Source organism: Gymnoscopelus microlampas, assembly GCF_963454915.1.
Source record: "Gymnoscopelus microlampas genome assembly, chromosome: 5".
NCBI classification, from domain to species: Eukaryota; Metazoa; Chordata; class Actinopteri; order Myctophiformes; family Myctophidae; genus Gymnoscopelus; species Gymnoscopelus microlampas.
Window position 1 is genome coordinate 51,735,095 of NC_139942.1, and position 125,000 is coordinate 51,860,094.

Genomic DNA, 125,000 nt, shown 5'->3' on the forward strand with positions numbered 1-125,000 from the left:
TCCTTGAACATCCTTCACTCTGACATCGCGCTCATCCAGCTGGAAAGACCTGCCCGCATGAACGCGCGCGTGTCCCCTGTGTGTCTGGCTGAGACTAGTGACGTCCTCTATGGTGGCATGGAATGCGTGGCCACTGGCTGGGGCCTGACCCAATTCGAACGTGAGTTAACGACAGGAAACCAAGGTTTTGCCAGCTTAGCTCCGTAAAGACACACAGACATTCAGACATGCAAGATGGCTTAGCCTCTTTAGAGCCATGCAGTGAAAACAAAGTGTCATTCTCAATGGCACATGATGGAGGTGTCTATAGCTCAAAGCTAAAAGCCAATCTTTGAATCCTATGTATTTGTTCAGCTCCTAAGAGGCCTGACCAGCTCCAGCAGGCGTGTCTGCCCCTCCTCAGCGACAATGATTGCAACAGTTACTGGGGTGACCACATCACCAAAACGATGTTCTGTGCTGGAGCCGCTGGAGCTGACACCTGCAAGGTGAGTGAAACTGACTTCAATGAAAAAGAGAGGAAAATATCAAGATGACATTAACACATTGAGTGTGTGTGTGTGTGTGTGTGTGTGTGTGTGTGTGTGTGTGTGTGTGTGTGTGTGTGTGTGTGTGTGTGTGTGTGTGTGTGTGTGTCTGCGTGCGCATGTGTGCTGAGCCAGCCTGTGTGTGTGTGCATGTCTTTAAGAGCTGCATGTGTTGCACTGTGTGTTACTGTTACTCCTGTTTGTGTTTAATTACTGTAACTGGTTGCACCTTTGTGTTGCAATCAGCTGCAGTTGTTGATGTCGTGCTCATACGGACATACAAACACACTCGGTCACTTGTTGGAGCGGCTGGCACCGCTCAAAAATAGAATTGTTGTGGTCAAGTGGTTAAAAACACAACTGCTTGCTGTTTCAGGGAGACTCTGGTGGCCCCCTGGTGTGTAAGAAGAGAAGAGTCTGGACCCTGGTTGGTATTACTTCCTTTGCCAAGGACGACTGCCCTACCGACACACCTGGTGTTTACTCCCGCATCAGTTACGTGCGTGGATGGATAGATGAGACCATGGGGGTGGCAGTGGCTCAGGGGTAGAGTGGCCGGTAGAGTGGCCGGAGGGCAACCGCGAGGTTCCCAGTTCGATCCCGGCCTCCCCCAGAGTTGGTGTCGAAGTGTCCTTGAGCAAGACGCTGAACCCCTAATTGCTCCCGATGAGCAGGTTGGTGCCTTGCATGGTTTCCTCCGCCATCGGTGTGTGAATGTGTGTGTGAATGGGTGAATGTAATGCACAATCTACTGTATGTAAAGCGTTTTGGATAACATGCGCTATATAAATGCACCATTTACCATTACCGCTAAACTAAACTGTAAACAGCTCAGCTGTTACTGTAGCTCGCATCTATAATCAATAATACAATCAATGCAAATGACTGGGTGTATTTGTCCTTGTTGTGCACATTGTTTGCAGTGATGCTTATTGCTTGAATGAATAAATCTTGGAATTGCAGCTGTATAGCCTACCAGAGATTCTCAATCGTTCATTTGATTTGCTGATGGCAAGCAGGGATGGGGATCGGAATCTATTCCAAAGTTATCCTGAATGGGAAATCAATAAGGTGTTGGCTTATCAATTATCTTATATATATATATATATATATATATATATATATATATATATATATATATATATATATATATATATATATATATATATATATATATATATATATACATATATATATATTTATATATACATACAGATCCTTAAAAAAAAGTATTGTGGAAAAGTACATTTTCTTCCGTAATATAATTAAAAAATGTAAGTGTTCATATATTCTAGATTCATTGCACATAAAGTGAAATATTTAAAATCTCTTTTTTTTCCATCTTGATGATTATGGCATATATCTCATGAAAATCACAAATCCATATCTCAAAATATTAGAATATTACATGAGACCACTCAAGGAAAAAAAGATTTATAATACAGAAATGTCGAACATCTGAAAAGTATATGTTAATTTATGCGCTCAATACTTGGTTTGGGCTGCTTTTGAACAAATGATTTCATCAATGCCGCGTGGAATGGAGGTGATCAGCCTGTGACACTGTTGTGATGTTATGGAAGCCCAGGTTTGCTTTGATAGCAGCCTTAAGAATTGAATAGAACATTCTCTGGGGTTCAGGTCAGGCCAGTTGGCTGGTCAGTGAAGCACAGTAATACCATGGTCAGTACACCATCTACTAGTATAGTTTTGGCACAGTGGGCAGGTGCCAAGTCCTGCTGGAAAAGGAAATCAGCATCTCCTTAAAGCTTGTCAACGGAAGCACAATGTGCTCTAAAATATCCTGGTAGATGGCTGTGTTGACTCCAGTGTAAAGTTTTCACTGTCAGTGATGATTTGGGATGCCATGTATTCTGCTGGTGTTGGAACACTGTGTTTTTTTTTCCAGAGTCAACACAGCCATATACCAGGAGATTGTATAGCACTTTGTGCTTCCGTATGTTGACACGCTTGAAGACAAATGAAGGGTGCGGCACAAGCTGTCAGTTCATGTGTGCAAGTGGTAACTCGCTTCGACCGTTCATGGCGTTGGGTTTGAAAGAAGAAAAAAAAAGGGGGGGATTGAGCCACTTCATCAGTCCACACACGCAATCTGGTACTAAAACTCTCCTTCAACAGTCAGTCTTCCACCGTGGTAGGTTTAGCATTTGCACATTTTTGGAACTACCAAATTTAGACTGGCCTGTAGGCCTATTTAAGGCTGAATGAGCTCTAAACGGAACCTCCTCCTTTTTAATGTAAATTCTAAATTATTTTAGGACAAGCCTAAATTAAGGCATTTGTAAATCTGACCAGACAGACATGAAACCTTCCTAGATTTTGTTTCTTTCTGTATTTTGTATTTGTATTTTGTATTGTTAAATACACATTTGTTTTTCATTCAACCTTTATTTAAGATTCTCGGAGAGATCATTGAGGGAGACCCTCATTTACAATGATGCCGAGATTACACACATATAAAAAACATAAGAACAACAAGAAAAACTATAAATGTTGATAGCAATCAGTTAAAACAGTTGCATACAGGTAGTGCACGGTTATTATATAAATTCCTAAAATGGCCAATGGATACTAGGGTATTCAGTTTAAGCTCTTGTTGCAAGAGGTTCCACGAATCAGGTGCACAAAAAGTTGAAAGCAGTCTTTCCCCAGTTCCGAGCTGGCAAAAGGAACCGGAAGGACTTGCCAATCGCTGGAGCGAGTTAGAATGTGACTAGGTTTCTGACGCAGCATGATAAGGTGAAGAGATATAAGGTGGTTGCTTTCCAACCAGGGCTTTATAAATAAAGAGGTGCCAATGGTTATTGCGCCTCTCAGTCTGAGAAGACCAGCCCACCTTATCATACAGGGCACAGTCAGTGTTGCCAGATTCTGTGGGAGAAACAAGCAACCAGGTCTAGGAAAACCAGCCCAAAAGAAGCGACTATGGGCCGCACTTTAACATATACATCAGCTATTTGAAAATAGCAGATCTACAAGCTCATCGCGACGCGTTGTGAGCTTGTAGATCGGCTATTTTCAAATAAAATCTTACGGGGAAATTATATTAAGCAGATCTGGCAACCCTGGGCACAGTGATGAGGGTTGGAGCTGTCACCAGTAATGAACCTCAGAGCTGAGAGTAAGTCTAGGGGCTTGAGTGTGGAGGCGGCTGCATGACGGAAGATTACATCACCATAGTTCAGTACAGATAGAAATGTGGCTTCGATAATCCTTTTCCTACAGAGCATGGGAAAACTAGTTGTATTTCTATATACGTAGGCAGCCAATCTTTTGACTGAGTTTTACGACAAGGTTATCGATGTGATGTTTGAAATTTAATTTGTTGTCCAGCCATATACCAAGATATTTTGTATTCTAAGACTTTTTCTATTGTTGATCCATTGGTGGTGGTGATAAAGAGATTGGAGTGGCCTGCAGAGCTTCCAGGACAACATTAGTGGGGACAGGCTGAATAGAAAACCGGGACCCAGAGCTAACTGCATGAATACAGTCATTGTTCGTGCGGAACGGTTCCTGTGTGTCTGCCCTCGAAAAGGTGAGCGGTAGCAGCAAAAGTGATGATTAAATGCTGTACACATTTCATTTGGTCCTGAAACCATGCATAGAACTATACATTTTCACACTTGGGGGGAGAGGGGTGGTGGATTTTTTATTTCCAGAATTTGGTTGGATCTGAGAAGGGGTTTGTAATTAAGTCCAGGTAGTAAGTAGATTTGTCCGCTCTTACTGCAGCTGTACATGTATTTCTTAGGCGTCTAAATGATGTCCAATGTGTCAGCTCCCCAGTACGCCTGGCTAATAACCAGACTTTATTCCTGTCTTTGAAAAGAGCTGACAGGTCTGGGGAGAACCAAGGGCTTAGTCTATTTCTTTTATTCTGACCTTTGTTAAGGGTGCATGCTGTTGACAATGGGAAGAAAGGATTTCTGGAAATGTTCCAGAGCTACTTCAGCATTTGGAATAGCTGAGGTGTTAAATACATAATTAAAAAAAATGCTTGTTCATTAAAAGATTTAACATTTCTCTTGGTGATTACTCGTGGCTGTGTTCTTTTTTGTTTAGTGCTTCTGACACCTGCTATTGGGCAATGATCACCCTGCTCAAAAACACCAGCAGCAGTAATTGTATCCTCTCTGTTGCAGAGAATCAAATCAATCAAAGTAATCCCACTATGAACTGAGCAAATAAAGGGAAGCTTTTAATCTTCCAAAAAGCCTCATTTTCTGAGTTAGTGCTATAAAGATAAATAGACTATAGGTTTCTTCTGAGCGACACCGCCACGCCCTCGGTGAGTTTGGGAATTCTACACAAACGGCTGAAACACAACTTATATAATACACACCCCATTCAGGTAGAGATCTGTAGCTGATGCAATGTTTGTGTGCAATGATTGGGCGTGTAACACTGACATGTGAACATTACAGAGATTTAAAACAATAATGTTCATCATATCACTGTATCTGTATTGACAGCTACAGACAGATATGAATCAAGTAACCTTTGTGCTCCTTCTGCTCTGGACCTCAGGTAAAGTATGACTCTGTTTTAACGATCCTTGTTGGACGATGTGAAAGATATTACAATTTAGGCATCATGTGATTTACCTTGCATATTGTTACTTACACGTAAGTTACTTACAATAACTACAAGTTACTGTCACTCAGTGTTGATTTCGTCGACTAAAACTATGACGAAAAATGTTCGTCGACTACCTTTTTTCACTAACGAAAACTAAATAAAAACTAAGCTACGATGACTAAAACTAAGACTAAATACTATTGCCAATTTTGTTGACAAATACAAAATAGACAAAACATGTTAGGGAGAGACTAGTGGAGAAGAGATCCAGTAGAACTAAAAGACAAGTCATTTTATGTTTGGTTGCGCTCGGGTGTTGCACTCTGAAAATAGCAGATCTACAAGCTCACAACGTGTCGCCCTGCGACACGTAGATCGGCTATTTTCAGCATGCAACCAAGTGTAAAATCAGCCATTAAGACGCAATCGACTATAATCTTATGGTATTTAGTCGACTAAAACTAGACAAAAACTAAAACATTTCAGGTACAGTAACTAAAATATGACTAAAACTAAATTTTATTCAAAAGTAACACTAAATCAAAATTTGCTGTCAAAATCAACACTGCTGTCACTCTTTCATGACAAAGAATAAAGTAGGGCTTAATGCGCCGTAATATTGTAATTTCTTTTACCAATTGTGTTCAATCAGGCTGAAACATATACACCACACACTATACTGTACATTAGGTTGAATGGATTTCAAACAGCAGTAATTTGAAGTTGTTTTTTTTTGTATGTATGTACCTACAACATGCATGTGTGTGCGTGTGTATACATGTTCTTCAGCCTGTGGTGTTCCTGCCCTCAAAACCATTAGCTTACTAAGTTAAGAACAATAAGCAAGGCAAAGAGCAGTGGTTGACAGTAAATGAGAATGTAGTCAAGTACTGTACTTAAAGGAGAATTTTGGACTAAGTTTTTCTTACCTTTTCTATGATGTTATGATATCTGAGGATGAATGGTACTGTAGAAAAATGTCATAACTCCATCCCGGGTACGCCACAGCTTAAAACGTGTGCAGATAGGCCTTGCGTTAGATCGCGTATTTTAATAGCTTTTTTTTTTTTTTTTTTTTTTTTTTAGATCTAACGTTCATAGTGACAGAACACTGTCAAAAAAAAAACAAAAAAACAGAAGACTTGCTAGACGAGATTTCAATCTCGTCTAGCGAGACTTAGTTTTTTTTTTTTTTTTTTACATAGTGTTCTGTAACTATGAACGTCAGATCTCAAAACAAAAAAAAAGCTATTAAAATATGCGATCTAACGCAAGGCCTATCCGCGCACGTTTTAAGCTGGGAAGGAGCCGGGAAAGAGTTTTGACATTTTTCAACTGTACCATTCATCCTAAGATATCATAACATCATAGAAAAGGTAAGGAAAACTTAGTCCAAAATTCTCCTTTAATACGTGCAATTTTGTTCTTGATAAATACAGTTTGGAGGAACTTGTACTTCAGCATTTCCATTTTCCGTGTACTTTATACTTCCAACTCTGACATTATTTCAAAGGCAAATATGATGACAAGGAAATATAGTATGATAGCTTTTCATGGGCTCAAAGTAGTAAATTGCGGCTTCAGCAACTTTTAATTTTTTATTAAATATCCATCCTAGGGCTTTGCAGTTTTATAATTTCTGCACATTTTTGTTGCATTGTGAGGGTGAGATAATTAGTAATAATTAAAATAATTAAAAAAATTACATTAGTCTGTGTTTGAGGTCCATTCGTTGTATCATCCCGGCTGTGTTGAACGTTAATGTTACCATTAAATAATGGTGGAAAGTATTTTAGATTTTGACTCATAGATTTGTCAAATTTGAGTTTTATCGCCCAGTTTTAACTGGTACTCTCTCATCTTTTCAACAGCCACAACTCTGGCATCGGAATGTGAGTACATCAGCCAGAAACTGCACTCAATAAGTGTCAATGATTTATATGATTTTGATGTTGTTTTATTTGTTTAATCATGTCAGGTCTAAAATATACAATTATAAATGCTTGTCCAATAGATATGAGCAAATACGTTTTTTTTGCATTGTATTCAAATAGGGCCTAAACAATATCACCTTAAATAAAAAAAATACACAATAATACATACAATCTTAACAAAATAACACAAATAAAGGTACATGTAAAGCAGTAAAAGTAGTCATTTGAAGTTTTTTTTTTTTTTTTAATGTATGTACCTACACGTACAACATACGTGTGTGTGTGTGTGTGTGTGTGTGTGTGTGTGTGTGTGTGTGTGTGTGTGTGTGTGTGTGTGTGTGTGTGTGTGTGTGTGTGTGTGTGTGTGTGTGTGTGTGTGTGTGTGTGTGTGTGTGTGTGTGTGTGTGTGTGTGTGTCTGTGTGTGTGTGTGTGTGTGTGTATACATGTTCTTCAGCCTGTGGTGTTCCTGCCATCAAACCAAAAGTCCCTGGATGTCCCACTGATGGATTTCATGGTATCGTCAACGGTGAGGTGGCTGTACCTCACTCCTGGCCCTGGCAGGTGTCCTTTCAGGTACATATACTGTATACAACACTTTGTTTAAATATTTAACATTTCATTCACTATTAAGAGACCACACCTCTACTTAAGTTTAACAGTGTGTTGAAACGCAATGAGATGAATGTGGAACGGGATGAGGAACCCAAGGTAGGGCGAGACTCAGAGAGGGGGCGTAGTGTTGGGAGCTACGGGCATCGATTAGTTTCCCTACTCCGTCACTGTCCCCTTGGACTCCTAGTAAAATAGACACAGAAGGAAGAATATGTCACTGACAAACTGGACAGTGCATTCATTCCATGTATGTTTTCTTTACTGACATAATTTAAAAAAGAAATGGACTTCCCGTGTGTGTGCGTGTGCGTGTGCGTGCGTATGGGGGTGGGTGGGAGTCGGTGGATGAAAGAGAAGGTGAGATGGAAGGTGTTTCCCATTTCATAATGGCTGAATTACTGCGGAACAGTATTATTTATAAGTTAAATAAATCCTACGATTGCTAATGAAACCAATGTGAATTCAGGGATACAGCGGCTGGCATCACTGTGGGGGATCACTGATCAACGAGAACTGGGTTGTGACTGCTGCCCACTGCAACGTCAACAGGTACAGACAATGTCTCTCTCTGAACTAATTATATATATATTATATATATATATATATATATATATATATATATATATATATATATATATATATATATATATATATATGTATATATATATATATATATAAACTCACTTTGAGTTCAGCAACTCACTTTTATTTCTAACAATTTTCAGTACATCTCACAGTCTAACCCTCGGCCGGCACAACCGCAAAAACACAAAAAATGTCCAGATCATGAAAATTGGAAAGGTAGGTGCTCTGTTTTATAAGATCTGATAGGGACACATGATTATCTTATTGTTTTATAAGTTCTGATAGGGACACAACATTATTTTATAAGATATGATAGGGACACAACATTATTTTATTGTTTTGTTCATTCACATGACAATCTGGGTAAAACTGAATCCATTCTCTTTGGGTCCAGAATTAACCTTTCCAAGGCCAAAGACTTCACGTCAAAGTGGGTGACAATGTTATCACAAGGAAAGAATAAATGACCTATACCTGGGTTGTATCTTAGAGGAAAATCTTTCCAGTGAAAAAATGGCAAGAAAGTCGTCAAAAAGGTCAACCAAAGAACAACATTTTGGAGCAGGGTCTCCTCGTAGGTCAGTAGGAATACACTGAGGACACTAGCTGGAGCTGGAGCACATACCAGAACAAACTGGTCAGGCTACTGCTTGGCCTCACATCTAGAACTCTCCTAACCCCTGCTCGGTTAAATTCGTTCTACTGCTACTGTATGCTGTATGCCACCAAAATGTCGAATGCCCTACCAACAGTCATAAAAAGTGTGACTCCTTACCCTCCTTTAAAAGCTTAGTGACTAGCCCTTTTGGGCTTATTTAAAAATGTGGTTACTATTTCTCGCTTCAAATGTTTTCAAAAACATTCTTGAGAGCAATGTTTAGCTGTAAATTACATTGTGTGTTTGTTTACATGGCTGCCATGTTGGATACGGCAAAAATCAAGCAACTCGGTTTGATATGAAGCATTCAACCAAGCTGTGTAATAAAGTTTTATAAGATTTGATAGGGACATTATTTTCTTACATTTTATTCGGGTCCTCTCCATTAACCTGCTCATCATTTTGGAATTTTCTGTTTAATTCTTGGGCATTTTTTATGTTCCTGGCTCTAGATTGTAAAACATGGTTGAAGCCAGACATTCAATCAACAAGCAGCAGCAGCAACAACTATTTTTTTTTTTTTTGCACATCTCTCCTAACAGCCAAGATGAATGTATCATTTCCCTGATAGGTCTTCAATCACCCTTACTACAGAAGAAATACTCTTGACTATGACATTGCACTGATCAAGCTACAAAGCCCTGCCCAGATGAACAAGCATGTGTCCCCCGTGTGTGTGGCTGAGACTAGTGACATCTTCTATGCTGGCATGAATTGTGTGGCCACTGGGTGGGGCTACCAACGTGAGTGAATGACAGGAAACACACTTTCCTTCCATCAACCATAGTGATTAGTTTAATGATTTAGCATAGAGCAGCATACTAACCTACAAGTGGCAAGTACTGTAGGTTACTGTAGAGCAAACTAATAGAGCAGATTCACTTTCAAATGTCAGAGTCAGTTTGAAACTTCTTGTACAGAACATAGCTGTAAAAACGGCAAAGCTTCAAGACGATTTAAACCATTTAGACCAATTCCAAAAAACATCTTCTAAATCCTAACCTAAAAAAAAAAACACTTCCATTTCGTTCAAAATAAACCAATAATAATAATAATATAGCTTATTATATCTATGGCAATAACTAAAATGACACAGTTCCTTTGCCGGTTTGAAAGTATAACAACATATCTTTCATATCTTTTCCAGATCTAAATTAGTTAACAAAGTCTTTTCTTCTCAAAAAGGATATTAAGGCTACTACTCTACTACTATTTAACAACAAACTCTGTGTCTAAGAGCTCAAAGCTCAAACCTAACCATCGACTTGTGTGTATGTCTTTCAGAGGAAGAGGCACCACTCAAGCTCCAGCAAGGTTGTCTGCCCCTCATCGGCTATGATAAGTGCAAGAGCTACTGGGGTAGTTTCCTGACCAGTCAGATGATCTGTGCTGGAGCTACTCGATCTAGAACCTGCCAAGTGAGTGACATAACCCTAACCCTAAAGGTCCTTACACACCGGGCGACACCGGCGAAAATAGCGAATATACGCAAAATTCGGACTCGTTCCGAATAATTAAAAGACGCTTTTTCGCTTCGCTTTTTCGCTTTTTCGCTCCATGTACGGAGCCATTGACTTTATAAGGTTTTAAAAAAACCTGCATTATTCGCACAAAAAAATCGCCCCGGTGTGTAACAACCTTTACACAGACGTCCATGAAAAAAAAACAAGAGGAAAACATCAAGATGCTATAGAGCTCAACAGCAAGATGCGGGAAGTAAAAACTCCCATTCATTTTCTTATTACTGGCTATCATGTCAAAATCCAAGGCAGACTTCCAACCACGAACGACAAATAATAATAATAATACAACAACCACAACAATAATGTAATAATAATATATTTTTATAGCGCTTTTCTAAGTACTCACTTACTCAAAGTGCTATACAATGGTTAATTCATTCATACATCATTCACACACCGATGGCACCAACCTGCTCATCGGGAGCAATTAGGGGTTCAGCATCTTGCTCAAGGACACTTCGACACTAACTCTGGGGGAGCCCGGGATCGAACTGGGAACCATCCAGTCGCTCGACTGGCCACTTTACCTCTGAGCCACTGACTGCCGCCCATTAAGACATGAAACACATTAAAAACACGCCTGCTTGTTGTTTCAGGGTGACTCTGGTGGTCCCCTGGTGTGTGAGAAGAATGGAGCCTGGACCCTGGTTGGTGTGACCTCCTGGGTCAAGCCAGGCTGCATCACCGCTGCACCTGCTGGTTTCGCCCGCATCACAGCGCTGCGTGCCTGGATGGACCAGACCATGGCTAACAACTAAAATTAATTTAATCAAAGTTAATCGCATGTTTGATCGCATATCAATATTTGACCTGAAAAGCTTTTTTTTTTTTTTCAATTAACCCATTCAGTCCGGGGACGCATCTCTGTCATTTTAGATTTCTTTGGCTATTCAAATATAGCAGATCTACAAGCTCATAGCGCTGTGAGATGGTAGATCTGCTATTTTTGAAAAATCTTGAATATTTGTAACTCAAATCTTTGCTTCTGGGGGGTTCCCTGGCACAACATATTTTACAAATGTTCGCTTTAAAACATATTTAAAGTTTCGCCCCAAAACAAATGCTGATCTACAAGCTCATAGCGCTATGAGCTTGTATATCTGCTATTTTTTAATAGCCAAAAATGACACGAGATGCGTTCCCCGGATTGAATGGGTTAAAACGGATTTCGGTACAGTATACATAAGTTTAAGCAACAAAATATAGTTTTTTTTTATCAAGGTGGTACTAAACATACCAACAGATCAGTGCAAGTTTTACCATAAAGTGCAGCAATTTTAGGAATATATTCAGAGATTCAGGTAGCCTATATAAAGTCAAGGACCTTTTGTAAACTCAAGCACAAGTAAAACACAATACTTTCAAGTACACAATACTTTCAAGTACACAATATTTTCAAGTACACAATACTTTCAAGTACACAATACTTTCAAGTACATTCCAGAACAGTGGAAACCTTGACCATTAGGAGAAATAAAGATAAAGAAGTCTTGATTGACCTTATAGTCCAACTATCCCTCAATATCCTTGGCCAAAATAATAAACAGACCAACAGTGGTCGAGAGTGGGTCCTTGTACTCCTACTAGGAGTCGGACAAACGTTAACTGAACGTTATCGAGGTGATATGCAAATTGTTTGTTGCACAATTTGCACACAACAGTGTTTTTATCCACGCTTCCGTCAGAGTTTTTTTTTAATCTAAATTTCCCATCCACTGGGCCAAGCAAAGCGGTCTGTTTGGCTTCCTCTCACATTGCGTGTACTGGGGTTTGTTGTCTGACGCCAATCAATGAACGTTGGTTGGTGCACTGGTATGATCGGTACGCCTGAAACTCGTCCAGTGAGAAGGTGCAAAAATGGTGCAAAAATAAGCGTGATTAAAATGTGTGTTTTTTTTATCGCGTTATTTTTTTCTGTTTCAACAATCAAACGACAAGTGTGTGACGATGAAATCAAGCCCCTAACAGTTAATATTTCATTTAATTTTTTAGCCACATATTATGCCTATCCCCTCAAAATGTACTTATGCAATATTATTATAACTCATTTTTTAAACATTTGAAACAAATTATGCCATTGACCACTAGCGGTCTGTCGACAGCTGGTTGAGAAACAGTGATCTATAAAAATCAATAATACAATCATTGCAAATGCCTGGTGTATGTGTCCTTGAGGTGGACATTGTTTGTAGTGATAAATGCTTATTGTTTAATTGCTTGAATAAATCTTTGAATTGCAGTTACCAGTGGTCTCAATCATTTTACCTGGAGATAAAGGTCATGTGAGAAAAGTTAATATTCTGTATTCTCTGGATTATCCCCATTAGTGACCTTCCCCTTTGCTGAAACTTCAGGACTCAGTCACATAGCATCACCATCCTTAATAGTTACAGGAGACACTATGTATTAATGACCTATTTACCAATATGGTATGAAAAATATAAAGCTAGTCCAAAGTTGTCGACAGTGTGATAAAATTATATTCCACTGTGAAACAACTCTTTAAATCAGAGTTTAAACAGTCACAACCTGTGTCTGTGATCGGGAACACACTTCCATGTTTAATTTTGCACAGGCTGTAAAAATACAATGCTCTGTGACCGAGGTCAAAAGCTACAGGGAAGGGGGAGCTTGGGGCGAGTGGATATGTACTGTTACTGTATGAAAGTGAGACAGGTAAAGGATTACCCTCATCATGACTTAACAACATGAAATCAAGGTAGGAAAACGCTAAGGGCAAAATGAGCTAAGTAAGTATCCCTAACATAAATAAGTAGTTGTTGTAATTAGGGGGTTAACAGGTGACACAATTACAATTATCTAAAAGCGAGGTATGCTTAATCAGTCGCCCATTTAAACGGGAGCTTAAAACTTTAACAGTTTTTCAGATGTCTTGACATTTGGCTTTATTAAGACCGACAGCGTAAGCCGGGCTTGCGAGAGGATTTTTATTTTGCAAACAGGAACGCACGTACATCCTTCTCCAGGGCGCCCGCTAGTCATATAAATGGTGCTGGGTGAAATTGATATTCAAAACGTATTCCAATCATAACATAGCCTACATTTTGGTGTGATTCGTGTAGTTTGACAAAGATTATTCCCACATGATAGGCTATATGATAATCCCACTCACAAACAGTGTGGGACTAGGAGTGCATGTTCCACAGTGTGCCAAAAACATGCATGGCCGTGCCACAGTGGAATGCGTTCGGGCTTCACATGGATCAAGGGGGAACACGACTGTCCGTATAGGTACAGTACATGCTGCCACGCCAGGTAAAGTGTCAGATATCTGTGGGGTTGTGGACGATAATGCTTTAATATTATTGCTGTACGACATGAAGCGTACTGTTAGAGGATTTGCATTTTGCATTCTTGCTAACTCTGGTATATTTACGTCACATCATGTATGTATTGGTCATTAATATGAATTATTTGCAAAGGACATTAATACGTCCTGTGCATTTAAACAAAATTAAGAGAATAGCGCCACCATCAGACCAATCTGAAAAACATTGGGGTGGAGGTTTTGGCCTAGCTACTGGGAGTGGAGGTTTCAAACCAATCGGTCCAGCGGTGCCTGAGATTAGCTGTTCAAGGACAGACGGATGGACGGACGGACGGATGGATTATCTCTGGCCAGATTATCTCTGGCCTTCACGCAATGGGAGATTTGTCTCTCCAAAGGTACTGTAGGGCAAAGCCAAAATAAGATCAATGTTTCACAATAATACTTTAAAGGATTCGGAACTGCAATTTGAGTTACAGCCGTTTCAAATTCAAGGGCATGAACAGTGCCCTGTTTTTCACATTAGGTTTAAAAATAATATTAATTCATCATCAAGGGAGGAGAAAGTAAATGTCAGCAGTTGGTTACTGTGGACGTGTTTTTTTCTCAGCTTTTCTAAGTAAAGTGAGCAGCTTCTGGAACCTCAGCTGACCACAATGTCAGGGTAGGAGTCACTTTGGTCCCTTTGCTTGGTGTTAAAACCACACTGCTCAAGTAAGCAGTTCACACATACATCATGTCAACATGTTTTGATGTTTACAGTAAACAGCTAACTTTCCAAACACAAATGAAATTGACAATTTAGGCATTTAGCAGCCTACAAACATGACCTGACCTGGAGAATGCACACAGAGACTCTTGAAGACTCTTTAAGAAAACTTTAAAGCGCTCAATTAATTCCAGAGCCATGTGAGAAATCTCAAGAAAGAAAAAGTGATTTAAATTACATTAATATTCAGAACTGTATATTTATACTTTTTTGTTTATGATCATTCTCTATGCAGTTCAGCGCAAAGTTTCCCACACATTAATAAGAGGGAAAACAGTGAATTAAAGTAATTTTAATTCATTAGTGCATAATGTAAAACGGTGAGGTTCTCCCATAAGCCCCCCAAGGGTTTCTTACCTCACCGGCACATCAACCAACTGTCAACGTTCCCATGGAAAGAACTAACATATCATGCATAATATGTATATATATATATATAAACTGTTGTGCAAATCAAATCAAATAAATCAGTCAGCAGTGGTTAATACTTTTCACCTTGACTTCCCTTGTTAGTTTTGGTTGTGGTCTGTGTAACTAACCGAATATCTAGTGCATTGCTTTTCTGCTGCTTAAGCACAATTTTGAAAACGGACGATTTTGTCAAAACATCACACACAGGGCGCCAACAGCCTAGTGGTTAAGGCACATACGCACGTACGTACGTGTGTGTGTGTGTGTGTGTGTGTGTGTGTGTGTGTGTGTGTGTGTGTGTGTGTGTGTGTGTGTGTGTGTGTGTGTGTGTGTGTGTGTGTGTGTGTGTGTGTGTGTGTGTGTGTGTGTTGATGAGTTCACTTTCAGAATATCATTAATAAAATAAACCACTCCCTGATGAATACATAATGAGTAGAGCTGACATGTGACAACTACAGAGATATAAGACGTGTTGTTCAGTGAAGGTCAGGTTCAGACTGAAGACTAATTGGATCATATCAGTGTATGTTTATTGACACAGCTACAGACATATCAGTGTATGAGTCCTGACAGACAGATATGAATGAAATAACCTTGATGTTCCTTCTGCTGTGGAGCTCAGGTACAGTATGACTATTTTAACACCACCTAACTAACCCATTAAGACCTGAAGCTGATTCTACAAATGTCTTCTAAATCCTAACAGTTTGCAGAGAAACTTATGTTGCTATATCAGTGCTGCTCAAACTTTTTCATGTTAAGGACTCCTAAAATTATGTGTACTTGGCCGCTGACCCCCATCTCAAAATATTTTGTTCCAGGGACCCCCGGCCTGCTACAAAAATTTGAGTTCGCTTGAGATTTGTTTGCTTTAAACAAAGTTCAAAGATTTGCACACATTTCAAAAAAATTGCAGATCTACAAGCTCATAGTGCGGCACAAAGTGACATGCTGTGAGCTTGTATTTCTAAAAACAAACCTGAGTTACATGGACTTGGACCACTTTTTCCCCACCTTTTAGTTGCATTGCTCAGCTTTGACTGGTACTCTCCATGTTTTCAACAGGCTCACACCTGACATCAGCAGTCTATGTGCGTTCCCCTGAAGAAGTGGTTGTTGGCAACGGAACCACAGACACAGGTGGGTAGAGTAGCCAAAAACTGTTCTCTATTAAAGGCCTTGTTTCTTTAAAATAATAATGGCTCAAGAAGAAGTAAAGCCACCCCAATAATTACTTGAGTAAGAGTAAGCAAGTTACTTCATATGATCTGATTAATTGTTTACATGATCAGGACTTAATTGAAATGTGTAAAATATAAAATGATAAATGCTTATCCACTAAAAATAAACATAATATAAAATAGCCATGTTGTGCAAATTAAAATTTGGCCTAAACCACTTAAAAATGATACACAATAATACATAAAATCTTTAAAACACAATCTTTAAGTCAGACAAAAAAGGCAGCACATAATGGTGTTCGGAAATATAGCACTGAGCGCACTGGCCAATACAAACTAATAGGCGAGTGCGCTCCCGGTGCGCATTTACGAATGCACCCAATGTAAGTATTGTTTAGTCAGTCCACTCATTGTAACCATGGTAACCTCACATCACCTTCCAGCACAGAGATAGTCTGTGATGTGCTGTGAATAGAATCATTTGATTGGTCAAACAGACGCATGTGACAGAGCCGATTGCAAATACCAGTCAGCCTGTCTGGCTGAAGTCTTTCTGAGACAATAGCCAAATTCCAATACCCCAACTTCCACACTCACTCACTCCACTCGTGTGCTCCACGTCCTCCACTCGCACACTAGTCCCGCCGCCGAGCGAGGAGGAGAGGATTATATGCGAGTCAGGAGGAATCAAGCCGGCTGGACTGATGGACACATTCCAATTCCTCACTCCTGCCTGCTCACTCACTGCTACTCCTGCATTTCATGTTGTTTATTGTCTCCGCCAGGCCGAAAGGCATGGCGAGAGAGTATGTTTTACCCTCCGTCCGTCCGTGTGTCCGTGTGTCCGTGTGTGTGTGTGTGTCCGTCCTGTCTGTGTGTTAGCAGCTAATCTCCGGCACCGTTGGCCCGGTCACTGTGAAACTGTGCACACACACTCCCTGGATGCCAATTCAGAACCTCTGCCTCAAATTCTTCACATGGGCCTGTTATAGCGCCACCTGGACGCCGATTTGTGCAAACCCATTTTTTTGTAATTACTCCTACAGATTTTATCCAAACGTCATGCAAATCGGTACACAGTATCTCTATAGTCATGTGATCAACACGGATCTGTCCGATTTCCCATATTCCATCCTAAGTGGCTAAGGTTCGCTTCCAAAATTTGCAGGATTGGTCCGTTTTGAACAAAATGCCTCAAATCATGAACGCGGCTTGCGATTTCCGTGAAATTTCACAAACACATTCCCACTAGGCCAAGGAGGAAATGCCACCCTTTTTCACATTGGCCTGTTATAGCGCCACCAGCAGGTCTAATTTAGCAAAACACATTTTTGGAACAAAATGCATCAAATCATGAATGCAGTGTTCGATTGCCGTGAAAGGCCTAAGAATAAATGGCACCCTTTTCATATTGGCCTATTATAGCGCCACCAGGAGGCCACAATAACGTACCTGACCTGGCGGAGACCAGTCCTCCGAGGAGCACTTTTTCTAGTTAGATGCTGTTTTTCTCATATTTCTCGCACAACACACAGCATGATTGTATAAATAAAAATCAACCCATTATTTAATTTGTTGCTTCAGTAGCTTTGATCTCTATTATTCAGACATTTCGTCCTCAAACCGTTGAGGTTTGCGCATGCAGATGCGTTATGTTTACATTTTAGGACAAGTTTTGTCGACTCGGTTCTAAAACATCCCCTTGAAGCCTGCGGTACGCTGTTTTTTTTAAAGACCCCATCTGCTGACAGGTTTCCCTCCCATAGCCCGAGGAGATAGTCCAAGAAGCCTACACTCGATGTACACTCACTGTTTGACCTCCAAGCGGCTCTCCGGTCTCGGCTCCTCAAAAAGCAAAGTACCATTTGGGACAAAACTTTTTCCGGGTTAAGCTGGAGGACTGGGTGTGGAGTGAACACGAGTGAGCAGATATTTGGGTATTGGAATTTGGCTATAGAAACAAAAACAGAATACATTTAATAGAAAATAGCCAAATCATTAGAACAATCTTACTCTCACTGCTTTATATTCGGCCCAAATATAAAGGAGATAATTTGGGCCAAATACAAGTTCTGTAATGTTGTAATTTGTTTACAAAAGCTGTGCGTATCAGAGAGACACAGACAGACAGACAGACAGACAGACAGACGAGGACAGAAAAGACAGAGAGGACTGGTGCTTTGATGACATTTCTCATATATAAGTGCACCTTAAACATGCATAAATAAAGGTACGCTATAACAACACATGGAGCAAATATTTCTTTCCCTCTATGTCATCACATAATCAACAACATGCCACTATGGCTATAATACTCTCTCTCTATTTTATTACTTTTGTTTAGTGGGTTCCCATAGAGTTGAGCATTGCTTGGAGCCCCACAATTGCTAAATCCGTCCCTGTGTGTGTGTGTGTGTGTGTGTGTGTGTGTGTGTGTGTGTGTGTGTGTGTGTGTGTGTGTGTGCGTGCGTGCGTGCGTGCGTGCGTGTGTGTTCTTCAGGCTGTGGTGTTCCTGCCATCCAACCAAGAGTTCCTGGATGTCCCAGTGATGGATTAGGTATCATCAACGGTGAGGAGGCTGTACCTCACTCCTGGCCCTGGCAGGTCTCCATGCAGGTACATAATTATACAACACACCGTTTATATTCAACATTTCATTATCTTATCCACATGTCACTGATAGACTGGACAGTGCATTCACTCCATGTGTGTATTTTCTTTACTATGGCATATAATTGAACAAAAAATAAGTGTGCATTCATGCATGAGGGTGGGTGGGAGTAGGTGGATGAAAGAAAGGGAAGATGTTTTGCCATTTCATAAACACTTTAAGTTACATAAATCCTACTGTTGCTAATGAAACCAATGTGATTTCAGACCTCTGATCATTTCTGTGGTGGATCACTGATTGGCAGGAACTGGGTTGTGACTGCTGCCCACTGCGAGATCAGGTACAAGATATGACTAAAATACAATAACTTTGTTTTGTTGACTAAGATGGACAGAACAAATCACAAAAGGATGAAGTAAATAAAACAGCAAATCATAAACTTTTACATTTGTTCAGTGTAAGGCGAGCCTTCAACTACTTTTGCATTGCGCCCGTGAATATGTAGTATTCAAAATAAAATAAGTTGTTTTTACTGGCTAGTAAAATGTTTGATAGCGCAAGCATTGATATATAATCTTGTGATTATGACTAATGGGCATTATTTTATAATGAATGGAATATGGACAATTGGACATATCTGTCTCTTGATCACATGGCTATAGAGATTATGTGTATATACTGTACTTACTCACTCACTCATTCACTTTGACTTAAGCAACTCACCATCATCTTTTATTTGTAAACATTTTCAGTATATCTGACCGTGTAATCCTGGGTCTGCACGACCGCGAAAACACAGACAATGTTCAGACGATGAGGATTGGAAAGGTAAGTGCTCTGAGTCTGTTTTTTAAGACTAGAAAGAAAGCTCCCTTTGGGGGTTTGGCCACTTCCTACAGTATGTGTTCTTCCCCCAGACGGATACAGGTCCAGTGGGCAGGGCAGCTAAACATTGTGAGCAGCTCAATGTTAAATGGAAAGTTTTTTCCAAAATGTAAGAACAATGAAGTATAATAAGGAAAATGGTATAAAAAAGGAAATAATGTAAAGTATACAGTCAGTACATGATTTAATGATCCAGCATGCCGCAGCACGCTTGGTCTTCCACCAGCCAAAATGTTCACATGTCTCCCCCCTTCTGTCCCCATAGCAGTTAGAACTGCAGACTCACTCCCAATCTTCCGCCGTAATCTGACTCACCTCTTCAGACTCCACCTTTGCCGTAGTACTTGTCCTAGCCTTGCAGGCTTATGCAAAGGCTAACATATAATTTAGATACCATGTTATGTAGACAGCAGGTCATCTGTAAACCTAGTATCCTATAGTTTGTATAGTTTCAATGATTATTGCTTTTTTGATATTAGACTGTTTATACTGAGGATAAATTCCTGGTTTACCTATGGTCCTAGATTACCTCTCTGCTAAATGCCTAAATTGTAAATTGAATACACAGGTTTTGTAGCAATTTGTAGTATATATATATATATATATATATATATATATATATATATATATATATATATATATATATATATATATATATATATATATATATATATATATATATATATATATATATATATATAAACATAAAATATAAAATAAATAAATAGAAAACATAAACAAGTGGCCAGCGTTGTCAGGGGCTGACTGTTCTGGTTATGTGGTACCCACACATGTGGGCTGGCTCGGGCATGGCTTCAATCTAAGTATTAAGATACGAATGGGACACAACATTATGTTGTTACATTTCTTCCTCTATATTGGAAAACTAGTTGAAGCCAGACATTAAATGAACAAGCAACAACATCTAGCTTTTTACACATCTCTCCTAACAGCTATCTGAATGTGTAATTTCCCTGGTAGGTCTTCGATCACCCCAACTACAACAACAAAACTAATGACTATGACATCGCACTGATCAAGCTGCAACGCCCTGCCCAGATGAACGAGCATGTGTCCCCCGTGTGTGTGGCTGAGACTTGCGACAAATTCTATGGTGGCATGGAGTGCGTGGCCACTGGCTGGGGTTACGAACGTAAGTGAATGACATGATACACACTTTCCTTCCATCAACCACAGTGACTGGACTGTTTCACCAGTCATTTTCAATCATTTAGCATAGAGTAGGATGTACATGTGGCAAGTAGGCTACTGCAAAGTAAACTACTGTAATTAGCAGATTCATTTTCAACATTTAGAATAGGATCAATCAACAATTGTCAATTATTACATCAATTTGAAACCCCTTCTTCAGAATATAACTGTTAAAACTGCAAAGCTTCAAGATGATTTAATTAAGCAATATTACACGAGAGGGTGTGCTTTACCGTGATTATTGGCACTCTAGTGATGCAGTCAAGCATCACTGAAGTGCCAATAATAGACTAGGTAAAGCACACCCTCAAGTGTAATATTGTGATTATACAACAGCAATCTTGGACCCCAAGTCAAATAAAAAGGAAAAACAGCGCCCCCAGCGTTTTTCACTGAATCTGTTCTTGAGAGATTAATACAACAGTAACCATCAAAATAAAACATAGCAAAACGTATTTATATTGTGGGACATTTCTCTCTCAAAATAGCAACCCTTCTGCTAGTGTTATCTCTTCTTCTTCTTCTGTCGTATGTCCTTAGACCTTCAGCTCCGTTGCAGCAAGCCAGTCCAGTGTGTCATTGTCTAGGTCAATTAAACCACGATCACCATTAGGTGGCCGGTATTTGGGGCAGCTGGTCATAACGTGTTCCACAGTCTGTTCTGGATCCCCACATTCGCAATGGGCATTGTCTGTGAGACCCCACTTGTGCATTGATGCATTGAAACGTCCAACACCTGTCCTCAGGCGATTGAGGGTTGTCCACTCCTTGCGTGGGAGGTGCTGGCCAGGAACATCTGCTGGGTCCTCGATGTATTTGTCCTCGATGTAGTGTTATCTCTGTTAATCTGGAAATAATTTACATGGGGTCTGTCTGACAGACAGACAGACAGACAGACAGACAGACAGACAGACAGAGTCCCAGGTTTACTCAGCCACACTAGACAACTTTTCTCAGACTGGATACATAGAGAAACAAAACTTAACTATTAGCTCAATCTCATTGTATTTAAGATATGCAATAGAAATTCAAATGTTCAGTCTGATCAGCACAGCTGATTTTTATATTTTGATTAGGTGTGTCGGGTAAAGCCTATTTCAACCAATCATATTGCTTCATCGAAACTTTTATAATGAAAAATAACAAAGTTAGAGCTACTCCAGCTCTAATTTAGTCGTTCATCAAATGTATTTTCTTCTCTAAAAGGATAACATTAAGACCTCTACTACTATTGAACAACAATGTGTCATTCTCTGTGACACATGGAGGTGTCTAAGGGCTCGACCGTAACCAGTGAATTGTGTGTATTTATTTCAGCTCGTGAGATACCTCTCAAGCTCCAGCAAGTGTGTCTTCCCCTCATCGGCTACACTACGTGCGAGAACTACTATGGCAGTGGCGTCACCAGTCGGATGATCTGTGCTGAATCTGTTGGATCTATAACCTGCAACGTGAGTGACGCAGACTTCAATGAAAGAAAACAAAGAAAAATATATGAGGAAAACATAAAGATGCCATAGATAAACAACAAGATGGTGGAAGTAAAAATCCCCCCCAAAATTCTAATAATAATAAAATAATACTAATACTAGTACTGCTGCTACCACCACCACCAATACTACTACTACTACTACTACTACTACTACTACTACTACTAATAATAATAATAATAATAATAATAATAATAATAATAATAATAATAATAATAATAATAATAATAATAATACTTTGGATATGAAACATTTAGACATGAAAAGCAATGTAAACAAGTGCTTGTTGTTTCAGGGTGACTCTGGTGGACCCCTGGTCTGTAAGAAGAATGGAGCCTGGACCCTGGTTGGTATTACCTCCTGGGGCCGGAAAGGCTGCCCTCCCAACACGCCTGATGTATTCGCCTCTGTCCCTAACCTGCGTACCTGGATGGACAGGACTATCGCTGACAACTAAACTGTAAACTGCTGTTACTCTAGCTGTCATCTACATCAGTGATTCTCAACCTTTTATGAGCACTGGACCACTAGCATATATTTCTAACAATCCTCAAGGACCAGCCCACCCCATCTCCCCACAACATATATTTTGTAGTATATAAAAAGGCTTAAAGGGATATTTCACTTTCAAAACAAATTTGGGTCATTTTATCGTCTTCTCAGGCTTTTGGGAGCACCCAGGACAGTTTTCAAATTGCTTGATTCAGTATTTAGATATTTGATATTCGTTTTATCAGACACGCCCCCTTTCTATACAAACCCATTGTAACTTCAAACTCCATTTTAACCATGTTAGATTCATCTAAAACACCCGTCCTTGGTTCTGGTGACTGATATTGTCCTTCTAATACGTGAGGATTAGAAGGATCTAAATTAATCACATGTTTAATCGCATATCAATATTTGACCTGAGAAGCATTTTTGTTCAATTAAAACAGATTTTGGTATATGAGTGAATCAATGAGTGAATACATACGTTTATGGTGTGAGGTGCACATTGTTTGCAGTGATAAATGCTTATTGCTTAATTGCTTGAATACATCTTTGAATTGCAGTTGGTTACCAATGGTCTCAATCATTTCACCTGGAGATAAAGTACATGTGAGAAATGTTGATATTCTGTATTTATAGAGTGGATTATCCCCATTAGTAACCTTCCCCTTCGCTGAAACTTCAGGACTCAGTCACATAGCATCACCCTTAATAGTTACAGGAGACACCATGTATTTATGACCTATTTTCCAACATGGTATGAAAAATATAAAGCTAGTCCAAAGTTCCCAGATGTCGACAGTGTGATAAAATTATATTCCACTGTGAAACAACTGTTTAAATCAGAGTTTAAACAGTCACAGCCTGTGTCTGTGATCGGGAACACACTACCATGTTAAATTTTGCACAGGCTGTAAAAATACCATGTAAAAAATACAAAGGTCCGCTCAAATCTTAAATTTGGTCTCAGGTCGTACAGACTACACCTGTTTGTTCCATTGTAGACGTGCGGAGCAGCATTTTAACATTATGCAGCAGCCAATATTCACTTAAAATGATGTAACTGAATATCTTAAGTAGGCAGCTAAGTAAGTATCGGGGTTAACAAGTGACAAAATTACAAGCATTTAAAAGCTAGGTATGCTTAATCAGTCACCCATTTAAACAGGAGCTTAAAACTAACAGTTATTCAGATTGTAACGGTTTCCACTGAATTGGAAATTGGTCATTTGTATTTGTAGGGGTGCCAGGTTGACTCTGTCTAACAGCAGAGAAATAATATTCCTTATTCCTCCTTTTTTTGTATTAGTGAGTTCTTCCTCATCTGAGTTTTTTTTAACCACTAGTGAAAACCACACAAAGGACTTACATATGAAATATAAACCCTTGTCATTGAGAATAAACCAAAACACGTCTTAAATTCAGTTGCAATTATTTTAGTGAAGGAAAGTTAGGTTCAACCCACAATCAGTTCATCAAAACTCAATTAATCACATGCAAAAATAAACCAAAAGCCAACCAGTAGATCAACACGTTCAAAAATAAACAAAAGGAAACAAAAATATAATTCACAAAATCACAGAACCCAGGTTACGTTTGTAACCCCTCGTTTCAATCCAAATCACAACTCAATGAATTTCCATCAGTTCACAACAGCGCACCACACCATTCCTTCACAAACCAAGTCCTTTACTAAATGAAGTCTCGTACCACAGGCTTTAATAGTCCGTGCCTGGTCCTGAATACGCATGCAGCAGGCAAGACGCAACGCAACGTTAATGTTCAATCCTCTTCACCGAGTAGATCGGCTGCTTTTTAGATTCCCCAAACAATAAACAAACAACAAATCAAAATAAAGTTCACTCTCCCCAACAAGAATAGGCCTATGAGCTCAAATTAAATACCAGCAGTAACGCAGGCAGCGGAGGTGATCTGGAACGGTTCCCTCCCTGCTAGCCCTAGAATGTCTGTGATCTTACATACGTTTCATGCATTCCAAATACACAGTCATAGATCACCCTGGACGACGTGCTGTGTAGTGACGATCTGCGCGGCCGTTAAAGTGCTCTAAACTCCGTACTCACCCAATAATTCATTCCTAAGACTTGGAGTCAGATATTGTCCTCTAGTTTCATATCCATTTGAAAGTTCTGCCAGAAAACGTGAGTTTAGTCAAATATCTCCACTTTTCCACGAGCTGCACACGGACGACTTTCTGTATGGGCGAGGGGCCTGGAATGAGTGGAGGACTGAATATATGTAAACTTCCTTTAGGACGCACAAATGTTTGGGACACACAATTGGCAGATGGAGTGATTCATTACCCCGCACCAATCACAAGCACCTGTCAATTGTGTGCCCCATTCGTTTGTGTTTTCCTGTGTCAATTTGTTATGACGTTTGTGATGACAAGAGGATGTTTGGGTAAATTCGGTCCTTCACTCAAGTCGTGCCCCTCGCCCGTACAGAAAGTCGTCCGTGTGCAGCTCGTGGAAAAGTGTTGATATTTGACTAAACTCACGTTTTCTGGCAGAACCTTCAAATGGATATGAAACTAGAGGACAATATCTGACTCCAAGTCTTAGGAATTAATTATTGGGTGAGTACAGACGGAGTTTAGAGCACTTTTACGGCCGCGCAGATCGTCACTACACAGCGCGTCGTCCAGGGTGATCTATGGCTGTGTATTTGGAAGTCATGAAATGTATGTAAGATCACAGACATTCTAGGGCTACCTCCCTGCGTGTCTAGTCACAACAATGTGTTGTTCCAGCAGGAACGGCCAGAAAGCGGAGAATCGCACCGTTGTTGAGGATTCGATTTCAGGGTGCAAGTGACTCCTTCTGCTGTGGGATTAACGTCCACTTCACGGAGGGCTACGAACACTTTTTTACGGTCTAAAACGAACGGCACAAACACCGTGGGTACCGAGGGGCTAGTCTGGGAGGCATTGCGTCGGAGCTTGGACAGCAGGGGCGCGGCCACTGCGTTGTGAATCAACAGCCAATGAAGAAAAGGGGGCGGGATCCACATTCAGTGGGTGTTGCATCTAAATAGGATCGACGGGAAGCAATTTCTCCTTGAGAAATTGCGGCCGCCATTGTTGTGTACTGCTGTTTGCCTCTCGTCGGACTTTTTAGACGAGTTGCACAGCTCTCAGACCGGTAAGATGCGTGTCCGCTCATATTCTGAGCGTAAGTTACATCCCGCCCACAAATACCAGGGCTCTGGCCCAGAAGTTCCTCGCCGAGAGCTGGCAAAAACTTCTGGGAACTCAGATTATCGAGGGGCTGACTTCCTCGTCCACACTTCTCACGCTCCCTCTCTCGCACCGCAGGTGGCAGCACCGGGGCATTTAATGACAACGGGATGATTGACAAGCGGCTCACAGACTATTTCGGGCCGTCACAAGATGTCTCGACATTTGGCTTTATTAAGACCTAGTACAGCATAAGGGCTTGCAAGAGGATCTTTATTTTGCAAACAGGAACGCACATCCTTCTCCAGGCCAGGGCGCCCGCTAGTCATATAAATGGTGCTGGGTGAAATTGATATTCAAAACGTATTCCAATCATAACATAGCTTAGCTTTTGGTGTGATTTGTGTAGTTTGACAAAGATTATTCCCACATGATAGGCTATATCTATATGATAATCCCATTCACAAACAGTGTGGGAGTAGGAGTGTATGTTCCACAGTGTGCCAAAAACATGTATGGCCGTGCCACAGTGGAATGCGTTCGAGCTTCACATGGATCAAGGGGGAACTCAACTGTTCGTATAGGTAGCCTACATGCTGCCACCAGGTAGTGTCAGACATCTGTGGGGTTGTCGACCATAATGCTTTAATATTATTGCTGTACGACATGAAAACGTACTGTTAGAGGCCTGTTATCCGAGGACTACGGATGGAAATTTGCATTCTTGCTAACTCCCGTATATTTACATCACATCATGTATGTATTGGTCATTAATATGCATTATTTGCAAAGGACAAATGTCCTGTGCATTTAAACAAAATTAAGAGAATAGCGCCACCATCAGACCAATCTGAAAAACATTAGGGTGGAGGTTTTGGCCTAGCTACTGGGACAGGAGGTTTCAAACCAATCGGTCCAGCGGTGCCTGAGATTAGCTGTTCACGGACGGATGGATTATCTCTGGCCAGATTATCTCTGGCCTTCACACAATGGGAGATTTGTCTCTCCAAAGGTACTGTAGGGCAAAGCCAAATAAGATCAACGTTTCACATACTTTAAAGAATTGAGTTAGGCTACAGCCATTTCAAGGGCATGTACAGTGCCCTGTTTTTCACATTAGGTTTAAAAATAATATTAATTCATCATCAAGGGAGGAGAAAGTAAATGTCAGCAGTTGGTTACTGTGGACGTGTTTTTTTCTCAGCTTTTCTAAGTAAAGTGAGCAGCTTCTGGAACCTCAGCTGACCACAATGTCAGGGTACGAGTCACTTTGGTCCCTTTGCTTGGTGTTAAAACCACACTGCTCAAGTAAGCAGTTCACACATACATCATGTCAACATGTTTTGATGTTTAGAGTTAACAGCTAACTTTCCAACCACAAATGAAATTGACAATTTGGGCATTTAGCAGCGTACAAACATGACCTGACCTGGAGAATGCACACAGAGACTCTTGAAGACTCTTTAAGAAAACTTTAAAGTGCTCAATTAATTCCAGAGCCATGTGAGAAACCTCAAGAAAAAATAAGTGATTTCAATAACATTCAATAATGATCACAAATGTATATTTATACTTTTTTGTTTATGATCATTCACTATGCAGTTCAGCGTGATGTCTTCCACACGTTAATAAGGGGGAAAACAGTGAATTAAAGGCATTTTAATTCATTTGTGCATAATGTGAAACGGTATGGCTCTCCCATAAGCCCCCCTAGGGTTTCTTACCTCACCAGCACAACAAACTGTCAACTTTCCCATGGAAAGAATAACATATCATGCATATGTATATACTGTATAAACTGTCGTGCAAATCAAATGAAATAAATCAAATGAAGTCAGCAGTGGTTAACACTTTCTAACGGTTCTCACCTTGACTTCCCTTTTTAGTTTTGGTTGTGGTCTGTGTAAGTAACAGAATGTCTAGCGCATTGCTTTTCTGCTGCTTAAGCACAATTGTGAAAATGGCAGATTTTGTCAAAACACCACACACGGCGCCAACGGCCTAGTGGTTAAGGCACATACATACGTACGTACGTGTGTGTCTCTCTCTCTCTCACTGTTTCCTGTCGTTCTAAACTGTACCATCCAATGAAGGCAGAAAAAACACAAACTGAAGTAGCAGAACACCTCAGATCTTGATCTGATGGTTAGTGTAGATGTATCGTACTGAGAAGCACAACACATTACAAATGTTAACATTTCATGTTTTTGTGTTTGTGATCATTCATAACCTGGTACTACATACTGTCCATCAATGTCATGTTTTCTTTAATACACTTTTAAGACTGATTGAGAACAGTGTGTGTGTGTGTGTGTGTGTGTGTGTGTGTGTGTGTGTGTGTGTGTGTGTGTGTGTGTGTGTGTGTGTGTGTGTGTGTGTGTGTGTGTGTGTGTGTGTGTGTGTGTGTTCGCACGCGCATGCTTGCGTTCTTCCAGTCAGAATGTCATTAAGAAAATAAACCACTCCCTGATGAATCCATAATGAGTAGAGCTGACATGTGACAACTACAGAAGACAGTAAGTGTTGTTCAGTGAAGGTCAGGTTCAGACTGAAGACTAATTGGATCATATCAGTGTATGTCTATTGACAGCTACATACATATCAGCGTATGAGGTCTGACAGACAGATATGAATGAAATAACCTTGATGTTCCTCCTGCTGTGGAGCTCAGGTACAGTATGACTCTATTTTAAAACCACCTAACTAACCTATTAAGACCTGAAGCCGATTATACAAATGTCTTCTAAATCCTAACAGTTTGCAGAGAAACTTATGTTGCTATATCAGTGCTGCTCAAACTTTTTCATGTCAAGGACCCCTAAAATTATGTGTATTTGAACGTTGACCCCTATCTCAAAATGTTGTGTTCCAGGGACCCCCAGATGCAAAGATTTGAGTTAAAAATGTTACAATATCATTCAAAGATTTGCTAAAATGTTCACGATAAAAAAAAAATAGCATATCTACAAGCTCATTGTGTGGCACAAAGTGACGCTCTGTGAGCTTGTATTTCTAAAATTTAGATTTTTTTCCCCCACCTTTTAGTTGCTTTGCTCAGTTTTGACTGGTACTCTCCATGTTTTCAACAGGCTCACACCTGACATCAGCAGTCTATGTGCGTTCCCCTGAAGAAGTGGTTGTTGGCAACGGAACCACAGACACAGGTGGGTAGAGAAGCCTAAAACTGTTCTCTATTAAAGGCCTTGTTTCTTTAAAATAATAATGGCTCAAGTAAAAGTAAAGCCACCCCAATAATTACTTGAGTAAGAGTAAGCATCTGAGAAGACTACTGAGTTACTTCATGATCTGACTTATTGTTTACATGAGCAGAACTTAATTGAAATATGTAGAATATAAAATGATAAATGCTATCCACTAAAAATAATACAACATATAAAATAGCCATGTTGTGCAAATTCAAATATGGCCTGAACCCCTTAAAAAATTACACGATAATAAATAAAATCTTTAAAACATTAAGTCAGACACAAAAGGCAGCACATAATGTAAGTAGAGTTTAGTCAGTCCACTCAATGTAACCATGTTAACCTCACATCAACTTCCAGCACAGAGATAGTCTGTGATGTGCTGTGAATAGAATCATTTGATTGGTCAAACAGATGCATGTGACAGAGCCGACTGCAAATACCAGTCAGCCTGTTTGGCTGAAGTCTCTCTGAGACAATAGCCAAATTCCAATACCCCAACTTCCACACATACTTCTCATATTTCTCGCACAACACACAGCATGATTGTATAAATAAAAATCAACCCATTATTTAATGTGTTACTTCAGTAGCTTTGATCTCTGTTATTCAGAATGATATATATAAATTTCGCACTCAAACCGTTCGACACACGCATGCAGGTGCGTTACGTTTACATTTTGGGACAAGTTTTGTCGACTCGGTTCTAAAACATCCCCTTGAAGCCTGCGGTACGCCATTTTTTTTAAGACCCCATCTGCTGACAGGTTTCCCTCCCATAGCCCATGCGTGTGTGTGTGTTCTTCAGGCTGTGGTGTTCCTGCCATCCAACCAAAAGTCCCTGGATGTCCCAGTGATGGACTAGGTATCATCAACGGTGAGGAGGCTGTACCTCACTCCTGGCCCTGGCAGGTCTCCCTGCAGGTACATAATTATACAACACACTGTTTATATTTAACATTTCATTATCCAACTGTCACTAATAGACTGGACAGTGCATTCACTCCATGTGTATTTTCTTTATGGCATATAATTGAACAAAACAAAAAACGTGCATACGTGCGTGTATTTGTGTGTTCATAAGTGTGCATTCATGCATGCAGGTGGGTGGGAGTAGGTTGATGAAAGAAAGGGAAGATGTTTTGCCATTTCATAAACACTCTAAGTTACATAAATCCTACTGTTGCTAATGAAACCAATGTGATTTCAGACCTCTGATCATTTCTGTGGTGGATCACTGATCGGCAGAAACTGGGTTGTGACTGCTGCCCACTGCGAGATCAGGTACAAGATATGTATGACTACTATATAATAACTTTGTTTTGTTGACTAAGATGGACAGATCAAATCACAAAAGGATGAAGTAAAAACAAAACAAATCATAGCCTTTTACATTGTTCAGTGTAAGGCGAACCTTCAACTACTTGTGCGTTGCGCCCGTGAATATGTAGTATTCAAAATAAAATAAGTTGTTTTTACTGGCTAGCAAAATGTTTGATAGCACAAGCATTGATGTATAATCTTGTGATTATGACTAATGGGCATTATTTTATAATGAATGGAATATGGACAATTGGACATATCTGTCTCTTGATCACTTGGCTATAGAGACTATGTGTACAGTATATACTGTACTTAGTCACTCACTCATTCACTTTGACTTAAGCAACTCACCATCATCTTTTATTTGTAAACATTTTCAGTAAATCTGACCGTGTAATCCTGGGTCTGCACGACCGCGAAAACACAGACAATGTTCAGACAATGAGGATTAGAAAGGTAAGTGCTCTGAGTCTGTTTTTTAAGACTAGAAAGAAAGCTCCCTTCGGGGGTTTGGCCACTTCCTACAGTATGTGTCCTTCCCCCAGACGGATACAGGTCCAGTGGGCAGGGAAGCTAAACATTGTGGCAGCTCAATGTTAAATGGGATATTTTTTCCAAAATTTAAGAACAATGAAGTATAATAAGCAAAATGGTATAAAAAAGGGAATAATGTAAAGTATACATGATTTGGTATCATTATCAGACCTACGTTTAAGCCCAAAATGATTTTTACACTCTATAACATTCTATAACATTCGATAACATAACATTCGATAACAACAGTATTAAGATATGAATGGGACACAACATTATGTTGTTACATTTCTTCCTCTAGATTGGAAAACATGGTTGAAGCCAGACATTAAATCAACAAGCAACAAAATCTAGCTTTTTACACATCTCTCCTAACAGCTAACCTGAATGTGTAATTTCCCTGGTAGGTCTTCGATCACCCCAACTACAACAACAAAACTTTTGACTATGACATCGCACTGATCAAGCTGCAACGCCCCGCCCAGATGAACGAGCATGTGTCCCCCGTGTGTGTGGCTGAGACTTGCGACAAATTCTATGGTGGCATGGAGTGTGTGGCCACTGGCTGGGGCCGGACCCGTTACGAACGTAAGTGAATGACAGGAAAACACACTTTCCTTCCATCAACCACAGTGACTGGACTGTTTCACCAGTCATTTTCAATAATTTAGCATAGAGTAGGATGTACATGTGGCGAGTAGGCTACTGCAAAGCAAACTAATTAGCAGATTAATTTTCAACATTTAGAATAGGATCAATCAACAATTGTCAATGATTACATCAATTTGAAACCCCTTGTTCAGAATATAACTGTAAAAACTGCAAAGCTTCAAGATGATTTAATTAAGCAATATGACACGAGAGGGTGCGCTTTAACGTGATTATTGGCACTCTAGTGATGCAGTCAAGCATCACTGAAGTGCCAATAATATACTAGGTAAAGCACACCCTCAAGTGTAATATTGTGATTATACAACAGCAATCTGGGATACCAAGTCAGATAAAAAGGAAAAACAGCGCCCCCAGCGTTTTTCACTGAATCTGTTCTTGAGAGATTAATACAACAGTAACCATCAAAATAAAACATAGCAAAACATATTTATATTGCGGGACATTTCTCTCTCAAAATAGCAACCCTTCTGCTAGTGTTATCTCTGTTATCCTGGAAATAATTTACACTGGGTCTGTCTGACAGACAGACAGACAGACAGACAGACAGACACTGTTTGTCCCTGCTGTCCCTGTTAAATCAGCCACACTACACATTTTTTCTCAGACTGGACACATAGAGAAACAAAACTTAACTATTAGCTCAATCTCATTGTATTTAAGATATGCAATAGAAATTCAAATGTTCAGTCTGATCAGCGCAGCTGAGTTTTATATTTTGATTAGGTGCGTCGGGTAAAGCCTATTTCAACCAATCATATTGCTTCATCAGAACTTTTATAATGAAAAATAACAAAGTTAGAGCTACTCCAGCTCTAATTTAGTCGTTCATCAAATGTATTTTCTTCTCAAAAAGGATAACATTAAGACCTCTACTACTATTTAACAACAATGTGTCATTCTCTGTGACACATAGAGGTGTCTAAGGGCTCAAACGTAACCAGTGAATTGTGTGTATTTCTTTCAGCTCGTGAGACACCTCTCAAGCTCGAGCAAGTGTGTCTGCCCCTCATTGGGCACAATCAGTGCAAGAGCGAGAACTACTGGGGCAGTTCCATCACCGGTCGGATGTGCTGTGCTGGAGCTGCTGGATCTGTACCCTGCAAAGTGAGTGACACAGACTTCAATGAAAGAAAAAATCACACCCAGTGTGAAGAGAGTGGTGCCTATCATGAGTTCATTTCATTAAGCTATTATTAGCCTAAGACTGGCCCCCACGTATTTTTACTCAATTTAGTAACTTTCAAGTGCTTTGACTTGAATGAGTTACTTTTTACAGACTTTGATGACTTTAAAGTATTTTTTACTAATTTTAAGTATTTTTACTCATTTTAAGTATTTTTTACTTAGTTTAAGTATTTTTACTGAAAAGTGTGTGTGTGTGTGTGTGTGTGTGTGTGTGTGTGTGCGCGCGCGCGCGCGTGTGTGTGTGTGTGTGTGTGTGTGTGTTGCACTCCTGTTTGTGTATAATTAGTGTAACTGGTTGCATCTTTGTGTTGCAATCTTGTGTTGCAATCAGCCGTAGCTGTTGAGGTCATGCTCAGGTCGTGCTCAAACATACGGACACACACACACACACACACACACACACACACACACACACACACACACGGACAAAGTCAGTCCTTGGAGTGGCTAGCACCACTCAAAAACGAAAGAAAAAGAAAACATAAAGATGCCATAGCTAAACAAGACGGTGGAAGTAAAATAATAATAATGATAATAATAATAATAATAATAATGATAATAATTTAGACATGAAAAGCAATGTGAACACGACTGCTTGTTTTTTTCAGGGTGACTCTGGTGGACCCCTGGTGTGTGAGAAGAATGGAGCCTGGATCCTGGTTGGTGTTACATCCTTTGTCGAGAAAGGTTGCATTACCACCACGCCTGGTGTTTTCACCTACGTCCCTAACCTGCGTGCCTGGATGGACAGGACTATCGCTGACAACTAAACTGTAAACTGCTGTTACTCTAGCTGTCATCTACATCAGTGATTCTCAACCTTTTATGAGCGCTGGACCATCAGCAAACAATCCTCAACGACCAGCCCACCCCATCTCCCCACAACATATATTTTGTAGTATATAAGAAGGCCTAACTCAGTTATTTCTATTTTATTTCATTATTCATACATTTTTAACTTCAATTATCTTAATGCTGGATTTGTATAGTTCCACACCGCCGTCATACACCAACAGTAGCTGATCTGCATCAATGATTTTTGGTGCACAATGAAATATACAGTATAGTCAATATTTGATTTCAAACTTTTATCCACACACTATGCCTATTCATACAATTATTTTTCTGAAATTTGATGGACTTAGCAAATATTATTAAAATATATTTTTGAAACATTTAAGAAATTCCAATACTTATTTATTTTTTTACATTTTTTTACATTTCAAAACATTTAAAACAAATGATGCCATTGACCTGTTGGTCTGTGGACAACTGGTTGAGAAACAGTGATCTACATAACCAATAATACAATCGTTGCAAATGCCTGGTGTGTGTGTGTCCTTGAGGTGCACATTGTTTGCAGTGATAAACACATATTGCTTATCGCTTGAATAAATCTTTGAATTGCAGTTGGTTACCATATATATTTATAAAGCACTCTTAAATAAATCACCAACATATATTTCATCACTGTTAAAACCAAATACTTCCACCCATCAAACACGCTCTCAGGAATACATCCCATTACTGGTCCCCAAGGCCAACACCGAGCTAGGCAAATCAGCTTTCAGGTTTAGCGCTCCCTTCACTTGGAACGAATTACAACGCACTTTAAAAATGGATTCCATGGTCTCACTGGGTCAATTAAAAAACTTGCTAGCTAATCTTGTTGTTTTAGATTGTCACTGTTTTAATTAAAGGTAGGGTAAGTGATTTGCGTTGGTTAAAATAATTGTTAAATAGCTCTATATTCTGATAGTACTCATTGCTATAGAGTGTTTGTTCAGTATTAGGAGTCTCCTTGTCTCTCCACCTCTTTATAAAACAGAAAATGCATTTTCGTTTCAGTTTCAGTTTCATTTCCAATTTTATCCAATCAGGATAGAGAACTCAATCAGGATACAGATTAAACAAGTGAAATTGGAAGTGATGACACTAAGAAATGAGCAGACAAAATTGGAACTGGAACACTATACAAATTAAGCTTAAAAATGGGTACTTTCTCCTGATTGGCTGAGATTTTGACACCTACCGAAAAATGTATTTTCTGTTTATAATAGAGCTGGAGAGACAGGGAGACATCTGTTGCTGAACAAACATCTATAGCAATGATTACTATCAGAATATAGTATTTTAACCTTTTAACAAAATACTTTTTGTTTTAACCAAAAAATATCACTTACCCTACCTTTAAGCTGTCTTTATTACTGTTTTTTTGTTGTTTTCACATTTATAACTTGTTTATCCTGTTGTTTTTATTCATCATTATTATTTACACTGTTGTACTATGCTTGTAATCTCGGCATCATTGAAAATGAGGGCTCTGCCCTCAATGTATCCCCGAGAAAATAAATAAAGGTTGAATGAAGGAATACCAATGGTCTCAATCATTTTACCTGGAGAAAAAGTACATGTGAGAAATGTACATTTTCTGATTCTGTATTTACACATCAACCGCATTAGTGACCTTCCCCTTCGCTGAAGCTTCAGGATTCAGTCACAGAGCATTACTATCCTTAATTGTGGCAGGAGACCAGTGGTGTAAAGTAACAAAGTATATTTACTCAAGTACTGTACTTAAGTACAATTTTGAGGTATTCTTTACTTTACTGGAGTATTTACAATTTTCACACTTTTACTTCTACTCCACTACATCTCAGAGGCAAATATTGTACTTTTACTCCACTACAATTATTTGAAAACTTTAGTTACTAGTTACTTTTTGTAGATGTTGACAAAAAAATCTACAAAAAGAAATCCCAATCATCTTAAACCAAATTATTGTTTTCATTTGGATGGAATCTTAGATTAGGTGTAGTTCGATGCAGAAACACAACATAGACATTGACACACACACACACACACACACACACACACACACACACACACACACACACACACACACACACACACACACACACACACACACACCTCAGCTGTGCTGAACTGAAAGTGACTGGAGTTAGTAAAGAAAAAGCCCTTGAATATGACAGAAGACATGATAATGTTTACTGTGATTATGGTAAGCTTAAAGTCGACATATGGGCTTTCCACATCTAAATGGTTTCTTAATTAATCATCAAGGGAGGAGAAAATAAATGTCCAGAGTTGGTTACTGCGTTTTCACATCTATTCCTAAGTAAAGCTCAGTCCCACACGCACGCACACACGCACGCACGCACGCACGCACGCACGCACGCACGCACGCACGCACGCACGCACGCACGCACGCACGCACGCACGCACGCACACACACACACACACACACACACACACACACACACACACACACACACACACACACACACACACACACACACACACACACACACACACACACACACACATTACATTACATTACAGTCATTTAGCAGACACTTTTATCCAAAGCGACTTACATAAGTGCATTCAACATAGGGAACGAAACTACTTATCACCAGAAGTCTTAAGTGCATTTTCTGCTAAAACAAGCAACTAAGAGTATACCTAGCACACCTAGGTATTTGCACACCTTTTGGCCTATACGCATTTTAACGCATGCCATTTGGCCTATGTAAAGCTCCTGCCACTTTTCAAAGGTTGATGCAGCATGTCTCGGAGGTCTGATAACAGAATCTGCCTTGGTGTACTTAGATGATGTGATAGTGTACCACATTGTGAGCAGTGATGGCGTGGCCCCCGATCCAGACAAGATTTCCAGTGTACAGAGTTGGCCAGTTCCGCAGACCATTGATCTGCTCGAACAGAGACTTTTGGAAGCACCCATCCTAGCCTTCGCAGACTTCAAACTTCCATTCAGGCTATACACGGATGCAAGTAATGTAGGCCTAATGAACGGGTAGCTAGCTTATGCAATTATCAACGCCTGTTGCGGCATTTCACTGCAATGCTGTATTGTGTATGTGACAATAACTAAATACCATACATAATATATTTTAGTATATTTGCATGCACACATTTCTTTAATCCGTTTCTTGTCTTTCTCATCAAGCTTCCTGTCAACATGTTCAGTTTGTGCATCCTGTGGTTCTTGTATCAGATGGTGGTTTAAGGTTCTCGTATCATATGGTGGTTTAAGCTACAGGTTTCTAAAGTTTGTTTCCCTGAAACTGATCAAATGAACCTAGCAGTTCACCCAGTTAAAACTAGAAAAGTGAGCTCCACTGAAAAACACACACGCACACACGCACGCACGCACGCAGGCAGGCACGCACACACACACACACACACACACACACACACACACACACACACACACACACACACACACACACACACACACACACACACACACACACACACACACACACACACACACACACACACACACACACACACACACACACACATACACAGGCTTCCTTCGACCCCTTGCAGGTCAGATACACAGAAGGACAGAGTTTTCGATTCCAGGCCAGGCCAGCAATGTGTCGATGTGTGTCCCTGAGCATGAATCTTAACCCCTAATTGCTCCTCGAGCAACGTAGAATGGCTGCTCACTGCTCCTAGTGATTATAGGATGGGTAAATGCTGCAGAGGACAAATTTCATCTATGTGCAAATATACAGTGGCAAACAGGCGCGCGGGAAGTACTTAATAGCCAGGGGGGCTGAGCGTCGGGGGGAACATGCTTGACGCATGCACGCGCCCGCAGCGCGCGTGCATGCGTACCGTGCGCGCGCGCGATTTTTTTGCGGGTTCGGGTCTAAAAATGGTCGGGTTTGGGTGGGTTTTGGCACTTTTTTCCTTTATTTTATTTCGGTTTTAACACATTTCCTACACACATTTCCTTTCAAAAACAGCAATTTTTTATGCAGTCGGATAGTCACTGCTTTCATAACCAATAACCTTTTTTTTTTTACAATACACATTGCCAGAAAGTAACATTCAATTCTAAACTAAAAGCAGTTTAAAAGCAAACAATGATGGCACGCTGATGGCACATTACAAAAAAAACGAGTATGCTATTATTACATACAGACAAACTGAAACTGCACAGCGGCAGACAATGTTTCAAAGAAAAAGATTCAGCCTAATAACACGTCCTGCTCCAGTGCTCCTTGTATTTTTACAGTGGCATCATGACAAGAAAAAACAAAAACACACAGGTCCTGCGTAAATTACGCATTACAAAGCAGCATAATGCAGTTAAATGCACACATTAAATGGCCACTGGCCATCTGCCGTAATTCAATTACAACAAAACAGTCCTGCTGCATGACGGCGCATACATAGACAATCAGTTAAACAGTGACAGGAAAGTGCTCGGGTAGTACAATACAATAATATATTATAACATTCAATGGAGAGGCAGAGATCTGGGAGGGAGGGAGAGAGAGAGAGAGAGAGAGAGAGCGAGAGCGAGAGAGAGAGAGAGACTCGCTGCATCTGTGTAGGAGAGAGAAGAAAAAAGGAAAGATGCTGTCGGTTAACTGGACAAGTAAATGCACAGCAGCAACTGCAGCATTGTTACTAAGAAAAAACTATTATGCAGGCTGCAGACATGAGCTGCACAGCATAAAATAAAGCCATCTTACCTTGATTCACACGGCACCAAACGTAGCCTTTCGTTCTGGTGTGTTGCTGATGAAAGTTTTAACAAGGCATGGTATGTCCAACTTGTCCAGGATATCACAGTGCGTATTCATCATAGCAAGATGTGTCAACCTCTTCTGGCTCATGGTGCTTCTCAGCCAGGTTTTAAGTCGTCTTAAGCTGGAGAATGATCTTTCTGATGAGGCAGCTGACACAGGAAGGCACAAACAAAGTTCCACAAACATCTCAGTCTCTTTAAACATTTGCCTTGTCTCTGAGTGTAGTGCGGCTAGAAATTCGGCAACGTCCTGGGTAGATTGTATCGTTTTCTCCTTGGTCAGATCTCCCAGCATGTGCAGCTGTCGCTCCAGGCGGGATCGATCAATCTCTTTAGGGATTTGAACTTCATCCAGTCCTGAAAATTTTAGATTGGCTGCAGCAATAAGAGTGGCTTCTCTCTGGGCAGCTACTTTCATCCCCTCTTGGTCGAATCTTCGTTTTATCTCGGAGTTGATCAAGTCCAGGGCTTCATAAAAGTGAGGTGTCCACTGTCCATGTCCTGGCCTTGACTCCACCACAGTTTCAGGTTCAGTGGTGTGGCGAAAACGGGAAGGGGTTTTGATCGTCCTGGAGCTCGGGGGTTTGGGCATCACAAGGTTGTTAAGGGCTGCGCAGGTGTTAACTTTGGCCATGAGATTATTTACTGAATCGTCGCCCCTCAGTCGTTGCATCTGTTGCTCAAGGACCTTAATGCATTCCAGGGCTGCACCAGCAGTGATCTTTGGGCTCTGGAGAGTTCTGGCCACTGTCTCGGAAGGTCCAAAAATAGCTTCACAGCACACCAAGCCGAAATATGTAGATCCTTTCTTTGCCTGTGTGTACAGTCCAGACACTTTGGCACGAGTGTCACCCCGCATTCCCTTCTTGTCTTGCGCCAACACTTTTAGAGTCTCGAGAAGTACTGAGTAGGATGAGATAACTCGTGAGATGGCATTGGTCCGAACGCACCACCGAGTAGGACATAGCCCCAACATATTGCACACCACCTCTTCTGTTCCAAAAAGAGACTGAAACAAAGCTTTGCGTTTGGATGATTCTCGGATAACAACCGAAACTCCTTGAACAAAGTTTAATGCATCAGCGATTAGTCTCACTTCCCTCGCGACCTCCTGCAGAATAAGGTCCAATGCATGGTTACTGCAATGAATATATAAGGACCCTGGGCACTCTATTTTGAGTTTCGCTTGGACACCATTGATTCGCCCAGACATGTTAGCTGCACCGTCAAAACAATATCCTTGCACACGTTCAAAAGGCAAATTAAAACGTAGAAAGATGTCTTTGATCAATGAAAACAGTGTATCTGCTGTCGAGTCAGGTGCACTGTAGAATCCGAGAAACGTGTTGTGTGCTGTCAAACTTGAATCCACAAACTGTAAACAGCAGGAGAATTGCTCACTTGTACTGATGTCTGTCGTTCCATCAGCTGTAAATCCAAAGAATGAACACTTCTGAGCCTCAGATGCAATCTCACGTTGTATCATATGTGCAAACATTTCAAGTATCTCATTTTGTATCGTGTCTGTGTCTGACATCCAATTGTCTCTACGTAAAAGCCATTCTCTTGCTTTTGGTAAAGAATGTGTTCTCTCTATCATCATTTGCCAAAGTGCACCATCACGGTGACTGTGCCCTCTGAGTGGCATTCCCTGACGACCCAGGTATTTAATGGATCTAAATAAAAGTTCCAATACTGTCCTGGCAATCTGTTGCTCTCTGGCTACAACTTCGGATAGCAAAGCATTGATAGGAGTTTGTTTGAGCAAAGCTAATGCACGGATTGAATCTGAATGCAAATCTGTCCTCTCGTGATGATCAAATTTTTCTCTTGCCTTTTTCCAGTTGTTAAATCCTCCCTTGGCGAACGCACTGCTGCCACCAATACCACCGTTGTCATGCAATAATCCCTTTGTCACTGCTTGGTTGCAAATGAAGCAAAGCACACTGTCTGTTTCTTCTATATAATGCAACCAATGCCATTTCTCATACCAGCTTTTTTTAAATGTTCTCTCAAATGTCTCCTTGCCAATTTTTCTTCCAGGAAACTTAATGTTTGGTTGAAAGGGCTTATCATGCTCAGAAGTGCCCACAACATTTTTTTCGATGTTTTGTTGTTTATGCCTCAAAACGGTGTCTGCTGTAGTAGACCTAGTAGAAGTCTCTGGCTCTGCTAAAGTTCCTCCTGGCTGTGATTCATCTGAATCTGACAACACAACAGAATCAGAATCTGTTGTGACAACAGTGTTGTTGCTTTTTTTAGTTTTCTTTAAACTACCTTGTCCAGGTGAAAAAAAATCCGATATGCGTTTCTGTTGATTCGCCATGGTGTTGTTCACTGACAGAGGCTGTCAGCTCAGTAACTATCATTTCGCCTTCCGTATTGAACTTTGAAAGACCCGGTACCAGTATCAAGGTGACCACGTGATTCACATGGTCACCTTACTATGACGTGATTAGTAAAAGTTAAAGCAGCACCTTTTTCATTTTATTCCCAAAAGTTAAATACATTATTGTTTTAATATATATGTGGATTATATATATACTTTAAAAAAATAAATAAAAAAAAAAATCCCTTCCCATCACCAGGGGGGCTGCAGCCCCCGTAGCCCCCCCCTTCCCGCGCCACTGGTGGCAAAAAAAAACGGGGGACTATTCTATTCTATTCTATTCTATTCTATGTGTGGCCAGAAACAGCGTGAACACTATCGTCCAGTTTGCTGATGACACAGTGGTGGGACTGATTTGAAATGACGCCATCACCTGCCACCTCCTCTCATCTGGAGGAGGTGGCAGGCTGACAGGGATGGGGATCCAGGATCGATTATATCACAAATTCTACTCCAAATACAATTGTCTGCAGTAATTAGGTGATAAAGTGACCCAGATTAGCAGCAGTTTGCCAACAACTATCAATATTAGAAAAGGATCAATATGGAATCGGATCGATAAGCAGGATCAATAAGGGGATTGAAATAAATACAAATAAATTAACAACCCCCATCTCTAGTGGCAGGGCTGTCACAGTGGTGCCAGGACAACAGCATCTTCAGTGATAGATAAAACAAGATACACCGTGATCTGACCTGACCTGACCTGACCTGGAGAATGCACACAGACACTCTTTAAGACTCTTTAGGAAAACTTTTAAGTTCTCAATTAATTTCAGAGCCATGTGAGAAACCTCAAGAAAAATAAGTGATTTCAATAACGTTAATATTCAGAAATGTATATTTATATTTTGTGTTTATGATCATTCACTATGCAGTTCAGCGTGAAGTCTTCCACACATTAATAAGAGGGAAAACAGTGAATTAAAGTCATTTTAATTCATTTGTTTAAAATTAATTAAATTCCTAATTTAAAATGGTGAGTTTCTTGAATAAGTGTTTCTTACCTCACCGGCACAATAATTGTCAACTTTCCCACGGAAAGAACTAACATATCATGCATATGACACTTTACACACACTTTAACACTTTCTAACGGTTCTCACATTGACTTCCCTTTTTAGTTTTGATTGTGTTCTTGGTCTGTGTAACTAACAGAATGTCTAGCGCATTGCTTTTCTGATGCATAAGCACAATTTTGAAAATGGCAGATTTTGTCAAAACAGCACACACAGGGTGCCAACGGCCTAGTGGTTAAGGCACATACGCCTCAGATCTTGATCTGATGGTTGATGTAGATGTATCGTACTGAGAAGCACAACAAATTACAAATGTTAACATTTAATGTTTTTGTGATCATTCATAACCTGGTACTACTGTCCATCAATGTCATGTTTTTTAACACACTACTGGTTGAGAACAGTGAAGCAAATATCAACAGTTGTAATAAGACACACTTGTGTTGTCCTCTACTGTGTGTGTGTGTGTGTGTGTGTGTGTGTGTGTGTGTGTGTGTGTGTGTGTGTGTGTGTGTGTGTGTGTGTGTGTGTGTGTGTGTGTGTGTGTGTGTGTGTGTGTGTGTGTGTGTGTGTGTGTGTGCGTGCGTGCGCGTGCGTGCGTGTGTGTGTGTGTGTGTGTGTGTGTGTGTGTGTGTGTGCGTGCGTGTGCGTGCGTGTGTGCACGTGCGTGCATGCTTGTGTTCTCCCAGTCAGAATGTCATTAAGAAAATAAACCACTCCCTGATGAATACATAATGAGTAGAGCTGACATGTGACAACTACACAGATATAAGACAGTAAGTGTTGTTCAGTGAAGGTCAGGTTCAGACTGAAGACTAATTGGATCATATCAGTGTATATTTATTGACAGCTACAGACATATCAGTGTATAAGTCCTGACAGACAGATATGAATGAAATAACCTTGATGTTCCTCCTGCTGTGGAGCTCAGGTACAGTATCACTATTTTAAAACCACCTAACTAACCCATTAAGACATGAAGCTGATTTTACAAATGTCTTCTAAATCCTAACAGTTTGCTGAAAAACGTACTGTATGTTGCTATATCAGTGCTGCTCACACCTTTTCATGTCAAGGACCCCTAAAATGATGTGTATTTGGCCGCTGACCCCCATCTCAAAATGACATGTACCTGGACCAATTTGTTTCCCCACCTTTTAGTTGCATTGCTCAGCTTTGACTGGTACTCTCCATGTTTTCAACAGGCTCACACCTGACATCAGCAGTCTATGTGCGTTCCCCTGAAGAAGTGGTTGTTGGCAACGGAACCACAGACACAGGTGGGTAGAGAAGCCAAAAACTGTTCTCTATTAAAGGCCTTGTTTCTTTAAAATAATAATGACTCAAGTAAAAGTAAAGCCATCCCAATAATGACTTGAGTAAGAGTAAGCATCTGAGAAGACTACTGAGTTACTTCGTATGATCTGATTTATTGTTTACATGAGCAGAACTTACTTGAAATGTGTAAAATATAAAATGATGAATGCTTATCCACTAAAAATAAACAAAATATAAAATGGCCTAAACCATTTTAAAATGGTACACAATAATACATAAAATCTTTAAAACAGTTTACAGTTTACAGTTTAGGCATTTAGCAGACGCTCTTAATCCAGAGCGACTTCAGTAAGTCATACTTACTTAAGTCAGACAAAAAAAGGCAGCATTTTAGTATATGAGCAGCACACAGAAAAAAGTTTTGTCAGCTCTAAAACATCCCCTTGAAGCCTGCGGTACGGCACTGCAGTTTTATTTTTTTAAGACCTCATCTCCAGACAGGTTTCCCTCCCAATGCCCGAGGAGACAGTACATCCAAGAAGCATACACTCCATATACACTCGCTGTTTGACTGACTGACGGACGGACGGACGGACGGACGGACGGACGGACGGACGGACGGACGGACGGACAGAAAGACAGACAGACAGACAGACAGACAGACAGACAGACAGACAAGACAGACAAGACAGACAAGACAGACAAGACAGACAGACAGACAGACAGACAGACAGACAGACAGACAGACAAGACAGACAAAAGACAGACAGAAAAGACAGAGAGGACTGGTGCTTTGATGAAATTTCTCATAAATAAGTGCACCTTAAACATGCATAAATAAAGGTCGGCTACAACAACAATACACACGCAGCAAATCTTTTTTTTTCCCTCTATGTCATCACACAATCAACAACATGCCACTGTAGCTATCACTCTCTCTCTGTTGTATTACTTTTGTTTAATGGGTTCCCATAAAGTTGAGCATTGCTTGGAGCCCCAAAATTGCTAAATCCGCCCCTGTGTGTGTGTGTGTGTGTGTGTGTGTGTGTGTGTGTGTGTGTGTGTGTGTGTGTGTGTGTGTGTGTGTGTGTGTGTGTGTGTGTGTGTGTGTGTGTGTGTGTGTGTGTGCGTGTGCGTGTGTGTGTGTGTGCTGTCCAGACAGTGGTGTTCCTGCCATCGAACCAAAAGTCCCTGGGTGTCCCAGTGATGGATTAGGTATCGTCAACGGTGAGGAGGCTGAACCTCACTCCTGGCCCTGGCAGGCCTCCATGAAGGTACATTATGCAACACACTGTTTATATTTAACATTTCATTATCCACATGTCACTAATAGACTGGACAGTGCATTCACTCCATGTGTATCTTTCTTTACTATGGCATATAATTGAACAAAAACAGTTACATAAATCCTACTGTTGCTAATGAAACCAATGTGATTTCAGACCGACTGGGGCTCTGATCATTTTTGTGGTGGATCACTGATCGGCAGGAACTGGGTTGTGACTGCTGCCCACTGCGAGATCAGGTACACAATATGTAATATGACTAAAATACAATACTTTGTTTTGTTAACTAAGATGGACAGAACAAATCACAAAAAAAAGAAAAAAGAAAAAAATCATAGCCTTTTTCATTTGTTCAGTGTTAAGGCGAACCTTCAACTACTTGTGCGTTGCGCCCGTGAATATGTACAGTAGTATTCAAAATACAATAAGTTGTTTGATTGTAAATGTTTGATTGATGTTTAATTGATATATAATCTTGTGACTATGACTAACTGGAATTATTTTCTAATATAATATGAATGGAATATGGAAAATCGGACATATCCGTCTCTTGATCACATGGCTATAGACATAATGTGTACTTACTCACTCACTCACTCACTCACTCATTCACTTTGACTTAAGCAATTCACCATCATCTTTTATTTGTAACCATTTTCAGTATATCTGACCGTGTAATCCTGGGCCTGCACGACCGCAAAAACACAAACAATGTTCAGACGATGAGGATTAGAAAGGTAGGTGCTCTGAGTCTGTTTCTGACTAGAAAGGTCCAGTGGGCAGGGCAGCTAAACATTGTGGTAGCTCAATGTTCAACTGTAAATGGGAAGTTTTTTTTCCAAAATGTAAGAACAATTTAGTATAATATGGAAAATGGTATATCATTTGCCATTTTTTTTATTCCTGGACATTTTTTATGCTCCTGGCTTTAGATTGGAAAACATGGTTGAAGCCAGACATTAAATCAACAAGCAACAACAACCATCTTTTTTACACAATTTCCCTGATAGGTCTTCAATCACCCCGACTACAACAACAAAACTCTTGACTATGACATCGCACTGATCAAGCTGCAACGCCCTGCCCAGGTGGACAAGCATGTGTCCCCCGTGTGTGTGGCTGAGACTTGTGACGAATTCCATAATGGCATGGAGTGTGTGGCCACAGGCTGGGGGGACACCCGCTACAAAGGTGAGTGAATGACAGGAAAACACACTTTCCTTCCATCAACCAAAGTGACTGGACTGTTTCACCAGTCATTTTCAATCATTTAGCATAGAGTAAGATGTGTACACGTAAACTAATAGAGCAGATACATGTTCAACATTTAGAATAGGATCAATCAACAATTGTCAATTATCATATCAGTTTGAAACGTCTTGTTCAGAATATTAATTATTTATTAATTTAATTAAGCAATATTACACAAGAGGGTGCACTTTACCATGATTATTGGCACGCTTGTGATGCAGTCAAGCATCACTGAAGTGCCAATAATAGACTAGGTATCAACATAAAACATATCAAAATGTATTCATGTTGCGGGACTTGTCTCTCTCTAAATAACAACCTTTCTACGAGAGTTATTTATCCTGGAAATACAAGGGATCATGCCCCTGGATGCGTCTGACAGACAGACAGACAGATAGACAGATAGACAGACAGACAGACAGACAGACAGACAGATAGACAGATAGACAGATAGACAGATAGACAGATAGACAGATAGACAGACTCTGTCATAACTCTGTCTCTCTATGGGTCTGGGGTAGAGAGCCTAATTCAACTAATCAGTTTGCTTCGTCGGAACTACCTGTTGTATAATGAAAAATAACAAAGTTAAAGCTACTCCAGCTCTAACTTAGTCGTTCATCAAATGTATTTTCTTGTCAAAAAGGAAAACATTAAGACCTCTACTACTATTTGACAACAATGTGTCATTCTCAGTGACACATAGAGGTGTCTGACCTAACCATTGATGTGTGTATTTCTTTCAGCTCGTAAGTTCCCTCTCAAGCTCCAGCAAGTTTGTCTGCCCGTTGTTGGCAACGATCAGTGCAAGAGCGAGAACTACTGGGGCAGTTTCCTCACCGATCGGATGATCTGTGCTGGAGCTGCTGGATCTGTAACCTGCAAAGTGAGTGACACAGACTCCCATGAAAGAAAAACATTTAAAGAAAAGAGGAAAACATAAAGATGCCATAGCTAAACGGCAAGATGGTGGAAGCAAAAATCCCCCCCAAAATGTAATAATAATAATAATAATAATAATAATAATAATGAACTAATACTACTAATACTACTACCTCTACTACAACTACTACAACTACTACTACTACTAATAATAATAATACTACTACTACTACTACTAATAATAATAATAATAATTTGGATTCAAAGCCTGATCCAATAATTTGGACAACTGCTTGTTGTTTCAGGGGGACTCTGGTGGACCCCTGGTCTGTATGAAGAATGGAGCCTGGACCCTGTTTGGTGTTACATCCTTTGGCAAGAAAGGCTGCCTTACCAACATACCTGATGTTTATGCCTCCGTCCCTAACCTGCGTGCCTGGATGGACAGGACTACCGCTGACAACTAATCTGTAAACTGCTGTTACTCTACTGTAGCTGTCATGTACATGGTCATTATTCCGACATGTCATTGTTTCAACATTACTAAGCCTATCCCTAACCCTAACCCTAACCCTAACTGTACGCGGAAGCCACATAGTCGTACTCTACCTAGTAGAGTGGCGGGATGTTGAAATGGAAGGCAGTTCCGCATGTACATCAGTGATTCTCAACCTTTTATTTGATGGACTTAAGAAATATTATTTAAATACATTTTAGAAAAATGTAAGATTTTTGTTTTTTTTTACATTTTAAAACATTTAAAACAAATGATGCCATTGACCACTAGCGGTCCGTCGACAACTGGTTGAGAAACATTGATCTACATAATCAATAATACAATCATTGCAAATGCCTGGTGTTGTACAGTATATGTGTCCTTGAGGTGCACATTGTTTGCAGGGATAAATGCATAATTGCTTATTGCTTGAATAAATCTTTGAATTGCAGTTGGTTACCAGTGGTCTCAATCATTTTACCTGGAGATAAAGTACATGTGAGAAATGTACATTTTCTGATTCTGTATCTATAGAGTGGATCATCAGCCCCATTAGTGACCTTCCCCTTCACTGAAGCTTCAGGACTCCGTCACAGAGCATTACCATCCTTAATTGTGGCACAATGTATTTATGACCTATTTCCTAACATAGTGTGAAAAATGTAAAGCCAGGTTTTTGACACCCTTGTCGAATTTAACACGGAAGCACATTCCGGATCTGCCGCTAATCGGGAACACACTTCCATGTTTAATTTTGCACAGGCTGTAAAAATACAATGCCCTGTGACCGACGTCAAAAGCTACAGTGAAGGGGGAGCGCGGGGCTAAGAGTGGATATGCACTGTTTGATAGTGAGATAAAGGAGTGAGGACGAAACTATAGTATTTCTTTATAGATATTTACACAACATAAATATAAACTTTTTTGTAGATTTGTTTTGCAAAGACACTGAATAGAAATGTATTCAAATGACCCACCCTGGAAAAAGTGGTATCACGTACAAAAGGGGAATGGCTGACATCAACACTTTTGTACTTGTACTTCACTCAAAATCCACCCTTTTAGAGCAAATGTGAAATAACTTTAATCTGGGCCAGGCTGGGTGGGCCTAAGGCCTGAACATTGTGGAAGTCAATCATAGCCAATCGGAATATGAAAAACCTGACTGATACATCATGATCTCATGACTGCAGAGACGATGTGTACCAATTTGTGTGAGTTTTATGTTGTTATGGCCTGTTATCTGGGGACTACAGATGGCAATGAGCATTCTTGCTAAATCTGTTATATTTACATTACATCGTATGTATTAATAAAGTATATCTCATCTAATCTCATCTCATATCATCTCATGTATTGTTCATTAATATGCAAAAAAACGAATAAAAAAAATAGCGCCTCCATTATTTTTTATATATATCATACTGTTTAGACTGATGATAGCTTCTTGGTTTACCTATGATCGTAGATTAAATGTATTATGCATTTGATGTATTACCTCGTGTTTACCTTGCTTACTGTAAATTGCTCTGGATTAAGAGCATCTGCTAAATGCCTAAATTGTAAATTGTAAATAGTACGTGTTTTTCTCAGCTTTTCTAAGTAAAGATTTTAAAAACCCCTTCTAAATCCTAACCTAATTTTCTTTTACACACCTTTTGGCCTGTACGAATTTGAACGCATGCTATTTGGCCTATGTAAAGCTCCTGCCACTTTTCAAAGGTTGATGCAGCATGTCTCGGAAGTCTGATAACAGAATCTGCCTTGGTGTACTTAGATGATGTGATAGTGTACTCACCACATTTTTCATACTGACAAATGTGTTCTGTTCCAAAAGCAGGTCAAATTCCTGGGCCACAAAAGATTGCCAGTGTACAGAGTTGGCCAGTTCCACAGACCATTCCACAGGCTTGCTCATTCCTGGGTTTCACTGGATATTATTGCAGGTACATTGGTGAGTTTGCAAGAATTGCCAAACAACTTAATTCTTTGTTGATCGGGGTGCCCAAAAACAAGAGGCCAAATACTGCCCTGAAATGGGATGAACACTGCCAACAATCTTGTTTTGATCTGCTCAAACAGAGACTTTTGGAAGCACCCATCCTAGCCTTCGCAGACTTCAAACTCCCATGCAGGCTATACATGGATGCAAGTAATGTAGGCCTAATGGACGGGTCATAGCTTATGCAATTGTCAACGCTGTTGAGGAATTTCACTGCAATGCTGCTAACAGCTGTAGGCTATTGTGTATGTGACAATAACCAAATAACATAAATAATATATTTTACTCTATTTGCATGCACACATGTCTTTAATCTGTTTCTTGTCTTTCTCATCAAGCTTCCTATCAACAGGTGCAGTTTGTGCATCCTGCGGTTCTTGTGTCAGCTGGTGGTTTAAGGTTCTCGTATCAGATGGTGGTTTAAGCTACAGGTTTCTAAAGTTTGTTTCCCTGAAGCTGATCAAATCAACCTAGTTGAGTTCACCCAGTTAAAACTAGAAAAGTGAGCTCCGCTGAAACACGCAAAAACACAAACACACACACACACACACACACACACACACACACACATACACACACGCGTGTGCACGCACGCCGCCTTACCGCTCATGCCATAACTTTTTAGGCTCTTTTTACTATTTTAAAAAACATGTTAAAATAGTTCAAATAGCCGATCTACAAGCTCACAACGTGTCCGTGTATTTTCACTATTTTAAAATGTTTTTCAAAAAGGTAAAAAAAAATGCCTAAAACGTTTTGGCATAAGGGGTAAGGTAAGATAGGGCCCACAGTACCTTATGTTTCTAAAGATGCCAGGGGCACAGATCTTCTGCAAACAGATTCTAGTGACAAATATGAAGGGTCCTGGACAAAAGTCAAATGATTATCACTTCAAGTTGACCTGCCTATATGAGCCACCTTGAAATATTTTGGCAAAATTAGAGAATACCCAGCTTCTCCAGACATTACGTCACTGACCCGTGATTGGGTCGCCTGCAAATCACAACCGCTAGCGGCTAGAGGGTGATGGCGAAAGAGCTAAGGTGACACTGGGGTTGTGGGGTCAGCCAATTTAAGGGGAAATTTAGATGGAACTTCCAACCCCTCACTGTGGTCAGTTATGTCGATTATCCTTTCACACCTTGCACTTTTCTGTGAACATTGTAAAGCCACAGATTTGCACACTCTTTCCATCCACCAGCCACAGAGACTGGTCTGTGTGTGCGTGTGTGTGTGTGTGTGTGTGTGTGTGTGTGTGTGTGTGTGTGTGTGTGTGTGTGTGTGTGTGTGTGTGTGTGTGTGTGTGCGTGTGTATGTGTGTATGTGTGTGCGTGTGTGCGTGTGTGCGTGTGTGCGTGTGTGCGTGTGTGTGTGTGTGTGTGTGTGTGTGTGTGTGTCCCCTCACTTAAAGTGAAGAGGAAGTGTTACCCAAATCTGTATGAAGTGGAACTACTTGTCCCCCAGTCTTATCCCCCCACTTCCTATAAACCACATTTGTGTCGTTAGATTTTCCTTTTTTTTTTTTTTTAACCTTATATATGTTTATATAAGCTTCTGGAACCTAAGCTGACCACAATGTCAGGGTACATAGAGTCACTTTGGTCTCTTCGCTTTGTCTATTCCAAGTAAGTACACAAAGGTGTTAAAACCACCCTGTTCAAGTAAAGCCCCCGCATTGTTTACAGCAAACAGCTAACTTTCCAACCGCAAATGCTTGCAAGTGTTGATGTTCCATGTACTTTTTGTATGTACATCTGAGTCGCAATGTTATGAATCTGTAGGAGCGAAACTGGTACAAAATGGCGGAAAACCTAGTCTGGCAAAAATGGGTGGGGCCCCCCGCACGCACGCACGCACGCACGCACGCACGCACGCACGCACGCACGCACGCACGCACGCACGCACGCACATTGCATGTGTATGTGATATTAATAACCAAATAATATAATAGTTGTATTATATATTTGTACGTCATGCACACATTTCCTTAATCTGTCTCTTGTCTTTCTCATCAAGTATCAGCTGGTGGTTTAAGAGGTTTCTAAATACACACACACACACACACACACACACACACACACACACACACACACACACACACACACACACACACACACACACACACACACACACACACACACACACACACACACACACACACACACACACACGCACACACAGACAGAAGAAAAGGCCAGTCTCTGTGGCTGGTGGATGGAAAGAGTGTGTATTTGTTGTACAGCGCTTTGGAGAAAGTTGCTGTGCTACAGTATATCAATGAACCCTTTACCATTTAAAAGTCATTATCATAATTGTAGTTCATGTTTTATTTTTACCTTTTTTAATAACATGGTATCTTTTTATCTGGTTCTATGATTCCTATCAACTCTGCCTCGTTGACAAGTGAAGAAAAAAGCTTGTATCTTTTTCGCTCTGCGGTAACCCACACACACACACACACACACACACACACACACACACACACACACACACACACACACACACACACACACACACACACACACACACACACACACACACACACACAGCAGCAGCAGCAGACTAGAGGCTGCGAACATGACCACAACTTTGCACCGTTGAGCCAGCTCTATATATTCTATATATTCTACATATTTTCTCTTCATTGATCAAGAGTTCACAGAAATGTTAATAAACAGCCTACTGTACAGTACATTGGAAAAGTGAAATAACCGGCTTCCTTCGACCCCTTGTAGGTCAGATACACAGAAGGACAGAGTTTTGGATTCCAGGCCTGCAGGCCAGCAATGTGTCGATGTGTGTCCCTGAGCAAGAATCTTAACCCCTAATTGCTGCTCGAGCAACGTAGAATGGCTGCTCACTGCTCCTAGTGATTATAGGATGGGTAAATGCAGAGGACAAATTTCATGTATGTGCAAATATACTGTGACAAAAAAACACCCCAGGGACTATTCTATTTTATTCTATGTGTGGCCAGAAACAGCCTGAATTTCACACCATCGTCCAGTTTGCTGATGACACAGTGGTGGGCCCGACTTGAAATGACGTCATCATCTGCCGCCTCCTCTCATCTGAAGGAGGAGGCAGGCAGTCAGGGATGGGGATCCACAATCGATTATATCATGAATTCTATTCCAAAGTTATCGACTATGGGAATTTCTCTTATCGAAAATGTTTGTTTTTACCTGCCGGTAAAAAACAGGGAACATAAATTGAATGGCTTACATGTGCATATCGCTTCAATGTTGCACCCGTTGAAGCCAACATGCTCTACCTTTGATTGTCTGCAGTAATTAAATGAAAGTGATAAAGTGATCCAGATTAACACCAGTATGCCAACAACTGTCAATAAAAAATAAGTCATTTCAATAACATTAATATTCAAAAATGTACATTTATATATTTTTTATATGCAGTTCAGAGTGAAGTCTTCCACACGTTAATAAGTCATTTTAATTAATTTGTACGTAATGTAAAACGGTTAAGCCCCCCTGGGGTTTCTTACCTCACCAGCACAACAACTAACTGTCAACTTTCCCATGGAAAGAACTAACATATCATGCATATGTATATACAGTATAACTGTTGTGCAAATCAAATCAAATAAATAAAATGAAGTCAGCAGTAACACTTCCTAACGGTTTTCACCTTGACTTCCCTTTTTAGTTTTGCTTGTGTTCTTGGTCTGTGTAACTAACAGAATATCTAGCGCATTGCTTTTCTGCTGCTTAAGCATAATTTTGAAAACGGCAGATTTTGTCAAAACACCACACACAAGGCACCAAGGGCCCAGTGGTTAACATACATACTGTACGTGCCTCTCTCTCTCTCTCTCTCTCTCTCTCTCTCTCTCTCTCTCCTGTCGTTCTAAACTGTACCATCTAATGAAGGCAGAAAAAAACACGACCACAAACTCAAGTAGCAAAACACCTCAGATCTTGATCTGGTGGTTAATGTAGATATATCGTACTGAGAAGCGCACAAAAATTACAAATGTTGACATTTCATGTTTTTGTGATCATTCATAACCTGGTACTATATACTGTCCATCAATGTCATGTTTTTTTAACACACTATTAAGATTGATTGAGAACAGTGAACCAAATGTCAACGGTTGTCATAAGACGCACTTGTGTTGTCCTCAACTCAACTGTGTGTGTGTGTGTGTGTGTGTGTGTGTGTGTGTGTGTGTGCGCGCACGCGCGTGCACGCTTGTGTTCTCCCTGTCAGAATGTCATTAAGAAAATAAACCACTCCCTGATGAATACATAATGAGTAGAGCTGTGTCAAAACTACACTGATATAAGACTTGTTGTTCAGTTACAGTAATGTCAGGTTCAGAGTGAAGACTAATTGGATCATATCAGTGTATGTTTATTGACAGCTACAGACATATCAGTGTATGAGTCCTTACAGACAGATATGAATGAAATAACCTTGATGTTCCTTCTGCTGTGGAGCTCAGGTACAGTATGACTTTATTTTAAAACCACCTAACTAACCTATTAAGACCTGAGGCCGATTCTACAAATGTCTTCTAAATCCTAACAGTTTGCTAAAAGACGTATGTGGCTATATCAGTGCTGCTCAAACTTTGATGATTTGGCCACTGACCAACATCTCAAAATATTTTGTTCCATGCAGGGACCCTTAGATGCAATGATTTGAGTAAAAAATGTTTGCTTTAAACAATGTATATTCAAAGATATGTACAAATGTTAAACATTTTTCAAAAATAGCATATCTACAAGCTCATAGCGCGCCACAAAGTGAGCTGTGAGCTCGTATTTCTAAAACGGACCTGAGTGTACTTGAGTTACACGTACTTGGACCACTTTTTCCCCTCCTTTTAGTTGCATTGCTCAGCTTTGACTGGTACTCAGCAGTCTATGTGCGTTCCCCTGAAGAAGTGGTTGTTGGCAACGGAACCACAGACACAGGTGGGTAGAGAAGCCAAAAACTGTTCTCAATTAAAGGCCTTGTTTCTTTAAAATAATAATGGCTCAAGTAGAAGTAAGTAGAAGCCAATAATTACTAGTGGGGGTCGAGTTGAGCCCCCATGGCCGCACACATAAATCAGCGCGCCTGACAAGTACTCTTTCTCCCTCAAACCGTTCAACACACGAATGCAGGCATGTTATGTTTATGAGCAGCACACAGGAAATGTTTCATCAGCTCTAAAACATCCCCTTGAAGCCAGCGGTACGGCACTGCAGGTTTTTCTTTTTAAGACCCCATCTCCAGACAGGTGTCCCTCCCATAGCCCGAGGAGACAGTACATCCAAGAAGCCTACAATCCATTACACTCGCTGTTTGACGCACCAAGAGGCTTGGAGAGCTCACTCGCTCTCCGGTCTCGGGTCCTCAAAAAGCAAATTACCATTTGGGACAAAACTATTTCCGGGTTAAGCTGGAGGACCGAATGTGGAGTGAACACGAGTGAGCAGAGATTTGGGTATTGGAATTTGGCTAGAGAAACAAAAACAGAATACATTTAATAGAAAATGTAGCCAAATAATTAGAAAAGTCTTACTTTCACTGCTTTACATTCGGCCCAAATATAAAGGAGATCATTTGGGCTTCACATGTTTAGCTTTTAGATTGGCTATTGTTATTTTGTGGGAAACTGTCATATGAAGTTTAAAATAGGCTCAAGAAGTTCTGTAATTAATTTGTTTACCAAAGCTGTGCGTGTCATGCATTGATTTCAAACAGTAGTAATGAAGTGTTTTTTCCCTGTGCGTGCGTGTGTGTGTGTGTGTGTGTGTGTGTGTGTGTGTGTGTGTGTGTGTGTGTGTGTGCGTGCGTGCGTGCGTGTGCGTGCGTGCGTGTGTGTGTGTACACAAAGAAGCAGTTTTAAACCAGCAAAGCAGCGGAGCTCTGAGGCAAAAGGGGCCTCGCCCCCATGGTGAATAAAATATATTTATATTTTCCATATAAATTATATATATAATTGGTGTATCTAAACTGGTGTACAGTATGTGATAACAATCAGAATGTTAAATGTATTATATCATTGAAACCGTAAACCATGTGTATCAATCACTGTGATGTACAGTAAGTGTGGTTGTTAATTCCATATACAGTATCAAGTATGATTTTAGCGACAATCAATCAAAGGCGACGGGTTTGGTGTTTCCATTTGCTTAGCGCGCGGGCAAGAGAGAGAGAGAGAGAGAGGGGGGGGGAGAGGGAGAGAGAGAAGGGGGGAGAGAGGGAGATATGGAGATTAAGGACAGACAGAAGAGTGAGAGACAGACAGACAGACAGACAGACAGACAGACAGACAGACAGACAGACAGACAGACAGACAGACAGACAGACAGACAGACAGACAGACAGACAGACAGGACTGGTGCGTTGATTACATTTCTAATATATAAGGGCACCTTAAGCATGTAGAAATAAAGCTAGGCTACAACAACACACAGCAAAGTTAGTTTCTTCCCTATTTATTTCCCTCTCCCCAAAAGTTGAGCATTACTAGAACACCACAATTGCTAAAACCACCCCTGTGTGTGTGCGTGTGCGTGTGTGTGTGCGCGTGCACGTGCACGTGCACGTGCGTGCGTGTGCGTGTGGTGTGTGTGTATGTTCTTCAGACTGTGGTGTTCCTGCCATCAAACCAAAAGTCCCTGGATGTACCAGTGATGGATTAGGTATCATCAACGGTGAGGAGGCTGTACCTCACTCCTGGCCCTGGCAGGTCTCCCTGCAGGTACATCACTCTCTCTGTTGTTATCCACACTGTCTTGCTTTTATATCTACAGTATAGAAAATATGTGTGTGTGTGTGTGTGTGTGTGTGTGTGTGTGTGTGTGTGTGTGTGTGTGTGTGTGTGTGTGTGTGTGTGTGTGTGTGTGTGTGTGTGTGTGTGTGTGTGTGTGTGTGTGTGTGTGTTTGAGTGCAAATAGGTGGATGAAAGTTAAGGAGGGGAAGCTATATGTTTTGACATTTCATAGTAGCTGAATTACTGAGACACTCTAAGTTAGATAAATCCTAATGTTACTAATGAAACCTTAATGTGAATTCAGGACTACTGGGGCTTTCATTTCTGTGGTGGATCACTGATCAACAAGGACTGGGTTGTGACTGCTGCCCACTGCGAGGTCAGGTACAGTAGTAGACTATATCTCTATATATATATATATATATATATATATATATATATATATATATATATATATATATATAGATATAGATATACACACATTACAAAAGGCTCACCAAATCTCAGTCTGTACTTTTGGAAACATAATACTCATTGTAAATGCTGAAAAGAAGACGACGATGACTGAAGATCATTCATTCATTTCCTAGCAATTATGATTCTTCCAGTATTTGAGCCTTTTGGACTTGACTCAGTACTTATTTTTTTATTTTTACATTTTCAGTACACTAAACCGTGTAATCCTGGGCCAGCACAATCTAACACACACACAAATCCAGAGGATGACAGTTGGAGAGGTAGGCGGTTTGTTTTATATGACATGATACACTGTAATATGGACTCAACATTATGGTGTTACATTTGTTATCAGAGTCATCTCCATTACCTGCTCGCTTTTTTTTTGTTCTTGCATACTGATAGAGTTATTTTGATTTATCATAATTTGTCTAGTGCCCTTAACCTGCTTTAAATGTCAAATTAATATAATAGCTCATATTGGCCTAAATACTGTCATGTACTCTGTTCACCCTATTTTCTCCTGTCTCTGTCTATGCAAGGTCAAACTAGTAACAGGCTCTCTGTGGTTATCTTTGTTTTAAGAACACTGTATCTCGATGTTCTCCTCTGCGCTAACAATTCCTTCAGCGCCACTGAAGTCATCACTGACCAGTGACAGGTCAGACCCGAGGTCAACGTGTTATTCGAGACATGTGGACGCTGTTTGTTCAAAGATAAACTGTCACACCATCTTCATCATCTTCATCATCTACCATCATCATCCTCATCTGACGACGACGTAATCATCACTATCCACCAATAGCAGGATGACACCTCTGACGGCTGGACGCTTGATGTATCTTCAATGATGTCATATGTTTATGTTACTGGACGCTGTTAAAGTCAAGGGCTTTCTCTGTTTAACGGCAGAGAGAGACGACGACCGATGATGCGTTAACACCTGTGATACTGTAACCTTCCCACTCTCTCTGTCTGAATACAAGATCTTTCACTACATCCATGGCTGCCTGTGTCCTGAGTCTGGTTTTTCTGTTTGTCGCCTTTGAAAGTTACTGGTACTTATATACGTACTGATGTGATGTTCTGCCATGCATAAGTATCTATATATATGGTTGATAAGGAAAAATAACAGCTCTATCACATACCTTTTTATGTTCGTGGCTCCAGATTGTAAAACATGGTGACATTCAATCTACAACAAGCAGCAACAACTAGCTTTCTGCACATACCTCCTAACAGCCATGACTGTGTAATTTCCCTGGTAGGTCTTCAATCACCCTGACTACGACGACGAAACTAATGACTATGACATCGCACTGATCAAGCTGCAAAGCCCTGCCCAGATGAACGACCGTGTGTCCCCCGTGTGTGTGGCTGAGACTAGTGACAACCTCGCTAATGGCATGGAGTGTGTGACCACTGGCTGGGGCCGGACCAGCCACCGACGTGAGTGAATGACAGGAAACACACTTTTCATCCCTAAACCACAGATTGGACCATTGTACCAGTACAGTGATTAAGGTGTATTTAACATATAGAACATCAGCAATTGTCAATCAGTTTGAAACGTCTTGTTCAGAAAATAAAACAATTGTAAAAACAGCTAAGCTTCAAGATGATTTCATGAAAGATATTTTGGTTTCTGCATTTCTGGTTATCACCTTGACTTTTTCTGGCAAAAATGAAATGCCTTCTCAAAAAGTATAACAGTAAGAGGTTCAAGGTTCTGTATTGTTACATATACCAACAATACAGAACCTTGAACCTACCTATGACATATCCATGACATACTATATCTATGACATATCACTTTGAACTCTATATTTGCCTTAGCTGGCCGATTACTTCATCCGTGCCCAAATTTGGGCAATCCGAGCCACTTTGACTTCCATTAGGCCTAAAAAAAATGGAAACATATTTCAAAAGGTGTGGAACATTCTGTGAATATAAATTGGTGGATTCTACCTCAGTGGCAGTGTACGCAAGACATTTGACGACATGAATTCTGTTTATTTTTCCCAGCTCCCAGGAGCCCTGACAAGCTACAGCAGGTTTGTGTGCCCCTCATCAGCGACACGAAGTGCAACAGTTACAGGTTTGGACATATCACCAGTCAGATGCTCTGTGCCGGAGCTGCTGGAGCTGACACCTGCCAGGTGAGTGTAAAGAGCAAATACATACTCCTTACCAACATCCACACTTTTCTTCAGAAAGGGGGAGGTGATGTAACTACACATTGATGGCATTCCGAGCTTCGGAAAGACGGTCTCACAACTTTTCAACCTGTGCATCTCCAGATGATGTGCTGACTCTCAGAACTATAGTTCGGAAAGCCTTTCCAAACACCCCCCCATGATGATTTACTCAGCCTGTGAAGCCTTGTATTCATGTACACTTTTTGTTTGTGTTGCATTGCTTCACAGAATAATACAAACATAAAGTGAATACTTGAACCTTTAGCCACAGCGTCCCTATTTTGGGCATGTCATTATATGTGGGGAAATGTTTTTATTGTCGACTTATTTTCAGAAATAGCCAGTGTTAGGCAAGTAACTAGTTATAGTTACTACTCTCAAAGAGTAACTAGTAAGTTACTTTAATAGTTACATCATTATAAAAGTAGCAATAATTATGTTACTGTTACTTTTGCATTACTTTTATTTATTTATTTAGCTTAAAAAAGAATGTATACATTTTCATGTTGCCGAAGCACAAGATGACAACTCTCAACTTTAATCCAGGATGAGAACTAGTAGATTTAAGACTAATGTCTTCAACTTGGCTCAACGTGATCTTGATGAATGTGCAGTGCATGTCAGTAACTGTAACGCATTACCAACCTGGGAAAAAAGTAACTACTGTAGTTACGTTACTAGTTATCGCAAAAAATAGTGCTGTAACAGAAACCCGTCACTGGAAATAGACTATAGACTATAGACTTATAGATCTGCTCTTTTCAAAAATAATTTAGCAAAGTGTTGTGGTTAAGTCTCATCTGTTTAAGAAAGTAGGTAGCTGATATATTGCACTTTTACCTGAGCGTAGGTATGCTCTTAGTTGCTTGTTTTAGAAGAGAATGCACTTAAGACTTCTGGTGATTAGTAGTTTTCTTGCCTACCTATGTTGAATTGAATATACTTAGTGTAAGTCGCTTTGGATAAAAGCGTCTGCTAAATGACTGTAATGTAATGTAATGTAAGTGGTTACAAATACAGCTGCTTGTTGTTTCAGGGTGACTCTGGTGGTCCCCTGGTGTGTAAGATGGATGGAGCCTGGACCCTGGTTGGTATTACCTCCTGGGGCTTGCCAGGCTGCCCTACCAGCATGCCTGGTGTTTACTCCAGCATCATTGCACTGCGTGCCTGGATGGACCAGACCATGGATGAAAACTAAAGTGTAAACAGCTGTTACTCTAGTTGGCATCAACACTATCAATAATACAATCTGTGCAAATGTCTGCTATTTTCAAAATATTCTAAAACATTTTGAACTTGACATTCTGCACAATGAGTACTTTTACTTTTGGTACTTTAAGTACATTTGATACCAATACTTTTGTACTTTCACTCAAGTAAATTTAGAATTCCAGACTTTTACTTGTAACATCCATGATACTTTTACTTAAGTGAAATATCTGAGTACATTTTCCACCACTGCTTGTTTGAACAGATAAATGCTTATTGCCGAATAAATCTTAGAATTGCCGGTGTGTACCAGTGGTCAACATCTTTTTTCTTGGAGCTTCTTCTTCTTAGAGAAGCTGTGTAGTTGATTTGCTGTAAATATACTGTATTCATAGAGAGAATCTAAACTACTTCCTGCCACATTTTGTCAAGAAAGTCCAAAAGTTCCTAGAAGATGTCTATGGTAAAGACAGGGTGGTACAATTATATTTTATATATACACTTATATTATACACTGTGACACAACTATTTACAGAAAATATAAAGTGTGTTTGTGTTTCACATCAGCAACAGATCAGGTTCACTTCAGTGTTACATTTGGGGGGCTAGGAGTGTTAAAGGCTATGGAAATATGCTAGGTAAAGGAGTAAGAGTAGTAAAGGTTATGTAAAAATGGTAAAGGAGTAAGAGTGGTAAAGGCTAAGTAAAGATGCTAAGTAAAGTATAAGTTGACAGTGATAAGCCTAGGTATAAGAGGTAAACACACAAACATCATGTATCTTATAGGCTAAATGATACAGACACATCTGGTAACGGTTGCTTTAGCTAAAAACATCACATAGATATGAGTATAAACTAGAAAAAGTGCTCCTCGGAGCACAAGTCTCCGCCAGGTCAGGTAGGTTATTATGGCCTCCTGGTGGCGCTATAATAGGCCAATGTGAAAAGGGTGGCATTTATTCCTCGGCCGTGCACGGCAATCGGACACTGCATGCATGATTTGAGGCATTTTGTTCTAAAAATGTGTTTTGCTAAATTTGACCTGCTGGTGGCGCTATGACAGGCCAATGTGAAAAGGGTGGCATTTGTTCCTCAACATAGTGTGAATGTGCGTTCAAAGTTTCACCGCAATCGGACGCTGCGTTCATGATTTGCGGCATTTTGTTCAAAACGGGCCACTCCTGCAAACATTACATGTCAATGTTAGCCAATCAGGATGGAATATGAAAAATCAAACAGATCTGTCTTGATCACATGACTAGAGATCATGTGTACCGATTTGCGTGAAATTTGGAACAAATATGAAGGCTTAATATCAAAAAATGTGTTTTACATAAGTCTGCCTCCTGGTGGCGCTATAAAAGGAAAATATGAAAAATGCAGGGCAAAGGTTTTTCCATGGCCTCTAGAGAGTGTGCATACAAAGTCTTACACTGATCGGTGCAGTTATAGGTAAAAACACGAATCGGCCTGTTACAGCGCCACCATGAGGCTGATTTGAACATTTTCAAATGGCATTTCTTCCTCGGCCTAATGGGAATGTGTGTGCAAAATTTCACGGAAATTGCATGCTGTGTTCATGATTTGAGGCATTTTGTTCAAAACGGAGTACTCCTGCAAACTTTGAAAGACAATTTTTGCCAATCAGGATGGAATATGAAAAATCTGAAATGAGCCGTTTCTTTTAATGACTATAGAGATACTGTGTACCGATTTGGGGGATTTTTGGCCAAAATCTGTAGGAGTACTGTTCAGAAATGTGTTTTGCACAAATCAGCCTCCTGGTGGCGCTATAAAAGGCCCATGTGAAAAATTTGGAGCAGAGGTTCGGCTTTGGCATCCAGGGAGTGTGTGTCCACAGTTTCGCTGCGATCAAGCCAACGGTGCCAGAGATTAGCTGTCCACAAAATGACAGAATGACACACGGACGGTGTGAATGAATGAATTTGTTAAACACTGTCCTAGACAGCATAACAACCTTTAGCTGGTTTAAAAGTCCAATAATGGATTGTTGCCCTGAAGTCACTCAGGGCAACAGAGAGTAGCCGGGTCAGTGGGAGTGGAATACAACCAGTAATACTCCAGGTGGCGCCACAACACAAATAAGCAGGACTACATCTGAGAGGAGGTCAGGTCAATGCATTTTACATGTACGATGTGACAGTCTGTGCTGCTAAAACCAGTAGGTCTCCACTACACAACTGATTACATCCATATGTTTGAGTGAAACGAATTCACTGCATTTTATTATTATTATTGTTGTTGTTATTTTGCATTACTAGAAGTTCAGCCTCATGAACATTGAGAGCCGGTGTGCAGAAGTACATAACTTGAACACATTTTTGTGTTATTATTATTTTTTTTTACAATTATCAATGCTGTTGAGGAATTTCACTGCTTAGTAATGCTGCTAACAGCTGCATTGCATGTGTATGTGATATTAATAACCAAACAATATAATAGTTGTATTATATTTGTATGTCATGCACACATTTCCTGTCTCTTGTCTTTCTCATCAAGTTTTAGTTTGTGTGTCCTGCAGTGCCTGTATCAGCTGGTGGTTTAAGCCACAGGTTTCTAAACAAACACACACACACACACACACACACACACACACACACACACACACACACACACACACACACACACACACACACACACACACACACACACACACACACACACACACACACACACACACACTATTACACATACACCCCCTCACCCTTGTGGTCAGCTATGCGTGTGGTGCCTCTTTGTCTTTTCACACGCTTTGGAGTTGAGCACATCACTACCCCTGTTTCATGGTTTCCTTTTCTCTACTTTAACAAGAAAGAGAGTCTAGAAACAGCATCGCCTCCCTGTCCAATCTTTACTTATTATTATAATTGTTACATAAGTAACAAGGTGTGGACTGTGGAGTTTATGAACAAAGAAACTATCTGTGCATGTTGACAATGAGCCACTCTGTATAATATTAACTGACTTTTGTAATTATTTTACAAGAGTCAGTAATGTTCACAACCACGCTATAAGACCACCACCACGCTACAACTAGGGGAGATCCACTGACCTGTTTCCAGATTTAAGAGAAGCATTGGACAATGAATGTACATTCATGCACACAGCAACTATTGCATGGTATGGGTTACCTACAGACCTTAAGTGTAACAGTTCCTATGTTACTTTTAAATCTTCCTAAAGGGGAAGAGGACATTTTCTTGCACCTATGGGTGCTTGCACTGTCATGCACAAGGACATTGGGCCGGATGCATAAAGGGATTTGCGACCATATTTTGTACGTACCGGCATTTAGGACAAGTCGTACATATCCACCTGATGCATAAAGATTTTTTGGTCTGTGTTTTGTGCGTCAGGTGCGCACGTTCTCAGGTCAGCCCCGAGGCTGGCGTACCAGGGCTGAAATGTGCGTATGTCTTTAGAATGCTTTATTCTTCATGCCAAAATCTATTACAACAGTGGCAAACCTCAAATAAAATATATATGTGCCCAACATTTGTCAACACATATATATAAAAAAATAAAAAATAAATGTCAAACGATGTATTGCTTAGACATGTTCATGTAGATAGATTCCACCGCTTTTTATTTATTTTCTAGGCTATGAGTCGCATTTAGAGCTGAAAAGGTCCCTCAGTGTGTTTGCCAGCGGGCCATCTCAGCCAAAGTGTCACGTAATAATGAAAATAGGCTATCATGCCTTAATGAGACTGCGGAGGGACTGACGCACCTCAGTGTCCGTGCCGCGGTATTCATTTGTAGGCTAATAGTCTACTGTAGGCTACTCTACTGTATATTGATCACATGAACGCCACACACAACAGCCTAATAAATATTACCATCTGATGAGGAAACTAATAGTGGATGAAAGCTGTGTCCAGAAGATCTATTCCCCATTCCGATGTAGGACAGTGATATATTAATCAAAAAATAACTAATTTAATCAATAAGTAATCAATAAGCTCTGGTCCATAATCGGATAGCAGCGTTCCACTTGGATGCTGGATTTCATAATCTTTTTACCTTGGTAAAGGTGCGCAATGTTCATTAGAAAAGGCTTATAGGCTATAATATCCTTTCCACGTTTTATTAGCCTTTTATTTGGTAATGGGGTTAAACCTTGTAAACGTCTTTATTCTCATTACACATGAGAGCATTTATTACGTGATCCGCTTCCAGACAGAACAGTAAGTTGTCAAGGCGATGCGACACCGCATCTGTTATCTTTATTCTTTAGACGGCGGAGTTGAACCTAACTCTATGGAAAGGACGTGGTTCTTACTTCTTAGACAACAACAAAGTTGACTGCAACCAGCACAGTGCATGAGCACTGCTTGATAATGTTGGCTGGGCATAAAATCTGTAATGGATGCCCCCCCCCCCACGCGCGCGTTTGTCCCGTTTAGGGGGGTTGGTGGCGGTGCGCTGGTGGGGGTGGGGGTGTGGGGGTGTTGCATGATGCGGTGCGGATCACATGCGCGCGATTTTTATTAATAATTAATTAAACTACTATAAAACAACAGTAACAACAACACAATCTACCAGCCTCGAGTGGTGGAAAATAGCAGATCTACAAGCTCACATTGCCTTGCGCTTGTAGATTGGCTATTTTCACATGGTTACCACCACATGTTTTATAATAATAATAATCGAAATCTACAAAGTAACTAGTAACTAAAGTTTTCAAATAATTGTAATGGAGTAAAAGTACAATATTTGCCTCTGAGATATAGTGGAGTTACTGGAGTAGAAGTAAAAGTATTAGAAATTGGAAATACTCGAGAGTCAAGTGCAAATACCTCAAAATTGTACTTAAGTACAGTTCTAGAGTACATGTACTTAAAGACGTATGCCAAAATCCATTTGAAAAAATAGCTTTTCACTGTTTTCAGGTCAAATATTGATATGCGATTAAAATGCGATTAATTGCGATTAATTAATTACAAATCCTCTAATTAATTAGATAAATTTTTTTAATCGAGTCCCAGCCCTAATATATATATATATATATATATATATATATATATATATATATATATATATATATATATATTTTATTTTTTTTTCCTTTACATTTTCAGTACACTAAACCGTGTAGTCCTGGGCCAGCACAATTTAACACACACACAAATCCAGAGAATGACAATTGGAAAGGTAGGCCGTTTGTTTTATATGACATGACATAACATTATGGTGTTATTTTTGTTATATTTGTTATCAGAGTCATCTCCATTACCTGCTTGTTTTTTTTTTGGCATACCTTTTTATGTTCGTGGCTCCAGATTGTAAAACAATTGGTTGATTGATGTTTGATGTGTGAATTGATGTGATTTCCCTGGTAGGTCTTCAGTCACCCCAACTACAACGCCGCAACTACTGACTATGACATCGCACTGATCAAGCTGCAAAGCCCTGCCCAGATGAACGACCGCGTGTCCCCCGTGTGTGTGCCTGAGACTAGTGACAACCTCGCTAATGGCATGGAGTGTGTGACCACTGGCTGGGGCCGGACCAGCCACCGACGTGAGTGAACGACAGGAAACACACTTTTCATCCCTAAACCATAGATTGGACCATTGTACCAGTACAGTGATTTAGATGTATTCAACATATAGAACATCAGCAATTGTCAATCAGTTTTAAACGTCTTGTTCAGAAAATAAAACAAATGTAAATGTAAATGTCAGTGGCAGTGTGCGCAAGACATTTGACGACATGAATTCTGATTATTTTTAACAGCTCCCAGGAGCCCTGACCAGCTGCAGCAGGTTTGTGTGCCCCTCATCAGCGACACGAAGTGCAACAGTTACGGGCTTGGACGGATCACCAGTCGGATGCTCTGTGCCGGAGCTGCTGGAGCTGACACCTGCCAGGTGAGTGTAAAGAGCAAATACATACTCCTTCCCAACATCCACACTTTTCTTCAGAAAGGGGTAGGTGAGATAAGTACACTTTGGATGGCATTCCGAGCTTCGGAAAGACGGTCTCACAACTTTTCAACCTGTGCATCTCTAGATGATGTCCTGACTCTCTGAACTAGAGTTTGGAAAGCCTTTGCGAACACATGAAACACAGAGGAATACTTACACTTCACAACCAAATGTGTTGCCAAACGTGTAATACATCCCATCAAACTTTCTGATACTGTTTTCCTCCCAATATGGAGATCTCCGCCTCTTGAAATATATACCTTGGTTTATGTTGTGTCAACTTGTGTCTAAACAATTATAGCGTTTCTCAAAGCAGTTGTCCCCAAACCCCATGCACCTCCAGTCGCAGAGGGAGCGCTCTATGATCACGGCACTAGAGCCTGCTTGATCGCGCAGAGCTGTATCCCCTCAAACCTAATTTATGCTCCGCCGAGCAAAGGTGTCGTGTGCAGAGAACGGACGAGAATAGCAGACCTCCAAGCTCACAACGGTCGCATCCGCGACGCGCTATGAGCTTGTATGTCAGCTGTTCTGGTGAAGTATATACAGTATGTCTCGCTAGGAGCGTCTCACTAGCCAACACACAGAGAAGGTTGAATGAACTGAAACCATCGCTCCCCAAAACAACAGGTTTGGGGATCTGTTGTGAATTGATTACATGAAACAGGCACCTGCACGTGCAGTCTCAATGTCGGTAAACAAGAAATCTGTCTATAGATCTGCTCTTTTCAAAATAAGTGTTGTGGTGTAAGTGGTTAAACATAACTCCTTGTTGTTTCAGGGTGACTCTGGTGGTCCCCTGGTGTGTAAGATGGATGGAGCCTGGACCCTGGTTGGTGTGACCTCCTGGGCCTTGCCAGGCTGCCCTACCAGCATGCCTGGTGTTTACTCCAGCATCATTGTGCTGCGTGATTGGATGGACGAGACCATGGCTGCCAACTAAAGTGTAAACAGCTGTTACTCTAGTTGGCATCAACACAATCAATAATACAATCTGTGCAAATGTCTGGGCGTATTTGTCCTTGATGTGCAACTTGCTTGCAGTGATGTAAAGTAACTAAGTACATTTACTCAAGTACTGTACTTGAGTACAATTTTGAAGTTGTTGTTTTTTTTACTTTACTGGAGCATTTCCAATTTTCAATACTTTTACTTCTACTCCACTACATCTCAGAGGCAAATATTGTACTTTTACTCCATTACAATTATTTGACATCTTTAGTTACTAGTTACTTTGTAGATTTGGATTATTATCACACAACACATACATTACCCACTTCAGCCCTATATATATTTTGGCCATTTGAAAATAGCTATCTACAAGCTCACAATGTGTCGCGATGCGACACATTGTGAGCTTGTAGATCTGCTATTTTCAAAATATTCTAAAATATTTTGAACTTGACATTCTGCACAATGAGTACTTTTACTTTGGGTACTTTAAGTACATTTTGATACCAATACTTTTGTACTTTCACTCAAGTAAATGTAGAGTTCCGGACTTTTACTTGTAACAGTATTTCTACATTCATGATACTTTTACTAAAGTAAAATATCTGAGTACTTTTTCCACCACTGCTTGTTTGAACAGATAAATGCTTATTGCTGAATAAATCCTGGAATTGCAGGTACCAGTGGTCAATATCTTTTTCTTGGAGCTGCTTCTTCTTAGAGAAGCTGTGTAGTTGATTTGCTGTAAATAAACTGTATTCATAGAGAGGATCTAAACTACTTCCTGCCGCATTTTGTCAAGAAAGTCCAAAAGTTCCAAGAAGATGTCTATGGTAAAGACAGGGTGGTACAATTATATTTTATATATACACTTATATTATACACTGTGACACAACTATTTACAGAAAATATAAAGTGTGTTTGTGTTTCACATCAGCAACAGATCAGGTTCACTTCAGTGTTACATTTGGGGGGCTAAGAGTGTTAAAGGCTAGGTAAATATGCTAGGTAAAGGAGTAAGAGTGGTAAAGGTTAGGTAAATATGGTAAAGGAGTAAGAGTGGTAAAGGCCAAGTAAAGATGCTAAGTAAAGTATAAGTTGACAGTGATAAGCAAGAGGTAAACACACAAACATCATGTATCTTAGGCTAAATGATACAGACACATCTGGTAACGGTTGCTTTAGCTAAAAACATCACATCGACATGAGGATAAATAATCAGCCTCATCAGCATTGAGAGCCAGTATGGAGAACTACTGAACTTGAATGAATGTGTTAAACACTGTCCTAGACAGCATAACAACCTTTAGCTGGTTTAAAAGTCCAATAATGGATTGTTGCCCTGAAGTCACTCAGGGCCACAGAGAGTACTACCTGGGGTCAGTGGGAGTGCAATTCAACCAGTAATACTCCAGGTGGCGCCACAACACAAATAAGCAGGACTACATCTGAGAGGAGGTCAGGTCAATGCATTTTACATGTACGATGTGACAGTCTGTGCTGGTAAAACCATTAGGTCTCCACTACACAACTGATTACATCCATATGTTTGAGTGAAACACATTCGCTGCATTTTATTATTATTATTGTTGTTGTTATTTTGCATTACTAGAAGTTCAGCCTCATGAGCATTGAGAGCCGGTGTGCAGAAGTACTTAACTTGAACACATTTGTTTAAACACTGCATACCTTTAGTTGTTTTTTGCCTGTCTCTTGCTGTCTCTTGCCTTTCTCATCAAGTATCAGCTGGTGGTTTAAGCCACAGGTTTCTAAACACACACACAAACACACACACACACACACACACACACACACACACACACACACACACACACACACAAACACACACGCACACATTATTACACATTCACTCTTGTGGTCAGCTATGCGTGTGGTGCCTCTTTGTCTTTTCACACGCTTTGGAGTTGAGCATATCACCCTGTTTCTTGGTTTCCTTTTCTCTACTTTAACAAGAAAAGAGAGTCTAGAAACAGCATGGCCTCCCTGTCCAATCTTTCCTTATTATAATAGTTACATAAGTAACAAGGTGTGGAGTTTATGAACAAAGAAACTATCTGTGCACGTTGACAATGAATCACTCTGTATTAAATTAACTGACTTTTGTAATTATTTTACAAAAGTCAGTAATGTTCACGACCACGCTACAAGACCACCACCACGCTACAACTAGGGGGATATCCACTGACCTGTTTCCAGATTTAAGAGAAGCATTGGACAACTAGAAAAAGTGCTCCTCGGAGCACAAGTCTCCGCCAGGTCAGGTAGGTTATTATGGCCTCCTGGTGGCGCTATAATAGGCCAATGTGAAAAGGATGCCATTTATTCCTCGGCCTTCCACGGCAATCGGACACTGCATGCATGATTTGAGGCATTTTGTTCTAAAAATGTGTTTTGCTAAATTTGACCTGCTGGTGGCGCTATAACAGGCCTATGTTAAAAGGGTGGCATTTGTTCCTCAACATAGTGTGAATGTGCGTTCAAAGTTTCACCGTAATCGGACGCTGCATTCATGATTTGCGGCATTTTGTTCAAAACGGGCCACTCCTGCAAACATTACATGTCAATGTTAGCCAATCAGGATGGAATATGAAAAATCAAACAGATCCGTCTTGAGTACATGACTATAGAGATCATGTGTACCGATTTGCGTGAAATTTGGATCAAATAAGGCTTAAAAAAAAAAAATGTTTTACATAAGTCTGCCTCCTGGTGGCGCTATAAAAGGCAAATGTGAAAAATGCAGGGCAAAGGTTTGTCCTTGGCCTCTAGAGAGTGTGCATACAAAGTTTTACACTGATCGGTGCAGTTATAGGTAAAAACACGAATCGGCCTGCTACAGCGCCACCATGAGGCTGATTGCAACATTTTCAAATGGCATTTCTTCCTCGGCCTAATGGGAATGTGTGTGCAAAATGTCACGGAAATTTCATGCTGTGTTCATGATTTGAGGCATTTTGTTCGAAACAGAGTACTCCTGCAAACTTTGAAAGACAATTTTTGCCAATCACGAGGGAATATGAAAAATCTGAAATGAGCCCTTTCTTTTAATGACTATAGAGATACTGTGTACCGATTTGGGGGATTTTTGGCCCAAATTTGTAGGAGTACTGTTCAAAAATGTGTTTTGCACAAATCGGCCTCCTGGTGGCGCTATAAAAGGCCCATGTGAAAAATTTGGAGCAGAGGTTTGGCTTTGGCATCCAGGGACTGTGTGTGCACAGTTTCGCTGCGATCAAGCCAACGGTGCCAGAGATTAGCTGTACACAGACAAGACAGAATGACACACACACACACACACACACACACACACACACGGACGGACGGACGGACGGACGGACAGGGGGTAAAACATACTCTCTCGCCATGCCTTTCGGCCTGGCGGAGACAATTAATGTACATTCATGCACACAGCAACTATAGCATGGTATGGGTTACCTACAGACCTTAAGAGTAACAGTTCCTATGTTTCTTTTAGATCTTCCATAAAGGGGAAGTGGACATTTTCTTGCACCTATGGGTGCTTGGACTGTCATGCACAAGGACATTGCACCATTGGATGTGCAAACTTGAGTGCAAATACACACATACACATCACATCATGCATTACATAATTTACACATACTCTACATATGAAAGGACCACAATGGAAATAAGCTGCTGGCTTTTTGTGTGTTAAATTTATCATTTTGATAATGGTGTGACAATGTAGGCCTATGCATTTTACATAATTACTGTACTGTATGTTTATTATCAATACAATGGTAAAAGTCAAACATTAATACTGACACCATTCAAATAGTATTTTAGCTGAGCAGGATATCCCCCTTTGAAAACCTATAATAAACTTATCATGTTATCCTGATGCTGGACAAGCAACTAGCAATGCAACAACAACACTGTCTGGGTACATCTATGGGTGACAAAGCTGTCTAGGTCCTATAAGAGGGGCTTGATAATCAATATTGGGAAAGAAATTGACTATTGGTTTAAGGCCAGAGGTTGTTCTGCTTTGTGATATCAATGTGAGCTGTGATACACACAGACTACCATTTTACCACTATAAGAGGGGCACACACACAAGAAGAGTGTAGAGAAGAGTTCTACTCGGTTCTCTTCCATGATTTGGAGACATTGGCGCAACAGCCTCTACAGACTGTGAGCAGTTGGAGTTGGACTGTTTTTATGTTTTTCTTTCGTTTTTTTTGCTTTTTAATTATATTTATCATGTTTGTTTTTTTTTGTCATTCTGTTTGTGATATGGACCTTGAGTCTGAAATAAAGATTGAATTGAACACACACACGATGAGGAGAGACTATGAGACATATTTATTCATGGGCCAAGGACCTCGAGGACGCCCAATTTGATATGGATTAGGACCTAAAGTAATATCAAATAGTGGACCTAATGATCAGGTCACAGACCACTATTTGATATCATTTTTTTTTATCTCTGATATCCCAAACTATACTGTAAAATGCTCAGTATAACTCAGAGAGTGGACCAAATGGACCCATAAGGGTTCCATTTGTACAACACAGAGAATCTGGGGACTAAACCCTGAACCTTCTCATTGCAAAGCGGTCGCTCTACCCAGGGCCTGATTAACTCACAGGCTCATGGGGATTCAGCCCGGGGCACAAGGCTCTGGGACACATACACACCCCCTGGCTGATGGGGCTCTGGGACACATAGGCCCTCATTTATCAATGGAGCGTACAAACCAGCTTAAAATTGAGCCCAGGTATCGGCTTACGCGCCAAGTGAGATTTATCAAGCGTTCCTATACAGCCAATCCTAGCGTACATTTGGTCTGTCCTTTGATGATCTCACGGCTGAAACCGACCGTCATTTAAATAACAAACCCCTTAAATATTCTCAAAACGCCCCGATTTTACGACATTAACAACCAGAATACGACCAAACAGTGTCCCCCCTCTTCACCATCTTCACCACCCCGCGACTATCTACGGGCTCTAGCTAGTCGAAACCCGACGATCAAGTTCGGTTGGCCATCGACGTTCGACTAGAGCTCCCGACCTGATGACACCATCTACAATTGTCGGCAGGTTGTCAGCAAAAGACGATTTCCAATGCCTTCCGCCCCCGACGTCGGTACGGTGGAGAGCTGCCTTTAACTGCAGTGTGTCTACGTCGTTGGTACGCCCGCTTTCCCTCCTAGCTGTGCCATTCTACCAGTAAGCCATATAGGCTACTCCATAGTGGAATCTAGCAGCTACGCAACAGGCTTTAATAAGGGACATTACATTACATTGCATGTTTTCACCTCAATGAAGAAGGAATCTATGATCACGTGTAGCAGCGTGGCTCAAAGCCTCTGCCTGATGATCGAAAGGCCTAATATCCTTAATTGCAACTAGTGGTTAAGATGTTGGCTTTCCACGCAGGAGACCCAGGTTCAATTCCTGGGCGTTAAATGCACAGTCGCACACAGTACACACACCTTTGATCCCATGGAGATATATAGGTTGATGTACACAGCAGTCAGTCTGGCATGCATGTGAAGTAAACTTTCAAACATGAACATGCTATTTCATATGTAAGACATCTGATTTAACATTGTGTCACTGTACTGGATGATTCTGAATTCTGAAGTTAGCAGCCCAGGTGAGGTAACAAATGGAATGAGTGGGGGTCTGGGCAGGAAGAGATTTGAAGTCTGATGCAATCAGTCACACCCAGAAGTTCCTGCCCTTTTCTTCTGGAGCAGAAGGTACCAGTCTTAAGTGTGAACCCAAAACAAGTCAACAAGCCATTCTTTTGTCTTAATTTGAATGAATCAAGATCCCATTGTTCACTGGTGAGGAGGCAGTTGGCCACAGACAACACATGGGTAGGGATGAAAACCAGGTCAAGATGATTACAGTATGTGGTTGAAAGGAACAAAGTTATTCCTAAAGGTTATTCATTCTGTGTGAAAACATATGCTATGGTTGAAATTAATAAAGTCTGATAACTATGACTTGTGCTGTTAACAAAGAGAAATGTCATTCAAGGAAAGGATTCAGTCTGGAGTACATGTTGCTTTATTGATGTATGTCTAACTGCTGTTTGAAACCATGAAGTTTAAAGTGTGTGGATTCATTCTAAAGCTTGAGAGATGTTGAACAAGAAATACTAAACCAGCCTTTGTGTAAACGTAAAGTTTGATAAATAGAAATAAGACAAGATTGTTACACTGTAATAACTGCTAAATGTGTGATACCAGGATGTAGGCGGGGACTCGGCTCGACAACTTCCCTGTCAGAATACATGATGTGTGGGGGCGGGCTTGAACCACCTAGCCCCTCCTCTTGTGGTAGAAGGTGAACTCTGTATAAATGCTTTGTTCTTACTTGTGACTGCGCGCTGCTTATCAGACTAATGGCAGTGGCCAGTCAGGCTGAAATAAAAGATGCTTGACTTAAAACCTGGACCCTGGACTTCTTCCTTTTTAAGCTGCCTTTTCTAGGAAACTGGTATTAAATGCCCGCTCTTGGGATCGAAAATACTCAACACATGCACAGCTCTACCCTTTCCCCACTTAAGTTGCACTGCAGTAACCTAATCATCACGCAGCACTTCATGCTTTTCCCTCCTGTTCAGTGCTGAGCACGGGGCTTATCGGATCCACTTGTGTATTATTACACATACACCCCCTCGCTCTTGTGGTCAGCTATGCAGACCGTGTGGTGACTCTTCACACGCTTAGGAGTTGAGCACATCATTACCACTGTTTCTTGGTTTCCTTTTAAACGTGCAAATATACACATACACATCACATCATGCATCACCACATCATTTATACATACATATGAAAGGACCACAATGGAAATAAGCTACTGGCTTTTTTTTGGTGCAATTAATCCTTTTGATAATGGTGTGACAATGTATGTATTTTACATGATTATATTTATTATCAATACAATGGTCAAAGTCAAACATTAATACTGACACCATTCAAATAGTATTTTAGCTGAGCAGGATATATACATTGGACAATTAATGTTTCACTCTACCCAGGGCCTGATTAACTCACAGGCTCCTACAATTGCGTGATCTCGCCATACGCCCATTATTGGATCTACACCACTTTGATAAATGAGGGCCATACTGTCCACACCCTCCTTTCTGCAGCCTAGTGACAAATATGAAGCGTCCTGGACAAAAGTCTAATTACTTCATGTTGACTTGCCTATATGAGCCACCTTGAAATCTTTTTAGAATTAGAATAGAATAGAATTAGAATAGAATTAGAATATACCCCGCTTCTCCAGACATTACGTCACTGACCCATGAGTGGGTCAAAAACACAATCACAAAAAAACAAAACAAGTAAAACTAGAAAAAGTGCTCCTCGGAGCACAGGTCTCTGTCAGGTCAGGTATGTTATTCTGGCCTCCTGGTGACGCTATAATAGGCCAATGTGAAAAGGGTGCCATTTATTCTTAGGTCTTTCACGGCAGACGCTGCATTCATGATTTGAGGCATTTTGTTCCAAAAATGTGTTTTGCTAAATTAGACCTGCTGGTGGCCAATGTGAAAAGGGTGGCATTTCTTCCTCGGCATAGTGAGAATGTGCGTGTGAAATTTCATGGTAATCGCAAGCTGTGTGCATAGTTTGAGGCTTTTTGTTCAAAATGGACCAATCCTGCAAACTTTGGAAGCCAACCTTAGGCAATGAGGATGGAATATGGAAAATCGGACAGATCCGTGTTGATCAAATGACTCTAGAGATCATGTGTACTGATTTGCATGATGTTTGGATAAAATCTGTAGGAGAAGTATCAACAAATGGGTTTTGCACAAATCGGCCTCCTGGTGGCGCTATAACAGGCCCATGTAAAAGATTTGGGGCAGAGGTTCTGAATTGGCATCCAGGGAGTGTGTGTGCACAGTTTCGTAGCAACCGGGCCAATGGTGCCGGAGATTAGGTGTTCACAGACAGATGGACACACAGACACACGGACGGACGGACGGACGGACGGACGGACGGACAGGGGGTAAAACATACTCTCTCGCCATGCCTTTCGGCCTGGCGGAGACAATAATCTTCTGTAAGACATATCCAGTAAATTATTGTTTTCGAAAGCCAGAAACACCATGAGACCCTCATCACATAAAGATGATACTGCCCCCATTTCAAGCAGCCAACTGGCTAAGAGAGGTCACTGGTGCAGAGGTAACTTTCCATTCCTTTACCAGGAGCCTCCTCCCAACATGAGAGCAGAATGATTCCAATCGGCTAAAAGTTTATATACAGTACATCACCCAACATAGCAGGGTAACCCAAAATAAACAGACTGGAGGAAAAGGGGATTTCCAAACCTGATATCCTTCCAATTTTCAAATGTAGCAGATGAGAATTCCTGAATTTTTGGGCAGCTTCTGTACTAAAGTACAGTCAGGGCCATTAATAAAACCCACCCTATACAGCCTAGATGGCATCCAATATATTAAAGATGTTAGATTGAATTAATCTTGTACTATGTTCTCTTGACATCTTTTATCTTGACAGATGATTGAATTGAATGTTTATCCAATATTCTTCAGTAAATTCAACCTTTAATTCTTTTTTTCCCATGATAGTTTAAGCAAGGACACACTGGAATCCGGGGCCTCAAACATGCCATAATGTTAGGGATTATACCCACTAGACCATACCCATCGGGGGATATGAGAATGGTCCGCTTGTTTCGCGGATGTGGCAACACCGGCGCTTGTTTCACGCACATGATTTGGCAACCCGGGAGCCAGCGAACATAAAAATGCTAATAAACAGCCAGTCAAAGGAGACCGACTGAAAGAGGGATTTGGGAAAATATGGAGTGAGAGGAAGGACTTTGACCAATTCCCCTTATAGCCTGAAATAGATAACAACTTATCAATAATTTTAAATAAGGATGGAAGAGACTGCTCAGGGTCTGAGACAAACACAAGTATGTATGTCACGTATAAAATTAATTTATGACAGTTGTCACCTATTTGAATGAAATGCTCGTTCCCTGCAAATCCCAACCGCTCGCAGCTCAAGGGCAATGGCAAAGAGCGTAGGTGACACTGGGTTGCTGGGTGAGCCAGTTTAAGGGTAAATGTAAATGGGACTGTGACACAGTTTCCCACCCCCTCACTCTTGTCGTCAGATTTTCACACCCAGCCCCTTACCTTTCTGTGAGAACTGTCTTGACCTAGCTTCTGAAAAACTAGGTAAAAACTAGGTCAAACCGCGTCAAAGAAGAAAGGGCTCTTACAGAGCTATATAAGAGAAATGCTTGTTCAGTGAAGACTACAGTCACAACAGAGCTATAAGAGAAATACTACAGTCTGGACAACAGCACCAACACCAGGTCCAGAAGCTGTCCTGGGAGCCTTCAGACATGGAGAAAATCTGGATACTTTTCTTTTTGGTCTGTAACTCAGGTACAGTATAACTTCACTATTATTCACTTAATTCAGACATTAGGCCTAAATTTGGCTTGGTGTGGACTTGTGAAGGATTTAGACTGTGTTATTATTCCCCCCTTAATTATTTTGAGTTTTCATGAACTGTGTATATACTGCTAACAAAAACTGCTCAAAATAATTAAGGGATCAAAGTGTTAATTATTTTGAGCAGTGTATTATTTCAATCAACCTTACTATGTGCTATGCCTGTGCTATTGATACATTACGTAAAATAACCTCAGTGACTCATTGAAAATATAATTTAATATTTCTAACAGTATGTTGCTATATCAGTGGTGCTCCAACCTTTCCATGTCAAGGACCCCCAAAATGATATGTAGTTATAGATCATAACAAGGTAAGAAAACAACCCAAACCTCTACAGAAGTGGTCTTGCCGTTTAAAAACAACTTAACCCATTAAGGCCGATTCTACAAAATGTCTTCTAAATCCTAACAGTTTGCTGAAAAACGTATGTTGCTATATCAGTGCTGCTCAAACTTTTTCATGTCAAGGACCCCTAACATTTTGTGTATTTGTCCGCTGAACCCCATCTCAAAACATTTTGTTCCAGGGACACATTTTCATGATTTTTCTAATATAGCAGATCGACAAGCGCATAACACGGCACAAAGTGACACGCTTTGAGCTTGTATTTCAGCTATTTTTGAAAAGCCAAAGTATAAAATATTGGTTAAAATGACACAGATGCCTTCCTGGTTTTAATGGGTTAAACTCTCCTATTTTTAGTTACATGTACTTGGACCAATTTTTTCCCACCTTTTGAATGATGAATGAATGATGAATGATATCTTTATTTTGAACATGTTAAAATTAGGCAACAGTTAAAAAAAAATGCAATATGATAAAAAAAGAAATGCAATACAGCCTCTCAGGCAACAACAAAACTACAATTCTACATGTCCAAAAAGGAGTAGGATGAATTATAAAACGTATTTAATCCTACCCCTTCGTTCCGCTTACTTCAGCGTCATCGCATTCTTTTTCATATACCCACATGGTACAGTATACCCTTAAATAAACCAAATCTTTCAAATTAAGCAGATAATTAAATAAAGTAATTCACATACATAATAAACGTACAAGTATTTACATATTCTATAATTATATTCTAAATATATTGTCATCAATCATACTGTCTATATATGTATACATGCACATATATACACACACACCCATATTCTTTAAAACCGGATCACATTTGAACACTGCTTGAGCTCCACATTCATACTGTTCCATAGCTTAACTCCACATATTGATATACAGAACAATTTCAATGTCGTCCGAGCACCTTGAGTTTTGAAATTTAACTCCCCCCTTAACTTATAGCCCCCCTCTCTATCAGAGAACATCACCTGGATATTTCCAGGGAGTTGATTATTCCTAGCTTTGTACATTATATAAGGGCAGTTTTATATTCTATAATATCCCTGAATTTTAAGAGATTTGAATTTTAAAATAATATATTCGTATGATCTCAATATCCAGCTTTATGTATTGTTCTTATAGCTCTTTTTTGAAGTATAATTATTGCCTGAAGTGAAGATGTATTTCCCCAAACCTCTGAACAGTAATTTAGATATGGTAAAACCAGGGAACAGTAGAGCATGCGGAGTGATTTATAGTCCAAAAGGTGCTTTGCTTTGCTCAGAACTGCAATGCTTCTTGATAGTTTAGTATGTATATATGTTAGTTTCATTGCTCAGCTTTGACTGGTACTCTCCATGTTTTCAACAGGCTCACACCTGACATCAGCAGTCTATGTGCGTTCCCCTGAAGAAGTGGTTGTTGGCAATGGAACCACAGACACAGGTGGGTAGAGCAGCCAAAAACTGTTCTCAATTAAAGGCCTTGTTTCTTTAAAATAATAATGGCTTAATTTTGTGAGAAACTGTCATATGAAGTTTAAAATAGGCTGATTGATTGATTGAGTGAATATTTTATAAGACACAAATGCAAAATGCAAAAACAGCACGAGTACAGTCAAAGGATAACAAAAAAAAAATCCATGTGGTCTTGTTTCCATTGGGGTCCGAGGTATTCAATTCATCAACATATAGCACCAAAGATTTTTGAGGGATGGATCCACACTTGGGTGGCAGTGCTTTAGAAGGAGAATTTGCCCATGTTTGTTTTATGGGTGGGTGTTACCAGAGGCTCAAGAAGTTAATGTTCTGTAATGTTGTAATGTGTTTACAAAAGCTGTGTGTGTGTCATGCTGCAGTATCTTCACCCTTCAAACTATACAGTAGGTTGAATGAATTGATTTCAAACAGCAGTAATGAAGTGTTTTTTTTCCGTGTGTGTGTGTGTGTGTGTGTGTGTGTGTGTGTGTGTGTGTGTGTGTGTGTGTGTGTGTGTGTGTGTGTGTGTGTGTGTGTGTGTGTGTGTGTGTGTGTGTGTGTGTGTGTGTGTGTGTGTGTGTGAGTGAGTGCGTGCGTGCGTGCGTGCATGTATAAACACACTCATAAAAACTCTAATTTTAATAAAACGGACCTGAGTTACATGTTTTTTTGCATTGCTCAGCTTTGACTGGTACTCTCCATGTTTTCAACAGGCTCACACCTGACATCAGCAGTCTATGTGCGTTCCCCTGAAGAAGTGGTTGTTGGCAACGGAGCCACAGACACAGGTGGGTAGAGAAGCCAAAAACTGCTCTCTATTAAAGGCCTTGTTTCTTTAAAATAATAATGGCTCAAGTAGAAGTAAAGACACCACAATAATTACTTGAGTAAGAGTTAGCATCTGAGAAGACTACTAAGTTACTTTGTATGATCTGATTTATTGTTTACATGAGCAGAACTTAATTGAAATGTGTAAAATGATAAATGCTGTCTGTCTGTCTGTCTGTCTGTCTGTCTGTGCGTGCGTGCGTGCGTGCGTGCGTGCATGCGTGCGTGCGTGCGTGCGTGACAGACAGACAGACAGACAGACAGACAGACAGACAGACAGACAGACAGACAGACAGACAAGACAGACAAGACAGAGAGGACTGGTGTGTTGATGACATTTCTCATATATATGTGCACCTTAAACATGCAGGTAGGCTACAACAACAATACACACGCAGCAAAAAAAAAATCCCTCTATGTCATCATATAATCAACAAGGATATGCCACTGTGGCTATCACACTCTCTCTGTATTTTATTACTTTTTGTTTAGTGGGTTCCCATTAAGTTGAGCATTGCTTGGAGCCCCACAATTGCTAAATCCACCCCTCTGTGTGTGTGTGTGCGTTCTTCAGACTGTGGTGTTCCTGCCAAAACACCAAAAGTCCCTGCAGGATGTACCAGTGATGGATTAGGTATCGTCAACGGTGAGGAGGCTGTACCTCACTCCTGGCCCTGGCAGGCCTCCCTGCAGGTACATTATACAACACGCTGTTTATATTTAACATTTCATTATCCACATGTCACTAATAGACTGGACAGTGCATTCACTCCATGTGTATTTTCTTTACTATGACATATAATTGAACAAAAAAGGTTTCCTTTGTGTGTGCGTGTGCATGTGTGCGTGTGTGCGTGTGTGTGTGTGTGTGTGTGTGTGTGTGTGTGTGTGTGTGTGTGTGTGTGTGTGTGTGTCTGTGTTCATAAGTGTGCATTCATGCATACTGTAGGTGCGTGCATGCGGGTGGGTGGGAGTAGGTGGATGAAAGAAAGGGAAGATGTTTTGCCATTTCATAAACACTCTAAGTTACATAAATCCTACTGTTGCTAATGAAACAAATGTGATTTCAGCCCAAGTCGGGCTCTCATCATTTCTGTGGTGGATCACTGATCGGCAAGAAGTGGGTTGTGACTGCTGCCCACTGTCAGATCACCAGGTACAAGATGTATATGTATATATGACTAAAATACAATAACTGTTTTGTTGACTAAGATGGATAGAACAAATCACAAATATATATCATAGCATATGTCCAGATGCCTGTCAGACGGTGAAACAATGCTGCTCCGCATGTCTAGGATGGAACAAATGGGTGTAGCGTCAGGATATATTGATAAATGCCGAAAGTTGCGGTGATCTCGCCGAATGCCCATTATTTGGTCTGCACATGAGGGCCAATGTGTACTCACTCACTCAATTACTCACTCACTCATTCATTTTGAATTAAGTAACTCACCATCATATTTTATTTGTAACCATTTTTTCAGTAAATCTCACCGTGTAATCCTGGGTCTGCACGACCGCGAAAACAAAAAACAGAAGAACAAAAACAAAATAAAAAATCAGAAGATTGAGATTAAAAAGGTAGGTGCTCTGAGTCTGTTTTATAAGACTAGAAAAAAGCTCCTTTCGGGGGTTTGGCCATTTCCTACAGTATGTGTTCTTCCTCCAGACGGATACAGGTCCAGTGGGCAGGGCAGCTAAACAATGTGGGCAGCTCAATGTTAAAGTATAATATGGAAAATGGTGGGGAATAATGTAAAGTATACATGATTTTAAGATACATGTTATCATTATCAGACCTACATTTATCATTGAAGTTGCTGTTTTGGCCCAAAATGATTTTTACACTCTATAACATTCGAAGGATCAGACCCTTCCTCACCCAGGAGTCAGCCCAGCTCTTTATCCTGACATCAGTTATATCAAAACTCGACTGCTGTGACTCGTTCATTACTGGCCTCCCGGCATGTGCAAATGATCCAGAATGCCGCGGGACACTTGGTCTTCAGCCAGCCAAAATGTTCACATGTCTCCCCCATTCTTGGCTCTCAGTTGCTGCCCACACAGAGTACAAACACTGATGTTGGCCTACAAAGCAACCAAAGGTATGGCACCCCCATTATCTTCAAAGCCTGATCCAACCCTCCAGCTCACTCAAATCAGCTAACACAGGGAAGCTGTCAGAACCTTCCCTAAAACATCCGGGACAACATTCCACACATCCCAGACTCTTCTCCCTTCTGGCTCCCAAACTGTGGAACGAACTCCCCATTGCAGTTAGAACTGCAGACTCACTCCCAATCTTCAGCCGTAATCTGACTCACCTCTTCAGACTCCACCTTAGCCCGTAGCACTTGCCCTAGCCTAGAAGACCTTGCAGGCTTATCCAAAGGCTAAAATGTAATTTACCATGTTATGTACTGTAGACAGATGCCAGGTAATTTGTAGAGCTGGTATCCTATAGTTTGTATAGTTTCAATGTACAGATTTTTGCTTTTTTGATAGTATACTGTTGAGACTGAAAAATTAATGATAAATTAATTGAAATGTGTAAAAATGTAAACTGATAAATGCTATCCACTGTGTGTGTGTGCGTGCGTGCGTGCGTAAAAACTTTTGGTTTTGGGGTTTCCATTTTGGTTGAAGCCAGACATTAAATCAACAAGCAACAACAACTAGCCTTTTACACATCTCTCCTAACAGTTAAACTCAATATGTAATTTCCCTGGTAGGTCTTCAATCACCCCAACTGGAGAGACAAAACTGATGACTATGACATCGCACTGATCAAGCTGAAAAAACCTGCCAAGATGAACGAGAATGTGTCCTCTGTGTGTGTGGCTGAGTCTTGTGACAACTATGGTGGCATGAAGTGTGTGGCCACTGGGTGGGGCCAGACCCGCTACGAACGTAAGTGAATGACAGGAAACACACTTTCCTTCCATCAGTGACTGGACTGTTCTACCAGTCATTTTCAATCATTTAGCATAGAGTAGGATATACACCGGGCAAGTAGGCTACTGAGTAGCCTACTTGCCAAGTAGGCAGAGCAAACTAATAGAGCAGATTCATTTTCAACATTTAGAATAGGATCAATCAACAATTGTCAATTATTATATCAGTTTGAAACCTCTTGTTCAGAATATAACTGTAAAAACTGCAAAGCTTCAAGATGATTTAATTAAGTAATATTACAGGAGAGGGTGTGCTTTACCGTGATTATTGGGACGCCAGTGATGCGGTCAAGCATCACTGGCAAGCATCACTGAAGTTCCAATAATAGACTAGGTAAAGCACATCCTCAAGTGTAATATTGTGATTATAAAAAAGTAACCATCAAAATAAAACATCAAAATGTATTCATATTGTGGGACATTTCTCTCTTTAAATAACAACCTTTCTGAAAGTGTTATCTCTGTTATCCTGGAAATACATGGGGTCCGTCTGACAGAGACAGACAGAGTCCTTGTTTACTCAGCCACGCTAGACAACTTTTCTCAGACTGGACACATAGAGAAACAATACTTAACTGTTAGCTCAATCCCATTGTATTTAAGATATTCAATAGAAATGCAAATGTTCCGTCTGATCAGCACAGCAGATTTTTATATTTTGATTAGGCATGACATGCAGTAGACTAGAGAGTTATTTCAGCCAATCAGTTTGCTTCGTCAGAACTACCAATATAATACCGCTATAATCAGTGTTGGGTAACTTTAAAGTAACCTTTTAGTTTACAGGATTACTGCCTTTAAAAAATAATCTGTTAGGTTTCAGGATTACACACTGAGAAAAGTAACTTGTTAGAATACTTTTGGATTACTTTTACTTTACCGACATTTAAAACCCATTTTCAAGACATCAATATTACAAAACGACATGTTATTTGTGTTACATTTATCCTTACACAGTGCTACCCTCAGTATTCATTTAATATCAATAATAATATTAATAATCAATAAAGACATTAATTATAATACTCATATAATCATAATATTGTGACAACTGCCAGCTATAATCTATAGGCTACTAAGTTTACAAAAAGCATAGCCTCTCAAACCAGATACATTGCTACGATGCGTAATGTGCATCGCCTACCTACCCAAAATAACAGACATAAGCTATCAAAGCACCGCGTCATGACGTGTAGACAGCTTACAGATCTGTGCTTTTGGGCAACATAAACAATAAGGCACAACGGAGTATACAACAGTAAGCATTTTGGAAACCAAATAAGCCTGTAAAGCCTGTAACATTACGTGGACATGTAACTTGCTTGTAGTTTACTTTAATGCAGTGAACATGAACGTAGCGTTTACGTGGTGAAATTGGTTTGAGGTTAGTGTATATCTGTCTATCTTTTATTGTCTCCATGAATTCTCCATAAAAAGTGAGGGTCCCATTTGAAACAAGCCATTGTGGCTTTCCTGGGCAATCCATTTTAGTTGACCGTGTATTGTAAACTGTACTTCGATGTGCTTTTTCTGTGCAAACTTCTGAATAAAGTATTCAATCAATCAATCAATCAATAAGGATATTCACCCAGCTGGGTTTAACGAGACAGCAGCGCAAAACGAAAATCCGATGTTTCAAAAACGTGCTATCACAGATGATCCGATCATCTTATAAAAAATTTAAGCATATGCCAAGTTAACTGAAGCTATATAGCTGATGCTGAGCAAAACATATTTGTTTAATTTCTACGTTTTTATATTTAAACTTCATGATGAAAGGCCACAGCAGCTGTGTGGGGAGACTCCAGGCTGCACGCTGCACACACCAGAGATTCCGTTGCGCAAGGGAAGGAAATTGCAACATTGATGTCAGGGACATCTTTTTAAACACTAACGGATTACTTATTTGAAAACGTAACTAGTAACAAAGTACCCCAATTGCTAAACTAACGCGCTAGGTTACTCCGTTACCCACAAAAGTATTCTGTTACAGTAACGCTGTTACCCCCCAGTCTCAGTGACACATGGAGGTGTCTAAGAGCTTGAACCTAAACATTGACTTGTGTGTATTTCTTTCAGCTCCTGAGTACCCTCTCAAGCTCCAGCAAGTTTGTCTGCCTATCATCGATAAGTGTGATCGTAGTAACTACTGGGGCAATCACATCACCAGTCGGATGATCTGTGCTGGAGGTGCTAGATCTGGAATCTGCAAAGTGAGTGACACAGACATCAATGAAAGAAAAAAAAGAAAAGAGGAAAACATAAAGATGCCATAGCTAAACAACAAGATGGTGGAAGTAAACATTTAGACATGAGAAGCAATGTAAACACAACTGCTTGTTGTTTCAGGGTGACTCTGGTGGACCCCTGGTGTGTAAGAAGAAGAATGGACCCTGGACCCTGGTTGGTGTGACCTCCTTTATGGAGAAAGGTTGCCTTACCAACAAGCCTAATGTTTTCGCCTACGTCCCTAACCTGCGTGCCTGGATGGACAGGACTATCGCTGACAACTAAACTGTAAACTGCTGTTACTCTAGCTGTCATGTACATCAGTGATTCTCAACCTCTTATGAGCACTGGACCACTAGCATATATTTTAAACAATCCTCAAGGACCAGCCTATCCCATCTCCTCACAACATATATTTTGTAGTATATAATATATATGTTTTTACATGAATGATCTTAAAGCCGGATTTGTATAGTTCCGCACCGCTGTCATACACCAACAGTAGCTGATTTTTGGTGCAAAATTAATTGTATGAAGCAGTCAATATTTGATTTCAATTTTTTTTCCACACCCTATGCCTATTTATATATTTATTTTTGTGAAATTTGATGGACTAGTGGTCTGTGGACAACTGGTTGAGAAACAGTGATCTATATAATCAATAATACAATCATTGCAAATGCCTGGTGCATATTGCTTATTGCTTGAATAAATCTTTGAATTGCAGTTGGTTACCAGTGGTCTCAATCATTTTACCTGGAGATAAAGTACATGTGAGAAATGTAGATTTTTTGATATTGTATTTATAGAGTGGATCAGCCCCATTAGTGACCTGCTGAAGCTGAAGCTTCAGGACTCCGTCACAGAGCATTACCATCGTTAATTGTATTTATGACCTATTTCCTAACATTGTGTGAAAAATGTAAAGCCAGGTTTTTGACACCCTTGTCTGATTTAACACGGAAGCACGTTCCGGATCTGCTGCTGATCGGGAATACACTTCCATTTTTAATTTTGTACAGGCTTTAGAAATACAATGCTCTGTGACCGAGGTCAAAAGCTACAGTGAAGGGGGAGCTAGGCGCTAAGAGTGGATATGCACAGTTTGATAGTGAGATACAGGAGTGAGGACGAAACTATAGTATTTCTTTATAGATAATTACACAACATAAATATAAACTTTTTTGTAGATTTGTTTTGCAAAGACACTGGATAGAAATGTATTCAAATGACCCACCCTGGAAAAAGTGGTTTCACGTACAGAAGGGGAGTGGCTGACATAAACACTTCTGTACATGTAAATAGGAAGCTCTCGTGCACATCTAGGGTGGAGGTGCTGGTTTGGCAAGATGATGCATATAAGAAAGAGATAAACCTTCCCACTGCTTCTCTTTGGAAGGAACCGCACACTCCAAATGATGATGGACTCACTCAGTTAATGCTTCATTTTTTCAGCTTTATTTAGCACGACGCATTTCGCCGTGTTGCCTTCATCAGGTGCCATGTGTGTACTTCTGTACTTGTACTTCACTGAAAATCCATCCTTTTAGAGCAAATGTGTAGAGCAAATGTGAAATAACTTTAATCTGCCAGGCTGGGCTGGGTTGGCCTAGGGCCTGAAAATTGTGGAAGTCAATCATAGCCAATCGGAATATGAAAAACCGGACTGATGCATCATGATCTCATGACTGCAGAGATGATGTGCACCAATTTATGTGATCAAGCAGGTCAGCTAGATATTGTGGCATGATACAGACTGGAGTAGTCAGAGAGAGCAGCACCAATTGTCTTATAGACCGTAAAAAGAATGGTAAATTGAGATTTTCGTAGACTACGAAGTTGAATGAAGTCACATATAACAAGTAAGAAGCGCGAACGCTGGAAGCGAACGCAGTTCTATATTTCAGCCACACTGTAGTAGTGAACTCTGGCGCACTCTAGCGGCTGGACACAGGTAGTGCAGCTGCTATATTTCAGTCACGGAGTTTTGAGTCACATGGGGGCACGAGCCAATGAGAGCGTGAGTCACATGGGGGCGCGGCTGCACACATACTGCACACAGACAGACACACAAGCCGAGCCGAGTTACATAGTAGTAGGCTCCACTTGGGCGGAGTCGCGGCTTCGCCGCGCCTCCTTCCGCGTTCGCAAAGATGGCGATGCCCACCCTCTGCCTAGGATTGAGGAAACTCTCACAAGACTAATTAAGGCCAACTATTATTCAACACTTGATCTAGCTAGTGGTTAGGCTACTGGCAGGTACAGGTGGCTGAAGATGGCAGGGAGAAAAACGCATTTTGCACACCTTTTGGCCTGTACGAATTTGAACGCATGCTATTTGGCCTATGCAATGCTCCTGCCACTTTTCAAAGGTTGATGCAGCATGTCTCGGAAGTCTGATAACAGAATCTGCCTTGGTGTACTTAGATGATGTGATAGTGTACTCACCACATTTTTATACTGACAAATGTGACAGGAAAGGGGTTTAGATTCCTCACCCTGCGTGCATGCATGCATGCATGCATGCGTGCGTGCGTGCGTGTGTGCGTGCGTGTGTGCGTGCGTTCCCCCCAGAGATAATGTGTACCAATTTGTATGAGATTTTGGAAAAAATCTGTAGGAGCAAAACTGGTACAAAATGGCGGAAAACCTAGTCTGGAAAAAATGGGTGGGGTCTATACGGAGAGTTGCAACATCATCCACGAACCTACGGTTCAAGAGTTTTGTTCAAGAGAATGTTGCAGTGGCGGTTCTTCCTGGGCCTATAGTGGGAATGCACACGCAAAGTTTCACACTGACTGGTCCAGCGGTGCCTGATATTAGCTGATGTCAGCATGTAACGATGTCAACAAGACCACACACTGGATCTGATGAAATACTCAGAAATAATCATAACAGACAGCAATACAATGAATAATCATAGCAGAAATACTGATCAATATTTTGAGACGCTGATTTTATAACCCAGATAGCAGAGGACTGTTGGGAGGTCAATGGCCCACCAACGAACACTGTCAGAGAACTGTGCCTCGCACGCACGCACGCACGCACGCACGCACGCACGCACGCACGCACGCCCCCACACACACAATGTAATGCACATTGTAAAGCGCTTTGGAGAAAGTTGCTGTGCTATATCAATGCATCCTTTACCATTTAAAAGTCTTATCATAATTGTAGTTCATGTTTTTTTTAAACATGGTATATTTTCATCTGGTTCTATGATTCCTATCAACTCTGCCTCGTTGAAAAGTGAAGAAACCAGCTTGTATCCTTTTCGCTCTGCGGTGACACACACACACACACACACACACACACACACACAGCAGCAGACTAGAGGCTGCGAACATGACCACAACTTTGCACCGTTGAGCCAGCTCTATATATTCTATATATTCTTTCTTCATTGATCAAGAGTTAAAAGAAATGTTAATAAACAGGTTACATTGGAAAAGTGAAATAACCGGCTTCCTTCGACCCATTGCAGGTCAGATACACAGAAGGACAGAGTTTTCGATTCCAGGCCAGACCAGTAGATGTGTGTCCCTGAGCAAGAATCTTAACCCGTAATTGCTCCTCGAGCAACGTAGAATGGCTGCTCACTGCTCCTAGTGATTATAGGATGGGTAAATAAACCCCAAGGATTATTGGGGACTATTCTATTCTATTCTATGTGTGGCCAGAAACAGCCTGAATTTCACACCATCGTCCAGTTTGCTGATGACACAGTGGTGGGCCCGATTTGAAATGACGCCTCCTCTCATCTGGAGGAGGAGGCAGGCAGTCAGGGATGGGGATCCACAATCGATTATATCATGAATTCTAATCCAAAGTTATCGAGAATGGGAAATCAATAAGGTGTTGGCTTATCAATTCTCTTATCGAAAATGTTAGGGAACATAAATTGAATGGCTTACATGTGCATATCGCTTCAATGTTGCGTCCGTTGAAGCCAACATGCTCTACCTTTGATTGTCTGCAGTAATTAAATGAAAGTGATAAAGTGACCCAGATTAGCACCAGTTTGCCAACAACCATCATTAAAAGATAAGTGATTTCAATAACATTAACATTATTTTGAATAACATCAAAAATTAAGTCTTCCACACGGGAAAACAGTGAATTAAAGTCATTTTAATTAATTTGTGCGTAATGTAGAACGGTTAAGCCCCCTAGGGTTTCTTACCTCACCAGCACAACAACTAACTGTCAACTTTCCCATGGAAAGAACTAACATATCATGCATATGTATATATAACTGTTGTGCAAATCAAATCAAATGAAGTCAGCAGTGGTTAACACGTTCTAACGGCTCTCACCTTGACTTCCCTTTTTAGTTTTGGATGTGTTCTTGGTCCGTGTAACTAACAGAATGTGCATTGCTTTTCTGCTGCACAATTTTGAAAACGGCTGATTTTGGCAAAACACCACACACAGGGCGCCAACGGCCTAGTGGTTAACGTATATACGTGCGTCTCTCTCTCTCTCTCTCTCTCTCTCTCTCTCTCTCTCTCTCTCACTGTTTCCTGTCGTTCTAAACTGTACCATCTAATGAAGGCAGGAAAAAACACGACCACAAACTCAAGTAGCAGAACACCTCAGATCTTGATCTGGTGGTTAAAGGACGACTTCACCGCTTTTCAACCTATCTTCATATAATTGGTCCTCACTAATACTCATGATAAAATGGTACATTTTTTTTCTACTTGGTCTGTGTCTCATAGGAGGGCTGTGGACAGTTCAGAAACCTGTCTACCAGTGACATCATCGTTAGGCATGATCTTTTTTCCCAACAAGATTTCACATTTTTTATTTAGATTTTTATTAACATGAGAACAATGGCTTCTTTTATTGCATTGCAACTTTCCAGTAATAGAAAGCCTGCAGTTTCTATTAGCTTGGATTCCCCATTGATGATGTCACTGGTAGACAGGACTCTGAACTGTCCACAGCCCTCCTCTGAGACACAGACCGAGTAGAAAAAAATTGTACCATTTTATCATGAGTATTAGTGAGGACCAATTATATGAAGATAGGTTGAAAAGCGGTGAAGTCGTCCTTTAATGTAGATGTATCATACTGAGAAGCACAAAAAAATGTTAACATTTCATGTTTTTGTGTTTGTGATCATTCATAACCTGGCACTACATACTGTCCATCAATGTCATGTTTTTAACACACTATTAAGATAACCAAATGTCAACAGTTGTCATAAGACGCACTTGTGTTGTCCTCAACTCTGTGTGTGTGCGTGTGCGCGCGTGTGTGTGTGTGTGTGCTTGTGTTCACCCAGTCAGAATGTCATTAATAAAATAAACCACTCCCTGATGAATACATAATGAGTAGAGCTGACATGTGACAACTACAAAGATATAAGACGTGTTGTTCAGTGAAGGTCATGTTCAGACTGAAGACTAATTGGATCATATCAGTGTATGTTTATTGACACAGCTACAGACATATCAGTGTATGAGTCCTGACAGACAGATATGAATGAAATAACCTTGGTGTTCCTTCTGCTGTGGAGCTCAGGTACAGTATGACTTTATTTTAACACCACCTAACTAACCCATTAAGACCTGAAGCCGATTCTACAAATGTCTTCTAAATCCAAAACAGTTTGCTGAAAAACTTATGTTGCTATATCAGTGCTGCTCAAACTTTTTCATGTCAGGGACCCCTAAAATGATTTGGCCACTGACCAACATCTCAAGATATTTTGTTCCAGGGACCCCCAGCTGCAAAGATTTTAGTAAAAAATGTTTGCTATAAACAATGTATATTCAAAGATTTGCACAACTTTTTCAAAAATAGCAGATCTACAAGCTCATAGCGCGCCACAAAGTGAGCTGTGAGCTTGTATTTCTAAAAACGGACCTGAGTGTACTTGGACCACTTTTTTCCCACCTTTTAGTTGCATTGCTCAGCTTTGACTGGTACTCTCCATGTTTTCAACAGGCTCACACCTGACATCAGCAGTCTATGTGCGTTCCCCTGAAGAAGTGGTTGTTGGCAACGGAACCACAGACACAGGTGGGTAGAGAAGCCAAAAACTGTTCTCAATTAAAGGCTTTGTTTCTTTAAAATAATAATGTCTCAAGTAGAAGTAAAGCCACCCCAAGAATTACTTGAGTAAGAGTGAGCATCTGAAAAGACTACTAAGTTACTTCGTATGATCTGAATTATTGTTTACATGAGCAGAACTTCATTGAAATGTGTAAAATATAAAATGAATATAAATGATACACTAAAAATAAACATAATATAAAATAGCCATGTTGTGCAAATTCAAATATGGCCTAAACCACTTAAAAATGATACACAATAATACATAAAATCTTTAAAGTCAGACATAAAAGGCAGCACATAATGTAAGTATTGTTTAGTCAGTCCACTCATTGTAACCTCACATCACCTTCCAGCACAGAGATAGTCTGTGATGTGCTGTGAATAGAATCATTTGATTGGTCAACAGATGCATGTGACAGAGCCGATTGCAAATACCAGTCAGGATGTTTGGCTGAAATCTCTCTGAGACAATAGCCAAATTCCAATACCCCAACTTCCACACTCGCTCACTCCACTCGTGCACTAGTCCCGCCGCAGAGTGAGGAGGAGAGGATTACTGTATATGCGAGTCAGGAGGAATCAAGCCGGTTGGACTGATGGACACATTCCAATATTTCACTCCTGCCTGCTCACTCACTCGCTGCTCCTGCATGTCATGTTGTATATTAGATGCTGTTTTTCTCATATTTGAGCTGTTTGACATGCATTTTCGCACAGCGAACAGCATCATTGTATAAATAAAAATCAACCCATTATATAATTTGTTGCTTCAGTAGCTTTGATCTCTGTTATTCAGAATTATATATATAAATGCACTTCAGTATCTCTGCGGTTTAATCAAGTTACAAGTACTCATGGACGCCGATACCATGGGGGCTTCGGGGCATAAGCCCCCACCCTAAATAATCAGCCCCCACAAGAATCTCAGATGTCGGGGCCCAAATGAATTACCATTACTATAGCAGGGCGCTCTGAAGGTGCAAATGTGTGCCCGCGAGAGAGCCGACAACACTTGGAACAAAAGCCCAGAAAGAGTGCTAAAGGGGTTCAGTGGCCAGATGAATTTAATCAGCACCCCCCCCCCCCCCAATCAGTTACATAGGCCACCTATACGGACTGGGACCCTACAGATTATGTGATAACTTGGCTGAGAGATCCCATTTTTCTTTAAATGATTTTAATGTTGTTTTTGCTCTTCTTTTTGCTTTATTGTTATATTATTATTGCTTTTTCTGTAAAGCACATCCGCTTTATTTATTTGTTTGCTCTGTAAAGCACTTTTCAGCATTTTCTTATGATGCTGAAATGTTGAAACATGCTGTGTCATAAAAAGCCCTTGGACATTCATTTTAAAATCGTACCACTGTACTATTGTCAAACTGTTAATAAAGTAGTCAATGAAAAATTCGGTCGCGGCTGGGGGGGCTAATGGGAGTTGAGTTGAGCCCCCACGCATGCAGGCACATTATGTTTACATTTTAGGATATGAGCAGCACACAGGAAAATGTTTAATCGGCTTTAAAACATCCCCTTGAAGGCTGCGGTACGGCACTGCAGTTTTTTTTTTTAAAGATTCCATCTCCAGACAGGTTTCCCTCCCATAGCCCGAGGAGACAGTACATACAAGAAGCCTACACTCCATGTACACTCACTGTTTGACGCTCCAAGAGGCTTGGAGAGCTCACTCGCTCTCCGGTCTCGGCCCCTCAAAAAGCAAATTATCATTTGGGACAAAACATAAAACTATTTGGGTTAAGCTGGAGGATCGAATGTGGAGTGAGCGAGTGATCAGAGATTTGGGTATTGGAATGTGGCTATAGAAACACAAACAGAATACATTTAATAGAAAATGTAGCCAAATAATTAGAAAAATCTTACTTTCACTGCTTTACATTCGGCCCAAATATAAAGGAGATCATTTGGGCCAAATACAAGCTCACAACACTTTAAATGTTTAGCTTTTAGATTGGCTATTGTTGCTAGTTTTGTGGGAAACCGTGATATGAAGTTTAAAATATGTTCAAGAAGTTAAAGTTCTGTAATGTTGTAATTTGTTTACAAAAGCTGTGCGTGTCTTGCTGCAGTACCTTCACCCTTCACACTATAATATACAACAGGTTGAATGAATTGATTTCAAACGGCAGTAATGAAGTGTTTTTTTTCCTGTGTGTGTGTGTGTGTGTGTGTGTGTGTGTGTGTGTGTGTGTGTGTGTGTGTGTGTGTGTGTGTGTGTGTGTGTGTGTGTGTGTGTGTGTGTGTGTGTGTGTGTGTGTGTACACAGAGGCGGTTTTAAACCAGCAAAGCAGTGGAGCTCTGACGCAAAAGGGGCCTCGCCCCCATGGTGAATAAAATATATTTATATATTTACCTTATATATGTATATAATTGTGGTGGGGACTGGGGAGTGAACTGGTGTACAGTGTGTGATACAGTATGTGAATAACCAGAATGTTAATTATATTATATCATTGAAACTGTAAACCATATGTATCAATCCCTGTGATGTAAATGTGGTTGTTAATTCCATTTATCAAGTATGATTTTATCGACAGTCAATCAAAGGCGACAGGGTTTGGGGTTTCCATTTGCTTTGCGCGCGCAAGAGAGAGAGAGAGAGAGAGAGAGAGAGAGAGAGAGAGAGAGAGAGAGAGAGAGGAGAGAGAGAGAGAGAGAGAGAGGGGGAGGGGGGGAGGGGGGGGGGTGGGGGTAGGGGGAGAGAGAGAGGGAGATATGGACAGACAGACAGAAGAGTGAGAGAGACAGGCAGACAGACAGACAGACAGACAGACAGAGAGGACTGGTGCGTTGAAATTTCTCATACATAAGTGCACCTTAAACATGCAGAAATAAAGGTAGGCTACACACACAGCAAATAGGTTTTCCCCCTCTATGTCATCACGTAATCAACAAGGATATGCCACTGTGGCTATAATATGTATTATGTATATGTATTACATTTTGTGGGTTCCCATAAAGTTGAGCATTGCTTGGAGCCCCACAATTGCTAAATCCGCCCTGGTGTGTGTGTGTGTGTGTGTGTGTGTGTGTGTGTGTGTGTGTGTGTGTGTGTGTGTGTGTGTGTGTGTGTGTGTGTGTGTGTGTGTGTGTGTGTGTGTGTGTGTGTGTGTGTGTGTGTGTGTGTGTGTGTGTGCGCGTCCGTGTTTGTGTGCATGTGTGTGTATGTTCTTCAGACTGTGGTGTTCCTGCCATCAAACCAAAAGTCCCTGGATGTCCCAGAGATGGATTAGGTATCATCAACGGTGAGGAGGCTGTACCTCACTCCTGGCCCTGGCAGGTCTCCCTGCAGGTACATCACTCTCTCTGTTGTTATCCACACTGTCTTGCTTTTATATCTATAGAAAATATATATCTATATTATATCTACACATCATTATGTATTTCTTTGATGTATGTATGTATGTATGCATGTATGCATGCATGCATGCATGCATGCATGCATGCGCGCGCGTGCGTGCGCGCGTGTGTGTGTGTGTGTGGTTATCTGTGTGAGTGCAAAAAAGGTGGATGAAAGTTAAGGAGGGGAAGCTATGTTTTGTCATTTCATAGTAGCTGAATTACTGAGACACTCTAAGTTAGTTAAATCCTAATGTTACTAATGAAACCTTAATGTGAATTCAGACCTACTGGGGCTTTCATTTCTGTGGTGGATCACTGATCAACAAGGACTGGGTTGTGACTGCTGCCCACTGCCGTGTCAGGTACAGTAGACTATGTATATAATATATATAATGTTATATATATATATATATATATATATATATATATATATATATATATATATATATATATATATATATATATATATATATATATATATATATATATATATATATATATATATATATATATATATATATATATATATTTATTTATTTTCTTTACATTTTCAGTACACTAAACCGTGTAGTCCTGGGCCAGCACAATTTAACACACACACAAATCCAGAGGATGACAATTGGAAAGGTAGGCCGTTTGTTTTATATGACATGACATATGGTGTTATTTTTGTTATATTTGTTATCAGAGTCATCTCCATTACCTGCTTGTTTTTTTTTTGGCATACCTTTTTATGTTCGTGGCTCCAGATTGTAAAAAAATTTGGTTGATTGATGTTTGATGTGTGAATTGATGTGATTTCCCTGGTAGGTCTTCAGTCACCCCAACTACAACGCCGCAACTACTGACTATGACATCGCACTGATCAAGCTGCAAAGCCCTGCCCAGATGAACGACCGCGTGTCCCCCGTGTGTGTGCCTGAGACTAGTGACAACCTCGCTAATGGCATGGAGTGTGTGACCACTGGCTGGGGCCGGACCAGCCACCGACGTGAGTGAACGACAGGAAACACACTTTTCATCCCTAAACCACAGATTGGACCATTGTACCAGTACAGTGATTTAGATGTATTCAACATATAGAACATCAGCAATTGTCAATCAGTTTTAAACGTCTTGTTCAGAAAATAAAACAAATGTAAATGTAAATGTCAGTGGCAGTGTGCGCAAGACATTTGACGACATGAATTCTGATTATTTTTAACAGCTCCCAGGAGCCCTGACCAGCTGCAGCAGGTTTGTGTGCCCCTCATCAGCGACATGAAGTGCAACAGTTACGGGCTTGGACGGATCACCAGTCGGATGCTCTGTGCCGGAGCTGCTGGAGCTGACACCTGCCAGGTGAGTGTAAAGAGCAAAAACATACTCCTTCCCAACATCCACACTTTTCTTCAGAAAGGGGTAGGTGAATAAGTACACTTTGGATGGCATTCAGAGCTTCGGAAAGACGGTCTCCTGACTCTCCGGACTAGAGTTTGGAAAGCCTTTGCGAACACATGAAACACAGAGGAATACTTACACTTCACAACCAAATGTGTTGCCAAACGTGTAATACATCCCATCAAACTTTCTGATACTGTTTTCCTCCCAATATGGAGATCTCCGCCTCTTGAAATATATACCTTGGTTTATGTTGTGTCAACTTGTGTCTAAACAATTATAGCGTTTCTCAAAGCAGTTGTCCCCAAACCCCATGCACCTCCAGTCGCAGAGGGAGCGCTCTATGATCACGGCACTAGAGCCTGCTTGATCGCGCAGAGCTGTATCCCCTCAAACCTAATTTATGCTCCGCCGTGCAAAGGTGTCGCATGCAGAGAACGGCCGAGAATAGCAGACCTCCAAGCTCACAACGGTCGCATCCGCGACGCGCTATGAGCTTGTATGTCAGCTGTTCTGGTGAAGTATATATGTCTCGCTAGGAGCGTCTCACTAGCCAACACACAGAGAAGGTTGAATGAACTGAAACCATCGCTCCCCAAACAACAGGTTTGGGGATCTGTTGTGAATTGATTACATGAAACAGGCACCTGCACGTGCAGTCTCAATGTTGGTAAACAAGAAATCTGTCTATAGATCTGCTCTTTTCAAAATAAGTGTTGTGGTGTAAGTGGTTAAACATAACTCCTTGTTGTTTCAGGGTGACTCTGGTGGTCCCCTGGTGTGTAAGATGGATGGAGCCTGGACCCTGGTTGGTGTGACCTCCTGGGGCTTGCCAGGCTGCCCTACCAGCATGCCTGGTGTTTACTCCAGCATCATTGTGCTGCGTGATTGGATGGACGAGACCATGGCTGCCAACTAAAGTGTAAACAGCTGTTACTCTAGTTGGCATCAACACAATCAATAATACAATCTGTGCAAATGTCTGGGCGTATTTGTCCTTGATATGCAACTTGCTTGCAGTGATGTAAAGTAACTAAGTACATTTACTCAAGTACTGTACTTGAGTACAATTTTGAGGTTGTTTTTTTTTTTACTTTACTGGAGCATTTCCAATTTTCAATACTTTTACTTCTACTCCACTACATCTCAGAGGCAAATATTGTACTTTTACTCCATTACAATTATTTGACAGCTTTGGTTACTAGTTACTTTGTAGATTTGGATTATTATCACACAACACATACATTACCCACTTCAGCCCTATATATATTTTGGCCATTTGAAAATAGCTATCTACAAGCTCACAATGTGTCGCGATGCGACACATTGTGAGCTTGTAGATCTGCTATTTTCAAAATATTCTAAAATATTTTGAACTTGACATTCTGCACAATGAGTACTTTTACTTTGGGTACTTTAAGTACATTTTGATACCAATACTTTTGTACTTTCACTCAAGTAAATTTAGAATTCCAGACTTTTACTTGTAACAGAGTATTTCTACAGCCATGATACTTTTACTTAAGTGAAATATCTGAGTACATTTTCCACCACTGCTTGTTTGAACAGATAAATGCGTATTGCCGAATAAATCTTAGAATTGCAGGTGTGTACCAGTGGTCAACATCTTTTTTCTTGGAGCTTCTTAGAGAAGTTGTGTAGTTGATTTGCTGTAAATATACTGTATTCATAGAGAGTATCTAAACTACTTACTGCCGCATTTTGTCAAGAAAGTACAAAAGTTCCTAGAAGATGTCTATGGTAAAGACAGGGTGGTACAATTATATTTTATATATACACTTATATTATACACTGTGACACAACTATTTACAGAAAATATAAATTGTATTTGTGTTTCACATCAGCAACAGATCAGGATCACTTCAGTGTTACATTTGGGGGGCTAATAGTGTTAAAGGCTAGGGAAATATGCTAGGTAAAGGAGTAAGAGTGGTAAAGGCTAAGTAAAGTATAAGTTGACAGTGATAAGCAAGAGGTAAACACACACACATCATGTATCTTAGGCTAAATGATACAGACACATCTGGTAACGGTTGCTTTAGCTAAAAACATCACATCGACATGAGGATAAATGATCAGACTCATCAGCATTGAGAGCCACTATGGAGAACTACTGAACTTGAATGAATGTGTTAAACACTGTCCTAGACAGCATAACAACCTTTAGCTGGTTTAAAAGTCCAATAATGGATTGTTACCCTGAAGTAACTCAGGGCAACAGAGAGTAGCCGGGGTCAGTGGGAGTGCAATTCAACCAGTAATACTCCAGGTGGCGCCACAACACAAATAAGCAGGACTATCTTTGAGGAGGTCAGGTCAATGCATTTTACATGTACGATGTGACAGTCTGTGCTGCTAAAACCAGTAGGTCTCCACTACACAACTGATTACATCCATATGTTTGAGTGAAACAAATTCACTGCATTTTATTATTATTATTGTTGTTGTTATTATTTTTCATTACTAGAAGTTCATCCTCATCAGCATAGAGAGCCGGTGTGCAGAAGAACTTAACTTGAACACATTCGTTTAAACACTGCCCTAGACTGCATACCTTTAGCTGTTTTTTTTGTTGTTCTTTTTTTACAATTATCAATGCTGTTGAGGAATTTCACTGCTTAATAATGCTGCCAACAGCTGCATTGCATGTGATATTAATAACCAAATAATATAATAGTTGTATTATATTTGTACGTCATGCACACATTTCCTTAATCTGTCTCTTGTCTTTCTCATCAAGTATCAGCTGGTGGTTTAAGCCACAGGTTTCTAAATACACACACACACACACACACACACACACACACACACACACACACACACACACACACACATTATTACACGTAGGCCCCCTCACTCTTGTGGTCAGCTATGCGTGTGGTGCCTCTTTGTCTTTTCACACGCTTTGGAGTTGAGCACATCAATACCCCTGTTTCTTGGTTTCCTTTTCTCTACTTTAACAAGAAAGAGAGTCTAGAAACAGCATGGCCTCCCTGTCCAATCTTTACTTATTATAATAGTTATATAAGTAACAAGGTGTGGAGTTTATGAACAAAGAAACTATCGGTGCACGTGGACAATGAGCCACTCTGTATTAAATTTACTGACTTTTGTAATTCTTTTACAAGAGTCAGTAATGTTCACGACCACGCTACAAGACCACCGCCACGCTAAAACTAGGAGGAGATCCACTGACCTGTTTCCAGATTTAAGAGAAGCATTGGACAATTAATGTACATTCATGCACACAGCAACTATAGCATGGTATGGGTTACCTACAGACCTTAAGAGTAACAGTTCCTATGTTTCTTTTAGATCTTCCATAAAGGGGAAGTGGACATTTTCTTGCACCTATGGGTGCTTGGACTGTCATGCACAAGGACATTGCACATTGCACCATTGGATGCGCAAACTTGAGTGCAAATACACACATACACATCATGCATTACATAATTTACACATACTCTACATATGAAAGGACCACAATGCTGCTGGCTTTTTGTGTGTTAAATTTATCATTTTGATAATGGTGTGACAATGTAGGCCTATGCATTTTACATAATTATGTTTATTATCAATACAATGGTAAAAGTCAAACATTAATACTGACACCATTCAAATAGTATTTTAGCTGAGCAGGATATCCCCCTTTGAAAACCTATAATAAACTTATCATGTTATCCTGATGCTGGAAAAGCAACTAGCAATGCAACAACAACACTGTCTGGGTACATCTATGGGTGACAAAGCTGTCTAGGTACTATAAGAGGGGCTTGATAATCAATGTTGGGAAAGAAATTGACTATTGGTTTAAGGCCAGAGGTTGTTCTGCTTTGTGATATCAATGTGAGCTGTGATACACACAGACTACCATTTTACCACTATAAGAAGAGTGCAGAGAAGAGTTCTACTCGGTTCTCTTCCATGATTTGGAGACATTGGCGCAACAGCCTCTACAGACTGTGAGCAGTTGGAGTTGGACTGTTTTTATGTTTTTCTTTAGTTTTTTTGCTTTTTAATTATATTTATCATGTTTGTTTTTTTTGTCATTCTGTTTGTGATATGGACCTTGAGTCTGAAATAAAGATTGAATTGAACACACACACGATGAGGAGAGACTATGAGACATATTTATTCATGGGCCAATTCATGGACCTAATGATCAGGTCACAGACCACTATTTCATATCATTTTATATCTCTGAAATCCCAAACTACACTGTAACCTCAGTATAACTCAGAGAGTGGACCAAATGGACCCATAAGGGTTCCATTTGTACAACACAGAGAATCTGGGGACAGAACCCGGAACCTTCTCATTGCAAAGCGGTCGCTCTACTCAGGGCCTGATTAACTCACAGGGTCATGGGGATTCAGCCCGGGGCACGAGGCTCTGGGAACCATAAACACCCTCCTGGCTGATGGGGCTCTGGGACACATAGGCCCTCATTTATCAATGGAGCGTACAAACCAGCTTAAATTGAGCTCTTACGCGCCGACGTCCAAGTGAGATTTTTCAAGCGATCCTATACAGCCAATCCTAGCGTACATTTGGTCTGTCCTTTGATAATCTCACGGCTGAAACCGACCGTCATTTAAATAACACACCCCTTAAATATTCTCGAAACGCCCCGATTTTACGACATGAACAACCGGAATACGACCAAACAATGTACCCCCTCTTCACCACCCCGCGACTGTCTACGGGCTCTAGCTAGTCGAAACCCGACCGAGCAAGTTCGGTTGGCCATCGACGTTCGATTAGAGCTCCCGACCCGACGACACGGCACTATCTACAATTGTCGGCAGGTTGTCAGCAAAAGACGATTTCCAATGCCTTCCGCCCCCGACGTCGGTACGGTGGAGAGCTGCCTTTAACTGCAGTGTGTCTATGTCGTTGGTACGCCCGCTTTCCCTCCTAGCTGTGCCATTCTACCAGTAAGCCATATAGGCTACTCCATAGTGGAATCTAGCAGCTACGCAACAGGCTTTAATAAGGGACATTACATTACATTGCATGTTTTCACCTCAATGAAGAAGGAATCTATGATCACGTGTAGCAGCGTGGCTCAAAGCCTCTGCCTGATGATCGAAAAGCCTAATATATCCTTAATTGCAACTAGTGGTTAAGATGTTGGCTTTCCACGCAGGAGACCCAGGTTCAATTCCTGGGCGTTAAATGCACAGTCGCACACAGTACACACACCTTTGATCCCATGGAGATATAGGTTGATGTACTGAAACACAGCAGTCAGTCTGGCATGCATGCACAGCTCTACCCTTTCCCCACTTAAGTTGCACTGCAGTAACCTAATCATCACGCAGCACTTCATGCTTTTCCCTCCTGTTCAGTGCTGAGCACGGGGCTTATCGGATCCACTTGTGTATTATTACACATATACACCCCCTCGCTCTTGTGGTCAGCTATGCAGACCGTGTGGTGACTCTTCACACGCTTTGGAGTTGAGCACATCATTACCACTGTTTCTTGGTTTCCTTTTAAACGTGCAAATATACACATACACATCACATCATGCATCACCACATCATTTACACATACATATGAAAGGACCACAATGGAAATAAGCTACTGGCTTTTTTTGTGTGCAATTTATCCTTTTGATAATGGTGTGACAATGTATGTATTTTACATGATTATATTTATTATCAATACAATGGTCAAAGTCAAACATTAATACTGACACCATTCAAATAGTATTTTAGCTGAGCAGGATATATACATTGGACAATTAATGTTTCACTCTACCCAGGGCCTGATTAACTCACAGGCTCCTACAATTGCGTGATCTCGCCATACGCCCATTATTGGATCTACACCACTTTGATAAATGAGGGCCATACTGTCCACACCCTCCTTTCTGCAGCCTAGTGACAAATATGAAGCGTCCTGGACAAAAGTCTAATTACTTCCAAGGTGGCTATATGAGCCACCTTGAAATCTTTTTGGCAGAATTAGAATATACCCCGCTTCTCCAGACATTACGTCACTGACCCATGATTGGGTCAAAAACACAATCACAAAAAAACAAAACAGGTAAAACTAGAAAAAGTGCTCCTCGGAGCACAGGTCTCTGTCAGGTCAGGTATGTTATTCTGGCCTCCTGGTAACGCTATAATAGGCCAATGTGAAAAGGGTGCCATTTATTCTTAGGTCTTTCACGGCAGACGCTGCATTCATGATTTGAGGCATTTTGTTCCAAAAATGTGTTTTGCTAAATTAGACCTGCTGGTGGCCAATGTGAAAAGGGTGGCATTTCTTCCTCGGCTTAGTGAGAATGTGCGTGTGAAATTTCATGGTAATCGCAAGCTATGTGCATAGTTTGAGGCTTTTTGTTCAAAATGGACCAATCCTGCAAACTTTGGAAGCCAACCTTAGGCAATGAGGATGGAATATGGAAAATCGGACAGATCCGTGTTGATCAAATGACTCTAGAGATCATGTGTACTGATTTGCATGATGTTTGGATAAAATCTGTAGAAGTATCAACAAATGGGTTTTGCACAAAACGGCCTCCTGGTGGCGCTATAACATGCCCATGTAAAAGATTTGGGGCAGAGGTTCTGAATTGGCATCCAGGGAGTGTGTGTGCACAGTTTCGTAGCAACCGGGCCAATGGTGCCGGAGATTAGGTGTTCACAGACAGATGGACACACAGACACACGGACGGACGGACGGACGGACGGACGGACGGACGGACAGGGGGTAAAACATACTCTCTCGCCATGCCTTTCGGCCTGGCGGAGACAATAATCTTCTGTAAGACATATCCAGTAAATTATTGTTTTTGAAAGCCAGAAACACCATGAGACCCTCATCACATAAAGATGATACTGCCCCCATTTCAAGCAGCAAACTGGCCAAGAGAGGTCACTGGTGCAGAGGTACAGTAACTTTCCATTCCTTTACCAGGAGCCTCCTCCCAACATGAGAGCAGAATGATTCCAATCAGCTAAAAGTTTATATACAGTACATCACCCAACATAGCAGGGTAACCCAAAATAAACAGACTGGAGGAAAAGGGGATTTCCAAACCTGATATCCTTCCAATTTTCAAATGTAGCAGACGAGAATTCCTGAATTTTTGGGCAGCTTCTGTACTAAAGTGCAGTCAGGGCCATTAATAAAACCCACCCTATACAGCCTAGATGGCATCCAATATATTAAAGATGTTAGATTGAATTAATCTTGTACCATGTTCTCTTGACATCTTTTATCTTGACAGATTGAATGTTTATCCAATATTCTTCAGTAAATTCAACCTTTAATTCTTTTTTTCCCATGATAGTTTAAGCAAGGATACACTGGAATCCGGGGCCTCAAACATGCCATAATGTTAGGGATTATACCCACTAGACCATACCCATCGGGGGATATGAGCATGGTCCGCTTGTTTCGCGGATGTGGCAACACCGGCGCTTGTTTCACGCACATGATTTGGCAACCCGGGAGCCAGCGAACACAAAAATGCTAATAAACAGCCAGTCAAAGGAGACCGACTGAAAGAGGGATTTGGGAAAATATGGAGTGAGAGGAAGGACTTTGACCAATTCCCCTTATAGCCTGATATAGATGACAACTTATCAATAGTTTTAAATAAGGATGGAAGAGACTGCTCAGGGTCTGAGACAAACACAAGTATGTATGTCACGTATAAAATTAATTTATGACAGTTGTCACCTATTTGAATGAAATGCTCGTTCCCTGCAAATCCCAACCGCTCGCAGCTCAAGGGCAATGGCAAAGAGCGTAGGTGACGCTGGGTTGCTGGGTGAGCCAGTTTAAAGGTAAATGTAAAAGGGACTGTGACACAGTTTCCCACCCCCTCACTCTTGTCGTCAGATTTTCACACCCAGCCCCTTACCTTTCTGTGAGAACTGTCTTGACCTAGCTTCTGAAAAACTAGGTAAAAACTAGGTCAAACCGCGTCAAAGAAGAAAGGGCTCTTACAGAGCTATATAAGAGAAATGCTTGTTCAGTGAAGACTACAGTCACAACATACGTAAAGAGCTATAAGAGAAATATTACAGTCTGGACAACAGCACCAACACCAGGTCCAGAAGCTGTCCTGGGAGCCTTCAGACATGGAGAAAATCTGGATACTTTTCTTTTTGGTCTGTAACTCAGGTACAGTATAACTTCACTATTATTCACTTAATTCAGACATTAGGCCTAAATTTGGCTTTGTGTGGACTTGTGAAGGATTTAGACTGTGTTATTATTTTGTTGTTATATTAGTCCACGGACTACTCTCAGGTGGCACAGTGGTAAAGTGCCTGCCCACCACCCGAAGGTTGTGGGTTCGAATGCACCGTGGTGAATACGATACAAATCTATCTATACAAACACATTTGGCCTGTGTTCGGGGGAGGGAAGCCGGGCGGGGAGGGAGATTTTTGTCACTGCACATATTCCTACAGACTGGGGTGGCACCTGTCAGCAGGGAATGTTGGTTGGGAAGTCCTCCCAGTGGGGGCTCCTCACTGGCAGGTGAATCAGTACAGCAGCAGTGATCTCCCCACAAACACAAAAGTGTGGGGAGGAATCAATTGGGGAGAGAAAGGGGTAAAAAAAAAGGGGGTAAAAAGCACACAATATGCATCACCACCAAGACGGTGGTAAAATAAAAACACTTGTGAATTTGTGATCAATCAATATATACTGCTCAAAGAAATGTAGGGAACACTTTGATCCCTTAATTATTTTGAGTTTTCATGAACTGTGTACATACTGCTAACAAAAACTGCTCAAAATAATTAAGGGATCAAAGTGTTAATTATTTTGAGCAGTGTATTATTTCAATCAACCTTACTATGTGCTATGCCTGTGCTATTGATACATTACGTAAAATAACCTCAGTGACTCATTGAAAATGTAATTTAATATTTCTAACAGTATGTTGCTATATCAGTGGTGCTCCAACCTTTCCATGTCAAGGACCCCCAAAATGATATGTAGTTATAGATCATAACGAGGTAAGAAAACAACCCAAACCTCTACAGAAGTGGTCTTGCCGTTTAAAAACAACTTAACCCATTAAGGCCGATTCTACAAAATGTCTTCTAAATCCTAACAGTTTGCTGAAAAACGTATGTTGCTATATCAGTGCTGCTCAAACTTTTTCATGTCAAGGACCCCTAAAATTATGTGTATTTGTCCGCTGAACCCCATCTCAAAACATTTTGTTCCAGGGACACATTTTCATGATTTTTCTAATATAGCAGATCTACAAGCGCATAACACGGCACAAAGTGACACGCTATGAGCTTGTATTTCAGCTATTTTTGAAAAGCCAAAGTATAAACTATTGGTTAAAATGACACAGATGCCTTCCTGGTTTTAATGGGTTAAACTCTCCACTATTTTTAGTTACATGTACTTGGACCAATTTTTTCCCACCTTTTGAATGATGAATGAATGATGAATGATATCTTTATTTTGAACATGTTAAAATTAGGCAACAGTTAAAAATAAATAAAAAAATGCAATATGATAAAAAAGAAATGCAATACAGCCTCTCAGGCAACAACAAAAATACAATTCTACATGTCCAAAAAGGAGTAGGATGAATTATAAAACGTATTTAATCCTCTTACTTCAGCGTCATCTCATTCTTTTTCATATACCCACATGGTACAGTATACCCTTAAATAAACCAAATCTTTCAAATTAAACAGATAATTAAATAAAGTAATTCACATATATAATAAACGTACAAGTATTTACATATTCTATAATTATATTCTAAATATATTGTCATCAATCATACTGTCTATATATGTATACATGCACATATATACACACACACCCACATTTTTTAAAACCGGATCACATTTGAACACTGCTTGAGCTCCACATTCATACTGTTCCATAGCTTAACTCCACATATTGATATACAGAACAATTTCAATGTCGTCCGAGCACCTTGAGTTTTGAAATTTAACTCCCCGCTTAAATTATAGCCCCCCTCTCTATCAGAGAACATCACCTAGATATTTCCAGGGAGTTGATTATTCCTAGCTTTGTACATTATATAAGGGCAGTTTTATATTCTATAATATCACTGAATTTTAAGAGATTTGAATTTTAAAATAATATATTCATATGATCTCAATATCCAGCTTTATGTATTGTTCTGATAGCTCTTTTTTGAAGTATAATTATTGCCTGAAGTGAAGATGTATTTCCCCAAACCTCTGAACAGTAATTTAGATATGGTAAAACCAGGGAACAGTAGAGCATGCGGAGTGATTTATAGTCCAAAAGGTGCTTTGCTTTGCTCAGAACTGCAATGCTTCTTGATAGTTTAGTATGTATATATTTAATATGTTAGTTTCATTGCTCAGCTTTGACTGGTACTCTCCATGTTTTCAACAGGCTCACACCTGACATCAGCAGTCTATGTGCGTTCCCCTGAAGAAGTGGTTGTTGGCAACGGAACCACAGACACAGGTGGGTAGAGCAGCCAAAAACTGTTCTCAATTAAAGGCCTTGTTTCTTTAAAATAATATTTTGTGAGAAACTGTCATATGCAGTTTAAAATAGGCTGATTGATTGATTGAGTGAATATTTTATTAGACACAAATGCAAAATGCAAAAAAAGCACGAGTACAGTCAAAGGATAACACAAAAAAAATCCATGCGGTCTTGTTTCCATTGGGGTCCGAGGTATTCAATTCATCAACATATAGCACCAAAGATTTTTGAGGGATGGATCCACACTTGGGTGGCAGTGCTTTAGAAGGAGAATTTGCCCATGTTTGTTTTATGGGTGGGTGTTACCAGAGGCTCAAGAAGTTAATGTTCTGTAATGTTGTAATGTGTTTACAAAAGCTGTGTGTGTGTCATGCTGCAGTATCTTCACCCTTCAAACTATACAGTAGGTTGAATGAATTGATTTCAAACAGCAGTAATGAAGTGTTTTTTTTCCGTGTGTGTGTGTGTGTGTGTGTGTGTGTGTGTGTGTGTGTGTGTGTGTGTGTGTGTGTGTGTGTGTGTGTGTGTGTGTGTGTGTGTGCGCGCGTGCGTGCGTGCGTGCGTGCGTGCATGTATAAACACACGCATAAAAACTCTAATTTTAATAAAACGGACCTGAGTTACATGTTTTTTTGCATTGCTCAGCTTTGACTGGTACTCTCCATGTTTTCAACAGGCTCACACCTGACATCAGCAGTCTATGTGCGTTCCCCTGAAGAAGTGGTTGTTGGCAACGGAGCCACAGACACAGGTGGGTAGAGAAGCCAAAAACTGTTCTCTATTAAAGGCCTTGTTTCTTTAAAATAATAATGGCTCAAGTAGAAGTAAAGACACCACAATAATTACTTGAGTAAGAGTTAGCATCTGAGAAGACTACTAAGTTACTTTGTATGATCTGATTTATTGTTTACATGAGCAGAACTTAATTGAAATGTGTAAAATGATAAATGCTGTCTGTCTGTCTGTCTGTCTGTCTGTGCGTGCGTGCGTGCGTGCGTGCGTGACAGACAGACAGACAGACAGACAGACAGACAGACAGACAGACAGACAGACAGACAGACAGACAGACAGACAGACAGACAGACAGACAGACAGACAGACAGACAGACAGACAGACAGACAGACAGACAAGACAGACAAGACAGAGAGGACTGGTGTGTTGATGACATTTCTCATATATATGTGCACCTTAAACATGCAGGTAGGCTACAACAACAATACACACGCAGCAAAAAAAAAAATCCCTCTATGTCATCATATAATCAACAAGGATATGCCACTGTGGCTATCACACTCTCTCTGTATTTTATTACTTTTTGTTTAGTGGGTTCCCATAAAGTTGAGCATTGCTTGGAGCCCCACAATTGCTAAATCCGTCCCTGTGTGTGTGTGTGTGTGTGTGTGTGTGTGTGTGTGTGTGTGCGTGCGTGCGTGCGTGCGTGCGTGCGTGCGTGCGTGCGTGCGTGCGTGCGTGCGTTCTTCAGACTGTGGTGTTCCTGCCAAAACACCAAAAGTCCCTGCAGGATGTACCAGTGATGGACTAGGTATCATCAACGGTGAGGAGGCTGAACCTCACTCCTGGCCTTGGCAGGTCTACCTGCAGGTACATTATACAACACGCTGTTTATATTTAACATTTCATTATCCACATGTCACTAATAGACTGGACAGTGCATTCACTCCATGTGTATGTCCTTTACTATGACATATAATTGAACAAAAAAGGTTTCCTTTGTGTTTGCGTGTGCATGTGTGCGTGTGTGTGTGTGTGTGTGTGTGTGTGTGTGTGTGTGTGTGTGTGTGTGTGTGTGTGTGTGTGTGTGTGTGTGTCTGTGTTCATAAGTGTGCATTCATGCATAGGTGCGTGCATGCGGGTGGGTGGGAGTAGGTGGATGAAAGAAAGGGAAGATGTTTTGCCATTTCATAAACACTCTAAGTTACATAAATCCTACTGTTGCTAATGAAACCAATGTGATTTCAGCCCAAGCCGGGCTCTCATCATTTCTGTGGTGGATCACTGATCGGCAAGAAGTGGGTTGTGACTGCTGCCCACTGTCAGATCACCAGGTACAAGATGTATATGTATATACTGTATGACTAAAATACAATAACTGTTTTGTTGACTAAGATGGATAGAACAAATCACAAATATATATCATAGCATATGTCCAGATGCCTGTCAGACGGTGAAACAATGCTGCTCCGCATGTCTAGGATGGAACAAATGGGTGTAGCGTCAGGATATATTGATAAATGCCGAAAGTTGCGGTGATCTCGCCGAACGCCCATTATTTGGTCTGCACATGAGGGCCAATGTGTACTCACTCACTCAATTACTCACTCACTCATTCACTTTGACTTAAGTAACTCACCATCATATTTTATTTGTAACAATTTTTTCAGTAAATCTCACCGTGTAATCCTGGGTCTGCACGACCGCGAAAACAAAAAACAGAAGAACAAAAACAAAATAAAAAATCAGAAGATTGAGATTAAAGAGGTAGGTGCTCTGAGTCTGTTTTATAAGACTAGAAAAAAGCTTTGGCCAGGTTTGGCCATTTCCTACAGTATGTGTTCTTCCTCCAGACGGATACAGGTCCAGTGGGCAGGACAGCTAAACAATGTGGGCAGCTCAATGTTAAAGTATAATATGGAAAATGGTGGGGAATAATGTAAAGTATACATGATTTTAAGATACATGTTATCATTATCAGACCTACATTTATCATTGAAGTTGCTGTTTTGGCCCAAAATGATTTTTACACTCTATAACATTCGAAGGATCAGACCCTTCCTCACCCAGGAGTCAGCCCAGCTCTTTATCCTGACATCAGTTATATCAAAACTCGACTACTGTGACTCGTTCATTACTGGCCTCCCGGCATGTGCAAATGATCCAGAATGCCGCGGGACACTTGGTCTTCAGCCAGCCAAAATGTTCACATGTCTCCCCCATTCTTTGCTCTCAGTTGCTGCCCACACAGAGTACAAACACTGATGTTGGCCTACAAAGCAACCAAAGGTATGGCACCCCCATTATCTTCAAAGCCTGATCCAACCCTCCAGCTCACTCAAATCAGCTAACACAGGGAAGCTGTCAGAACCTTCCCTAAAACATCCGGGACAACGTTCCACACATCCCAGACTCTTCTCCCTTCTGGCTCCCAAACTGTGGAACGAACTCCCCATTGCAGTTAGAACTGCAGACTCACTCCCAATCTTCAGCCGTAATCTGACTCACCTCTTCAGACTCCACCTTAGCCCGTAGCACTTGCCCTAGCCTAGAAGACCTTGCAGGCTTATCCAAAGGCTAAAATGTAATTTACCATGTTATGTACTATGTAGACAGATGATCTGATGCATTGTTTTGTGTGTGTGTGTGTGTGTGTGTGTGTGTGTGTCTGGCTTTTATTCCTTTTGCAAATCACTCACTGTCCCATTCTGTCCTCTCAAATAACACTATTGGTGAGGACATTCTAATCTTCACCATTAAAGCACGTCTACAAGTGCTGCCGACCAAGTTTAACTTGGCAACCTGGTATCCATCACAACATGACCCACACTGTATTCTACACCCAGTACCACATGACAAAGAGACAGTCGCACACATCTTAAATGGCTGCAGCCACTATAAAGGACTGTACATTGCCAGACATGATCGTCTGGTGGATCTGGTCTCAGACAGAATCAGAGAAGTACAGGAAAGGACAACAAAAATGTATAAACACAGTACTGTAAAACTAGACTGGTTTGATCACAATGACACACATGTCAATTCACTGCAAGATATTCCAAATACCCCAGATATTGTGTTCATTAATGAAATGAGAAAAAACGTTACTATCTTCGAAATAGGCTGCCCATTTGATTTGTATATGGACATTTGTTTTACATCCAAACGTATGAAATATCAACCTTTGGTGGAACGTATTATGGCCTTGGGATATAACTGTCAACTTATTGTCCTTGTGTTTGGGAGTCTGGGCCACGTCCACAAACTTGTGCATGCAATTAGGTGGATTGCAAAAGACAAATGCAAAAAAGTTGGCTAAATACTGTTCTGTCTCAGCTATTATGGGCAGTCTGTCTATCTGGAGAAGGCGATGTTTCATTTACCCTTGAGTGGCAAAAAAAAAAAAAAAAAAAAAAAAAAAAACAACAACTGTTGAATCTCTGTATATACACGAATCTGTGGATTCGTGTATAGTATGTCATCAATTCGTTATCTTTTTCTTTTCCTCTGTGTGTTAAGCATGTGCAGCAGTTGTATCTGGTTTGCCCGTATAATGTGACCTTCTTCTGATCAATGTTTGGATCTATCATGTATTGCGCTTTTTGTGCAGATCCAAATAAAAGAATTCAAATGTGTGTGTGTGTGTGCGTGTGTGCGTGTGTGTGTGTGCGTGCGTGCGTGCGTGCGTGCGTGCGTGCGTGCGTGCGTGCGTGCGTGCGTAAAAACTTTTGGTTTTGGGGTTTCCATTTGAGAGAGAGAGAGAGAGAGAGAGAGAGAGAGAGAGAGAGAGAGAGAGAGAGAGAGAGAGAGAGAGAGAGAGAGAAGAGTCAGACAGACAGACAGACAGACAGACAGACAGACAGACAGACAGAGAGCTGTCAGAACCTTCCCTAAAAGAAAATGGTTCTTCAATTTAAGTATTAAGATACGAATGGGATACAACATTATGTTGGTACATTTCTTCCTCTACATTAACCTGCTCATTTTAATCTTGGACATTTTCTATACTCTTGGTTCCAGTTTGGAAAACATGGTTGAAGCCATACATTAAATCAACAAGCAGCAACAACTAGCTTTTTACACATCTCTCCTAACAGTTAAGCTCAATATGTAATTTCCCTGTAGGTCTTCAATCACCCCAACTGGAAAGACGAAACTGATGACTATGACATCGCACTGATCAAGCTGAAAAAACCTGCCCAGATGAACGAGCATGTGTCCCCCGTGTGTGTGGCTGAGTCTTGTGACAACTATGGTGGCATGAAGTGTGTGGCCACTGGGTGGGGATGGATCCGCTACGAACGTAAGTGAATGACAAGAAACACACTTTCCTTCCATCAGTGACTGGACTGTTGTACCAGTCATTTTCAATCATTTAGCATAGAGTAGGATATACACGTGACAAGTAGGCTACTGAGTGCCTACTTGCCAAGTAGGCAGAGCAAACTAATAGAGCAGATTAATTTTCAACATTTAGAATAGGATCAATCAACAATTGTCAATTATTATATCAGTTTGAAACCTCTTGTTCAGAATATAACTGTAAAAACTGCAAAGCTTCAAGATGATTTAATTAAGTAATATTACATGAGAGGATGTGTGCTTTACCGTGATTATTGGAGGCCAGTGGGGTGCTCCTTCCATTCCGACATCTCACCAGTCCGACTAGTGGCTTCCGCGTGCGGTTAGGGTTAGGGTGAGGGTTAGGTATAGGGTTAGTCAACGTCGGAAAGGCGACATGTCGGAAAGGAGAAATGCACCCGACGCCAGTGATGCGGTCAAGCATCACTGAAGTGCCAATAATAGACTAGGTAAAGCACACCCTCATGTGTAATATTGTGATTATACAACAGTAACCATCAAAATAAAACATCAAAATGTATTCATATTGTGGGACATTTCTCTCTCTAAATAACAACCTTCTGCAAGTGTTATCTCTGTTATCCTGGAAATACATGGGGTCCGTCTGACAGAGACAAACATAGTCCTTGTTTACTCAGCCACACTAGACAACTTTTCTCAGACTGGACACATAGAGAAACAATACTTAACTGTTAGCTCAATCTCATTGTATTTAAGATATTCAATAGAAATGCAAATGTTCCGTTTTGATTAGGCATGACATGCGGTAGACCAGAGAGTTATTTCAACCAATCAGTTTGCTTCGTCGGAACTACCAATATAATACCGGTATAATCAGTGTTGGGTAACTTTAAAGTAACTTTTTAGGTTACAGGATTACTGCTTTAAAAAAATAATCTGTTACGTTTTACACACTGAGAAAAGTAACGTGTTAGAATAATTTTAGATTACTTTTACTTTACCGACATTTAGAACCCATTTTCAAGACATCTATATTACAAAACGACATGTTATTTGTGTTACATTTATCCTTACACAGTTCCACCCTCAGTATTAATTTAATATAACTAATAATAATAATTATTATTATTAAGACATTAATTATAATACTCATATACTCATAATATTGTGACAACTGCCAGCTATAATCTAGTAGGCTACTCAGTTTAAAAAACCATAGCCTCTCAAACCAGATACATTGCTACGATGCGTAATGTGCGTCGCCTACCTACCCAAAATAACAGACATAAGCTATCAACGCACCGCGTCATGGCGTGCAGACAGCTTACAGATCTGTGCTTTTGGGCAGCATAAACAATAAGGCACAATTAACGGAGTACACAACAGTAAGCATTTTGGAAACCAAATAAGCCTGTAAAGCCTGTAACATTACGTGGACATGTAACTTGCTTGTAGTTTACTTTAATGCAGTGAACATGAACGTAGCGTTTACGTGGTGAAATTGGTTTCAGGTTAGTGTATATCTGTCTATCTTTTATTGTCTCATTTTAGTTGACCGTGTATTGTAAACTGTACTTCGATGTGCTTTTTCTCAGCAAACTTCTGAATAAAGTATTCAATCAATCAATCAATCAATCACGATATTCACCCAGCTGGGTTTAACGAGACAGCAGCGCAAAATGAAAATCCGATGTTTCAAAAACATGCTATCACAGATGATCCGATCATCTTATAAAAAATGTAAGCATATGCCAAGTTAACTGAAGTTATAAAGCTGATGCTGAGCAAAACATATTTGTTTTATTTCGATGTTTTTTTATATTTAAACTTTATGATGAAAGGCCGCACACAGAAGCTATGTGGGGATACTCCAGGCTGCCGCCGCACAAACCGGAGATTCCGTTGCGCAAGGGAAGGAAAGGGCAACATTGATGTCAGGGACATCTTTTTAAACACTAACGGATTACTTATTTGAAAACGTAACTAGTAACAAAGTACGCCAATTGCTAAACTAACGCGTTAGGTTACTCCGTTACCCAAAAAAGTATTCTGTTACAGTAACGCCGTTACCCCCCAGTCTGATAGTGACACATGGAGGTGTCTAAGAGCTTAAACCTAACCATTGACTTGTGTGTATTTCTTTCAGCTCCATACCCTCTCAAGCTCCAGCAAGTGTGTCTGCCTATCATCGATAAGTGCGATAGTAGTAACTACTGGGGCAATAAAATCACCAGTCGGATGATCTGTGCTGGAGGTGCTAGATCTGGAATCTGCAAAGTGAGTGACACAGACGTCAATGAAAGAAACAAAATAAAAGAGGAAAACATAAAGATGTCATAGCTAAACAACAAGATGGTGGAAGTAAAAATCCGCCCCAAAATGTAATAATAATAATAAATAAATAATAATAAGAATAAATATAGCTGCAAGCAGCGATAATACGGGGCCAGGAGAGAGAAAGAGAAATGATAATTCCTTTAACAGGTCAGTTCATGAAAGTCCTTGCGGTCTTGTTTCCAATGAGGGCCTGTGAGCAATTAGGGGTTAAGAGTCTTGCTCAGGGACAAATTTCATCGACACATTTGCTGATCTGGCCTGGAATCGTACCTGGGGCAACCAGAGCCTCTGGCTTCCTAGGCAGGCTCACTAACCACTCAGCTATGGCCGCCCCTCAGAGAGAGAGAGAGAGAGAGAGAGAGAGAGAGAGAGAGAGAGAGAGAGAGAGAGAGAGAGAGAGAGAGAGAGAGAGAGAGAGAGAGAGAGAGAGAGAGAGAGAGAGAGAGAGAGAAGACATGGAAACGGAATAGATTGAAGAGAAAGACATGGAAACGGAATAGATTGAAGAGAGAGAGAGAGAGCCATGGAAACGGAATAGATTGAGTCATGTTTTTTGCAATTCAACTTAAATGAGTCTGCATCAAGTGAGGCTTGAACCGGCAACCTTGCGGTCGTGAGGCACTCTTAGGTAGCTGCAACACTACCTATAGTGCTATGGCTTTGTCCAGGCTGATATTGTCTGTTGAGGATTACAAACTCTTGCCTTCTGTCATGACCCAAGCCCCTGTTTCACTAACACTAAGATCACTCGTTCACAAACCATTTACCAATGAAGAAATTGTACATCTCCTCAGAACCAAAACTAGTGAAAGTAGCCGATCTACAAGCTCACAAACCATTAAAAGTTGTCAGATTGTACATCGGCTATTTTCACAATGAAGTATGTTATACATTGAAAAAACATACTCTCATTGCTATCTGAAAAGTGGTGAGATTGTAGATCAGCTATTTTCACAAGTAGGTCAAATAGGGCATGAGTTGTACTTGTTCAAAGTTGGCATTTTTCAATTGAGTGCTATAGCGCCACCTTTTGACGAAAGATTGTGAGAATTATTTCTTGATCGTTTTTCATGACCATCTACCATATGGCCGAGTTTCGTAAAAAGCGTATGCACGGAACTGCCAAACGTGGCAGAAGAAGAAACGGAATAATGCCAATAACAAAACGGGTCCATGCTGGAAGCCTGGCCCCGTAATAAGAATAAGAAGAAGAAGAATTTGGATATGAAACATATAGACATGAAAAGCAATGTAAACACAACTGCTTGTTGTTTCAGGGTGACTCTGGTGGACCCCTGGTCTGTAAGAAGAAGAATGGACCCTGGACCCTGGTTGGTGTGTCCTCCTTTATGAAGCTAGGCTGCCTTGCCAACATGCCTGGTGTTTTCGCCTACGTCCCTAACCTGCGTGCCTGGATGGACAGGACTATCAATGACAACTAAACTGTAACTTGCTGTTACTCTAGCTGTCATCTACATCAGTGATTCTCAACCTCTTATGAGCAATGGACCACTAGCATATATTTTAAACAATCCTCAAGGACCAGCCCACCCCATCTCCACACAACATATATTTTGTAGTATATAAGATTTTTTTTTTTATATGAATGATCTTAAAGCCGGATTTGTATAGTTTCGCACCACTGTCATACACCAACAGTAGCTGATCTACATTTTTGGTGCAAAATGAATTGTATGAAGCAGTCAATATTTGATTTCAAACTTTTTTCCACACCCTATGCCTATTTATATAATTATCTTTCTTAAATTTGATGGACTAGTGGTCTGTGGACATTGACAACTGGTTGAGATACAGTGATCTACATAATCAATAATACAATCATTGCAAATGCCTGGTGTTGTATATGTGTCTTTGAGGTGCACATTGTTTGCAGTGATAAATGCATAATTGCTTATTGCTTGAATAAATCTTTGAATTGCAGCTGGTTACCAGTGGTCTCAATCATTTTACCTGGAGATAAAGTACATGTGAATGTAGGTTTTCTGATACTGTATTTATAGAGAGGATCAGCCCTATTAGTGACCTTCCCCTTCGCTGAAGCTTCAGGACTCTGTCACAGAGCATTACCATCCTTAATTGTGCCACAATGTATTTATGACCGATTCAAAACTATTTAAAAAAATGTATTATAATAAAAAAAAATCCCAATCAGTTTAATCCAAATTATTTCAGTCATATTGTTTTCATTTGGATGGAATCTTAGATTAGTTTTAGTTTGATGCAGAAACACAACATAATTGCGTCAGCTGGACATTGGCACACACACCTCAGCTGTGCTTAACTGAAAGTGACTGGAGTTAGTAAAAAAAAAAAAAGCCCTTGAATATGACTGAAGACATGATAATGTTTACTGTGACTATGGTAAGCTCATATTTCATATCCCAAACACCATAGAGTAAAATCTCCTGTAACTTTAAGCAGCACATTTTTTGGCGGTAAATTGTGAATCGATTTTGAATCATTGATAATAAGGAGCGCGATTCTTACATTAATAGATTTTTTTCAACACCCCTACGCACGCACGCACGCACCTTTTTAAACAATGTTACAAAGTGCTTAACAACTTAAAATCAAACAGTGAACAATAAAACAATTTACAGCAACAGGAACAACACACAACAGTATCAGTGAGTATAAAGGAGGTCCACCGAATTCTGCTGTTAGGAGGTTAAAAAGGCCTTTCTATAAAAATGGGTCTTTAATTTGGATTTAAAAATGGCAATGGAATTAACAACCCTGAGGTCTAATGGGAGGCTGTTCCAGAGTCTAGGGGCCCTGATGGCAAAGGCCCGATCACCCTTGGTCCCCAGCCTAGACGTAGGGACATCTAGTAGGGTCAGAGGACCTTAGGCGGCGGACAGGCACAAGGGGATCAAGCAGGTCAGCTAGATATTGTGGCATGATACAGACTGGAGTAGTCAGAGAGAGCACGGGCAGCACCAATTGTCTTATAGACCATAAAAAGAATGGGAAATTGAGATTTTCGTAGACTATAGGAAGTTGAATGCAGTCACACATAAAGATGCCCACCCTCTGCCTAGGATGGAGGAAACTCTCAGAACATTAATTAAGGCCAACTATTATTCAACACTTGATCTAGCTAGTGGTTAGGCTACTGGCAAGTAGATGTGAGTAGATGTGACCATTCCACAGGCTCGCTCATTCCTGGGTTTCACTGGATACTATTGCAGGTACATTGGTGAGTTTGCAAGAATTGCCAGACCACTTAATTCTTTGTTGATCGGGGTGCCCAAAACCAAGAGGCCAAATACTGCCCTGAAATGGGATGAACACTGCAACAATCTTTTGATCTGCTCAAACAGAGACTTTTGGAAGCACCCATCCTAGCCTTCGCAGACTTAACTCCCATTCAGGCTATACATGGATGCAAGTAATGTAGGCCTAATGAACAGGTCATATCTTATGCAATTATCAACGCTGTTGAGGAATTTCAATGCAATGCTGCTAACAGCTGTAGGCTATTGTGTATGTGACAATAACCAAATAACATAAATAATATATTTTACTCTACAGTATTTGCATGCACACATGTCTTTAATCTGTTTCTTGTCTTTCTCATCAAGCTTCCTATCAACAGGTTCAGTTTGTGCATCCTGCGGTTCTTGTATCAGCTGGTGGTTTAAGGTTCTCGTATTAGATGGTGGTTTAAGCAACAGGTTTCTAAAGTTTGTTTCCCTGAAGCTGATCAAATCAACCTAGCAGTTCACCCAGTTAAAACTAGAAAAGTGAGCTCTGCTGAAACACACAAACACACTCACACACACACACACACACACACACACACACACACGCACGCGCACGCCGCCTTACCGCTCATGCCATAACTTTTTAGGCTCTTTTTACTATTTTGAAAAACATGTTAAAATAGTTCAAATAGCCGATCTACAAGCTCACAACATGTCCATGTATTTTCACTATTTTAAAATGTTTACAGTACCTTATGCTTCTAAAGATGACAGGGGCACAGATCTTCTGCAAACAGATTCTAGTGACAAATATGAAGGGTCCTGGACAAAAGTCAAATGATTATCACTTCAAGTTGACCTGCACTTGAAATATTTTGGCAAAATTAGAGAATACCCCGCTTCTCCAGACATTACCTTACTGACCTGTGATTGGGTCAAAAACATAAACGCCCCAAAAAAAATGTAAAACTAAACAAAATAAAACAAAACTCCCCTAGAAGCCCACAGCACCACCAAACAAACCAATCTTTGGCAAAAAAAAACGCCTGCAAATCACAAGCGCTAGCGGCTAGAGGGTGATGGCGAAAGAGCTAAGGTGACACTGGGGTTGTGGGGTCAGCCAGTTTAAGGGTAAATTTAGATGGAACTTCCAACCAATCACTGTGGTCAGTTATGTCGATTATCCTTTCACACCTTGCACTTTTCTGTGAACATTGTGAAGCCACAGATTTGCAAACTCTTTCCATCCACCAGCCACAGAGACTGGCCTTTTCTTCTGTTTGTTTTTACCAGTCAGTTCAGGCGATTCTAGCGTTGTGTGTGTGTGTGTGTGTGTGTGTGTGTGTGTGTGTGTGTGTGTGTGTGTGTGTGTGTGTGTGTGTGTGTGTGTGTGTGTGTGTGTGTGTGTGCGTGCGTGCGTGCGTGCGTGCGTGCGTACGTGCGTGCGTGTGTGTGTGTGTGTCTCACTTAAAGTGAAGAGGAAGTGTTACCCAAATCTGTATGGAGTGGAACTACTTGTCCCCCAGTCTTTCCCCCCCACTTCCTATAAACCACAACATGCCACTAGATTTTCCTTTTGTTTTTTTATCTAAGCTTATACTGTATATGTTTATATAAGCTTCTGGAACCTAAGCTGACCACAATGTCAGGGTACATAGAGTCACTTTGGTCTCTTAGCTTTATCTAATCCAAGTACACAAAGGTGTTAAAACCACCCTGATCAAGTAAAGCCCCGCCTTTCACACATACATCATGTCAACATGTTTACAACAAACAGCTAACTTTCCAACCACAAATGCTTGCAAGTGTTAATGTACTCCATGTACTTCTTGTACAGTATGTACATCTGAGTCGCAATGTTATGAGGGCTGCTAACTTTTCAGAAAACCTTTTAGTGGGATTTGATCGTATGAGCGTGAGCGTATAGAATGCCACCATTCCAAATTTTGGAAATGCAAAACAATTTCGAAAAGTGCACTCCTCAGAGCGCAGAAATCAATCATAGCCAATCGGAATGGAATATGAAACATTGCACTGATACACCTTAATCACATTCCCCCAGAGATAATGTGTACCAATTTGTATGAGATTTTGGAAAAAATCTGTAGGCCTAGGAGCAAAACTGGTACAAAATGGCGGAAAACCTAGTCTGGCAAAAATGGGTGGGGTCTATACGGAGAGTTGCAACATCATCCACGGAATCCGGGGTGAATCCGGTTCAAGAGTTTTGTTGAAGAGAATGTTGCGGTGGCGGTTCTTCCTGGGCCTAGTGGGAATGCACACGCAAAGTTTCACACTGACTGGTCCAGCGGTGCCTGATATTAGCTGATGTCAGCATGTAACGATGTCAACAAGACCACACACTGGATCTGATGAAATACTCAGAAATAATCATAACAGACAGCAATACAATGAATAATCATAGCAAAAATACTGATCAATATTTTGAGACGCTGATTTTATAACCCAGATAGCAGAGGACTGTTGGGAGGTCAATGGCCCACCAACGAACACTGTCAGAGAACTGTGCCTCGCACGCACGCACGCCCCCACACACACAATGTAATGCACATTGTAAAGCGCTTTGGAGAAAGTTGCTGTGCTATATCAATGCATCCTTTACCATTTAAAAGTCTTATCATAATTGTAGTTCATGTTTTTTTAAAACATGGTATATTTTCATCTGGTTCTATGATTCCTATCAACTCTGCCTCGTTGAAAAGTGAAGAAACCAGCTTGTATCCTTTTCGCTCTGCGGTGACACACACACACACACACACACACACACACACACACACACACACACACACACACACACACACACACACACACACACACACACACACACACACACACACACACACACACAGCAGCAGACTAGAGGCTGCGAACATGATCACAACTTTGCACCGTTGAGCCAGCTCTATATATTCTATATATTCTATATATTCTCTCTTCATTGATCAAGAGTTCACAGAAATGTTAATAAACAGGTTACATTGGAAAAGTGAAATAACCGGCTTCCTTCGACCCATTGCAGGTCAGATACACAGAAGGACAGAGTTTTCGATTCCAGGCCAGGCCAGTAGATGTGTGTCCCTGAGCAAGAATCTTAACCCGTAATTGCTCCTCGAGCAACGTAGAATGGCTGCTCACTGCTCCTAGTGATTATAGGATGGGTAAATAAACCCCAAGGATTATTGGGGACTATTCTATTCTATTCTATGTGTGGCCAGAAACAGCCTGAATTTCACACCATCGTCCAGTTTGCTGATGACACAGTGGTGGGCCCGATTTGAAATGACGCCTCCTCTCATCTGGAGGAGGAGGCAGGCAGTCAGGGATGGGGATCCACAATCGATTATATGGAACATAAATTGACCAGGGAACATAAATTGAATGGCTTACATGTGCATATCGCTTCAATGTTGCGTCCGTTGAAGCCAACATGCTCTACCTTTGATTGTCTGCAGTAATTAAATGAAAGTGATAAAGTGACCCAGATTAGCACCAGTTTGCCAACAACCATCATTAAAAGATAAGTGATTTCAATAACATTAACATTATTTTGAATAACATCAAAAATTAAGTCTTCCACACGGGAAAACAGTGAATTAAAGTCATTTTAATTAATTTGTGCGTAATGTAGAACGGTTAAGGCCCCTAGGGTTTCTTACCTCACCAGCACAACAACTAACTGTCAACTTTCCCATGGAAAGAACTAACATATCATGCATATGTATATATATATATATATATATATATATATATATAACTGTTGTGCAAATCAAATCAAATGAAGTCAGCAGTGGTTAACACGTTCTAACGGCTCTCACCTTGACTTCCCTTTTTAGTTTTGGTTGTGTTCTTGGTCCGTGTAACTAACAGAATGTGCATTGCTTTTCTGCTGCACAATTTTGAAAACGGCTGATTTTGGCAAAACACCACACACAGGGCGCCAACGGCCTAGTGGTTAACGTATATACGTGCGTCTCTCTCTCTCTCTCTCTCACTGTTTCCTGTCGTTCTAAACTGTACCATCTAATGAAGGCAGGAAAAAAACACGACCACAAACTCAAGTAGCAGAACACCTCAGATCTTGATCTGGTGGTTAAAGTAGATGTATCGTACTGAGAAGCACAAAAAAATGTTAACATTTCATGTTTTTGTGTTTGTGATCATAACCTGGCACTACATACTGTCCATCAATGTCATGTTTTTAACACACTATTAAGATAACCAAATGTCAACGGTTGTCATAAGGCGCACTTGTGTTGTCCTCAACTCTGTGTGTGTGCGTGTGCGCGCGCGCGTGTGTGTGTGTGTGTGTGCTTGTGTTCACCCAGTCAGAATGTCATTAATAAAATAAACCACTCCCTGATGAATACATAATGAGTAGAGCTGACATGTGACAACTACAAAGATATAAGACGTGTTGTTCAGTGAAGGTCATGTTCAGACTGAAGACTAATTGGATCATATCAGTGTATGTTTATTGACAGCTACAGACATATCAGTGTATGAGTCCTGACAGACAGATATGAATGAAATAACCTTGGTGTTCCTTTTGCTGTGGAGCTCAGGTACAGTATGACTTTATTTTAACACCACCTAACTAACCCATTAAGACCTGAAGCCGATTCTACAAATGTCTTCTAAATCCAAAACAGTTTGCTGAAAAACTTATGTTGCTATATCAGTGCTGCTCAAACTTTTTCATGTCAGGGACCCCTAAAATGATTTGGCTACTGACCAACATCTCAAAATATTTTGTTCCAGGGACCCCCAGCTGCAAAGATTTTAGTAAAAAATGTTTGCTATAAACAATGTATATTCAAAGATTTGCACAACTTTTTCAAAAATAGCAGATCTACAAGCTCATAGCGCGCCACAAAGTGAGCTGTGAGCTTGTATTTCTAAAAACGGACCTGAGTGTACTTGGACCACTTTTTTCCCACCTTTTAGTTGCATTGCTCAGCTTTGACTGGTACTCTCCATGTTTTCAACAGGCTCACACCTGACATCAGCAGTCTATGTGCGTTCCCCTGAAGAAGTGGTTGTTGGCAACGGAACCACAGACACAGGTGGGTAGAGAAGCCAAAAACCGTTCTCAATTAAAGGCTTTGTTTCTTTAAAATAATAATGTCTCAAGTAGAAGTAAAGCCACCCCAAGAATTACTTGAGTAAGAGTGAGCATCTGAAAAGACTACTAAGTTACTTTGTATGATCTGAATTATTGTTTACATGAGCAGAACTTCATTGAAATGTGTAAAATATAAAATGAATATAAATGATACACTAAAAATAAACATAATATAAAATAGCCATGTTGTGCAAATTCAAATATGGCCTAAACCACTTAAAAATGATACACAATAATACATAAAATCTTTAAAGTCAGACATAAAAGGCAGCACATAATGTAAGTATTGTTTAGTCAGTCCACTCATTGTAACCTCACATCACCTTCCAGCACAGAGATAGTCTGTGATGTGCTGTGAATAGAATCATTTGATTGGTCAACAGATGCATGTGACAGAGCCGATTGCAAATACCAGTCAGGATGTTTGGCTGAAATCTCTCTGAGACAATAGCCAAATTCCAATACCCCAACTTCCACACTAGCTCACTCCACTCGTGCACTAGTCCCGCCGCAGAGTGAGGAGGAGAGGATTATATGCGAGTCAGGAGGAATCAAGCCGGTTGGACTGATGGACACATTCCAATATTTCACTCCTGCCTGCTCACTCACTCGCTGCTCCTGCATGTCATGTTGTATATTAGATGCTGTTTTTCTCATATTTGAGCTGTTTGACATGCATTCTCGCACAGCGAACAGCATCATTGTATAAATAAAAATCAACCCATTATATAATTTGTTGCTTCAGTAGCTTTGATCTCTGTTATTCAGAATTATATATATAAATGCACTTCAGTATCTCTGCGGTTTAATCAAGTTACAAGTACTCATGGACGCCGATACCATGGGGGCTTCGGGGCATAAGCCCCCACCCTAAATAATCAGCCCCCACAAGAATCTCAGATGTCGGGGCCCAAATGAATTACCATAGCAGGGCGCTCTGAAGGTGCAAATGCGTGCCCGCGAGAGAGCCGACAACGTGCCGTTAACACTTAGAACAAAAGCCCAGAAAGAGTGCTAAAGGGGTTCAGTGGCCAGATGAATTTAATCAGCACCCCCCCCCCCCCCAATCAAAGTTACATAGGCCACCTATACGGACTGGGACCCTACAGATTATGTGATAACTTGGCTGAGAGATCCCATTTTTCTTTAAATGATTTTAATGTTGTTTTTGCTCTTCTTTTTGCTTTATTGTTATATTATTATTGCTTTTTCTGTAAAGCACATCCGCTTTATTTATTTGTTTGCTCTGTAAAGCACTTTTCAGCATTTTCTTATGATGCTGAAATGTTGAAACATGCTGTGTCATAAAAAGCCCTTGGACATTCATTTTAAAATCGTACCACTGTACTATTGTCAAACTGTTAATAAAGTAGTCAATGAAAAATTCGGTCGCGGCTGGGGGGGCTAATGGGAGTTGAGTTGAGCCCCCACGCATGCAGGCACATTATGTTTACATTTTAGGATATGAGCAGCACACAGGAAAATGTTTAATCGGCTTTAAAACATCCCCTTGAAGGCTGCGGTACGGCACTGCAGTTTTTTTTTTTAAAGATTCCATCTCCAGACAGGTTTCCCTCCCATAGCCCGAGGAGACAGTACATACAAGAAGCCTACACTCCATGTACACTCGCTGTTTGACGCTCCAAGAGGCTTGGAGAGCTCACTCGCTCTCCGGTCTCGGCCCCTCAAAAAGCAAATTATCATTTGGGACAAAACATAAAACTATTTGGGTTAAGCTGGAGGATCGAATGTGGAGTGAGCGAGTGATCAGAGATTTGGGTATTGGAATGTGGCTATAGAAACACAAACAGAATACATTTAATAGAAAATGTAGCCAAATAATTAGAAAAATCTTACTTTCACTGCTTTACATTCGGCCCAAATATAAAGGAGATCATTTGGGCCAAATACAAGCTCACAACGCTTTAAATGTTTAGCTTTTAGATTGGCTATTGTTGCTAGTTTTGTGGGAAACCGTGATATGAAGTTTAAAATAGGCTCAAGAAGTTAAAGTTCTGTAATGTTGTAATTTGTTTACAAAAGCTGTGCGTGTCATGCTGCAGTATCTTCACCCTTCACACTATAATATACAGCAGGTTGAATTAATTGATTTCAAACGGCAGTAATGAAGTGTTTTTTTTCCTGTGTGTGTGTGTGTGTGTGTGTGTGTGTGTGTGTGTGTGTGTGTGTGTGTGTGTGTGTGTGTGTGTGTGTGTACACAGAGGCAGTTTTAAACCAGCAAAGCAGTGGAGCTCTGATGCAAAAGGGGCCTCGCCCCCATGGTGAATAAAATATATTTATATATTTACCTTATCTAACTATATAAATGGCGAGCAACTTCCGCACCCTCGGTGGTGACACCCCACAGCTCTGTTCTCGAATAAACAACGCACCGCCAGACCACATGTCGCCTACTGACTCGCCACGGCGGCCGCGCTGAATTAACGCCTCGCGTAGGGGACATCTCACTGTTCACTACACCTTTTCCACCGCGCAACATAATTAATTCTACTCACCAAATGTCGGACAAAACGGAAGGGGAGCCAGCTTCGTACCGTTTACCGTGCGCACGACCTCATCACCACAACAGCAGCCAGCCGCTGCGGGTTTTTTTTCCTTTTTTTCCAAACTTTTTTTTTGGTCACCATTTTCTCCAGGCACCATTTCTGGTGTAACGTCGGGTGTTTCTTTTCACCAGCCAATCACCTTTCACGTTGCCACGTCCGTTGCCACGTCGCGCTGACGTACGCTAAACAAGCGCTGCCGTGCGCACAATGCAAACGAGCCCAAAGGCGCGCAAAAATAAGCCGCCCATTGCTTACACACAAAGTCAGACCTGGCAACGCAGCCTACGCCAATCATGTGTGAGAGATCTACAAGCTATGGGGCAGAGACGCCACCGTATCTTAGCAACAACTACAGCGCTCACTCTCATTGGTCGTGTCACGCTAACAGCAGTCTCCAGACAATGGCATCGCAGACAGCTTGCTGTTACTGCTGTAGCCATCACAGGCAGTTGCAGCACGACGGACAGGGCGCTGTGATAGCTGCCATGTCGCTAACGCTAACCTGGTTGTCATGCCTGCAGCGGCTGTGCAATCACTTTGTCAACAATGCACGTTCGTGTGGTGAATGTCTATATTGCTGCTCAGTTCGTCCATTGTACATGGTGTATGTTTGTGTGTGTCTTCTGGAGAACTATGTAGCTCCACAGCAACTACAGTAACTAACGTAATGGCAGGACCGCCCCGTGCAACGCATGTTACGCTGCATTATGCTCATGTAGTAATTTCAGATAATTTCGCTCCGATTACAGCAGTGTTTATCAACCCTTTCACGCCGCCCCCCCCCCCCCCCCCCCCCCAAATACACGTACTTGATCTGGGACCCCCCCATTCTGTTTGACTCCGTTCCACAAGTAAATATTGTGAAAATAGCCGATCTACAAGCTCGAAACGCCTCACGTTCAGAGGCTTTGTACGCTTGGAGATCGGCTATTTTCTACATGATTGCCTCTTTCTTACATTCTTTGCCAATGTGGCCCATGTTTTCATAGCATAGTTTATTGCCTACTTTTTTATTGTCTCCGCCAGGCCGAAAGGCATGGCGCAAGACTATGTTTCACCCCCTGTCCGTCCGTCTGTGATAGCTAATCTCTCACATCGTTGACTTGATCGCAGCAAAATAACAGCCCGATGTGGAGAGTCAGTGAGAGCTGGATAAACGACGTAAAATGTGTCAAAAGGAGTCTGTACGGCTGTCGATAAATGAACACATGACGTCGGTGGGAGAGGAGATATTGTGTCTTTTGGACAAACAGCAGCGTGGTGCTGATGTTTGTTGTGTGCAGCAGCTTAATGTCAGAGTGTTTGTGTTGGAGCGCCTCAGTGCGGCTGCAGAGTTCATGTGCAACCTCTTCCAGAGAGACACAGAGACACTAGAAACTCTGCTGGGGAAAAAAAACACTGCTGGGCATTGACTT

The 125,000-nt window shown here is 40.7% G+C and overlaps 6 protein-coding genes across 10 annotated transcripts in view; all 6 read left to right on the plus strand.

The window, feature by feature from the left end:
- Positions 1 to 7,600: 7,600 nt before the first annotated feature.
- On the plus strand, positions 7,601 to 12,636 carry LOC311044709 (chymotrypsin A-like). The gene is made up of 5 exons (XM_084056463.1): positions 7,601 to 7,637; positions 8,143 to 8,225; positions 9,491 to 9,662; positions 10,204 to 10,337; positions 11,039 to 12,636. The coding sequence occupies exons 3-5, from the start codon at positions 9,569 to 9,571 to the stop codon at positions 11,198 to 11,200; spliced, it is 390 nt and encodes a 129-aa protein (XP_083912589.1). The 5' UTR covers positions 7,601 to 7,637; positions 8,143 to 8,225; positions 9,491 to 9,568; the 3' UTR covers positions 11,201 to 12,636.
- Positions 12,637 to 15,285: 2,649 nt separating this feature from the next.
- Positions 15,286 to 23,435, plus strand: LOC311044707 (chymotrypsin A-like). The gene is made up of 8 exons (XM_084056461.1): positions 15,286 to 15,533; positions 15,977 to 16,051; positions 18,593 to 18,708; positions 18,970 to 19,043; positions 19,456 to 19,531; positions 20,570 to 20,741; positions 22,118 to 22,251; positions 22,586 to 23,435. Exons 1-8 carry the CDS (start codon positions 15,491 to 15,493, stop codon positions 22,745 to 22,747), a joined length of 852 nt encoding a protein of 283 aa, XP_083912587.1. The 5' UTR covers positions 15,286 to 15,490; the 3' UTR covers positions 22,748 to 23,435.
- Positions 23,436 to 28,529: 5,094 nt separating this feature from the next.
- On the plus strand, positions 28,530 to 34,014 carry LOC311044706 (chymotrypsin A-like). The gene is made up of 8 exons (XM_084056460.1): positions 28,530 to 28,652; positions 29,071 to 29,145; positions 29,996 to 30,111; positions 30,398 to 30,471; positions 30,891 to 30,966; positions 31,452 to 31,632; positions 32,681 to 32,820; positions 33,510 to 34,014. The coding sequence occupies exons 1-8, from the start codon at positions 28,610 to 28,612 to the stop codon at positions 33,669 to 33,671; spliced, it is 867 nt and encodes a 288-aa protein (XP_083912586.1). The 5' UTR covers positions 28,530 to 28,609; the 3' UTR covers positions 33,672 to 34,014.
- Positions 34,015 to 42,698: 8,684 nt separating this feature from the next.
- LOC311044702 (chymotrypsinogen A-like) lies at positions 42,699 to 95,995 on the plus strand. Of its 5 annotated transcripts, none has more exons than XM_084056453.1 (9): positions 42,699 to 42,833; positions 43,108 to 43,182; positions 54,946 to 55,005; positions 55,700 to 55,815; positions 56,132 to 56,211; positions 56,492 to 56,564; positions 65,054 to 65,234; positions 65,451 to 65,584; positions 66,423 to 66,911. In XM_084056453.1, the coding sequence occupies exons 1-9, from the start codon at positions 42,791 to 42,793 to the stop codon at positions 66,582 to 66,584; spliced, it is 924 nt and encodes a 307-aa protein (XP_083912579.1). In that variant the 5' UTR covers positions 42,699 to 42,790; the 3' UTR covers positions 66,585 to 66,911. The 5 variants fall into 5 exon arrangements, with proteins under 5 accessions (XP_083912579.1, XP_083912578.1, XP_083912580.1 ...); XM_084056452.1 differs by lacking the exons at positions 65,054 to 65,234; positions 65,451 to 65,584; positions 66,423 to 66,911 and adding exons at positions 57,552 to 57,732; positions 58,309 to 58,442; positions 59,518 to 59,734; XM_084056454.1 differs by lacking the exons at positions 54,946 to 55,005; positions 56,492 to 56,564; positions 65,054 to 65,234; positions 65,451 to 65,584; positions 66,423 to 66,911 and adding exons at positions 80,236 to 80,332; positions 81,484 to 81,661; positions 94,568 to 94,701; positions 95,498 to 95,995.
- Positions 89,336 to 94,359, plus strand: LOC311045983 (chymotrypsin A-like; the record flags this gene model as incomplete). The annotated part of the gene is made up of 7 exons (XM_084058053.1): positions 89,336 to 89,466; positions 89,893 to 89,967; positions 92,285 to 92,344; positions 93,195 to 93,310; positions 93,643 to 93,722; positions 93,915 to 93,987; positions 94,171 to 94,359. Exons 1-7 carry the CDS (start codon positions 89,424 to 89,426, stop codon positions 94,357 to 94,359), a joined length of 636 nt encoding a protein of 211 aa, XP_083914179.1. The 5' UTR covers positions 89,336 to 89,423.
- A 6,794-nt stretch (positions 95,996 to 102,789) lies between the features above and the next one.
- Positions 102,790 to 125,000, plus strand: part of LOC311045170 (chymotrypsin B-like) — a 26,643-nt gene continuing 4,432 nt past the window's right edge. Inside the window, exons 1-3 of the mRNA XM_084056981.1 lie at positions 102,790 to 102,906; positions 105,157 to 105,231; positions 123,241 to 123,300. Coding sequence (XP_083913107.1) covers positions 102,864 to 102,906; positions 105,157 to 105,231; positions 123,241 to 123,300 — 178 coding nt within the window. The 5' untranslated portion in view covers positions 102,790 to 102,863. The remainder of the gene's footprint in view (positions 102,907 to 105,156; positions 105,232 to 123,240; positions 123,301 to 125,000) is intronic.

What these genes read in the sequence shown, in the direction of transcription:
- LOC311044706 (XM_084056460.1), top strand. Translation starts at nt 28,610, where the DNA reads ATGAATGAAATAACCTTGATGTTCCTCCTGCTGTGGAGCTCAG. An exon ending in CCTCCTGCTGTGGAGCTCAG is followed by an intron (nt 28,653 to 29,070) that starts GTACAGTATGAC and finishes TGTTTTCAACAG; the next exon opens with GCTCACACCTGACATCAGCA. An exon ending in CTGGATCTGTACCCTGCAAA is followed by an intron (nt 32,821 to 33,509) that starts GTGAGTGACACA and finishes TGTTTTTTTCAG; the next exon opens with GGTGACTCTGGTGGACCCCT.
- LOC311044702 (XM_084056453.1), top strand. Translation starts at nt 42,791, where the DNA reads ATGAATGAAATAACCTTGATGTTCCTCCTGCTGTGGAGCTCAG. An exon ending in AGAGGATGACAGTTGGAGAG is followed by an intron (nt 56,565 to 65,053) that starts GTAGGCGGTTTG and finishes TTTCCCTGGTAG; the next exon opens with GTCTTCAGTCACCCCAACTA. An exon ending in CTGGAGCTGACACCTGCCAG is followed by an intron (nt 65,585 to 66,422) that starts GTGAGTGTAAAG and finishes TTGTTGTTTCAG; the next exon opens with GGTGACTCTGGTGGTCCCCT.
- LOC311044707 (XM_084056461.1), top strand. Translation starts at nt 15,491, where the DNA reads ATGAATGAAATAACCTTGATGTTCCTTCTGCTGTGGAGCTCAG. An exon ending in CAACGGAACCACAGACACAG is followed by an intron (nt 16,052 to 18,592) that starts GTGGGTAGAGTA and finishes TGTGTTCTTCAG; the next exon opens with GCTGTGGTGTTCCTGCCATC. An exon ending in GCTGCCCACTGCGAGATCAG is followed by an intron (nt 19,044 to 19,455) that starts GTACAAGATATG and finishes AAACATTTTCAG; the next exon opens with TATATCTGACCGTGTAATCC.
- LOC311044709 (XM_084056463.1), top strand. Translation starts at nt 9,569, where the DNA reads ATGAACAAGCATGTGTCCCCCGTGTGTGTGGCTGAGACTAGTGACATC. An exon ending in CACTGGGTGGGGCTACCAAC is followed by an intron (nt 9,663 to 10,203) that starts GTGAGTGAATGA and finishes TATGTCTTTCAG; the next exon opens with AGGAAGAGGCACCACTCAAG. An exon ending in CTCGATCTAGAACCTGCCAA is followed by an intron (nt 10,338 to 11,038) that starts GTGAGTGACATA and finishes TTGTTGTTTCAG; the next exon opens with GGTGACTCTGGTGGTCCCCT.